The following is a 113,452-nucleotide window of genomic DNA, read 5'->3' as shown; positions in this document are numbered from 1 at the left end:
TGGAGGAAGGAAACACTGTTGCATAAGTCTGTTCCTTCATACTTACCTGCAAATTATGTGGTGAGGTCATCTGCCCCCCCCCCCCCCCCCCCCCCCCCCCGCCCACAACCTTTCTCCGATCCTGCTTGTGTTTGGGGAAAGAATAAGCTGTTCGTTTGTGAGCAAGGCGTGTTGCAGCAGGCGAGGACAGCGTTTGCGAGTTTGAATCCATAATCAGTGATGGTGGACTGCACAACAGGATTTGTCAGGAGTCACAATAAAAAAAAAAAAAAAAGCCCAACTGCAGGCCTCCGTGTCTCCATGGCTGCTGTGGCCTTAATGATAGGCAAACGTGGGGCGTCTTTTATGACCGACTGGCGACAGTGTTTGGCTCCTACAGCATGCTTCAGGTATTTCGGATGAGTCAATAAATACTCTCCTTCCTCTCCTTGTTGACATTTACCTTCCACCGTTATTGTTTCAGCTCACGCACCGTTCGCCCACTTGCAAACAAAAAAAGGGGTCTCTATAATGGGGCGCATTTACGTCCCTCTGCTGACCTATCCCGCTGAATGTTCTCTTAGCGCACATGCCCCTGTCAGTCTCTTCCCTCCTCCGTTTATTTCTGACCATGAGGCCACCCGGTGAGCGTGATGGGGATTTGAAGCTGTCTGATGAACTGTTAAATGGTACACCTGGGTGGGGTGTTTGGTGGTGTTTTCAGCAGAGCGCTGCGGTTGTGTCAGACATAAATCTCAGTGATTAAAGCCGCCCAGACTGCTCCGCAGCGGACAGGGAAGAAGCAACGCTTCGGTATTCCCTCAGCCCCACGAGCGGCTAACAACCCATCGTTCACTGTCAGGCGAGCCCCACAGGTATTGTCGTGCAGCTGAAGCCATTCATAAATCTGTGAAATATTTGAGATGACCTATTTCGATGTGTGCCCCAGCTGGAATGAGGGAAACAGGAAACTCTTATGGAAGTGCACATTTTTGTCCTTTTTGTTATTTAACTTAAGATCTTGTATTTAAAGTCTAATTGTGTGAATTTATGGTCTGAATAGATGTTTTAAGGCATCCAGGGCTATAAGAAAATAAAACTAAGGAAAATGTTCCGTTGGCCATTGACCAGGTGTGGGCTTTGAGTGTCAAACCAAACATTTTAGAGAATTTATTTTCAAGAGATGAACTGTCTAGACAATTCCTGTCAATTCAGAATTGAACGACTCTCTCTGAAACAATACTGCAGTCAGTATTCAAGACAAACAGGTTTTAACTAGCATTAGAGTAATCTTCACTGATCACTGATAGTGCTCCCTGGTGTGCCATTTTCTGTGCCAAAGATACCTTTCTGTTTCTAGTGTTACTGTGTACATTCCAATTACAAAAATGCATCAGCCGATAGGACACTCGTTACCAATAGTTACCAAAAACAGGTAGTCACAGTTCACTTAACAACGTTTGTAATATTTACAACAATATTGAAATTAGTGAACACTACAAAAAACACTATAGCTTCCAGGCTCTTGCAACAAGACAAAAAAATATCCTGAATCCTTATAATCAACATATGCATGATGGTAAAATGATCTTTCTAATCTCTACGAAATGCACGCTAATAATGCGCATTCATTACATAGCAGACCAAAGCCGTCTGCTTTGGGTCTGGCGAGTTGGTGCTCCCCAGCTGACAGCTGGCGCTTTGCGTCCAGTAAGTAGATGTCGGGGTTGTTATTACAGTGCTTTAATTAGGGACTTAGCTGATTAATTCACCCTATTGATAAGTGGCGTAGGAGGAGGTCCTGCTCTGTGCAGGTTCTTTGTTATCTCGGCAGTGTCACGTCTACAGCTCACTGACACGGCGTTAATTAAGTTGCAGTAAGGAACGTGTTAGCGCACGCACCCGTGGAAATAGATGCAGGGATGTGTGGGGTAGGAAAGGTGTCACTGAGTTTACCTGTCACTGACCACATGGAGCACGTGGGGCAAGGTCAGACAAGAGGGCTGGCCAAGCACCACCTGGATGAATGGTGAGGACGGTTGAACTCTGTCTCTCAGAAAGTTAGCATAAGTGAACACATCGTGCTGTCACTCTTTGTAATTTATGGGCTGAAGTAGGCCGGCATCTTTCCCTGTGTAGTCTGGTAACTGATTTACTGGATTTCTTGCAATACACACATTGCTTTGCTCAGCAGTAAAGCCACTGTAACAAGAACAAAAGGACGCTTAATGGGCCTGGACGCGTGTCTCTCTCGCTAACCGTGAACCAAAATCAGAAAAACCTGAGCGGACCCGGCCGAAGCTGCCTGGGAGTTATTGGCCACTGGAAGCGCCCGAGACGTGATTCATGGTGACAGGCCGAAATTTGGAGGGTACAGATGAGAAGGCACGGAGAGGTAACGCGGAACATCTGTGCGGGGCCGCGAGGAACGCCTGGAATCCGAGGGAGGATTGGAAAGGAACGGGAATATTCAGTCAAAGGCAGAGTTATTGCTGGTATTTTCTGCGAATCAGCGGAGCGCGTCCTCTGGCATTGCAATCATCTGCTTTCACCCTCTCTTGGTGAAAACACTCCGCAGAATATTATGTAAGTGTCTATCACGCAAACAAAATGGGGAGAAAAAGATATATGCATTTGGAGGAAATGCAGTCATAACCTCCTTATAATCCTACACAGCTGCTTTGGGCAGGAACCGGCTACAATATGTCCAAAGGGAGTTAAAAGAAAGTAGAAAAGAGCTGATCATAGGTCTTCTCCTACAGAGCCCCAGAGCTGTGGAGAAACATACCTGAACAGCACTATTCCAGTCTTTATATATTTCAAGTGAATCTATTTACTTGATTTGTCCTATGGCTAAACTTATCAAATTTAGAACTTGGGCACTGTTTGAGGGGTTAATCTTGACTCAATGTGTCATTCAAACAACTGAGAGATGACCACTGTGGGGCCTGACTCCACATCACCCTTAACAATGAGTCAACAGCTGCAGGTGACTGTACTGAATTTTAAATAAAAAAAAAATTGACTTAAAAGTGTACATTGCAGGGCCTGGACCACTGTGGCGTGCATAAATTATACTTACACTGTCAATACCTCAAAATCTTTCTCATACTTCTCTCCCATCTGTATGGCCCCCGGCTCCACTCGCACCCCTGAGGACAGAAATGAAGTCCCCCATATCCTACCTCACCAGTCTACGGCAGGCTGACCGACACTGAATGTCTCATTAATTACTCCTACACATGTGACACACGTGACTCCTGGAAACAAGGGGAGTAGTTTTACAGTATTATATCACGTATGTTTGAGCCATTACATTACACGTCAGTAGCGGTGTTGTGAGAGAGGGTGTATAGTCTCTGCGTGCATCCTCAGAGATGAGGAGCAGACGGCGTGGAGCGAAGCCATAGGGCGGTTTGCCAGGTTGTTTTATAGCCCATGACTGTCAGCCAGACCGGTGCGTAGTTGCTCTGTATGACGTTTGTCCTGAAGGAAGGAAATTCTGCATCACCTCTGTATGAAGCCATTAGGTATGCGTATAGGCAGGGGAAGAGGCGCTCAGAGGTGCTGTACAATATCAAATTGTAAATGAAATGCTGAAATAAGCTGTAAGATTTCATTACTGTAACCATATGAGATTCACATGGTTAGGATTACCCTGATATGACATTGCATAGATTTTGTTTGTCCTGCCCCTGTTTCCTCCGTCCCTCTCCTGCCATTACAGAACACTGAAGGTCATTGCAAATAGACTGATTTTATTTTCCACAGGTAGCAGGTAAGCATATCATGCAGTCAGAGCCTCTGTTATGGTGAGTTACTTAGAATGGGTCACAGTGTTTGCAGTGGTTATATTGACATGGATTCTTCCTCTCTCTCCCTCTGCCCCCCCCCACACCCCCGCCCACCCGCCCCCTCATACTTGGCTGCGCACACCAATGTTTTGTTGCTGCTAGGCAGGCCTGTAGCCACCCAGCCACATGTTTCAGCAACACAGCTGGCTCTGTTCCCTCCCCACTGCTTTAATTTGCGATCTCACTTTGCAAACCACAAGTTCTTCACCCCCCCCCCCCCCCTCCTCCTTGCTTGACAGCCAAGCTGATCATGCTACAAAGAAATCAGAAAGAAACAAGGAAGGAAGGAAGAAAAATAAGGTGACATCACCACCCTGTATATGCTCTACTTTGTTTAAAAGCGTACTCTGAGAAAGGACTTTTGAGGTCTGACCGTTCAACTTTTGGAAGCATCTTGAGCAATGCTGAGGTGGTTTCAGCGGCCTGGACCGCTAAACCTCCAGAGCATTTCTGACTGTGAGTCAGAATTGGAAGAGAAGGTGAAAAGGGAAAAAAAAAACACATTTGTGGTTCCAGTTAAAATGGCTCGCTACATAACAGCTTTGGCTCCTCAGTCAGAAGCAACCGCAAAGCTCAGAGGGGTTGTGAACCAGAGTTTGACCTCCTCTTGACCTCCCGAGGACAAACAAGGGCCTGTGTTTTCAAGCCAAGTCTGTGCTGTACCATAGTGAGCAGAGATGTGTTTGAAGGGGCCAGAAGTCCTGGGAAGACCTGGCCTGCCTTTCTCTCAAAGGAATGATGAGAGGGTGCACAGATGTAAGCACTCTCATACTAACCAAAACTCGTACAAAGCTCCAAACTACAATGCATCCTCAGGGATTCATTTCTGTCCTGCCAGCCCCTGAAAAATCAAGTATGTAACTTGAAACAAAAAGAAATTATAACACAGAGTAGACCGATCTGAATGGAATGACTATTTCATGTTATATTTTAATAGAGGGCATCTTTCTCACACTTGAACTGCACAACAGATTTGCTGCATAAAGGAAAATTATTCTATGACTCCTGAAGGCAGAACCGGTTGTCAAGCTGAACAGTCAGGGGCAGTTTGAGGTTAGAAAAAAATCCTGTCATTCAATAACAAAAACTTGAGGAAAAAATGCTATCTTGGTATGACAGCAAAAAGCAGTCTACAGCTGCTGGTATTAGCTTGGTTTTGGAATGCAGTGGCAATCAGTGGAGTCAGACATGCCATAGATGTGATGGAGCTGATGTTTAGATACATGTGCTCTGTTATATTTTAGTGCAGTCACTGGATGAACCGTACAATGGCAGAAATTTGGTGGGTGCCACTGAATGGCAAGGCTACCCTTGCAGGGTATGCCCCACGCCTCTGTGGCCAGCTCAGGCTTGGGTGTTAGGGTCCATATTGTTGTCTGTTTGGGTGTAAAACTCATCCTAGGTAAGAGAACAGGAAGAAAGCAAGCGTTTAAAGTCTTGCATTGGGGAAAGAAAACTGGTGATAACCTTTTAAGCTTTAGTTAGGTGCACTCAGAGGGGCTTCGGACTGCGTTACTCCCCCCAGCAAAGAGCACTCCTCACCCTGGCCTCGGCATGCTGGCTATCCCAGGCTCGTTTTTTTTGGCGGCCTGCCCGTGTCTCCTTGGCCCAGCACTGGCATTGCTGTCATAGTGATCTCTGTGGTTCAGGGGTGTGTGCGTACGTGCAATGCGCGTGTGTGTGAGTCGAGTGTTCACGGTAAAGGGAGTGTAAGTGTAAAGGGAGTGTTCACGGCCCACTGCAACCAGCTCTACAGCGGACCATCTGCAGCTCTGAGCACTTTCCTTGTGTGGGTGCCAGCTTTCACCCAGCTCAAATGCTCAAAGCCCACACGTTGGGACATTTGATTAATTTGTGATGTTTGGCTGAACGGTAGGATATTTGTCACCCTTCTTAAGTCCAATTAATCAAAACGTTCAGATTGTCCCTCTTCGTAGTTAGTAGCATTGATGTTTTGATGCATTTGTAATTGACCAATAAATTGCAATTTTGGATTTTTCCAATATCCAGAAATATGTGTTCTCTTGAAACATTTACTACCAGATATATAAAAACCAGAGGTTTCCTACACATCACCAATGAAACACTATAATATTAAGGTATTATGTATGGCTGGTGGATAAATTAAGTACCTGCAGTATTTCATAGCTTACCATCTCATGTGTTTGTCATAAGAGAATACAATACACATTCCACTGTGTTCATTTGAAACAAGGCTCATATTTGACCCGTATCATACCGTTCTCTCCTTTCTGTACCGCTGAGCAACCCCCAAGCCTTGCAGAAGTTTTTTTTTTTGCCATTGAGGCCGTGAGAGCATAGAGGAGTGCTTCAGAATCCCATTATACTGGGGCGAAACGGTCAAGCTTTGTGGAGCTGTGCGTCTTAAAGGCCAGCCGCACTGTGGCCCCCTCATCTCCCCAGCTGTCCTTCTCTGTATTCCCCCCCCCCCCCCCCTTTTGTGGAGGGACGTGCGGGATCATTCTGTGCCCCAACACTGACAGGGCTGTTTTTCAGCGGACAGATGCAAGGAGGCAGGCGGGCAGGACCTGGCCTGGTTCTTCGCGTGCCCAGCTGTGCCCAGGGTAGGACTGCTCCGAATCCCACAGTCCCACTGAGGGCTCATCTCTCCCCAGCTGAAACAGACCAGCTGGGCCGTTAAAGGCCTCCATTCAGTGGCCTCGGCCAATTGTCCAGCATGCTGCTCCAACTGTTGCCCTTATGGTTTCCAGTCGCACTGGCACAGTCTAATAATTTTTCTCAATGCTGTCTTTCACACCTAAAAGGTTCTAAAAATGGTTTTTGATTTTCACTAACTGCACGGTTTCAGCAGCCATGACTATGGAATGGCTTGCGCTTTCCACCCCCTACACTGTATCTCTTTGCATTTCTCTGGGTTGTTTTCACTCACGGGACGTTTTTTGTCAGTCTAGCTTTTGTGCTTCTGCTGCAGAGGGGAAAATAAATGCTCTTCAAAAAATATCGGTTTTGCATATTAGTGGTGAATGCTTCAAAAAAAAAAAAACTTCAAGAGAACAGGAAAAAATGTACAGAACTGTGCCACAGTTAAGCTATCCCATAATTCCCCAGTGCTTCAGTTCTCAGATGAGCTTGTTTGTGCCAGCGTGGAAAAAAGGACAGAAGGAAAGCGGTGCAAAGGCAAGTGATGTTCTTTGGGGCTGGTGAACGTGCTCATTCAGACTATCACAAAGGCAGTGCAAACAGAGATACTGGCCAAGGACATCAACACGCTGCCTTCCACCACAATGGAACCTCGCAGGGCAAGGAAACCACGCAATCTAAAGCACACTTCCATGCTATCTAAGTGATTGGATAAAGGTGTTCCTTTTATTTCCAGTTCACGCTGCCAACACGTTTCATGTTGCGGGTATGGACAAGGTGTCCGGCAGCATGTCGCTGTTAGAAGTACGTCTGCTCTAGAGATTTTTACAAATCTCATCAGCTCTCAAAGTGTCAGGTGTTTTCCCCAAATATAACTACTAATCCTAAAAGAGAGTGTGGAACAATAGCACTGACTGTACTTGACACTTGGAGTGACTTTACGCTGTTTCAGATCTGTGCAAAAATCTGTACAGTTGTCATAGATCGCCATGGTGATAGTGAGTTGTTGAGCTGCCAGGGGTACCTCGTGTGGGGTGCGAAATACCGCAGTTGCCACGGGAAACTTTGGGGGGCATAGCATTTTTTGGAGGTTTTTCTGACTATTTGTGAATGAATGTCTTCCCCTGAGTGTCCCCCAGGGGTCAAGCAGAGTCCACGTGTTGATTTGTGACTGAGGCTTCCTCTCGTGTGGAGAGGAAGAACAGAGGGGAAAGAATGTGTTTCTGCGGAGCGGGGTTCCAGAGTGACTCCAGAGAGCAAACCCCACCGGCATTCCATTCGGACCTCTGCTATCGGGCAGCTCCAGGCCAACGTAAACAGCGGGGGGGGACGGGGTTCACAGCCCTCGGCCAATGGGCTCGCGGCAGCCCTGCGGTGTCCACTCACGTGTGAGAGTATACTCTTCGCACCAAAAGCAGCGGCAGACGCTTACATGACACGCAAATGCGCATGCACACACGCACGCACGCGCGCGGGAGAAAGTCTCTCATTTTTCCATGAAGGTTTCTCATGTACTCTGCAATACATGACCCCCAATGACCACAGAATGTTTTCATAGTGGTTGTTCGCTGCAAGGGGAGTTTGGGTGACTCTGATAGTATAAGACAGGATGAAGACATGGAATGGATATGTCTGCCATTGCTAGGATGGCACTGCGTCTAAAAATCCAACTGTAAAACTCATAAATTTTTTTTTTTTTTTACAATTGAGCAAAACTACATTTGCACTTACTACAAAAAGGAATAGGTCAAAATATCTATACATGATCAGCAAAAAATTTGTATATACCAGATTAAACATGCATAACATCTTAATCACTGGCTTCTCCTCTCAGCGCTCATCTAAGATGAATTCTGAGTTGAGCTATGTGGACTTGCAAGCTTGAACAGAGGCCATATTCATAGCTCTCTGTGATGTGGGGAAATTTTGCACCCTTATCACTGGAATCTTGTTTGCTTCACTCTTAAATGAAATATTATCTGGTCATCAATGGAGCATGCACTGTGCCCATGCTAAAGCAGCAGGGTAAATCGGCCTGTGAGGATTAGTCTCATCACTCTGCAATCTGAAAGCGTGAAGGAGACTGCACTCCTTTGATGCAAGGGCTCAAACATGCAATAGCTTTGTGAAAAATACCCGCTTCAGTGAAGGTTTTTTTTTAAAAAAAAAAAAAACCCTACATGTCTAAGGGCTCACGTTTATCAAGGGCCTGTTTGTGTGCTTATACCAGTTCATGTCTGCACTCACACTGTGACTGGCATTCTTGAGGTTTCATATTCTCATGTAGGGGCATTGTATTTGTGTACTATAGTCCCCCCCCACCACCACCACCACTCCCACTCTGGCTTTTGTGCACTGAGTGACTCCACTCTCTTGACAGAATGGACAGACCGTTTGAATGTGGGGGGGTTAGGTATCTACACCTACAGACGGACAGGTGCGGCGTGGATCAGTGAGCCGGAGGGAAGTGAAGGGGTGTTGGGGAAGCTCCTGGAGACGAGCATTTCCCTTGCCGACGCATGAGGTCTCAGGTCCGTAGACCAGGCCCCAGTGCCTGCAAGCAGGACGTCAGTGAAGTCACTCTGATTTCACAGCCAGGCTTGTTGTGTGTGCTTGAACAGCATCCCCTCCCATGCCACACACTACCTCCCTCCCTCCCTCCCTCTCTCTCTCTCTCTCTCTCTCTCTCTCTCTCTCTCTCTCTCTCTCTCTGTCTCGCTTGCTCTCTGAGACAAACTCTCCTCCCCCTCTCCAACACTCGCACACACAAACACACACACACACATACACATGCTCCCTTCACTTACACATAATTCTGAATGGCTTAGTCACCGGGAGCCAAAGATTCCGTGGCCCTGGGGGATTCTGGCATGGTTGGGATGACAGATCTCGCCCTCAGTGGAAGAGCTGTCTGAACTGCTTTCTGGCAGAGAGGGGGGGGGATCTCCCGTGATCCTGACAGTGTGCTTCTCTCTCTCTCTCTCCCCCTTTCACTCCTGACAGAAAGCCCCCTTCTCTCCAAACCGGCCGCCCACCATGATCTCCAGGACAGCGTGTGGATGGGTCACGGGGAAACATCCCTCGCAAAAGGTAAGAGCGTCCTCACGCTTTGCTGTTTTTACCCCCTCATTTCCTCTCTCTGTCTGCAAGCTCGACTGACTTGTCACTACAGGTGTTGTATAGTCTTGCTGGATGTGAGAGTGCTGTATACAGCAGGGAAAGATGTTGTCTTGCACAAGCTGATTTTTTGGCTGAACGTCAGTCTGGTTTTTCTTTTCTTTTTTTTTTAAACAAAGATAATGTTAAGATAATTATATTTTATTGTCTAAACGCATAGATTTGTCATAGATTTTTCTTATGCTGTTCATACTTTTTCATGCCAAATTGGTCAACTAGAAGTACCGCTAATTTCGTTTTAGAATAACGAGTGGCAGCTCTGTTGCGTTTTGGATCTATCAACAAGTTTTTTTTAAAATTACATTTGCTAGTGGTTTACAGACAAACATAAGGACTTACAGAATTTAAATGAAAACAGAAATAATATGTTGTGATAGTGAAATGAATAATATGAAGTGGAAAAACCCTTAAGTTTTCTGCTGTATTCTAATGGATTGGTAATAATGTCACATTTTGAGATTTTTTTACACAAGCTATGCACAGATTCCAGTCCTTTCAGTGTTCACTGTCAGTGTACTGTGTTATGTAACAGTCTTTATCAGTGAGTGGCTGTTCAACATAAGAACATTCAGTTTCACTTTTTTCAAAAAAGAAGCAGACAAATGAAGGTACTGTATTTCTACAGTGCAACTTTTCAAAGTTGAAACCACATTATTTATTAAACAGGATTAACATTTGCAACATAACAAGGCTGTGTAAACACATTCTAATATTTCTGAAGCATGCATATATGTGAAAGCTGAGTGAAATATACATGTTTTCAAATTAGCATCTGGAAGTGTTAAAAAAAAAAACAAACGGATCAATAAGAAGAGCAAAAGCAATATTCATCCTGTGACTCTGTCTGTTTTTTGGGGGTCCAGGCATCACTCACGTATGGATGAGGAGGCCCCCTTTCACAGTGGATTTAGAGTGGGGTCTTTGGAGGGAGGAAGGAGGGACAGGATCTAATCTCCAGCTCCCTTGATTCAGTATTTCCTGCAGAAAAAACAACCCCCTATGCGTGTTTGTTTCACCATTGTGGCCTCTTTAGCATTAGATTAACAGCACCAGTACCTGTAAAACCTACAGTAATTGTACAAAATATTAAAAATATACTGAATTATTTTCCCTATACATGACCTTAGTGTAATATGTAAAACCAGAGTAAATCCCCGCTTGAGTTGAAATATTTTTATAGGATAGTGTATAGAACTGTTTGCAATATACAAATAATAAATATGTAAATATGTGCGTATAATACATAATACACTTTGAAAAAACTATTGAAAACGTATGTGAATCTGTGTGTGTGTGTGTGTGTGTGTGTGTGTTTTACATATTTTTATATATTTTTAACCTTGCATTCAAATAAATAATAAATATATCTATATTTACATGTAAACATTCAGGTCAAGCATGAGGTTCTGGTCTTATCTGGTCCGAGGGCTTTGTTCTTTATCTAAGGCAGTGAAGGTTAAAGCCCAGCCTTCTGGTTCAGGCCAGCTGTGTGTTTTTCCGTGTCCTCCGACGCACTGGAGCCCCGGTGCGTGTGCACGGTTTCCCAGCCTGCTCCGAGGTGGCGTGATAAGGGCATCCAGACTCAGGGACACCGACCGTCCCGGACCACCAGCTGCTGGCTTCTCAGAGCCGAGGGACTGAGAGAGATGAAGGGACTCTCTTTTCTGCAGCAGCCTCATGGTGTTTTTCCCCTCACGTCTGTGTGTACTCTAAAACTTTTTTTTTTTTTTTTTTTTTACAGACAGTGATATCTGTATCTGTGAGAAAATAAAGCCCCAGGAGAATATTTTCTTGAGCTTTCCAGGGATTTATGAACCTGGTACGTGTTTGGTACACTCAGCCAAGCACTTCCCCTGGAGTTAATTTTCAAATAATCTTTTTTTCCAGGAAACATACATTCATTTTCTAGCTCCATAAATGTTTTACATGCATACTAAATGATAGTTGTAAGATGCACCTTTTTTTCTGATAGCTTTACCACACCATGGCTCTGAATGCAAGCTATTTAGAATCTATAGACCTAAACACTCATTAAATGGCTGCTGACAGCAAAACTCTCCCCTTGTTAGGAAAGAAGGGGCAAAAAAGGGACACACTGGAAAAGTGAAGAGTTGTGGAGGTAAAGGTCATGTGACTTGTTACAACCTGATTTTGTGAGCATTTGTGTCCGCACAAATACAAACAAATATCAATATACAAACTAGTCAACACCTTTCAGTTATCATTCACCTGTAAAACTGCAGGGAGTGGAGTTCAATGCTATGTTAGTCCCCTTTGGGTAAAATATTCAGCTGGGAAAATGCTTCTCAATGTACCTGCACGGGTAATACACATATTACAGCAATGCCTTATTTTTTTCCCCAATATGATGGTGAGACACTAAAGCAGGCTAACGTGAGCTTTCAAATGGAGCTTAACGAAGGGGCGATGAGGGTTTAAGACGAATTTGGGCCCCGGGACGGTTAGCGCAGTGGACACTAAATCACGGACCAGGACAGCGTGTCCAAATTCCTCAGGCCGGTGATGTCACCCGGATTGTGTCTGAAACGTATCCAGACTTGAAGGGCTGGGGTCGGTGCCAGATGTTTAACTTTACTGCTCCCTGCTTCAGACCCGTGGCAGCCGGCTCTCTGCTCCCGAATCGAGTGGCCCTGGTGGCTTTGTTCCAATTTCAGCTAATTTACAGCGAGTCAGTAAAAAAAAAAAAAAAAAAAAACTAAACAAAATCAACCCCCCCCCCCCCCCCCCACACACACACACACACACAAAGGCAAGAAACTTGTGTGAGGAAGGAATTCCCATGCTTTTCTTCGGCTGGACAACAGCTTGTTTTCTGGCTCAAGCTGTGTGTTCACATTCCTGTGTAGGAGCTTTCAACATACTATAAATAACCTTCAAAAAGCATACAGTTCAGTTGGCCCCCTCCACCCCCACCCCCACCCCAGTGCATCCACTTCAATTTACATGTGTTGCATTGCTTCTTCTAAAAGTCAACACAGTTCTTTGAATCGTACAGTATTTTGTTTTGATTTTTATATCAAAAAATATAAAAGTTATACTTTACCTCTAGTTGTTTTAGTTTGTGTTTGGACAGCTGTATACTAAAATAGCTATCCTCTTTTGGGTCTCTTACAGGTGAGCTACTTCACTTATGCTGTGTGATCAAGCGCAAAGGAATGAACGCTTGTTGCGGTTCTGTTGACCGGACACTTTTGACATAGATGGCCGTCCCTTGTGTTAGCAGCAGAAACCTCTGGAGCAACATTTTGGCTGCTGCCAGATTCTAGAGTAAGGAATGGAAGCGGTTACCACGGTGACACTGGAAGGAGCGCAGTCATTTTCGGCGTTTTCGATGCAGGCGTCCTCTTGGGGAAGTGAAGGGGATTCTGTCTCCACCCAGAGCCAGAGCCCATCAGAGAGTGGGGAAACTGTCTGGCTGTCTGAGCCTCTGAGCTCAGCGGTCATGCAACTGTCCCGAGACCACGCTCGGGATCAACAGGAGATGGGTGCAGGTGATGACCTTCACGGAAACGATGATGCAGCCTTTGCGCCAGGAATTTCAGGCAACCAGCACTGTGCCGCTGCTTTGGTAGCTGACTCTCAGGAGTTTGATCCAGTCACCACCTCATCAGGTTGTAACAGTGAGCTCGGTGAGGTCTGTACTCACTCGAGCTCCTTGGACGAGCTGGGTGATCTTCAAACCTCATCGGACACCCTGGAAATGCAGAGCCACGATCCCACCCTCACTGGCCCGAAGGCAGGCAGTGGAATTCGGGGGCCTGCTGCTGTTGTAGCGGGCTTCTCTGAGGGCCCAGCTTCAGACTTGAACCAGACTTTTTCCCTGGAGAAGTCTGGCTATGCACTTAACCCACACTGCCTCCAGGTGGAGCTGGACCATGTTGTAAACCCATTGGATTGCCCTGAGGAGCATGGACGATTTTTTCCCCTCCTTGGCCACTCAGAGCCACCTGTTCCCACTCCCCCCATCAGCTCTGATCTCTCCAGCCTCTCCACTCCCCTGCCTGGCAGCTCCGGGACGCCAGGGCCAGCTGGGGGATACTGGGAGCTCCCCCGCATCGTGAGGCACAAGCCCAGCTCCATCGCCTTCTCAGATTACCCCGACCGCCGCACTGGCTGCCTGTACATCGGCGAGAGCTCGGACGGTGGCGAGGAGTCCTCCTCGGAGGACGACAACGTGTTCGAGGAGCTGCCTCAGCGCCGGGAGTTTCTCACGGGCCGGCGGCGCAGGGGCAGGCCGAGGAGGAATGGCCCGGGGACGGGGGCGGGGGCGGGGCAGGATGGGCCGAACGCGGACACGCCGTCCCGCCAGGACACCACGGGCAGCAGCTGTGACGCAGAGGAGGAAGCCAACAGCACGGAGGTGAGCGTTCTTTTCCACAGATTTATTGTAAACACTGCCTCTGTTTGTTCCTGCAGGTCAGTGGCAGCTTAACCGTGCCCCTGACCTTCAAAGGCCACCTTGGGCCGTTCTCTGGACAGGGTTCACCTTACGCTCATTACACAACGTGTATTTCTGTTTGAGTATTGAAACTGATTTGAAAACTTACAGAAAAAAGTCAAGCTGTCTTTGAAAATTAACCCAAGTGAAAATGTTTAGTCGAGCGTGCCAAGTGCACACTGAAGGAATGACCAACCAAACGTTTAACTGGGATTTATTTTAGCGTAGCTCCACCGTGGCTGCCTTTATGTAGGCATATCCAGTCAGCGCTTGAAATTCAATCGTGAGGAACGACTACGGATTCCTTGAAAATGTGACCTACGGTTTGCATGTTGTTGTACACGCCAGGTATAAACCTAGTAATTTAGAGCTCTCACTCTCCCTCTCTCCCGCTCTCACCCTCCCTCTTCTCTCTCTCCGTATGAACTCCACTGCCACTGCCACTCAGGGCCAGGTGAGGCCGAACATTAAAAAATGCCCACACTGTGATATTAACCAGAACATATATTCCATTTACTATACAGGTGTTCCCTCACACCAGAGACAAATAATGACTTTTTTTCTGCAGTACCTTCTTTTGTTACCAGAAGATGATCCTTTTGCCTGAAAGTTCAATCACCCAATCACTGCTTTCTCAGTCATTACTTTTCCATCTTGTGTGTGTTTGTTTTTTTTTGCATTTTGGAAAGTTAGTGTGTTGACATATTCTTGTTCAGTGAAACGAGGAGAACTCAAAACAAAACGCCTCAGAGGAATTAAAAAAGTTGCTGCTGTTTTTTCGGGAAGCTCCTGTAGTAGAGACAGCGGTTGTTTTTTCCAAATGCACCTTAGCGCTTCCCCCTAACACAACCCCACCGGTCAATTACACACGCTGTTATTTCCTTCAACAGCTCAGGGGAGATTTGTGGCTTTTTTTTCTGAGCCTGGCCCCCTGGGGTCACCGTGCCGTGATTTACTCCTGCAAACTCCGCCCACTTTTACTGCCATCACCTGGACGCTTGTGTACACACGCACACACGGTCGCCGTTTATGGTCCCATTGTAATGAGAGAGAACAAAACTCATAAAAACCTCATTCGGGTCACCTTCCCTGAAATCTTTTCTATGTGAACTGACTTTTCTAAGTGAAAAAGGGTTGACGTGATCACGCTGTATGCTGTGTGGACAGCTCTGCACAGCTGGGCGGCAGTGTGGATGCAACAGTAGGAGGCAGGACTTGTGACCCAAAGGTCACTTGCTCAGTTCCCAGGTGGAGCGGTGCAGTTGTACCCTTGAGGAAAGTATTCAAACCAAAATGCCTCCATAAATATCCAGCCATATACACGGATAACAAGCAAAACTGTAAGCTTTGTAGGTCTCTCTGGATAAGAGCAACTGCTAATTAAACGCAATGTTAAATGATGATAGCTCAACCCATCACATTAGAAAATGGTAGAGATGCTCTTGGTAGAATGTAGACCCCAGCTGTCATTAAGAGCTGTTGTGTGCTTTCAGCTGTCATAGCTATAATCTTTTTTCCTTCCTCTAAAGGCAATAGTTACATTTACATTTACCTTTACATTTATTCATTTGGCAGATGTTTTTTTCCAAAGTGCCTTACAAGTGAAGCAGAGTACAACACAGCACAATAGTTTCTCCAAGGTTAATCTAGTCTGAACTATAACATTTTCTGTCATGCTGTTGACTGACTAGCAGATACAAATAGACAGACCTCTCCCGGCGTTTGCTCCGCCTAACGGCAGCGGAGGCAATAACGTTTGAGAGAGGGGTAGAAGAATGCTGGGAATTTGGAGAGCTGGTTCTAAGCAGAGAGGACACAAGTTCAACAACACTGATAATGTGGGGACACCAGCTGGTGTTATCTCACGCTGCGGGGTGTGTGCTACAGATCCGCTCTCTCACTGTCTCTCTCTCGCACGCTCGCTGGCTTTCCTTTTTGCTGTGGGGGTTCAAGGTGACTCTCAGGTGAGTGCGAGGGGTGAGGTGCGGGGTAGGCTTGCTTGGGTGGGATGTGGGAGGTTCTCTCTGTGTGTCTGACAGGCAGTTATTATCCCCTTCATCTGTAAGTGAGGACAGAAAGGGCTCACTGTCTCGTGCAGCTGTGTGGGGAGAGAATAAATTCACTTATGTATTTTGGCCTTAATTTACAAAACAGCACAGGATAGGGGCATACTGTGGTACAATTTGGTATTTTTAACAGTTCATACTCAAATATTTGAAACTAAAGGGCAAATTTTTTCATCTTTTAAATCTGAATGATGTGGACGTCCCTGATAGTGTTGATTGGAGGGCAAATGTTAATGTACATGCTCAATTAAAATGTTTCTTTGCATTGCTGGAGCACCAGTGATTTTTTTCTACTTGTCTTTCTATGTACTCTTGGGTGCTATGGAAAACAGATGAAAATCTAATCTCAGAATTCCAGAGCAAAATATCTGTACATCAGCTTGGAACAGCGGCGATCGTAAACCGATCATCTCTGCTTTGTGGATGACTGAAACATTGAGATTGAGAGGTTACAGTCAAAACGCTGTGTTCTGTCTTTATCTGTTTCATCTTAGCCTAGCCTTCTGCCATCTAACCCCTTGTCCTGTCTGCAGCCGCCATCCTTAATAGCTAAATGACTTCACCTAATTACTGGGTACTGAATCTGCCCCCCTAATACGAGAGAGTTTGTTGTTTACAAAGAGCGGGAAAATGCTGGACTGCAGCCCAGTTGCAAGTTTCAATATTCACCAGCAGGGGGCACCATTGCTACATTTTGCAAACAGGTGCTGTTGGTTCTTAGCACTCAAAGCAGGGAGTTTAGATTAGGGGTAGGGCTTGGTGGTCACGAGTATTGCAAAGAGATACATGTGTATTCAATGAGTACATACCTTGCATAGACGAACAAGTGTCTCCATGCCATGGTTGTTTGTGGCGTTTAATCCTCATGGGAGAATTACTCATTAAAATATTCAAGACATGAGTTCGTTGGAAGCCCCCCTCTCCTCCTCCGTATCTGATTGCAACATCCCCGTGCCTCCATCTTGATCCCTGGCGCTCAATGTGGGTGGCTCGTAACGGGCACCAGGCCCAACGCCGTGGCAAAGCGGGGCACTTCACATCTCATTTCAATGACAATGGGGAAAACGCAGTGGGTTACAATGTGGCTAATTTGCACTGATAAAGTCATGGTCCTCTGGCACTTTTTGTTTTCTCCCCTTTAGATAACGTTAATGAATCGGGCCTGGAGGACTGGCTCATACCAGTTCCGTTGCCATGGCGCAGCTGTTTCCCACCTTGGAAAGGGAAGAGAAGGGCGAGTAAAATGAATCAAGGCCACTGTCTCACCCGCAGCTTGGCGAGGTCCCCCGAATTCCGCTCATTCCACGTGGAAAAAAAAAAGGGTTCGCATTCCTAGCTCCCAGAATGCATTGCAGCTGTCGCAAGAGAGAAGGGTGCCGTGAAGCGGGAACATGCTCTTGATGTGGCCTGGATGCCTGTCGGCGAGGCCAGGAGATGTTGGCACGGCGCTGCGTGTCTTTGTTTGACTGCGATGTTATGCGGTGGGGACGACTTTGCATAGCATGTTTCCCAAGAGTTGAGCGAGAATAAAAAAAAAAAAAAAAAAACTCAGCGGAAAAATCAAGATCCAAACAGTGTTTTAAAACTCATTGTGTTTGCCATATAGTTAGCATTGAATGAGAACACTGTTTACATTGGCGGTTCACTGCACTGAATTGGGTCTGCATGCAAGGGCGTGCTGGCATTTAAAAATCATCAGATTCTGTTAAACGTGTTAAATATGAATGAGTGAACTCTTACGTCATTCTTTTCAAGAACAAATGGAGAATGCTGTCATTGGATCCTATCCATTCTGTATGCAATTCTAGTATGGAAGTAAAGGGTTAAATAGATTAATACATCCATATAACAAAGAATTAGAAGTCTGTGCAGCGTCTGCTCTGAACATATACATTACTAAAAGGTAGGTTCTCCTTTAAAGAAAAAAGGACTCAGAAATCCTGAAACATCCGTGCCATTAAAAAGGAGCACAATCACTTCCTGTCCAGCACATGAAGCACAGAATCTGCATGGAAAGCCACCTTTTGAAACAAAGTTGCCCTCCGCCTTGCCATCCGCATTGAACCACAACTGGAGGCTCACATGGGCCACAGAATTTGAGAGAGTAATGAGAGGGTAATTGCCATTCAATTCAAGTTCTGTGTTCATAATTTCAACACACCCTGACATGCCCTTCCATTCACCTAACCCTCAGTATGTAAAATGATGTTTTTTGTGTCATTTTAACAGAATAACCATGGGAAGAACGGATGGTTTCTCTATAAGACCATCACAAGGGCTCTCTTCATGCATGGATGAAGAGTAGAAATAGTGCAACAGAAATTCATAAATGAATTCTGTCTTATTTGAGCGGCAAACACACTAGCAGCTGAGAGGGCCTGGTCTTTTTTCTCCCCTGCGACCCCATTGACCCTGGAGCCCGGAGGTCAGGCCAGGATTGCTCAGATTTAGGTCACTCCTTTGGGATTGAGGGGAAGAAAGCACTTTCCCTGGATCAGGTCAATCAGGTGACCCTGGGTGGTCGGAGACGCGTTTGGGGCGTCTGGTGTCTGTTACAGGATTTTCACTCCTTTCTTGACATCGCCGCAGATTGCTTCCAAATCACTGCGGGTGCCTGACGTTGCTTACAATTTACGTGGTCGTACCTGACCAATCCTGGTAATGAAGCTGAAAGGACTGTAGTCTGTATGTCCTTTTTTTGGGCCGTTACTGCCCACTGCAGCCCAGCCATAACATAACACACCATCAGCCTCCTGCAACCCTTTTGCTATCTCTGAGACATCTGTGTGAGTGGGGCGGTGGCTCCAGTGTTCTCTTTTTGGGGAAAGGAGTGCCCCGATATCTGGAGCCCGATTGGTCGAGGGGCCCTCAGAGTTTTCACATTCCAGCAGATTTTTACAAGCCCCGCATATAGCAATCACTCCCCTCGTCTCAGGCCTGCAGGACTGGCTGTCGGGACAAACGTGCCTTTCTCAGAGATGACACCCCTCAATGGGACGATTGTGTGGGGTATGAGAGAACCCTTTGATGCAGTTGGGGACGGACTGTTTTGGCCCCAGGGAGCTTCGGTGGTCACACTCGACACCCGGGACGACATTTACGGGGAAATGAACGAACATCTTTGTGGGGCTCCGTGTTCATGGAGACAGCCTGTTGAGCAGCGGTCTCTGTGCAAGGCTCAGACACCCCAAGATCCCAAAAACAACCCCCCCCCACCTTGCTCCTCTTCCACCACCCTCACCCCCCCCCAAATAATGGCAACAGCCTTAATTTACGGCTTGGTGACTGAGGAACTTCCTGGTCATTTGATGAGCTCGAATCTCCAGATTCCCAAACCCTTGCACCCGACTGTGTGCGGGAAGGTCTATTTTTACTCACGAGGGTGTCTGGGAAGAGTGAAAGTGAGGCGGGGAGGAATTCCGCCGGCTATGTACAGAACACATGCCTTGTGTTCTCTCCGTCTGTCACTCCCCCTCGCTTGGACCTGTGCACAGATATCACGTTTCCATTTCAGGGTGCCGCAGCTGTTGTCGCCCCCCCCCCCCACCCCCATACCATTCAGAAAAAGTTTTTGTGTTTTAAAGCTGACCTCAGAAATGAACCACCGTTCAAGTCTTGTGGTGCATGGTGTTGGTGTAATCCAATCCCTTTTGAGCTTCTTAAAACCCATATGCCAGTAATAATGAATACAGTGACTTAAGTACTGTCTCTGTGTATAATAATATCGTTAAGTGATTAGCTGGTATTGAGGAGAGCTGCATATTTGGACATGTTTCAGTCCAATCCTTTGAGTCCCCATTTTCCTATTAACATTCAGTCTTTGTATTTATACCACCCCTGTTTCTCCAATCTGTGATGTCCTCATATAGTAAGACCATATTAAGAACTGAATAATACACTAGAGTATATGCAAAGAGTGTGTCGGCATTGTAGCATAGAAGTAAGGAGCAGGGCTTGTAACCAAAAGGTTGACAGTTTGACTCCGGGCTGGGGCACCGCTGCTGTACCCTTGGGCACGGTACTTAATCCACATCTGCTTTTGTAAATATCCAGCTATATAAATGGAAAACATGTAAAAATTGTAACATATGTAAGTCACTCTGGGTAAGAGCATCACCTAAATAGCAGTGATGTAAGTTTAAAATCTTACAAATCTTAAGTGATGCCAGTGGTGTAATTGTAAGGGGCAGTGGGCTGTCTAGCTTGCTTTTGGATATACATTAGTTGGTCTGAGTGTGAATATAATTGAGCTTTTGTTAACAGGTTTGCTCTGTGCTGCTGTTAGTACTTTTCTTTTTCCTCAGTCTTCCTCTCCACTGTTCCTCCTGGTCTGGGCAGCAGTGTGGTGTAGCGGTAAAGAGCAGGGCTCGTAACGGAAAGATTGCTGATTTGATTCCCTGTTGGGGCACCACTGCTGTACCCTTGGGCAAGATACTTAGCCCAGAGCTGCCTTAGTAACTATCCAGCTGTATAAATGGATAAAAGTGTAACCTATGTAAGTCGCTCTGGATAAGAGCATCTGCTAAATGGCAGTGATGTAATGTGATGTAATGGTGTCCACAGGAGTCCCCGCAGGCCCTCTCGCCCTGGTCAGAGTCCATGACCCAGCTGATGAAGAAACTGGACCAGCTCAACCTGGACATAGAGGAGGCCCTGAGCTCCGGTTCCTCACCCTCCCACACGCCCAGCATACCCCGCAAGCAAGCGGTGAGTCACCGCTGCCAATGCAGAGACGGGGGGTTGGGGTTGTTATGTAACATATACCTGGGATGCCAATTGGGTGCTTTTAAGGGTTGTTAAAAATACATTCACATTCCATTATAGTCATTGCTGTCTCCTACGCCCCCCCCAATCAGTACATGACTTCTCCCCTTCTGTGTGATAACCCAGATTTGGTGCAATTTCTGTCTTGTTGCTCGGTAATTTCTTATGTAAGTGCTGTGGTTAACTGTTGAGGGTGCTTTGGCATGTTGTTGAGGATGCTTCAGAAGGGAGCAGCAGATTGTTTGACAGGAGCTGAATCTCAGGATATAAATAATCCTAATTTAGATTCCAAACCATCATAACTGGTCTGTTGAATCTGGCCCCACTTGCAGAAACTCACAACACCAATCCGCAAAAAGCTGAATGCGTATGAAGGAATTCTTGAAAGTGGGGGCCTCTTTAATTATAAATAATTGGCCAGGAGAGCAAACGTGTTTTTCTCCATAATAAAAGGAAATATTTCTTCAGCAATGTTTTTTTTTTTCTTTTGCTTTTGTTGCTGTGTGGCATTTGGCTTCTAGCAGAAAGCCCCTTGGTTTCAGCCAGGGAGAATTAATGTGGCATACCAATGACAGGACCCCAGGCACTAACCTTTAAAGGTTACCAAAGAGAGGGTGCCAACTTGACTTTTGCAAAGCTGAGTTTGTTTTCTACTCCAGCAAACAAATAAGAGGTGTTTCTCTAATCCATAGCCATCGGTGTACGTCTTTTGGCCCTGAAAAATTAATGGCATTGATTTTTTTTCACTCTCCTGTATGAAAGATGATCTGCTTTTCACTACTTGTGGCTTACAGTGCCCAGATTTTCAGAGGAGGTACTACAATTTCTCTCTCCCATTGATTATGTTGAAGGCGATTTGTACAATTTAATTTTGAAAAGCGGTTTCATACTTCACGTCTTATGAGACTAATTTCTGTGGAGACTCTTTTGTCCGGCTAATGAAATTTGCAATATCATTTACCCTCTATAACAGGGGGAAGCCTTCTGCACAAGTGATTGCCTACCACACACAAACACACACACACACACACACACACACACACACACACACACACACACACACACACACACACACACACACACACACACACACACACACACACACACACACACACACACACACACACACACACACACACTCTCACTCACTTTCATCAAGCTGGGAGTGGAATCAGTCTTCAGAATCTAATTAAGCCTCTAATGAAGAAAAATTACCCCTGATTTTCAGGGCACTGCTCTTTAGAATGGGCACACTCTGTTCCATTTTCAGGCAATCTGTTAGAGTGGTTGTGCCTGGCCATTGTGTGTGTCTTTCCAGTTCCTCCTGATGTGTTAATTTAATACTCCTACAGAGGCGGGGGCTGCACAAGTCACACAGGCGTATCTGTGTGTGTGCGGGGGGGCTCAAAGAAGGAAGCCTTGAATAGATTCCCCTCAAACCTAATTCAATGCATTTTCTTTGGAAGTGTCAGTCCATGTCAGTTTAGTACTGATTGCTGAGCCACTCTAGGGTAACTGGTGCAGTCCAATGATGTGATACCAGCATCACATCCAGTGAATGTTTATATTTATGTGGTGTATTGGGACCACAGCACCACATAAGTGTCTTTGCCATACAAACTATCTCAGGACTTTGTGCTTTACTTTTGTGTGATATTAAATTATGTTTTGTGGTTGAACGTTAAGCTGCACATACGTGCTACAAAATGAATGAAGGGCTTCATTGGAAGCATTGTTAGAAAATGGATCTCAGTAAGAATGGAAGTTTCCTAACAGCAAACCTGTTCTGAGAGAGTGCCAAAACAAAACATCTTTCCTTATTCTGAAAACCACCTGTTGGTCCAGGATACCACTGATTCTTTTGAGTCTCCCCTGTTATAGTGCTTAGGACCAATAATGCAATCTTTTTTCGCAGCCAAGTAGCAAAGCACAAAGGTAACAATTTTTTTTTTTAAGTATTGATTTCTTAAGATTAGGGATAACCAAGTACTTTCTCCACATTAGTTTATCCATACAGCAGAACAAAATGAAATTTATATGTAATGCAAAAAAATACATATTCTATTTTAAATTGCTTTCAGAAATAAAAACATAAACATAACACACAATATAATTATGATTACTGATGCTCTCATTCAAGATTTGTTACCATGGCAACAAAGTTTCAGCTTGGCACTGAAACTGCAAACTAGCGTCATGGAACATTGCATGAACCATATGCCATGTGGATATCTAAATGTGCACAGATTTTCACTAATGATCAGCACAGAGAGGGAGGAAGATGCAAAGAGTGGGCAAATAATAGGAATGAGAGTTTTATGCGCAGGGTCTTTCGGAGACACAAGCAACACAAACTCCTGGAATTCAGCGAGAGCCGCATGTGACAGTGATGGGGACATTGTTTTCGCTGGTGCTGTCATGTCTCTGACGGCTGCACGAAGGCCCGTACTGTTACCCCGCACAAAGCGGCTCGGAGCGGTCTCCGCTGGGATGTTGTTGTCGTGTCCGCTCGGGGTAAAAGCGGAGCCAAACATTTCTCTGGAGCTGTCGAGGAGCGTTGGAGACAGATGGCCATTGTGCGCACGCAGTGGCAGCCATCATTGGGACTCTGGGGGGGGGAACCCCTTCCTGACATAGCGGCCAGCATCGATATGCGAGCCACCACAGAGCCTGCCGTGAGGAACAAACGTGCCCTTCTTGGTCCGCACGTCTGTGACACAGAGAAGGGGTTGTGCGCCGCTACGCCGTCCGTGTGGTTCAGTCCGTTTGCGAAGGCACGGTAAGCGCCGCACGCTCTCTGGACAGCAGCACAGCCATACATTGTGCGCACGTCTCCAGCGTTTTGGCAGAACTCGCTCTATTTCTCCTCACAGCCCTGTCTGAGGTACACCGCTGATGACAAGCCATTGGGGGAGAGAACACATCTTTGTGCATGCTTGTCTCGTCTAGGTTTTTTTTTCCCCCCCTCTGAAAGGAAGCCCCACAGACATAGGTTTCCTTGTCTTTTTTTCCCTCTGTCGAACTGGATTGAGCCTGAAGCTGTGCTCTGTTTTGTTGTTGTTTTTTTTTTCTCCCTCCGCGGCTGACCTCTGGCCCCTTGTTTTCTTTTGGTACGGCCACCACAAACCCCATCCTGTCCCAGCCTCTCGGGGGCAGCCGGCGACATTTCTCCTCTGCTGACTGTTGCTGTGCTGTCGTTGCAGCCCGACGCCTCTTTGGGGACCGCAGTTAGCCAAGCCCCGAACGAGAACGCCGCACTCAGGAACCCGGACAGAGAAGGATGTGGAGACCAGGATAGTTCCTCCTCGTCGAGCCGCACTGCCGTAGGAGTTCCTGCAGGTCCCAAAAAGATGGAGGTAAGAGATGAACTCGCCCCTTCTTAAGTGTGCTTGCTTCTCATGGCTGTACATGTCCTCCCTCCTGGGTTTGTCTTTGGGGAGAATGTTTGGAGGGAGCACAGTTGCCTGAGGTTTGAATCTCACCACAGGACTAGTCCACTTGATGGGAAGGATAGTGGCGAGCTGTGAGAACTGCGTGAATGCGGTGCTCGGCCACCCCGACTTTGCGCTCCATCTCTGAGTCCAGCTCTGCCGGGGGAGCTTTGAACCCAGCGGGCTCCGTTCGGTAGCGTAAACACTGGATTTGTGTGACACAGACCAGAGGGGGAGAACATGGGCGCTTGCTCCAAGAGACAGCCTTTGCGCATGTTCTGGGGAGTCTGCCAGCGGCTCCAACACAGAAAGTAAATCAAACAGCTTCTCCATCCTCTAATCCAGGAAAGGTCCTCCTTTCGCAGGGAATTAAATATTTGAATGAGGAGTAGAGTGGATTGCCTGCTGTGGACAAATGAGGTAAAGCATGCCGTATTAGAGGTTATGTATACATCTTGTTTGAATACATGTTGCGAATAGGCATCTCGTGAAAGGGAAGTGCCATCTGAGTTCATTTCACTTACAAAGACATGTAAGTATTGTACTAAAGGGAATGTGGACATTGTCAATATATAGAGGGATTAAAGAGCATAATCACATGTTTAATGTCAATTAACTTAAATGTATTCTTTCAATTAACCATTAAGATAAAGACATTCCTCACTAAAAATGAAATTAAAGAAAAATTCATTCATTGTACATTGGAACATTTTTTTTCCTGCATTTTTCTGATTTCCTGCACAGAGCCCCGATTCATTAAGATGAAAAGGTTTCAGAAAAATGTTCATTTCCACATATTTGGGTTTGCATCTGAGGACAAACAGCTCCTCGAAGTATGGGAGGAATGCATCTCTGGCTATTCAGCAGTTTGGACAGGGAGGTTAAGTTCTGGCTGGTAGCTCCAGCATGTTTCAGCCTTGGTAAATATTTGAGGTTTGCATTAGGCTTATGGTGAGGTAAGGCATTCACAAACAAAGATTACAAACAGTTTAGTGGGATGGGGTGGGTAAATTGTGGTTTAGGTGGAACTGGAGGAAATGGGCAGGTGGGAGGTGTACAGTATTTTGGGGTCAGGTCAAAGCTGTAGCCAAAGTAGAATGTTTGTTGGATCTGTTGGGTGATTTTATTAAACTGGAGTACGCATTCAATTAACACCACAGTTGTGGACACACAAGGTTGGGCAGAGGTACAGCAAACATCATTTGTTGAATGGTTCAGTAAAAATATCAGAATTTGAGTGAAAAAAAAAAACTGTGGTCCGTGGGATAGACCTTAAGGACAGGCCAAACAAGGTTACCAATAGCTGGTAATATGGGAACATCAAGTGAGAAAAGGGGAGGAATGTAAATGTTTGCCTGCTATTTTTAACAGTACGTTCAGCTTTGGCACAAAAAGCAGGTGAATTTTTTCTCATGCGCTTGCAACAGATGTTCATGTTATATGCGCTTAGAAGGCATAAAGGCAGAGGAAGGTTTCAATAGCGGCAAGTCAAAACTAAGTGAAGTCCTCACATTACTGAATAAACAATATATTGTAACAAAATTTAACTAATATAACTGAAGGATTTGTGATCAACAGTAATTTTTTTGTTCTTGTGAAGAAACATTTATATATTTTCTATTGTGTAATATTGGTTTGGGTTTATTACAGCGGGGATACTTGAGACTCACTTGAAAGACCCTTGTGATACACAGGTAATCTTGATGTTTTTGTTGATCAGGGTATCAAGGAATATGCTGAGAGACACTGAGAAAAATTATGGAGCTTGTGTTTTTTGACATGCCGAGAAAATTGTAACTGGTTTCTTCGTATTTATACAGCAGACTCGGGGTAATCTGTCATCAGGAATGAGTGTGAATGGAATGTGCGGACGTGTACCATGAATGGCACACAGAATTGCTCAATGAGATTTGACCGAACGCAGCAACGCTCGGCTCACCCGTGCCCCTTGCTCATGTGAGAACTGCGCGCTGCTGTCCCGCTTGGTCTGAGCTTAATCTCCACGTAGCTGCGCCGCGGCGTGGTGGTGCCAGGTACGCTTTGCGGGCCTCGGCTCGGGACCCGCAGCGGAGGGTTCCCCTCCAGCGACTGGAGCGAGACGGCTGATGGGGAGTAATTGGCTCGGAGAGCCAGCAGAACGCCCGGGCTTTGTGCGCCCCGGCACAAATGAAGTCTGGTTCTCAGGGCAGATTATGAAGTCAGAAAGCCGCAGAGGCATGCGAAACTTCACAAGGGACAGTGTCGGCGGTGGGGGGGGCGAAGGGCAGTGTCATCGACGACAATGCCACCTACACAAAGCCTCCGTTGAGAGACACATCACGCCCAGGCAAACCCCAGTGACAAGTTATGGAAACATTTTACGTTTACCTATATTAAAAAAAAATTGCAAAGATAATTTCATGCGATTTTAAAAAATGTGGATAAAAACTTGATGAAACTGAATTTATTCTAGTCTTGTTTCTGCGGTCATGTACTGGATGCCTGTGTATTATTGTTGAGTTAAATAGGTTTGGTTTGATCCCATTCAGACAAAGCTCTCCTTATTAACTTCTGCCTTGAGGGTTAATGATAAGTCGGGGATTACAACCTCTACAAACTTCCAGCCAATCACAGCAGAGGAGGCCTGAAAACAAGATGAGGGCCAGTCCTCCCTTTCCTGGCTGAAGCGAAATTCCAAAAGTCTGCTTGAACTGAAGCTGTAGTATTTTATTGAAATGTTGAAATGTTGACACAGAGAAGGGGTTTTCGCTTATTGAAATGTTGATTTAAAATTACATATAACCTTTTTATTTATAAATAAATCATTTTTTGAGTGTGTGGCCTGGAGATTCTTAAGATATCATGGTAACTTAATGTCCTCAAATCACTATTCACTTATTGACAATCAAACTCCATAGTAACACTAGGTTTGAGTAATGGTTAGTTGGTTGAGGTTGCAAGCTTGTAAGCTTAAACTTGTATTATGTGTATTACTTGCAGTTTATTTTACCTGCAGTATCGCAATGTGTTTTGGAGTCTATGATCTAGTGACTGTGATGTATGTATGTATGTAAGTGTGTGTACTTGGCTTCCCTTAGTTTCTAGGCTGTCTAGTCAGGTTGCCCAAGTTAACTTCCAGTGGACTTGAATAGTGTTGTGGTCACACTCACTGGCTTGGGAGTGTTGTCGCTCATTCAACTTGAATGGACATGCTTCTGTTCTTTTGTGGTGAAAGTCTCTCTGGATGAGAGCGTCTGCTAAACGAATGTAATGTAATGTAATTTAATGTAATGTAAGTCTGTATATTTCCCGCTGGCGTGGAGTTGGACCAGACCTGTCGTTGTGGAGGCTCTGAGGTATCCCCGGCACCTCTGTCAGCGTCCAGCAGGTGTGCTCGTCAGTGTTGAGCGCATGATGGAGGGAGATGATTCCCTGTGTAAAATTTGACAGTGCTGTGTGATGCTTGGTCACCCACCCTGTTCGAGCGCAGTTGTGCCTCTCTGAAGATGATCACGGCCTAGCTGTGGCCCCTGACTGACTTCCTCGAAGGGCACTTTGACACTGAAGCAACAGTTCCCCCCAAAAAATACCACAACAAACACCAACCTTGCCTTGGTGTTGTTCAAAGTCAGGGCAGTGTGCCCTTCCACTCAACAAATTTAAGTAGATTTTAATATCATATGATATCTTGTCTTCATACCTCCTTTGCAAACTAATGAGCCAGCTACCTACCATTGTATCCAACAATGAAAATAAGCAGCACACAGAATTATTCAACTTTTTATTAGCCAGTGAAACAAGCTGATACAAGAGATGTCTGGTATGCACAAATCGGTAGGTGTCTGGGAACTTAACAAAGCTTTTAAATGAGCCTTTCTTGGCCAACCAGAGCCAGCTTTCATTAATTCATTGTTTTCTTTCAGACGAACTGAAATAGAAATTAGGACTATTGTCTCTGAACCATAGATGCTACTGAAATGCAGAAACGCAGAACTGGCTACACTAGCCACGGCAAAAAAGGCATTCATTCTCAACAGGAACTGCATTTGACTGCCTCAGGGGTGTGTATTACTGTATTACAGCACACATACAGTATTCAGGGCACACACAGTGGATGTGGTTGTCCTGGTGTTCGGAAAGCCCTGTGGATGACAGTGCCATGTTGTTTTAAAAAGCAGAACAGAGAGGGTAAATACAGAAATGCTGAGAGAAACTCAAAAAGAGCTCATTTTGTATCAAATGGCTTCCCTGCATCTTGTTGTGTTGGAGTGCTGCTTTTCGGCTTTCATCGGGCAAGTGTTATTATTAGTGCAGTGTGCCCAAAGGCAATGCTTACACACTCCAAAACTGGCCAACCTCAACCAGCACCAGTCTGCTGGGGGGGCATCAGCTGAGCACCCAAGCACCCGACAGCTCACCAGCAGGGACGCTGCGGAGTGCTGAATAAATGATTCAATTACATTTAGATTTTTTTCTCAGTCTACCACTGCGTTCAGAATCGACCGATTGCTCTCATAATTGATTGCTCATGTTTCTGCTAAAGTAAGCAGTGAAAAAATCGGACAGGGAGCTGCCGGTTCAGAATATTGATTTGCTCAGAGATGGAAAAAAGTAATTATGAAATGGACAGAAATGTGCCCTCGGTGGTTACTTTTAATGTGAGCTAAAATTCTCGTTGAGCCAATTATGAAAAGATTTCCCCAGCCACAGCTTTCTCCTTGGGAAATTTCAGACATGGCATTTAGCTTGTAACCCAAACAGACACTTGTCTCTATTGTTTTGTCGTGGTCGAGGGAATGTTTATTTACCTGCACTTAATCCTTGATGAGACAGCCAGATGCTGTTCCTTTTTGGGTGAGGGATTAGATGTTATGATCAGCACTAGATTCAAGTTCAGAGTTTTTATACTATTATTATTTTTTTCTTTATTTAACCAGGAAGCCTCTTGATTGAGAACCCCTTTTTCCAGAGACACGACAAGAAAGCAATGTGACATGACTTAGTCACAATATAAAAGACGCATATCAAGATAATACAAATAAGCATAAAAATCTCTTCAGTGCTTGCCTTAAAACCTATTACAAGTGTATAGTTTTTGTCTATGAAGATTTTAAATTCAGACAGTGATACAATTTCATCCACGATCCAATTTCATCCAGGCCAGGCAAACCTATGACCGTGCTTAACACGGTGCTCACCTCCTCACCCTTCACCCCTCCCTCTCTTGGAAGGTGGCTGGGCTTCAGTGCACCTGAAAACCCTCCACTGTGGAGCAAAGCATTCCTCTGTCACGGCACTTAAGCCTGCAAGTGCAGCTGGCCCGCTGCCCGGAAAGGACCAGGGCCCGCTGGCCTCTGCCTTCACACAAAGGCAATATGCAGAGCATGCAATGTACAGGGCTTTCATCACACTCACAGCGTTCTCTGGTTTGCTTCGGATGTGTAACAGACAAATGTAATCACTGTGCTTTTAGAAAGCTGTGGGTCAACTGTGGGTTAAAAACGGAGAAAAAAATCTGCTGCTTAAATGCTAGTTAGACTGATTAATTTCCCCTGCGGTGTGAAAGAGTAGAAATATGATTTAAGTCACTCATCATCTGTTATAAATTGCTATTCTAAATCTCTCTGTAAAATAATGCATTACATAAACCATTTGTCAAGGTGAACATGAAGTATGGATTTAATGAACATATTTCATAAATCTTTGGGTTAATGTGGTTTTTAACACCTTTGCCTATCTCAGTCATTGGTCATTATAAATGCAATAACTACTTGCGTTCTTTCCCCTGGTTTTCCATATGTTTGCTCTTTAATCCTTATTGCTTCCACCACCACCCTCATATCACACCTGCTATATATCACAAATTGCTGTGCTATAAGAAGGCTTACTGGTATGCATGCTGTAAGGATTATCGGCGCTATGGCACAGCTGGGTAAATCAACATCTGTCTGCATAAACTCTACGCTTGACCTTGGACTCATAACTCCAGCAAGATATCACCTCTCCAGCTGTTCACCAACGAGGCTCCTGGTAACGGATTTTGGCATGATTGCCCTTCTGTCAGTGCATCGGGGGAATGCATATTTTTAGGGTGAAAAACAAAAGTGATGTATAACTGCTGGTCTCTTCCGACATGATGGAACTTATTCTCGCTAGAAGCGAATGTTCAAAGCCCACGCTAAATATAGAGCCGGGTTTTTCCTGTTGAGAAGTTTAATAAAGGGGGGGGGGGGGGGTCCAGCCTGGCTCTGGGGACCACATCTGGTTCAGCTAGCAGATCTCAGGTCACTTTGAAAACTGATGCTACTAAGAGAAAAAAAAAATAAGGGGGTGGTGGGGATGGGGTTAGGGTTGTGTGAGGTGGGGTTATTTTACAGAAAGATGAAGTTCGGGGCCATTTTCCCAGGGACAGGGAAGAGTTGGCTCGAAGCCATTTTTTTTTTGGACTGAGAGAAATATCCGAGGGTTGTGAAAATGGATTTGGGCTGGAGAATCCGCCCCTTCTGGTTGTGGATCCATAGTGTATGTGGAAGTATGGGCCCTTGAAGGGTTCTCTGGGGTACACCTGTCAGCCACCACCATGAAAGATAAATCTTCGCAGAGGGACGCATCCATTCTAGCGTTGTACGGAATGTATTCCCCGTAGTGGGGCTTATATAATATCAGATGAGCCTTTCGGCTGCTCCACCATTTGCGAACAAATGTGCTTCGGGTTAGTTGTGCATGCCAAATAATAAAAAAAAAGAGAATGTTAAACGGATCGAGGAGGATCACAAGACCTCGCACGTCCCCTCCCCTTTTCAAGGGGCCTGTAAATAGACAGTCGGAAGAATTTTAGAAATGCAGAAAAAATCAACACACATGCTAATACCACAGACCGAATTATTCTGGCATGGCTCGGAGAGTATGGAAATGCATGCCGCGGTTTATGTAATCCCAAACAGATATTGTGCAACCTCCTGAGCGTTATTCCCCCCACAGCAAATACCTGCGTTTCTCATTCACCGCCTACATCTGATACGGTACAGCGCGGTCAACAGCATGGAAAAAATTGTTCAAATACCTACGTCCTGTTTTAGGTCCTGTGGACTGTGGTAATAATGGTGCTCCCTTTGCTGGTTTGAAATGATCTGAAACCATAAAGCTCGGAAATAATGAGACCATGGTTAGGATGGCTGGTTAAAACATAAACAAGAGGACATTTAGATTATTTTTCGGTGGGGGAAAAAAAGAAACTGACGTCTTTAGACATCCTGAGGAAAAACCCTCAGGAGGCGTTTAATGTACCTCAGATTGTTTTGATTTTGTTTTTTTCTCATTCAGAAGTATGCAATTTTCTTTTTAGGCCCAGTGGACATTAAACAACATAATAAGAAAGGAGGAAAATAACAGCAGCAACCACAACAATAAAAGCAGTCACTTGTCATTGAGGGGAAACTTGTCAGAGTGAGACCATCGCAGGTTTCCTCCGCTGTTGTTTGGCCCCTCAAGACGTAACAGAATGTACCCTCCATAATTACAATCATTCTCACTGTCCACTGGCCAAGTCCAAGCCATTCTCCCCATGGCAACAGTGGGCCGTTTTGTTCTGGATCATTTGAAACGTGCCATTGGTTCTCCACGTGTCCCCGCCCCTCATTCCCCCTGTTCTCCTGATCCTGTGTTCTGGTCTGGTTACTCCCCTGAGTGGAGGTGGTAAGTGGTGTGCGCACAGAGTTTTCGGGTTGACTTGCCAGTGACTTTAGAAGAGCTTCTCTCTCTTTGGTGGCACCCTACAACGAACCCCCCCCCCCACCCCACCCCCCCTCTGAGGGACCGTGACAGACTCAGCAACATCAGTGCTCAAGGAGAAGAGCCCCTTGAAGGCACTGAATTTAGTGAAGTGACTTTTTGAAGTGCTGTTGTGTCCTCTGTGTTCTGCTTGCTGAAGCAGTGGCAGGACAGAAGTGATGTTTAAAGAGCGTTTTATCCCCCCTCAGAAATGCCCCAAAATTCATTGGCCAGCTGTGTGCAGTAGAATGAGTTTGAGGCACAAAGACACAGGAAAAAAAGCGATGCGGAATGTTGTTTGTCTGTGGTTCGACATAGCTTACCACTAGAGTCTAGTGAATAGACTGATCCTACATCACAGTGCTATGAAATGCATAGCTTGAGATGTACTTCATTTGTCATGTCATCAACAGCAGCAATCATAATGTTGTGGTTAATGTAAAACAAAATATCTTTCATGGTAAGTGGCCTTCTGAGCCAGTACTCGCCTTATGAAAGTAGCTTCTTCTGTCCTGATTTAGTCATATATTGACCAGGAAATCCAGACTGTCTGATTTTAAAATGTGATCACCCTGTCAGCATACTTTAAAATAAAGATAAGGCCTGTTTTGAAATTAGGCTTTAAGTTACTTTTCTTAAGATCATCTGGAAGTTCCTGAAGCTCATAAAGCCGAGTGAAATGACTTCATTCCTCTGAACTGCTATAGGAGCATATGCGTGTGTTTTTTAAAGATTTCCAGCTCAGTTCCATTTCACCTCAGTTGAATTCAGTCTGGTGAGTTAAATTAGAATCTTTCTCTTAATATACAAAGGGAAATGAGGTAACAATAAATATAAATTGCGTATCTATGCAGACAGTATTTTTTACAGATTTGGATTTTGAAATACTGAAAGAGAACTACATTTATTGTCTTGGATTTTCATGGTCAAAGTAAAAAAAAACAAACAAAAACAAAGTTTATAATTAATTTTTGAGAGGCAAACTGTAGAGAAGAATTATGTACATAAATCATAATTAGATTTCTCCCATTACTGAGAGAATGGAAATATTTTAGTTGCTTCGTTAAACACATGGCTGCATTGTCAGGCTGTCCCACACAGTAAATCATCTCAGCTCCCTTCATTAAAACTGATTTAATTTAAAATCTACATTTGCAGTGCGTCTGAACCCTGAAGAAGAGTGTTCTTGCTCTCTTGATTTAATTATCTCTGTCTGTCTGGCATTCAACTCTCCTCTCACAAGTTCTTTCTCTCTCACACACACACACACACACACACACACACCATCTTTTTCATTCTCTTTTTTGCATTTTCTGCTTCCTGAATTTTACTTGCAGTGTCATTTCGTGTGATAAGCAGCAGACAGAGGAAGATACCAGGTTTGCATTCCTGCAGCCCAACCATTAAATTGCCATGTACCTGTCTGTTAACATTCTCTATCCGTTGTTTGTGTAGCTGAGGTGCTGAGCCACTACAGGTGTTTTGCATGTGTTTGAGGCCTGGTGTCACAGGCTGATGGAGGACAGGTTGTATTACTCTCACTGAGTTTGACCACTCTGGTGACTGCATTGTGAACCCTCAGAGGTGCTCCTCTCATAGGTTTTGCAGGGCAGAAATAAATACCCCACACAGACCTGATCCCCCGTATCTAAACATCCTTTTCATTGTTATTTATGGAGGTGTGTACGCTGCCATATTCCCACCCGATATTTCTTTCACTGCATTGAAATGGTGGCCAAAAGCAACCGCTCATGTAACATGTGACATGTCTTGAGTGATTCCTGTCACATTTATTAACCTGACGGTCACCATGGAGACTGGGCTGGGATTCAGCCAGAGCACAGAGAGATGCTGATGCAGGTCATTTCCCCCTCGTTATTTTATCAGGTCACTTAAATTCATGGGCAGCTGTTGTGATTTCCCTGCTTTGTAACCCACATAACTGTAAAGTCTGCCATTAGATTCTGTGGTGGGCCAGCATTGTACCCTTGAGCAAGGTACTTGATGTGAAACGCTGCAGTAAATATCTAGCTGTATCAATGGATGATATGCGAACTATGTGAGGCACTCCGGAGAAGACTACCAGCAAAGCAAGTAAATAATGCACAGCTTGGGTCTGTGATTCAACAATGCCTATAGTGTGTTTGATTCTGGACCACCAGAAGGGAGTTGGGGTTTGGGGGTGGGTGGGAGGTCCTTATTTCTCAAAGTCTTATTTCACAGCTTCCTCTCTGTTCTAATGGGGGTCATGCACTGATCCAGAGAGGCTGAATATGTTTATCGCTGTTTCATATTCATAAAAGCAGAAAATTACACAAGCTCCTTCCCCCCCTTGGAGAAAATGTAATGCAGCATGTGTTCGATGGTTGGAATGTCCCGTTACGAGGAACAACCTCCAACATTAATCCTGCCTTTGAACTCCGTGACCAGAGCACATAGACATGTAATGAAATTCTACTCTTCTGTGCTAAATCTCACAGTCAATAAACAAGAATAAGCTGGTAATGACATCCATCACTACCCTCCGTACTTCTCTCAGAAGGCTCCTGTTCCTGAACCTGTTATTCAGAGCGCTGAAAGGACGAGGAGTGCACGGCTTTAGGAACGTAGAGACGGCAGATTAACGTCAAATATGAAACGCACACAAACCACTCCCCTTTACTTATTTCGTCCTTTCATCCCTCCATCTCTCTCATTCACACATTTCTCATTTGTCAAATATCTGTACATAAAGTGAGTGACAGAGAGGAATACGCCTAAGAGGATCAGTTAGGCAAACGAAGCACCACCCTCTGATCTCCGATGTCTCGTGTCCGTTTTGCTTGCCCCATTGTTGTCTTGTTCTGCCCCAGACTGTACACTCATGGCTCCTGAGGACATGACAGGAGTCCCTTCAACCTCTCTTACATTTGCTCTCTGCGTTGGCCTGAACATCACTGATATGCAGCATCACGACTTACATTTGACCACTTATTTCCAGGAATTTATCTTGATCACTGTTTGTAAGAAGCTGGGGAATGCTTGTTTCTCATTTTGTCTTGCATGTTTTATTCTGTTTTGTTTTTTTGTTTTTTTTTTTGCTCTATACCTCTAAACTCCTCACTTTCATTCATTCGGGTTTTTGAGCTTGTAAAAGCAAAATATCACAGCCTGACAAAGAAGGATGGGTAACCCAAAGTCAAAGCCATGGTCCCAATGAGATCTTCTGTTCTGCTGTTCTCAGACCAGCCAATATAGGCCAGGGCAGAAAAGTACTGCTGACTTTTCAAGGGTGTGTTAGACTGATGGGGGACATCCAAGACAAACACAATGTATCTGGGACTTGTTCATGCAGGTTACAGAAATCAGATGTTAGAGCTAGCTGAACATGAAAAGGGTAAGAGTGTAAGAAAAGAGCAGAATTAGAGTAGATACAGAGTAACCAGTGTGTCCTCTTAATTCAAATGAAGAATAACCACAGCATCATAGTGTGGACAGGTGCTCAAAAAATAAATCCCAGATTATAGACATACCCCAGGGCTTTTGTGCTGCTGAGTGTATTTTCAGCAAAGGTGTGAGCAATATAATCAGCACCAATGAAACCATCTGGAGAGGGCAATCATAGTAAAGCTTCACAGGAAAAGGGCCAAAGCAAGTGAAAGGTGAAGTTGTGATTTCCCCGTTGTGGATTTGTGGAAAGGAAGAGCAAATAAATAAAGGTGTAAATCTCTCGAGGTGGCAAAATGTGCACTCAAACTTGCCCCTGTGTTTGCCCTCAAAATCAGGCCCTTCTCTGATGGTATCTTTTTTTGTAAAATACCTCTCTGAAGTTTTGTTTTTTATGGCACTTCTCGTGTTCTTTCATTTTCATATTACATATTTATTTTGTATGAGTTGAATTTTGTTGGATGTGAGGTGATTGAGAACGTCCAGCTTGTGGTGTTGGGACATAGTTACTGGTAACGCTGTAAGGTCTGGGTTTATTATTTCACAGACGGAATGGAATACAGTGTGCTTAGTACTGGGTTAATGGCTGCTCATCTCCCGCAGTGAGAAGGTGAATGTCAGATGGGATGGATCATTTGATTTGATGGCAGACATGTTCAGGGAACAAATGGAGACCTCTCCCAGCTGCAAAAAAGCAGCAACTGTTATGGGTGACCTGAAATACTGCCTTTTGAGGAGTCAATATCCTTACATCAGATGTGGCACTGCAGCGTGTGAACTCAATGTATAAGCGATTCTGCTTAAAGTGATATGTACCTTGCCAGATCATGAGCTGTGCGAGAAGGCAGGTTTACTGAACCAGATGGTTGTTGCACTGTTTAATGAGAATAACGAAAATGACTGGAGACAAGGAGAGCAATACAAAGGACAGAGAAGAAGAAGAAGGAGGAGAAAGGATATGAGCAGAAAAGCGAGATTCTGGAGGATTCCTTTTGGAATGTTAAACATGACCTCCTTTCTTTAAACAAGTAGCACTTGTACTTTTGGAAAGGCTGAGGGCACTTTAAATCATTTCAGCTGACCTGAAAGGCCCATCAGGATCCTGCTTGTAAGTTATGGCCGCCATTGATGGCCTTTTTGTTGAAGGGAGGGGGGATATCCTCTCGTCCTGAAATCATGAATGTTGGTCGTGTTCTCTTCCAAGGACTCAGTTTGGACTCAGTAACCCTTCCTGTATAGTAATGACTCATTTGTGTGTCCATTGATCGGAACCTTAAGGTTCTGCCCCAGAGCTTGCTGGGAAAATCAATAGCTCATGTCCACTTGAGTTAGATAGCAAGGTGTTCCCTGCAGGTGCAGATATCAAGCACTTCTCAGGCCTGGGAAATCTCTGTCACTAGTGTACTGTGTTCACTGCTGGGTTATTTTTCCCTTTAGTTCCAACAAACATGTCTGTAATCCCGTTTTAAAGGATGCCTTTGTTTTTTTTTCCTTGAGGAAATAAAGTGTTTGGTTTGATACACCCAGGCTTTCCAAATCCACTGAAGATTTGTGATTGGTGTCTCTAACTAAACATTTTCCTAGAGGTTCAAGATTTTCAATATTTTTTTTGACATTTTCTAGAAAATACAGATTCCTAATTACTATTGGATATGCATGTCAAATGATGATACCAACTACAGTATTAATGAACCGTTGATGAACTACCTATATATGAGCTACATATATTATATGTGAACTACATGTGAACTACTAATGATTTGGCAGAGTGCAGTAATGGGTACATTTTAATCTGAGCTGTTTCTGTTTCTGGCAAATTATTTTCTACACATCCTTACAGAGCTGACATTTTCTCTTACACCTTATCAATACAGATTTCACTACACAGTATACAATAGATTCTGACTATGTTTGTCCTGTATAATAAATGCAACAATCCTCTCATCCAGGGTTTCAGTCACGTGAAAGGGATGTGACTGCAGATTTATTTTAGTCATTTGGATGACAAGAGTTAGCCATGTCAGGGTGCAGTACTATGACGTAGTGGTAACGAACAGGGCTCATAACTGAAAGGTTGCCTGGTTCAATTCTCTGTTGGGGCATTTGCTGTTGTATCCTTGGGCAAGGTACTTAACCCACACTTGCCCCACTAACTATATAGCTGTATAAATGGACAAAATTGTGAACTATGTAAGTCACTATGGATAAGAGCATCTGCTAAATGACAGTAACGTAATGTCAGTTACGGTGCATTGTGTGACCGGGCTCTTTGTTTTTTTCCTCATAGGTGGCTGCGAAGATGAGCAATGAACGAGCAGGTAAGCCGATCCTGTGTTGTTTTTATAAGCGTGCATTGCTGCCCTGTGACTGCTCATGAGGAAGTGTCTTACACACACGTTACTCACACGGCTCCGGAGCCGTGATGAACCCGTTTGGAATTCAGACGAGGTCAGAGTGACAGAGAATCCATTTTCCGATGCTCCCGCTTAGATGTGCCGCTCCTATTGTGCTTTGTTATGATGATTATGAAGAGATGATCTCAGAAACGCTTCATGTGGAAGTGCCCTTAGGCAGTGCCATAAACAAGCTTTGAAAGTTGTTGGAGGTCACATTTATTATGCATATTTCACTACGGACATTACCAAAATTCTGCAAATTGTTACTTTAATGGTGCACTTGCAGTATTAATTGTTCTATTTATTGTCTTGTGTTTTATGTTTATTTTGTGAAGCTCTGTTCCCAACATTCTTGACTTTTAGGAACCTTTTTAGATCATTTTTGGATCAATAAAGTACTATCTATCTATACATGTAACTTCCTACTTAGACACATTTGCACCATTTGGCACTCCTATGGATGCGTGAGCAACATTGTGTGTTTTTGTAATAATAATAATTGAAAACATTAAGTCCTGGAGTGATGTTCAGACGGGCAGCGGCCTCATCGCACACGCACAGGAATGGGCCGAGAGGAGCCACTTAGCGCACCAGCGCAAACAGCCCGCCTGTCTGAGCTGAGGCATTGCTCACCTCTCCTCACAGAGTCCATTATCATGTAAATCTGCCACAGTCGGCCGCGGCAGGAAGAGATTCCTCAACAAGGGGAGGCACTGTGCCGAGCACTGTCAGGTTCAAACATTGCACTTCCCCTCTGGATGTCAGAGGGAGCTTCTGTTCGCTTAGCGGAATCAGTCCATCAAAGGGGAAACAATAAGGACAGCATTGTGCACCAAGGACATGAAAGACAGACACACAGCTTCTTCTTTCCTTTTATTAATCTCACATCCCCTGTGTAAATTTGTTCCGTGATGAAGAGAGTCTGATGTACAGTGCCAGTCAAAAGTTTGGACACACCTGATTAAGATAATGGGAAACATGCATTCAGATACATTTTGATCTGAAGACTTGCGCTTAAATGCTTGCACTTCGTTTTCTCAGACAAATATAAATACTGAAGTTTATGCCCATGTATGAATTTCTTTCCAAAAAATGTATTTTTAAAATATGCTACTTTGCTACTTTGAAGAAACTAAAATATAAGATAAGTTTAATAAGCTGCATAAGCACTTTTTTGGTCCCTACATAATTCCATTTGTGTTATTTCACAGTTTTTATGTCTTTACTATAATTCTAAATGAGGGAAATAGTAAAAAGAAAGAATAAAACTTGCGTCCAAGGTTTTTACTGGTACTGTATCTCTGCATTTCCTGTTGATGCTGCTCTCCTTTGTGCTGGGGTGGTATTGCTCCAGCCGTAGGAACCGCAAGCACAAATATGTCACTGTTCCTGCGTGCTGGGTTTTATTACCCTGGCCTCAGACATTGTCACTGTGAGTAACAGGGACAGGTGTCTCAAGAATGTCACTTAAGTGCTGTCAGGGGACTGCCACAGCAGACAGGCCCCTTGTTTTAGTGGTCCCCCTTATTTTTAATGGGTGGCTCAGTGGGGCGCAGTGCAAATTAGGAGGTGTGCCGGATCATTGTTACTGATTTTTTTTTTTTTTTTTTTTTTTCTGTGGGGAAATATTTGGCCTGGCGTGATGTGGCCCTGGGGACAGCCTGGGGGGGATTTGGGGGGTATGCCACTTCAGAGCTCAGGTTGCACTCTCACATGACCTCTGGCGGAACATGGTCAGGCGAGTGCTCTCCGCTATGAGAGAATTCCGTCCACATTCACAGGCATTCCGCTGCCATGACCATGTGGCTGTGTGGTCTGGATTTATGAAATGGTTAATGAGTACTGACTTTGATTTCTGTCAGATAAGTGCGACTGACACATTATTTAATGGTGGACCCTTGAACAGTGGAGATTCATCTGTTTTTTGTTGATATTGCTTATTCATGACCTTTTTGTATGAAAAAAATCTCATAATTGAAGTGAGAAAAGATCGCTTATTTGTAATTTCCATAGTTTATCAGTTTTTTTGATGTTACTCCTTTCTGAGTTTCATTTTCTAAATATATATCTGTGTACATCATGTACCTGAGTGTTGCAGTATTTGAGGTTACAGCTCATTGCGCCTCTTGTGTGGGGGGGAAATTGACCATCCCAGTTGTGTTTAAGGGATCAGAAATTCGTTATTTCATAATTCGCCTGTCGTTATTCTGTCAGAGAGCTTTCTGGCAGAGGGAGGACAGGCTCAACTCAGTGTCAATGTCAATTACATTTGGATGAAAGCTTGAGCCATCACAGGAGCTTGCCACATGTCTTGAATAGAAAACCCGTAATAATAATGATGATGATTCAATAAAAGAGATGGAGTTGGCAGAGTCTGACGTGCACAAGGCATAAAACGGTATGAAAGATATAACAACCCCTGATCATATTTTATGCCTGTACCTTAGAGACCTCCCTTACGGCTGGACCATATGGCTTTCAGGCAATATAACGTAATGTTGCTGCTTACCTCATTATGACATCATACACCAGAGAGAGGAAATGGATTCTTTACCACCATATCCCAGACACTTGAGATAGAGCCTCTTGAGGGCCTTGGGTCAGTATGCAGTCAACTTGCACATTCGTCTCAGTCCTCACCTGATGTAGCCCGATGACCTCAGGACAGAGAGAGGACCCTCAGAGGTACAGGTTATAAATCTGATGAGCCTTGCGAAGGGTTGCTTTTGCGTCTGGCAAAGGTAGTATGTGGCAGAGGTATATTAAATTCAGCAGTGCTATGACTTAAGTGGGTTCCAGGAATGCACCCTCAAAAGCTTCCTTAACTGTTCTGATACACAGGATAGCTTGCAGTGTGCACAACTTGTGGTGAATACTGGGTTGTGGCTTTGTTTCCTCGTCCCTTATACTGGCAATAAAAATGCCGTTCCACTTTCTCAGTTTTTTTACGCTTTTGCTAATTCTCCAAGTGCCATTAAGTTTTTATTTACTCACTCCTCACTATGTGCAATTTTCACTTTCAGCTTTGCTTTTTTTAAAAAATGAGAAAAAAAGTTAAAGTATGCTTAAGGTATTCCGCGACGCATGATGGTCTTTGCATTAGCAATGTGGAAGATGGTTAATTGCTTGTAGGGCTGAGAGATAACGTACAGGACACTATGTTTTGAGATGGATTGTTCTGCTTATGTAAGAAACTGAATCAGTTGTCTGATGTGTTGAATTTAACACACACTTTAATAGGTGCTGTATAATTCTGGGTCACTCAGCTCAAATATCAAAACAGCAGAAACCACACAAACTCAATGCAAGCCTGCCAAGTCATGTGTTTCTCTATATTGTAACGGGACCGTAAAATAAGAAGACCCTGACCGAAGGACCAGAAGCGGAGCTTACCCGCTGCTTTCGGTTTTATTGGCTGATTCTCGTGGTTGGCGTCATCTCGCTGGGTAATTAAAGCTGAAGTTTCACTTTGATTTACGCCCTGTCTCGGAGTGGTTAAAAGGGTGCCGCGTCCTCTGTGTTCCCTTTTTTCCTGATGAGGAAATTTTTCCTCTGTTTTTTTTTTTATTTTTTTTATGACAGCTAGAATGAATGTCACTTTCCATTTGACTTGAAAAGCTTGTAAGATGCACATAGCGCCGGTCTTTTTGAATGGTTGCCAGATTTTTTTTATTTTCAGCAGGGCACAGTATATGATACTAAAACTAAAGCTCATTCCTGGGGTCGCACTGAATGCTATTTGCTGTCACTAAATCCCCGGCTGAAGTCTCTTGAGGTTAACTGTTTTCTGTCTTTTATTGCTTTTACTGTCTTGAGATGAAACATTTATGACATCTGTCCAAGATTGTTATCATAATTAGAGGGAAGTTTTCATTGTCCCTTTCTTTTACTTTTACTTACCACAGAGAACCATTCAGTGAATTTCCTGTTCTCTTTTCATTTAGGACCTACAGCACCACCATTCTCATTCCATCATTTCAGTTAAATAATGGAGCATAGCTCATATTAAATATAACCCATCTTAAAAATGCATCAATGTTTAGATTCTGATTAAACTATGCTCCTTGGGAGTGCTTTCTTTTTTAATCTCTCACATGCGGTTTAGCTTTCCCTCAGTTTCTCTGTCACTGAACATAACGCCATTCCTTTTTTATACCTTTACATCGGGTCTGGCGATACATTTTTTTTTCCATGGCTTCAGGATGGCTTCAAATGTCAATATTATTACGTGAGGGTGAACAGCTCAAATTGTTCACCTCAAATTAATAGGAGAAACCTGATCAGACACGGGGTGTCAAATTCAGTGACCATCTTGAACCCAGTGTTGACTTGGCCGTTTGCAAAGTATGCTAAGTAAACAATTGAAAGGTGACACAGTAGTCCCTGCAGAGTAACCACTGAAAAACAAGACTGGCGCAATATGACACTGCCAGCAAATGCTGGCATGTAGGGGTTAGGAGGTTTAGCGTGGGGACATTATTCATACCATTGTTTAGTCCTGGGACTTGAGGAGAGATTAAGTCAAATGGGGTTGAGTGTGATGAGACGTTATTTTCTTGAGTACAGAATGTAACAGAGCTGTCCTGAGCTTTGATTGGGTCTGACTGCAAAAGGCCAAATGGACTGACCTCCACTGATGGGTCTACTTGACCTGATACCACACACACACACACACACGCACACAGGAACTCATAAACAATACAACTCTTGCATTGTAGCATTTGAATCCAAAATCCTAGTGCCCTTTTTACGGCTCTCCACTTAAACATTTCTACATTTATTCTGCAGTTAATATTCCAAAAACAATGTTGATGTATCTGTTCAAGCACAACGTAGCCATGAACATCATTTACCAGTGACCATACCATTGCATTTTTTTACAGTTATGATTTTATTAAAGATACGTCAGTCATGAGACTATTTCTGGACTGTATGCATCCACAATATTTTCAGGGCACAATGTCTTTGGTGTTGTCCTTCATATTTTAAGGCGTGAATTCTGCAGAATGGTTATGTGTCAAGGTCCAGTAACAGTCTGATACCATGCTCCCCGTTTTTGTCAGGGCCCACCCTGGAGTGACTTCATTCAGAGCGTCACTCTCACGGTCTCATAGTCAGAGTATGTTACAGAAAAAATGAAATAAGCAGGTGGTGGTTTATTTTGCCTTTCACTGAACGCGAGTATGATAACCGTTTTGGTGACCACACTGAGTGAGCACTCCGTAGCAGAGCTTCAGAAAACCTGCTAGGTTAGCAGATGTATGGGAGGTGTTTGATCTGTTTTCTGAACAAAGGTGAGATTTTAGCGAATGCTTTTTGTGCTGTACTCATTTAAGTGAAAGAGAGGGGGTGGTTTATATAACCAACAGTGATAAGATAAGCATCCCTTTTGGCACATGCAGTGTACTTCTGAACACAAAGATACCTGAGAATATTATAGGGCATTTCACAAAATGGAACCAGACACACATTACAGACAAACAAATGTATTTCTGCCAGTTCTGTGGCATTGCGGTTAGACGGTGTGCCTTGACCTCGCAATGTTGAAGGTCTAGTTGTCTGTTAGCTGAGTCATACCAAGGACTCTGTATGAAGAATGGCACCCACAGTCTCTCTGCTTGGCTCTTAGCGTTATGGATTTAAATGATAGGGCTGTAACAGGCTGGTGCAGTGAATCTAATTACACATCACGGTGCTTCGTGCTGTGAGCTATCTCTCTGCTCATTTAAATGCATTACTCTGCTTTACTCTACTCCACAATTCATTCCTGCCCCAGAGACATGAAAAGCGGTTTCCTATTATTGAAATGTGTGACGTATGTTGTCAGCGCTGATTGCATTCACTTTGTGAGAAAGACAATTCATCCAGTGTCCTTCAGAATGCAAGCAGTTATCAGTTGTTGTTTTTTTTATATAATATATAATAATATATTCATATGCTTACTGGTATCAGTGGGCTCTTCTCATTGGTGTACTATACTCTAAATAAAATTATCTTATGACATATGGGGTGAATGCTGATTATGCTCACGTCCTAAGAAAAATATAACTGGGACATTTCAATATGCTTCCTGTTTTTGCCCCTTACTGAATTGAAGTATATTGTGTCTTATTGAGATATATGTTATTCAGTCCACAATGTCTTGTAAATTTAATTAAGAAATCTACTGCAATAGATCAAAACATCAATAATGTGCATATTTTAAAATATGTACATATTTTAATATATAGGGCAGCAATGTGGTTTAGTGGTAAGGAGCAGGGCTCATGACTGAGAGATTTGATTCCCTGCTGGGGCACTGCTGTTGTACCCTTGGGCGAGGTACTTATCCAACAATTACCTCAGTAAATATCCATCTGCATAAATGGATGAAATTGTAACCTGTGTAAGTTGCTCTGGATGAAGTCGTCTGCTAAATGACAATAATGTAATGTAATACTGATTCAGCAAATTAATATACTATCAATACACAATTTTATGGATGGGTCTATGCATACAGTGTATGGTGTGTGATTAGCAGAGCTTGCAAGGGGCATTTGTCTGTAGGTGCTGATTTGCTGGTTACACTGTTCACTCTTGTTATGCCCACCTCCTAAAGTAGTGCCAATCTCCCTGTAGAAATTTCACACAAATTTCACCAAGATCTGCTGTAGTTTTAAGATTTCTAGAATAAGGTCACTGAGTTTATAGGACCCCATCCAATAAATGCCGCTACCATTTCATGCTGATCCATGGATTCTGAGTACTGCTAGATGAAGGAGGCATTGATTAAGGCACTTCCTCTGCCTTCTCCAGCAAATGCATAATCCCAGCCACGTCATTGGGGACTGGACAACTGGGCCGACCCAGGCCCGCTCTGGGCAGTCGTACTGACTTAACCATTTCAGAACTTCCTGTTCTCCTCATCCAAAAAGAGGCCAGGCATTTATGGAAAAACACTGAACCCTTCTGCCCTGCTGGATTGTTTTTTTTTCCTGCGTTGTTTGTTTGTTTTTTTCTCTACTGACAGAAGCCGAACTCAACGCCCCCTTCCCAAAACCTTGTATGAACAGGCGGTGGGAGAATTTGGTTTGTTTAAGGAAGAAAAAAAATGGATGCAAATATGTAACCTTTCCTCCTACTTCAGCTTATTTTTAGAATCTTTTTTTTTTTTTGCATGTTGCAAAGTCTTGCAGCATCACTGAACCTTCCAGTCAGCTTGCACCCTCTTTCCTGCACTTACAGGTATAACTCCGTAGAGATGATGCTCACTTGTGGAATTGTGGGAAAATGAAACAGCCTTTCGCCGGGTTAAGCTCCGGCAAAAAAAGACAGAGGTATTTACCGCTGAATGTCCTCCAGCCTTCTTCCAGAGAGGCCCCTTGAGTTAATGATTTGGTGGTAATTTAGCATTCTGAGGCTGAGGTGTCTGTGCTGCGCTAAGCGTTTGGCAGAGACAGTGACAGGTAGGAGCGCTCCATTTATCTGTCCAGACTGCTAATGCTGCCTGTCGGAGACTGTCGCTCAAGGACAAATAGTGGCCCTGTCAAAGGATTCTGCTAAATGGAGCTAATTAGAAACAATAAAATGGTGCCAGACATGACATTGACGCAGGAAATAGGGGTAGGGGTGGGTGGGGGGGTGTGTGTTTATGAAACACGGTCACGGCGCTTATTGGAGATAGCCTCCCTTAAGAGCTGTGTCCTCCAGACATCTGCTCAAAACCTGTTGTATCAATCATTGCCAAAAGGGTTCTTTTTTCGGCGTTCACCTTGCCAGATCTGGGCTCTCGTAAAAAAGGCTGGCGTGACTAGGGACTCAAGTGCGGCGGTGTCCCAGAACTGTCAGCGGCAGGACGGGGGACAAAGACAGGAACGACGTCCCTAAGCAGTGTGACCCGGATTACTCGCAGTCAGCAGCAGCCCTCCCAACCCCACGCCCCCATGAAAAAAATCCCTCCTCACTGTACTTAACATTCACACCTCACACACACACATTTTTCACCCACGGATTAGAAAAGCTCACATTTGCAGAGATACAGGCCATTTGCAGACTCTGTGTTCTGGTTTATTGTTTTAAAGCTGCAAGCAGCCTTCTCTGAGAACATTGTGTGAGCACGTTTTGACCTCTTCAGCTGCACAGCATCTGATTTTCAGGGCATTTCATGTTTTTAAAATATGTTTTCTGGACTCCTTCAGCTTCAGAAATCCCAAGCTTTTGTGGTGCTAAAAGGAGAGAAAACTCGTTTAAAACAGCCTTCAATGTGAGCCACTGCAAAGGTGACCAACCCCAAAATCTGGTCCACCTCCCCCAGCCAGGAGAATTTAATTCCGCAAAAGACTACTGTGAGATTTTGTTTCAGTGCTTTTCCCTGCATATTAATATGCAATAATGTTAACATTTTTGCAGATGCTTCAAAGCTTATCTCTGGCCTCATTGATTCCTGCCTCAGCTTTATCCAGGCCATCCCGTGTTGCATCCCACAGCATTGATGTGGGATTCAATTACCAATTGTCTTTAACTTTGACCCTCAAAGAACTGTAAGCATTAATATTTTTGATCCTGGGATTTAAATGCGAGCCAAAGTTCAGGATGAAATTTGATTGTGTGACACTTTTCTTTTTTTTTTTGCCAGCTGGTCAACACTGGGTGTGCGTCCTCCATCTCTTTATTCTCAGAGCTCGTGAAAGTGAAATGTTGAAATTGTCATTGGGGTTCGGATGGGGGAAGTCATCCCTCTGGTTTTGCCCTGTGCACGGCTTCTCAACTAAAGTCACTCTCGGCCAACTACTGTGTTTTGCATCTTTACCCTGGGCCAGGAAGTGGAAAATCAGAAAGTGTTTTTTCCATGCAAGTGTCCACCAGCACGTTTCCATGTCCTTGGGACACACACTCTTGGATCAGCTTGCTTGTGTGCATGTGTGTGCGTGTGTGTGTGTGTGTGTGAGAGAGAGAGAGAGAGAGAGAGAGAGAGAGAGAATGGATGTACATGCCTATATGAGGAGCCAGATGTTGTGTTCCCCATATGTTTGTATGCGCATTTTCAAAGATGGCCTTTAATAGTTTTTTTTCCGCTGCATCTAGCTTTTCCTTTTGTGCTGAAAATAGAACCAAATGTAATTAATTCCATCCAGCTGACCTTTTTGTTTATTAGAAATATGGAATGGAGTCATGCTCCATTGGGGTTCATTTAGCTAATGTATATCGAACAAATGATCCCTTGCTGAGGGCTGTATTTAAAACAGCAGATTAATTGAGAATAATGAGGAGCGATATTTTCGAAAGCATTTGCCAAGCATTTGTCCTCCAGGACTCCCACATTATGAATTGGTCAATGTAATCATTCATCTTTGTGTGAAGCGACCCTTTGTCAGCTCAGTGCAGTATGTACAGTTCTGTAAATCGTGTTCCATGACACCAGTGACGCATCCATTGATGTTATATAACGTCTAAGGCTGGTAGTGCGGTTCAGTATTTTTATCTTTCTCTGTACAATCCCCTTATAGTTTCCCAGTGCCCCCCCTCCCCAGCTGCTCTCCCAAAACCGGAGGTCCCTTCCCACCCCGGGGGTCAGCGATTCCCAGAGGCTGGCGCTGGTGACCCCAGGCAGCTGTGACCACTCATCTCCCTTTCTCACACAGGCCTGCTCACAGGCTAGGCAGAGAGGAAGAGGAGCAGGGAAAGATGAGGTTGAATAAGAGGGGGAGAAAGACTTCCTGGGCAACCCCCCCCCCCCCAAAAAAAAAAAAAAAAAAAATTCCAGGCACAACTGATTGGGATCCACAGCCCTGGACACGTGGGCAGAGATGAGCTCTGTCGTATGCACTTCCTGTGTCGCTTGGAAGCTGACTGGACTGCTGTTTTCATTAAGGTCGGACCCCCCTCACCCCCTCCAGGAATGTTATGACCCCCTAGTTTGGGGGTTAGGTGCATTGGGGGGTTGGGAAGAGGAAGTGGGGGGGGGGGGCGGTTAGTCTATGATTGGTGGTGATACCTGACAGTACTCAGATGCCCTGCTCTTATGAGGGTCAGAGGAGTCCTGGTACAAAGGAGGTGTAAGAAGAGTTTTGGGGAAGTAGAATGGCATGGTAGTGTGTTGGGTAAAAACAACTCTAAAATGTCAAATGCAGGAAATTGATGTCAATTTCACCGCAGTATCCCAAATGCCACTACAGAGGTCACATCCTGCATATCTTGCTCTTTTCCCTCAGTCTTAATACCAGTAATCTCTAATGTGACTCATTTAGCAAAATGAGAATCTGAATTCAGCACTCATTCTGTGCTGGGAAACACCACACAGAGCTCCAGTTGTGGGGGAAAAAAAAACGGTTTTCCGTACGATTCTAACAGTCACTTTCACTCCCCCTGACACGACCCGCGATGACGATGACATCATGTGTTAAATTTATCAACACGTCGTCATTCGAAGGAGCCGGCGCGGGCTGTAAAGTTCGCTGCTGGCATGACGGCCTTATGAAAAATTCCACACGTGGAAAGATGGAAAATGAAGTGCGGTTTCCTGAGGGCCCCGGGGGTCAGGCCGTCGTGGCGGAGGGAGGGAGCTGAGGCCGACCAAGCGGGTACAGAGGGGGTACAAATTTTTAGCTAATTTTATTTTATTGAAAAAGCAAAAAAGAAAAAACTCAGAGCTCACAGAGGTCAAGGCGCAACACAGTTTTGTAATGTGTAGATATATTACAGCAGTACAGTGGAATTTATACACTTATAAAAGTTAATTATAAAACCACATAAAAGACTTCATTTGCCACCACCCCCTATCCAGTGCCCCTCAACACACAGGCTCTCTCTCTCTCTCTCTCTCTCTCTCTCTCTCTCTCTCTCTCTCTCAACCTCTCTCCCTCTCACACACACATGCACACACACAGCATTACTTTACTAATGGTAACAAGTTCCACGAAATGCTAACAAACCCATACAGATGTCAAAACAATCTTGATTTACTGTGGCAATAGCCAACTGCATAATACCTGTTTATACCTCATTTGCCAATTCACTCCCCAGTCCTCTGAGGGTCACTTTCTATCCTGTCAAGCATACAGTAACAGTATTATTGGTTCATCTCCGTGAGCTTTTGCATACTTACACTGTAGAGACATCAGGAAACTTTCCTCTGGTGTCTCAGAGATTCACTGTAAAAGCATAATCTTGCATAATCATAATCAGTGTATATATTGTACTGTGTGACAGCAGATTTCTGATGTTTCTGACAAGAATTTGTTTGTGTGAATTTTACCACCTAAAATAATCAGTGCATCAGTGTGATAAGTGCTGTGGGTCAGGGTATTTTGGACTTCACCTGCATTTAGCAGACATAGCAGAACCTGTAGCAAAGCCATAACAGACATACACTGGCCATAGCAGAGCCTGAGGTCTTTAAATATGTGTCCTGAAACTGAGAAGTCTGTGTGAAGTTAATTTCTATGTCTATGAAATGTACTGAGTGCCCACTTTCGCAATAACGTATGCATTTACACATATAAAACAATACTAGCATAAAGCTGTCTGTGTCCCAGTTCAAATCCCCCTTTCCTCTTTTCAGACCCTTCCCTCTCAAAGCCCAGCTGAAACCGTAAAGCTGAATTGAACTGAACGGATCCTGAGGGAATTGCTTTTTAACGAAAGGCAGAGTGACTCAATGAAAAGGCACAGCTTATGTCTGTTTTTATTCCCCGATTCCTCAGCGATTTAGCTCTGGGATTTGTTCGCCAAGTGGAAGTGAAGGGATTGTGGGTAGTCCTGTCAGGAGACCTGGAGCACTGGCACGGTGTGTGTGGGGGCCCGCACAAAGGCCTGACAGGTTGGTCCAGGCCTCAGCTGCCAGTGTGGGGAAGACAGGCGAAGAGTAGGCTTAATCAGGGAGTAATGAGCCAGGAAAGCTCCCTCTCACACTGTACACACCACAGGGCAGGGCAGTCTGGCACCCTTTAGAGAGAAACAGCGGCCACATTCGGCAAATATCACATGCTGTTAGCTTCCCTGTTGTGATACTGAGATGCTCTTAACATGTAGCTTTCCATTCTTGAGTAAAATTTCTTACTGAGGGCAGATTATGATGGCAAATATCCAACAGAACAGGAAGTGGCCAAAGAGGATTTGACTAAAGTGTCATCATGCATGAGTTTTAATTACACCAGCACTTTTTACAGACTTGACAGTTTGGATAGGAATTGAAAAGTGATTGCTGCTCAGTTGTATTAATAAATGCAAGGCCTACGAGTGCATCAGTTTGACACGCTAACCTCTCACCCCTTTTTTCTAAGATTTGAAATTTGAATGTTAAAATGAGACATCTTGTAAGATTTGCCCTCACTCTCGCCTTCATTCTCTTTCCTTATGCATGCATATGTGGGAGGAGGTTTGATTCTGTTTAGTGCAGTGATCCACTGTAAATGAATACAATACTTAATTGTAATTAGATGTTATTAGATTACATGTAATTACCTCTTGTTCTTGCATAAAGGATGGCTATTTTTTCAACTTTACCAGGCACAGAACAGGAGTGGAGGTTGATGGGGGCTTGAGCCTCTCTCCTTTTTGTCCCAAAGTCAAAAGTCCCCTTTCCTGCCAGATCGATCATTGCTAAGTCATGCCATTTTTTAAAAATTGAGGCCCTGCCCTCCAGAAGGCCCCGCACATGCAGGAGCCTGCCCCTCAGCAAAACATTTACCAAACAACATGCAACACGCATGAACGAACACGTTTTTTTTCAGCCACTGAAAATACGCACAGCAATAGCGATAAGATGTTTTGAAGCCTAGAACATTTCCGTGGGAGGCTTTGCTGACATGCTAAAAGGAAACACGCCAGTGATTCACCTCCTGTCCTTCACGCTCTGACCGTGGTGTGCCCAGGTGTGATAGAGCAGCTTGGGGAGAGCTGTCCCTGGGCCATGGAGCACAGTGTAGCCTCTATTGTTGGTTCGGCATGGATGGGGCATGGCTCACAGTGTCCTGTTGGGCCGTGTGACTCCTTTTTCCTTAGTTCTGGCCTCAAACCTACTGGAGGGATTTACACAGACCTCAGGGGTCAGGTCTGGGTGGAATTAAGATCTGAAAAGACCCTAACCGTTGAAAAAAAAAAAGGGAAGCTGTGTTTTGGAGCAGTGTACCGGCGCAGCTTTTTCTTCATGGAATTCAGAGCCAATTAAATAATTTGGCCGAGCAATCAAAGTACAGTGAAACTGTTTCAGTTAAAAATAAACGGAGACGCGAGAGAAAGCAGGCCGCCTCTCGCCGGGACTCTGGCAGCCTGACAGTCGTCTGTTTGATGAGACCTGTTCCTGTTTTGTTTTTTAATAATCCCCCTCCCCCACCCCCCTCCAATTAACGCCGCACATCGTAATTGGACGTGTGGTGCCGTTTTAATTAGACTGCAGATTCAGCGCTAAGGCTGGCCACGGGCCCGCTCCCACTCCGAGAGAGCGTGTTCGACCTGACCGAGCTGTTGGCACGGGCGTTGTGTTTTCCAGAGAGCTGTGCCACCTGTGCAGACCGACGTGGGAGGTGACACCTTAGCCCGCCAACACGCAAAGCAGGAGTTTTGTTTTAGCAGCTAACTCCTGACTGGAAAGCTTGTTTGGTTGTTTTCTGTGTCTAATTCCATGTTGCTTTTTTTTAGGTTTTAAGCCATGTTACCCAGTGGTGGTCTCTCATTCTAAATGTACATTTTTCCATCGAAAATGAAGATTAAACTGTGTCTTGAACACACTTTGAACTTGAACTGTAAAATTAGATCAGATTAAATCTTGGAAAAAATAAAGACCTTATCCCTCTGTTCTGGCTTTTGTCACTTGGCTGGATACTGCATGTGCAGTATTTGTCGGATGTAAGACAAGACATCCCACATCACCACTTTCTTTCCTGTGTGCTGTGTGGGTTGAATTAATTGCTTCTGTTTACTGCATCTTAGCACTCTCTGTCAGAAATGCTGGAGGCATACCAGCCAAATTAAACTTGCTTTAAGAAGGACCTGCCTGGAGAGAGGGACCTATGGATTCCTTTTGATTTAGTATTCACCTTTAACTTCTCCCATTCATCAGCGGCTGTCGTTCTGAGCTCTGTCGGCTGACCTCTGCACTGTAAGGTCATCATAAAATAAATTAAAACTCTTTGTGTTCTCTTCCCTGAGAATCAGCTTCTTCCAATGGAACCCTTTACTTTATGGAACCCTTTAAATTAAGCCTGTTACTCTGAAGAAAGAAAGTCAAGGCGGTTCTTTGATGAGTTTGGCTTTTTAATCTTCAGCAAAAGCATATGCATAAAAACAAAGACATGCTTTTGGTGTAACTCAGTTCTCTAGAGCTCATGTCCTCTGTTTATGTTAAAAACAGCTCAGTATAGGGAATAACTACACTTTTCTATCTTCCACCTTTTTCACCTGTTTGCTCTCTTGTCTCCGTGTGATTTAAACCCCCATGAGGATTTTTCGTATTCTGATCTCGTATCGTGCTTCCTCACACTAAATTTTAATTTAGGCTTTATTATGAACACTACTTCAGATATTAATCTAACAATACAAAAGACTTAATGGTTTGCAGACCATTTCTCTCTCACACTCTCTCCCTCTCCCTCCCTGGTTCTCTCTCTTACTCACTCACTCTTTCCTTGTGTGTGTGAGAGAGACAGAGAGAGAGGGAGGGAGAGAGCAAGATAGAGAGAGAGGGAGAGAGAGAGAGAGAGAGATTGAATCCATGCAGTTCTAATAAAAGACAGGTGGTGCAGAGACTGAATGTTTTCTCATGGATTTTCCAAGCCTTGAGATTTAGCAGGTTTAAATTTGACAGCCATAAGTACTTTGTCAGATTCCTCATTGTAACAAACAAACAAACAATACTCTGTGTGCAATATTGCCCACACAAAGAGAAGAAGAAAGTAGGAAGGAGTGTGAAAAGGTAATACAGAAGTTTCCTGATATAAACAAATGAAGGACATTTGAGCTCTGCGTGTTAACTTCTTTAACATATAACATTGACAGGGGCACCACGTACATTAATGCAGTAGAATGTCACAGACATCATCCAAGGCCAAATTTCTGGGAGGCATGCCTTTTAGCTGCTTGGACCTTGAGATTTCTCAGGGACGCACAATCAATCACGGAGGAGAGAAAGGTCGCCACTCTGCTCACTCTCGCATAAAAAGAAGCACCTCAATTTTCAATCGATCCCTCTGCCTAATGTACTTTACCTCAAACGTTTATTCAGGGGTGATCCAGGAGAAAGTCCTAGGCATCTCGAGGAGTGTCTGTAGCACGGCTCTGCCAAATAGTCTGAGTGCTTACATGCGGTTTGCAGTAAAGTTATGTTAACTGAATCAGTGGCTGTAATACAGAGAGACAGACTATATCAGTTTGTGACGGTCCACAATTTTGGCTTGACGTTAATGTCCCTCAGAAAGATAAAACTGGTGGCTCTTGGGAGAATTAAGCCCAACCTTGTCTAAACAAGGTCAAATGAGTAAATTGCTGTTCAAATGTAGCTAAAGTAATAGAATATGTCTCTGGTGCTGCCCTAATGAGCAATGGCTGTCTGTTTCCCTCCACCCTCCTCCCTGCAAATCAGAACTGAGATATCCACCACATGTGCGACTCCTCTGGAAAAACAGAACTTCTGCTTGGGAATATGGACAGGAAATTTATAGCATGAGCCTCAGATGGGCCTTCCGAAGAGGGAAAGAATTCTCCGAGCCTTGTTTCCATTTGGCTCAGAAGTACAGTCCCCCCCACCCCCGTATGCCCCAGACAAGTAAGGGTTCTGGTGTGGGACCTCCTGTCCAAGCGCTAAGCCAATTCCTAAAGGAAAAATCATCTCCCCTGTGTTTGGGGCTTTCCCACAAAGAGCTGCTGGCCAAACACTTCATCTGTTAATGGGGAAGTGGACAGAACAAACATTGCTTATGCACACACAAATACACGCTCTCTTAATTATGATTTGATAGGTTTTCATTAAAGAGGGCGTGCAATTAAAAGCGAGTTGCAGGAAACGCAGAACAGAAGTTAGAGGTGGAAATGAACTCCAGAATTTGTCACTTTTTTTTATCTGAGATAAGCGCTCGCTTGGGTGGCCAAAACAAACAGTTCACTGAGTTGGCAGGGGGAAATGTTCCCGTGTTGATTGTTATCTCCCTCCTACCCCATTAGTAATGATTTCCTCTTTGTATCTGAGTCGTGGCTTAGTCATAATCGTCACCGTGATAATAATAACAACGCCGGCTGTGATTGATGTGCTGTTTGTCAGGTTAAAATATTCCCAATGAAAAGGTTGCTGTCTGTCTGCCATGGTTGTCAGGATTTGAGAACCAGTTGTGGCTCCTCCCCCTTCCACTTTCACTCCTGCTGGTTTAATGGTCTTGTCAGCCCACTTCTGACGTTCCACAAACTGTTCTTTAGAGCTGCCGTAGAGGTTGTCAAGACCAGCGTGATTGATATTTTTACTACCTGTAGCTAGACACTCAGGTCAACGCTGCCAGTGTGCTCTGTTGTTTTCCCTCCTCTTTGTAGCAGCAGATTCAAGGAGCTGTACACAGGCCAATAACGAGAGGAAGAAAGGGAACGAGGGGCTGCTTGTTTCTGGATGCCCGTTTTTTCCCCTTTCGCCCCTGCAGTATCATTTAACACAGCTTCTGTGTTATTCAAGGAAAGAACAACAGGGTTTTTGAATGACTTTGTGTACTGAGCAAGTGACCTGCTGAATTGGAGCACGGTCACCACATCAAGCTCGAACCCTGGCTGTCCACCGCAAGCCTACGGCCGACGGCCTCTGTTAAAATAATGATGGGTTAACAACTCTGTATTGTTTAGGAGCTTGACTGGCACAAAAGCACAGACAGTGACAGAAGAGGCTGGAGGATATTCAGGGCCTCGGAGCGGTGTGGTGTTGTGTCCAGGGAACGCATGATTGAATGAGACAGGTTGCTTTGGACAGGACACCTGAGTGTGCATTTTGTACGTCCTCCGGGCTGTGATCTGAAGCCTTCGGACAAGTGGAGCTGAAAATAGCTGCCTGCTGGTCTTGAGAAACACCACTCCTAGAGCAGAAGCCACAGATATCCATCTCTGTCTGTTTCGCATTGAAAGTTTGTTCTCTGCCATTGTCGGAGCTGCGTGCTGTTCTGATTTGCTTTGCTCGTAACGGAAATTCTTGAAGGGGCTTGGTCTAAAACGGAGCATCTGCTGCCTGCGTAACAAGGCAGACAGCAGCAGAACCTCTAAGGGAGAGGACAGAGGGAATGGAGGAGCTGAATGTCTGGTAATAATGATTAGAAAATCCATGGTCGTGCAGTGGTGAGATGGAGATGCCCCGACCATGAAAGGCACAGCGCTCATAGGAGCACAGATGGCCCCAGAACAGAACTAGGACAGAACTGGTGAAGGTGTGCTAAGGTGCCATCCCAGGTCTTGCTTTGCAATAATTAAGCGGATCAGAAGGCAATGATAAATATGGTGCAGTGAAGAGCTACAGATTTGTAGTGTTGTTCAGTGTATAAACCACCAGTTTGTGTTATTAGCCTCCGTGTGAAAATGTGCAAACTACTGTTCTTTTGCAGGGTCTTTATTTCTTTCTCTCCCCAAGAGAAATCTTCCTACACCAGAAACAGCATTTTCCTTGGCAATACTCCTTCCTCTTTGTGTGGTCCAAAAACCCCACTTTTGAAACAAGAGCATATCACACACAACCCCTGATACTGTCCTTTGAATTTACTGCATTGGAAAATGCTGCATTGCCTCCTGAACCACTCAATTTGGCCATATTGAGATTGTATATTTGGTTATAGATGCATGCTATTGCGTTGATGAGCTATGTCTGACAGATTGCGGGAGAGGCTGCTAAGCTGAATACAGTTGCGTCGTGTTTGTGGGCGGGCTGAACACCAGCTGAATTCCGGAACAATACAGAAAACCAAGCTGAATTTATGTCAGCAAATAATCGCCGCTGAAGCTATTCATGTTTACGTAACCGCAGATGGGTTCTTTAACTCTCCCCCATGCTTGGGTAAAATTATCTCTTTGTTGGAAGGATAACCTTGTGTTAAATAAAAACCACAAAAAAATCAGCATTGTGGGTTTTTTTATGCATACTGTTTTTTTTCATGATAAACATTAAAACACAGATGTAGTCTGTAATATGTACAAAACAATGATGAGTTGCAAATTGCACATTCATCTTTATCCATCTGTGTCCTGTGTGTGGTGGGCAGAGAACGTCCCCCTTTCTGTGTGTGGAATAGTTTGCTTTGGCTCCTTTGTACGGAGCGGAGAGCGGTGAGGAAAAGCATTCTTCTCTTGCTGTGATCCCCTCAGCCAGCTCCTGACCCAAACCCTGCTGTCCTTTCCGAAATTCCCAAGCGGGGTGAAATTTTTAGCCTTGGCCTCTGACATGTAAATAGAGGAGTGCTGCCCCTGCAAGACTGTCCCACCGTTGCTCTCACCCCCCCCCCCCCCCCCCCACAGAGAAGAGCTACTCAGCATGAGTGATTCTTATATTCTCATTACCTCTGTTTAGCTATTGCTCCTTCTGCTGTCCTAGTAAGGATCCAAATAGTACACTATTAGTTTGTATTTCTGTAAGATATCAAGATTTATACATTTATAACACAATCATCTTCATGTTTTAGTCCTATTATACTTTTAGTGTGTACTAATTAATTATATACTAATTGAAGTAAATGTATCATTTAATCAATTACTATTTAATGAATATACTGTACAGCATTTGAAAATGAAAATGAAAAGTTCTTTACAGACAAAATCTATTCTTTTTCCTTTTATTATTATGTACTCACCTTCTTCAAGGGGTCTACCTTGTTATGGTTAGAATCTATTTAAGGTTGTAAAAAAAAAAGTTTTTTAAAAATGCTGAAGGAAGCAATGATCAGGTGACGAGTCACGAGTGATGTAAGTGCTGCCCTGCAGTGACGCTCAGGGTTCAGATCCTGACATTTCGGGGTCACCGATGTTAAACGGCGATATCAGGTTTACCTACAACTCGGCCACTGTTTCGCTCCGAAGCAAAAACAAATGAAAGCCATTAGTTTCCCTAATCGGCCGCTCATACGCTGTTTCCTCTGGTGCCCATGCTTTCTAACTGTGTAATCATGAGGGATAAATAACCAACATGGACTCTACCACCCTAAAAGCAATATTTTACCCAGAAATACCAGCACAGCCGTGCTCTCTGGGTGGATACCTGTAACGACAGGTCATTGGCATCACATAGGCAGCCATTTTAAAATGTGCATTTCAATGAGAGACGTTAGCCAACGGCCACACAGCCTCCCTCACGGGTGTGCCATCAAAACCTTTTAACCTGGCGTGCTCTCGCTCTCCAAGGCTGGAGCAGTGAACTTGGCATAGATTCAGCATCCCAAATGAGTGCACTGTTATTAATGAAGCATGAAATGTATTGTTATCAAAAATTTAATCACAACAGGTGTGGCAACTGTGTTTCCAAGTCACAGATGATGACTTTGCAGTTCCGCATTTGGAGTTCCATAGTTGTGGGATGTATGGTAGTGTACTTGGCTTTCCTTGTCTAGTCAGGCTGCACAAGTTGACTTGGGAGGGTGGGAGGGTGTGAATACTGTTATGCTCACACTCACTGGTCAGGGAGTGTTGTTAGCCTGGTCTGACTCATTCAACTTGAATGGACGCACTTCTGTTCTATTGTGCTGGAGGTCGCAGTGGATACGAGTGTCTGCTAAATTAATGTGCTGTAATTTGCTGGAGGGCATATCCAGGTTGGTGATGACAAAAGGAACATGAAAAAGGACTTCAGTTCAGTGTAAACACCATGCAATGTGTCAGTAAAATTTGGTAATAGATTTAAGCAGTGGTATCATTTATTATTACAAATCATTCTTCATTTTTTTCAGTGACCATCAAACTCACAATGTCATGTGAAAAAAACATAAAATTGTGTGAAATCATTTATATCTTTATCATTCAAAGGTAAGGACAAAGTGCATTAAGATAAACTCTCCCTGTGAAAAAAAAAATTAGAACAGAAGTGCCAGAAACCATTGACGGTGCCGTGGTTTTTGACAGTTTTAGTATATTTTGTAATCTAATGTTTGCAAAAACAGGCCATTGTGAGCTTGGTATGTCACTACGGTACTACGGAGGATAAAGACAAAACACTTGAAACTTTTGAGAAGTTACTCCTTTGAATGATCATCAATGATACAATTTCGTTCATTTTTTATAATCAGTTTTGAGTTAAGATTTGTTATTATACAAGCGTATTGCGGTTACAGAAATCATATAACCTAAACCAGCTGCATTAATTGGAGGAGACGTAGGCCTACACGGTGCGTGCGCTCCGTGAGTGAAGCTTTCCTTGGTTAACGGTCAGTGTCCCGTAGGTCAATGGCCAGGACTTTGCTGAGCTGCGGACTTTGAAATGACCGGAACTCATCTTGGAAAACAAATGCACACATACAGATTCATTAAACTAAATCGTATATGAACAAAACGTGCATACACACGTTTTGTTCATACACAGAGAGAAGTCGTTTAAAATTAAATTAAATACCCCTTTTATTTATAAGAATGAGAACATGTTCGTGATATTTTGCTGCATTAATTCAGTAAATTAACGAATCTATTAATACGAGGATTGTATGTCTACGCATGTTCAGTGCGAAGCTACACGATCTCTCTACAAGTGAGAAGTGTGTGTGTGTGTGTGTGAGAGAGAGAGAGAGAGAGAGAGAGAGCGAACGAGAGAGAGAGAGAGTGAGTGAGAGAGTGAGAGTGAGTGAGTGGAGCGAGAGAGAGAGAGAGAGAGAAGGTGGGGGGAAACCGACGAATCCAAGTACTGTGCATGTGCAATACGCTGAAGTGGAAACTTCAAACAACTCCACATCTGGAACACGCTTGCAGTGGTGTTGTACCAAGAGACGCGGTTTCTTGGATTTTTCAGGATTCCAAACTTGAGTTATGTTGTGACATAAAAGCCGAAAAGAGAAACGACCTTAACAGACATGCATTTGTTTTTTGGCAAGGTATATTATTTCCATTCTTTTCCGCTGCAAGGTGAAGCAGCGCTTTGAACCAGGTGAAGAAGGCGAGTATTGCGGAAACCGTGGAGGTTGTCAATTTGGAAGAGTAACGGATTTCGGTGGAAGGGGTTTGCATTATTATGTTTCCGGATTTACGATGACTACGAAGCGAAAGTCAACGAAAATTAAGCTCAGGCGTTCTTTCAGTGAGCAGCTGAGAGACTCCACGTCGAAGGCTTGGGATTTACTGTGGAAAAACGTCAGGGAGAGGCGGCTTGCAGGTCAGTGTCACTGGAAAGTAACCGCACACATCATTTCCTTGCCGTGTAGAAAGAACCCCGTTTACACTCCGTGTAAAACTCTCTCCTCTTTTACTCTAAAGGACTTTTAGACCCTTTTTGGAAGGTCAGCAGTCCCTTTCAGTGCCAGCGTTCTGTCTGCAAAGTTACTTTCCTCGTGTACTGGGATTTTTAATGTGATTTAATTAATTGATTGACGTGCGCAACAGGAGGCACGCATTGGACTGCGCTGCTTTAGACTTTGACTCATCTCCAGTTTTTAAACGCGTGATGGTATAAGGTGGAGCATAGTAACTGAAATACCCATTTGGACAAGACTACCCCTAGAAATAGGCAACGCGCAAACTTTTTGTGGAGTCATTATTTTTGCTTTGGTTAGTCCTTCTGCAGTTGCCAGTCAAATTACAAAATATATTATTTGAAACCATTAACTATGTTTTGTTTTAATCACGTACGTAATAACATTATTTTGAACAAAAGAAATTACATGTATGAATAGTCGGGTTATCACCCGTTCAGAAGTAGAAGCACCTAAATTCTTACAAATGGCCTTCCTAATTCCCGGTATAACCCACTCCATTTTTCGTGCAGCTGGCAGGCGTTTGACCGATAATATATGTAACTCCAGGTATGTGGAGCTGTTAAAATACTGTTTTAGCTACAGCTAAGTGGCTCTTCATTCCGTTGTTGTACGCGGCTGGTAATTGATGGTTATTTCACAGATGATTTTAGAGCTGCTGCCGAGGCATCAGTGGCAGTTGCTTTTAAATCATATCAGCGAGCTCAAATCGCCCATTGTTCGCCGCTGACAACTGCCCAGACGGTAGACATTCCGAATCCTTCACTTTCACGGACTGGCATTTGCCCGTGATGGATTTAGTCTGTTTGACTATTTGGCTGCAGAGAGCAGCCCGCTGTGGGTTAACCACCCTCCTCCAGTCGCAGCTCCTGACAGCCCAGATTGTGGCCGTGTTGCGTGAGGTAGGCTATCCATTTTAAGACGCCACATTTTATTGGTGCACATAAAAACACTGCAATGTAGAATTATTATATCGTGACCTCATTCTTTCCAGTCATGTTCTGTTGTGACGACATACCAGCCTTTCACCGATATATATTGTTAATCATACGGTTATTTAGAGAATTTCGATGGTGATCTATTGGAGATATACTGAATATCAAGCTTGCCTTAATTCAGAAAGGTCCGCTCACAGGATCCCGTCCCGATAAATGTTACAATTAGATTAAATAGTCAAGTAACATTTAACATTTTGCGGTTCCATACTGTAATGGAAATACTGGAAAATAGTCTCACATCCGAAAGGACGGATTTCTAAACAGGTGGCGCGAAGGAGTGGAAGGGGGAGTTCTCTCCATCACTGTTGGCTCAGGGGGGATTAGTGGAGAAGTCTCGTGTGTTTTGTGGATTAAAGCTTCCTGCGTACCTTAATTCTAGTTTGGAGTTCATTCATTGCAAATTGGTTTCTTCGCTCTGGTTTCACTGTAAACCAAGAACATTCCTCATACGCCTGGTGTTGTGTTTGTGAAGCTCCAGTTCCATCCTGCGGTCTCGCGTGTGCTGGAGGACGTTGGCTTGAATTTGTAGTGTGTGCTTTTTTGACACATCTTGACACTGACAGGTCTACGACCGATTGTCACTTTCTGGTTCAGGTCAAATCATTTTAGCAGTTGTGGATTATTTCTGCTATAGAATTTTGTATTACTATCATATTAATTATTTTGTTTTGTCGATTATTGTAGTATAGTGCTCCAATCGGACTTCTGGTTGAAGCGCTTTACGCTTTCGTTCTTTACGTGCAGAAATCACTTTTGTAATTCTATGGTACACCACTAGGTGTCAGTCCACCGCAAATTCAGCTCCCTAAATGACATCCTTCAGACGTGGAGAAAATTGAAAAGGTATATCTCCTTTGATTTCTTTGTACAGGGTTCTGTCAAGGCAATAGTGATATGGTTCAATTTAAATTCAATTTAAGAGTGTGTTAAAGAGCGGGGGCATGTAATCTAAAGATTTTCAATTGGTGTACCCTTGGGTCAGGTATTAAATCAGAATTGCTTTGATACAGCTGTATAAATGGTTAATGTAAAATTGTAAACTGTAAGTGACTCTGGATTAGAGCACCTGTAAGCAAATGTCAGATAATGTCAAATGCATGCTATGATGTTGAAATATTTTCATCGAAACAGATGCACACTTCACAACCACATTCCAAGACCCATCATACAGCGCTGGAATTTTTAGAATTACATGCTAGTCCGTCATTTATTTTATGTGCCTGTTAACCTTTACTTGGTGCTCTTTATGTTAAAAGCATGCAAACCACAGCTGTAGCTTCAGCAGTGCACCTCAGTAATTTAGCAGCTGCTTGTTGTATTGTTTGCATTGTTGCCATATTAATCCCACATTCTATTCCATATATGTGGTTTATTAATGTGCCATGAACCTGGCAGCTTCTCCCACGGCCTTGGACTGCTGTTTATATACGGGTTAAACAATGGAGGGCCTTATATGGACAGGGCAGATATTGTGGGCCGCACGTCTCCCACACGAGAGGTGTTTCCAGACCTGGCCTGTACGCCTGTTACCAGGTTCGTTCCGGTTTCAGCCCCCTCCGGAGGTAGGCTGTTTCAGCATAGATGTCCGTTCCCGTCCCCCGGCCAAATGTGTCACCCTCTGCGTGCTGCACCTTCTTTGTCAGGTCCCCTGTTGGGCCAGCTGTCAAACGGTCTTTGCCGAGGAATTTCTGTTCTCCCTCCACGGGGAGCCCTTTAACCCAGATTAGGGAGAAAGGCGACGGAAGAGTTCATATGGATTGTTCGAGCTGCTTTGGCCCCCCAGTCTCCTAACACCTCAGATTGGATTTTAGAGAGCGGAAAATTCGTATTTTCTTTTGGAGGTTGATGGACATTTAGGCGAAAAATCCCTGTTGCAGAAACTGCTGCTAATTTGTTCCTGCACGACCTCAGCAATTACTCTCCGGGATAATTAACGGTGAAGAAGCAGAGACAGCCCGAATTGCTTCTTCATGCAGTTTCCATCCCTTGCTTTGATTTGCAAGCAGTCTGCCAAGAAACAACAGTAGATATCCATCAGTCGAACAACCTACAGCACTTTTCATTAAGGACAAAAATCTGGCTCTGGAAACACAAGGAATTAATACATATCACATAAAAATTATAAAAAATACACAGAATCACATAAAAAATATTTTTTCTGGTTAGCTGGCCAAAAAGATATTTTTGCTGGAACATTTGCTTTCACAAGCACACTACAGAAAGAGAGCTCCTAGAGGAGCAGTTCCTTGATGAATGAAGACTTGGAAACACCTGCTAGGTTTATATTGGGCCCTAAATACGCCTTTGAAGACTCTTCCCAGAATCTCATCCCCGCAGGTGTAAATATTATGTTGAGCCTCTTTTTCCACTGTGTTGTTGATACCTATTGTTACATCACACCCATCGGCTGTCAGCATCACACAGCGGCCGATGGGGCAGTGATTTACGCTGGCTGGGCCTAGCAACTTTTCCTTCCTGTCGCTCACTGTTTGGTGCGTGGGAAGGGCAAGCTGTCATTTCAGGGCTATTCTTAATCGCTCCCAATATCTCAGCCACAGGAAGGCCTGCCACACACGGGAACATGACTCCCAGGCCCCAGATTACATGAAGCCTGTGTATGAGGAGTGTTCCACATCCGCGTGTGTCTAAACATTTACCCAGCAGCCAAAGAGCTGAGACCGGCCTCTTTGTTGAAGCCTCCCTCAGTCGTTTAACAGGAACAGAGCCATTGGAATCAAAGTTCCATTGCATACTTCCCGATGATGTTTAACGTTGATGTTAGCGCAGGCAGAGGTTTGCTTGAGAGGGTCCATTGTTTATGACTGATCATAGCTGCTGATATCACTCTGTCTTATATCCACTTGTGTATTAAAAGACCCAGATTCAGTGTAACAGCTAGGAGGTTGGTCCTTAACTGTGAATTATGAATTAAATTGAGTTAAAGGTACTCTTTTAGTTTCAGTGGCCACAGAAATCATAATGCTTTGTTGTGCTGAAAAAAGTATTGCTTTGGATGTATTGTATTTGGATGTGTTATTCAAAGTTAAGGACAAACCAGATTGTGGCAAGAATGGATCCATGCCTGAGTCATTTATTGTTAGCGATTAATTCTCCTCTTGTGGGCCTGGCACTTGGTTTAAGCCCCCTGCAAAATCCAAGGCTTGGATTCCTTTGTCCGTGCCACACTTCCCCAGCCCCTAAATGCAGACAGGGGCATGTTGAGACAAGCTGGGTGCGGGCTGCAGCTGCCATCCCGCACAAAACATCCACTTTTAAGGACAGGGCGGCCATCTTTCCCATCCTGTGCGGCTTCCACTTAAACACAGGGTTCGTGCCTGCTGTGGAGGCCTGCGAATCAGGCAAGGGGGGGGTTCCCCCCCGCACCGCCACCTCTCTCACACAGTTTTCACAAGGCCTCTCTCGCGGAGAAACTGGACGATGGATTAAAGGGTAAGGGTTTTGAAACTTCGTTCCCAAGGGTGGGCCGAGAAGGGAGTCTTTCCCCTGCTTCACTTTGACACAGATTCATTTCTTACAGTTTGTCTGTCGGTCACAAGGCCAGCCATCTGAGCCTGCTTACTTACCATTTTGTACGTAAATTCTGGAGCGCTTAGCGTGTATACTCAAGCTGCTCTTTGAATTTTAACCTTGGAACCCCATTAATTGTATGTCAGCTCTCAGGGACACTTGAATGTCAATGTGGTCGTTAGTACACTACTCACCCTTTTTTGAATATTAAATTTGTTGCTTGAATCAATTATACATCTGTTATCCCCTGGCAAGAATAATTTACATTAAGAAAATGGAGAAAATGGATGGATTACTTCCATTAGCAGAGCAAGAGGTTGAATATATATTTTCTGACACACAGACACAGATGAGGGAGGTGGATGCGAAGGGTGGCAGAGTGGTTGTGATTGGTCCGTCACTCCAGCTGCACTGGCTCCCAGGATCTGACATTGTAATTACTGCTCTCCTTCTCCTTGGACTTGTGTTTTTTTCATGTGGGACAGACTGAATGTTGTGTTTGCATGTCCCTGTGTGTGTGTGTGTGTGTGTGTGTTTGTGTGTGTGTGTGTGTGTGTGTGTGTGTGTATACGTATGTATGTGTGTACCAAGCAAACTAAATAAATGATGTCATTTTCACGGCATTTGCAGCACCACCCGTACCTGAGCAAATAGTTTTTTTGTTGTTTCTTTTTTTTTTTTAAAGTCAAAACAGTCCTGGAAAAACAGCGCAGCCGCCCTCCCGGGGCTATTTCTGCAGCAGGGCAGAGTGCTGCGGAGTGTGCCTCTGAATCGTGCTCTTTGTGTGCCTCGGCCGGGGCGGTGTGCGTGTGCCAGCCGGAGCGGGACAGAGGCAGCCGCTCTGTTTGACTTGGTGCCGTGCCCACTCGTACTCATTTCACATGTGTGGCAGCGGGCTCGCTCTTCACAGCCAGGCTGCGCGCGACGCAGCGCTGCCCGATTGGCTCTTCCTGACGGGCAGCGGGGTGGACTGTTAGAGAGGACCTGGAACTCTGTTCAGAGTGGGGTGACCAATTGTCCCATGCTGCTGTGGGACAGTAGGACAGTCCCCCTTCGCAGGACTCCTCAGACTGGTGTTGTGTTTGGGTAGTACTCTCGTAATACAGAAGCATGTTTGTACGTAGCGATGTATGAGTAGCGAACGTGTAGAGACTCCTTTCGCAATGACATACAAACATCAGATCTGAAGATGACACTGGCACTGGGTCAAAATCCACGCGTGGCAGCAGTGATCTGAAGACTGTGCCAGCTGTGTACAGGGCAAAAGTGCCTGCAGAAAAAGAGGACGTTGGCCAAGGTGGATATGGAATTCTGTGATCTGGTGACAGATGTAGTATACTTGATTTCTCTTGTCTAGTCAGATTGCACATTATCTCGTGGTAGGGTTTGAACAGTGTTATTCTCACACTCACTGGTCTGGGAGTGTTGTTAGCCTGGTCTGACACTGTTGCTCTTTTAGTTTGAATGGATACACTTCTGTTCTTTTGTGCTGGAAGTCGCTCTGGATAAGAGCGTCTGCTAGATTAACGTAATGAATTTTGTTTGTATTTTTCAGCAGTTTTACCTGCTTCTTTCAGTTATGAATACAGGTGCTCATCCTGTACACATCCTGTCCCCGCACTGTTGCTATACTTACTGTATGTCGCTTTGGATAAAAGCGTCTGCTAAATAAATAAATGTACATGTAGATACAGTGCATGCACTAAGCCGGCTGTTGGATATCTGGGAGTAAGAGTAGAGCTCAGATATTTCCTCCCTGCAGCTCATCTGCTCATCAGAGCCTGCCGTCTGAGTCCTCATTTAAAAGACAAAGGCTTTGTGTTTGTCGTCCTTGCAGACACGATAACTAATGCCTTGTTTAGGTTTTCACCCTGAAAAGGTGCGGCAGGAGGTACTCCGGTTACAGTGTGAAGCCCCCTGAGGATGGAGTGGCTGGTGTGTGGGGGTGTTTGGGGGGTGTGTGGGTGTGGGCCGTTAGCAGCTGAGCCTGCATCAGAATCAGAAGTTTATGTGAAATGTTTGAGGTTGGAACCGGGGGTGGGAAAGCTGATCCTAGATCTGTTGTGAAGGGCAGAAAGTACCTAGAGGTGGGGGGTGAGGAGCTGTGGTAGGGGGAGGTGTGAAGAGAGGGTGGAGGAAATTAGAATTCTACCAGGGTGCCCCCCACCCCCCCAAATTCAGCTCTCGGCTCCTACTGCAGGGCGGATTCCTCCTGAGAACTTGGCACCTGCACGCAGGAGGCCCGTGGTGGAGGGGCTGCTTCTGGCCAGGGCGGGGCCTTAGCCGTGATGTTTTTCCAGTCCCCTCCCCCCCCCTCCTCCTCCTCCTCCTCCTCCCTCCCTCCCTCCCTTCCTCCCGCTCCTGCTTACTCAGTCCACAGGCATTCCATTGGTATTTATATTTCCCTCCAGACCAAGGGAAGCGCGACAAGCGCTCACACAGAATGTGGCTGCAGCTGAGCCAGGGAGGCGGGACTCCGCTTGCTCACGCGCCATTGGCTCCTCCAGGGTCACGTGACACCGGGGGGGTGTGAATTGTAGTGAAGTGAAGTGTTGGCAGTCCTCCTAGGGTCAGCTCTCTCCCTCCCTCTCTCTCTCTCTCCCTTTAACTCAAGCTTACTTCGCTCCTGTCGTTCTTTTTTTTTCCTTGCGCGTGTTGGTTTCTGCGGGTTAGAAGGGAGTTAGAGGCATATCAGAGAGAGAGAACAGAGCGGACTTTTGTGGAGAGTGTCTGCAGCCATGTTTAAGGAGCTCCAAGAGCTCCCGGACAGCGAGTGTCTGGGCAGCATGACCCCGGAGTCCCAGGACATCTACCTGAGGATGGACCATCACAGGAGGCGCTCGGGGTACAGGCTTGGCCGGATCATCGCCCGGCAACAGCTGCTGAGGAAGATCGCTCGAGGTACATCAAAGTCCGTCTGAGGCGCAGAGCCTGAGACAGACTGCTCGCCTTTCTGCTTTGCTTCTCCTTGGCCGTTGGTCGGGACAAACAGTTCACCCCTGCTTGTGTTGTCATATGAGACGTGTCTGCACAGCACGTCTCGTTTGCCAAGCCTCGTGAATTATGATTGATTTTACTTTGTCAAGACAGTGGTTTGGATAAAAGCATCTGCTAAATAAATAAATGTAAATGTTTGTCGGTTGCTCTCCGGTTTTGTGCTGTCAGCAATAGGTTCGTGGGATGACATTTATTGCCAGGTGTAATTTTCCTCAGAGCAATGTTCAATATAGCCAGCGTTCTTCCTTCACCTGTGATATTCTGCATGTCATACACATCAGCCCATCTGACCCAGATACATGGCATGCAAGTCCAGACTGCTCTGACTGAGATTCAGCTCTCCGACTCAGGATGGTATTTTATTAAAATGTGTTCCAGAGGAACGCTGACAGTGAAATTCCAACGGCAGTATGCTTGGCTTTAACACGTAACCGGGACGAGTACAATATTAGCTTAACCTTTGGAACGTAGGCGAAAAGGATAAGGGTGTTAAGGAGAGGAGGCATCAAAGGAAAATTCCTGAGGTGAAAATGTCCACTGTGAGACCTCCTGGTGTTTTAGCAACTGTGGAGGGATCTCACTCAGCCACCTCTTTCAGCTTTGGAACTAAAGGAACCAGGGTCTGGCACAGAGATGCTATCCTCTCAAATGCAGATGCGTGCTAAGGAACTTAGAGCCAGTGACTTCTGGAGTTAGCACCTTGAAAGTAAATCTCATAAAATGAATCAGAGATCACCCGTGTGATGGGAGTGTGCATCCCAGACTGTAAACACGGAGTCTCGGGCTGTCTGTGAACAGCCTTCAGGTTGCATTGCTGTGCGCTTGGGCCTTATCCTTATCAGGGATCACGTGTACAACGTGAGACAGCAGCATTTGACCTCTGCGTCCAGCCCCTCCCCCCTGGCTTTGTTTCCAGTAGTACCTGTGTTCCCTGAGGCCTGGGGGGAGGACTGGGGGTGCCGCATGCATAACAGTGGTGGGAGGGGGAGGGGCAAACTACGTCATTCCACCACACCCCCTGCCACAGGTGTGGATGCCCTGGAGGCGCATAAGAATTTGGCTGAAATTCATCTTCACGCACAAAATTTTTCCATCAGTTCTTCTCCACTCTGCAACCTCTGGAGTTGTTGGTTGTCTTGGGCTGAGTCATAGTTTCCCTCTGTCTCTAAACGGCTGGGTCCACACACACACACACACACACACACACACACACACACACACACATGCACACACACACACACACACGCACATGCAGGCAGCTCTTGGCCTTGCGCCTCAGGGACGGATAAAATGTGACAGTCCTCACGCGGTTGCGGACGGGAGAGGCGGCTCGCATCTCTGCAGCGCGTCCGATGTGCGTGTCATGCTGGCATCATGAGCGTTTGCTTTTGCGGTGAGGACGCACACAGGGGCCCATTGTGCGGCAGCTGATGTATAGATACTTTCTGGAGCCTCTCGTAGGTAGTGCCTTGGTATATCATTTACAAAGGCCGATTATCTGATTCCTTTTGAAGCCAGAGGCGTGTGGAATCTTGTATGCAGTTTGTGTGTGTATTTGTGTGTGTGTGTGTGTGTGTGTGTGTGTGTGTGTGTGTGTGTGTGTGTGTGTGTACGTACAGTACATCAAAGACAGCAGCTTTGTCATCACGTTGCTTATGTAGGTCAGCTGTGACACGGACAGACTAGAAAGAATGCTCAGTGCAAAAATTAAAGACGCTGCCAGCTGCTCGGCCGCCTTTGGTGCTTCCGTTACCTGCAACCTAGTTTTTAAAACTTCACCACCAGTACATTCATACAGCACTGTCTTAAACAAGACATCAGCCCTTACCTCTCTTGAAACATTTTTTAAACCATACATAGAAATAATAGATTGAGAATATATTTCAGAGAATATATTTTTAGCTCGATCAATTTAAAATATGTGAATTATTGCTCTTTTGTTATATTTCAGTCTATTTCTGCTTATTTCTACTTTCCATTAATACATTTCAAATGCATTTGAATTAAATTCTTGGGCTGTACAACATATGTCTCAGTATATTACAGCATATTTCATTTCCACATGGGAAGTAACCTTTCAGTATGTGGAATATAAGAGGAAAGGTTGTCTTTGAGCAGTAGTCATGGAAGCACTACAAAATGCAGGCACTTGATCTACTGTTGTTCTCTTCCTGCAGACAAACGATTTACTGATAACCTGAACTTGGGTGCACAGAGGCAAAAAGGGATGGATGCTGTAGTGACGGGTGAGGGGGGAGTTCTATTTTTGTGCATGTTTATACCACCGTATAAGCCATGGATTTTGGTAGGGAGAGTCCTCGCCAACAAGTCACATCCCCTTAGACCTTTTCGGATGGACTTTATGTGATAACACATTCTGTATGTTTTGCTTCTGTGCCGTGTAACTGAATCCCATACATGTGGCCTTCTGAGCACCATGCATAGATCACAAACAACTAAATGTATGCGGTAAATATGTTGTCGCAACAAAATGAACCTGTGTAGTGTTTATCGACTTGAGCATCTGCGTCATGTGGGTGGCACTTCTACGGCACTTCAAACGAATGGCCCGTGGTCTGTGAAAAATGGAAATTATGAGGCACAATCTGGATTTTTCTCACTTGAAAATTTCCTTTTGCTTGTATAACTTCAAAGCCGCGGTTGTTTTTCCACCGTCGTTTGTGCAAGTAGCCCTGTCCTGCCCGTTGTGCTTGGAAGTCTTGATTTGGGTCGAGCGACATACATCATCCTGCCACTAACTCAGGCCCTGCTCCCTGACTTGTCACACGCAGTATTGCATTGCTAGGTTTACCTTCCCGTGGCACGCCTGGGCTATTATCAGAAACAGAACTATGTGGGAGACTGGAATGCAATGTAAATGTGAAGCACTGTGGCTCTGTTATCTGGGCTGCCCGGGAGTGGAGTGTCACCGGTAAATGCCTTCAGCTAATTCCTTTCCCTGCCTTTGTTTTGCCATTGCGATCATACTTAACAATTTAGTAAAATATGTATGAATGAATCGCCAACGTACAGTACGGTCTGAGTGTGTGGACTGGGAGACTGGACCAAGCAAAATGGCAGTTGTGTCAGATTTACATTTATTCATTTGGCAGACGCTTTTATCCAAAGCGACTTACTTTCCAAAGCTTTCTTTACAATGTTATCCATTTATACAGTTGGATATTTACTGAGGCAACTGTGGGTTAAGTACCTTGCCCAAGGGTACAGCAGCAGTGTCCCAGCGGGGATTTTTAGCATTTAAAAGAAAGCACCTTTAAATTGTCAACATGTCCCTTTGATCAAAATGATTATTATAGAGTAATTATCAAAACAATGAAAACATGTATTTGGTCACAACTGTCTTTTTGTGCGCTTAATAGCAAGGCAAGTGTACCACCCAATGGAAACCATTTCCACTTTGTTCCACCTTCGAAGGATGAACAAAACAGAAATTAAGACCACTGCAAATTACCGCCTGTTGAACTTTACTGGCCTTACACAGCTGGTTGCCAATCAGGGAGCTTGAGTCTCTGTGGTTACCAGCGGTTACTGTCCCTCTGTACCTTGAGTGTTACACAGTGTACTGTAAACTTAAGGTGCATTTCCACTGCTTTGTGTTAACAGTAGGTTAACAGCGTCATAGATGTTTCCACAGCAAACTGACCCAGGCTGACAGTATGCTGGTCACTTCATGTCGACTGAGATGGATCCATTTGAAGACTAATGGAACATTTCAGACCATCTTAGAGAAGATGATCAGATGTTTTGGCAGCAGTACTACACTGGAGAGCAGTGGCATTTGCATGAGCCCAGCTGCGCATATTTATCCAAACTGGACTTGCGTGTCTCTTTGACAAACGTGACTCCTAGTTAGGCAGCATGGCATTCCTGTATCCTCAACCGTTTTAACGTCTTTGTGTGCCAGAACCACATGCACTGAGCATCAACCACTCTGTTCCATAATAGGAATAACATAGAAGAAATGCACAGCCAAGAAGCAAACACACGTCATTTGCTAGGAGTAGATGGTTGTAGGTGGCATCAGATAAGCTGAGCTCTAATGAGGGACCACAGCACTTGAGCAGGAGAAGCCCAATAAAACTAAAGGCAGGCCACCATGCTGGCTTGCATCGCAACGGCACACATACAGTTAAAGCGGATCAGTGGAAACCTGGCTTTGCAGGGTTTTTTCCACCACAGAATGCGAAGTCTGCCTTGTAACTTCTGTGAATTGTCCACGCTCTGATAGACCGGTGAATTAAGCGCTGTGTGAATTTTTTTGGTGGAATTTGAAACTAAATGAGCGGAAAGCGTTGTTTTACTTCAGTGGTATGACATGAATGCAACATTGTATGGCCTCTTTTCAGTCTAGCACCGCTCTAGGTTGTCCTAATCTTTCAAAAACACGTATAAGCAGTCATGTTTTTCTAATTATTTCTTTCTGTTTCTTAGACAACATTAAAGTTTGGTCAGCCATTGCAATGATCACCATTGTGATTATTTTGTTATGTAACAACAACAACAACAAAAAGTAAAGCACTCTCTTAAACTTGCTTAAATAAAGCTAAGCGCAAAGCGCGTTGCAGTTAGATTGAATAGGGTCCATGTGATGGGATGGGATGGTCAGCAGGCTGAGGTCCGTTGGACAGCGGCTCCTCCTGCATTCCATCTGGTTGGTCCTGTTGACTTAGCAGCCTGACAGCGAGTGGGGGCCGGAGTGAATCATGTATTGTTTCATCTGGAATTCCGGGGAGGCCTGTGGAGGTCTGTGTCATGTTTGCACTCAGACGGTGCTGGAGTGTCACCAAAGCTCTGGGGGAAAAGACGGAAAAGCCTCATTCTCTCCTCTTTTGGTAAATTTGTCAGAAGTGTAGATGTGGAGATATTTTCTCGTGCTGTCATTTCTGGGGTGGGTGTTTTATTACGGACAAGAATTCATGTCAAGTACAACTGCAAATCCGTCCCGCCAAATAACACAAAATCCACAAACTTGATTAACATGATTTGCCTGAGAATCGCAATAAAAATACCAGCAAGGAGGAGTCACAGAGTTATTACGGGTGCTCTCGTGCCAAATTAGTGTCATGAAGCCCTCTTGTGTGCTGCGATACTGGGTTCAGCAAGCAATCCGTTCTGTATTATGGAGCAACTCCTCTCCTTTCCCATAATCACTCTAAAAGCTGTATATTTCATGCCACCTCCGTTCTCTGGAAGCGGGGCTGGCTGGCTGTTGTGCCTCTGATTTATCAGCGCCCGGAGAGCCTGCATCTGGAGGCCAGATTCTCAGGCTCTGCATCTGCTTCTATTCCTCACGCTGATGAAAACGGGGAAACGTCTGCAGTCCAGTCTTACACCTACACAGCCCCCGGTTCCCATTCGCCCGGACTGACCCACGCCCACTCGCCCGGTCTCTCACATATTTTACACCCACACGGGCCTAATATGCACCCACGCACACACACACACACACACACACACACACACGCACACACAAAAAGCATGCACACATGCCCGCACAAAAAAGCACACACACACATACAATAATACACCCACATAGGCCCTGCATTTACCTAATATGCACATATACACTCACTCTCAATCTGTCTAATACATTAACACAGGCCCCCACATATACTTAACACACACACACACATTTATGCTTCCACTCTCGCTCTCCCTCTCACACGCATACAGTACATTCGCACACTCTCTAACTTTCTTTATCACATACAGTACCAGTCAGAAGTTTGGACACACCTGATTAAGATACTGGGAAACATGCATTCAAAGACACTAAATGCTTGTTTGTTGGACAGATATAAACAGTGAAGTTGATGTCTATGTGTGAATTTATTTCCAAAATAAAATCAAATTTGTAAAAATATTTTTTGCTACCAAAAATCTAATATATAAGACAGTTTTGATTTGTGTAACACTTTTTGGTCTCTCATTGGTCATTTGGTAATAATTTCACTGTTATTTCATATTTCTTTACTATTATTCTAAAATGTGGAAAACAGTAAAAAATAAAGAAAAACTCTTCTATGAGTAGTTATTTCTAAACCTTTGACTGGTCCTGTATATCTACAGAAGTTTCCACACTTACAGCAAAATATGCACACCATCAGAGACACACATATGGACACATATGTTAAAATGCAGGCATACACACACACACACGAATGCATGCACATGCACATACGCACACATTTCCTTACACACACTCAGACACACTGCCCCCTCTGTAAAGAAATCAATGAGCTATTCATGACTTCATGGGGGAAAAATTTCCTGCTGGATTCTTGATTTCCTCTCCCAAATTTCCAATCAGTATTTTTTCTTTTCTGAATTGTGCTCAGCCAGAGTTCTTCTCAAATATTCCTTCCAAGAAGAGGGCTCAATAGCCAAAGAATTTTCCTTCTGTTTTAATTTTGCCATGACGATAAGAGCTGAGTGGGAAAAACCCTGCACCCACAGAAAAATATCTGTAAAATCTATGAAACAAACAGCAAAGGGGCTATGAAAAATCACATTTTTAACCCAATAGCGCACTCTCTGAAACAGACAATTTTGTGAAAAAAAAGGGAAAAAGGAATATGCTTTTTTTCTAGGTTATCTAAAAATGCTTGAGATCCTTACAGTACAAAGGCACTCATTTCTTCTTCTTTGAACTTCATGTTTAAAGAAGACTATCTTTAGTAGGTGCAGTAATAAACTGAACAGCCCATATGATGGCAGTTCAGTCAAGTCACTCTGGGCCTATTGCTAAAAATAAATGTTTATGTATTACCCATGAGTAGTTGTCACAATTCATCAGTGTTTTGGTCCATAAGAAGTACTGTTGATGTGGTTATTTCAGTTAAGTTTTTAAAGTCCACCCCCCCCCCCAATTTTACTGCATGGTGCATTTCTCTGTGACCCCATTCCAACTGTGACTAAAAGTCCTTCTGCTGACAGAGGCAGTTTTATCCCCTGTTCCTCCCAGCCGGTGCATGTTTGGCACAGAGGGATATGTCAGGACTGACCTCAGATCAGTTACTCTTCACATTTCTCTGACCTTGTGTCACATTTCTCTGACCTTGGTCTAACAAGGTCCCCTGTAATGATCATTAACCCGCGGTGGCATGGTTCTGTCTCAGGGCTCTGGTCTCCCCTCGTCACCTACCAGAGTTATGGCCTGGCAGCTGCAGTTGGTGTACAATGAGCATATCACCAACCAGGTCATACAGTTCAACATCACAGAGTGTATAGGTAATTTCTTGGTCTCTACATAGTGTCTGCTATTGCATGTCTCCAAAACTACTATTCACCTGTGACATTCCTTCTGTGATAGTCCAGTAGCCCGCTACCTTGGTAGGACAGAGATCGCCAAGTGACACAAGAGAAGTCACACCAAAATAGGCACTGACACAGAAGCGTAAATGTGATACGGCGACAGAGTGGCTGGTTTAGAAGACAACATTCATTATAATGGAATGCACCTGTACTCTTTCAAAACAGCAGAAATTGTCCATTGGTATGGAAAGCATTTGAGTCTTATGATTGACAGCTCAGAGCACTTCCCTTTCTTCCCTGGCACTTTCTCCTAGGGCTGGTTTCTCTGATTCTTCTTCGCTGTTTAACCTGTGAGCTTAGCCCGTATTTTTCATCTTTGATCTATGCATTTATCTGTGATGCAAAACATTTATCTGATCGGTTTCCTTCAGTTGTGTTTTGAATTCTTGTAAATTCTGTCACTTTAATATACATACAAACACACACATGTACGTATACACATACATAGATACATACATACATACATACACACACACACACACACACAGACACACACACTCAATTTCAGTTCCAAAATATTGGTTTAATTCCTGACAAAGAAGGCTGCTCAGACTCAGAGTGGAGCTCAAATCAGGCATCAAGGCTGTAAAATGAAATATGAAATATAAAAGTGACACATTTGTTTGATATCATTACTGTGGCAACAACAGATAATTGTTTCATAAGTACTGCTGCCACCATACCCCCCCCCCCCCCCCCCAAAAAAAAAAAAAAAAAAAAAAAAAAAACATTGTATCACCATGGAGATACACACAGTCCCAGTGGCCCCTACCACCTACTCTCGGGAACACAGTGTCTCATCCACTGATTACCACAGAGGGTTTAAAATATTCACAAATAGACGTTTTCATCACCTTTTCCCTATAACTCACACAGTGCACACACTGCACTGCTGTTGATGGTCTGCTTATGAGGACTAATTCACTGGCAGAAACCACCGCAGTACTAATAAACGACGAGAGACCGAAACCGTAGAAACATTGCTTCACCCTGAGTTCTTGAAGGCCAGCGCGGCCAGAGGACGTGCTGAAAGGCCGTCAGGCGCGGCCCCCCCTCCCTGTTTGTGCAAAGAGCAGCTCTCCTCAGCACTCAAAGGGAAAAACGGGGCTTGTGCTTTTGAAGTGAGAATAGCGCCGCCCGTTCAGAGATTGTAACGCTAAAGGACTCTTGAGTGTGAGACGCTTTCAGAGAGTCTCCTCTCGAGATTATGGAGCGAGTCCGATGCACCTGAGCCTGCCCCGCTTAGAGGGTGAGCTGCATAGCCTCATATGGCCTCCTCCTGCACCCGTCTGGCTGTGACAGCGAGTTATTTCGTATGACGATTTAAAATGCATTACTCTGCTGATGAAAACATTGCAATCACCTAGTTATTCGGCGCTTTCGAAAATGCCCTTGTGAACTTGTGAGGCTGACTTGATGTGACGCACGAGGTTATTGTTGCATTTGGGCTTTTTGATTGAGCAGAGGGCACAGCTATACTTTGATTTGCAAATCACTTCTTGAAAAGTCACAAGCAGAGCGCCGAGGTACGATTACTGATTAACACTTTTGGCTAAAGGTGGCACAGAGGTAGACTTAAACTGAAGCCCTTCAGCACAAAAACGCAGAACAGTTTTGTGGATACTATAACTGCCTGACATAGCAGGATATTGAAAATATGACGATTAGAACACCCACTGTAATGTACACAGAAGGAACACTTCACTCTGGAGAAGAGTGTCTGTGAAATAACAAATATAATGTAAATGCATTATGTTAGTATCTGTTAAGTTAGCATCTATGTTAGAAAATAGTTGATTTGTTATGAGAATGCCCTGATTAATTTCTAAAACAAGATTAAATCAAACCTAGACTATTTCAGAGTTCTGATGTGTCACAGACTCCCTTCCTCCCATCACCATGGTTTCAACAACCACAAGTTGTTACAGATGCCCACCTATCTAGGTGGAGAAAGTGCCTCTTCTAGTCATGTGCTTCCTGTTTGTTCATTGTTTTGGTTGGCTTTGTCTCGCAGTAACGCTGCTCCAGTCTAATACCTGTCCCGACAGTCAGCTGTCACACCTGAGGGAGTTGTGAGAGGGAGGGAGGTGGGGAGGGAGGAAGGGAGAGCTGGGCCAAATGACTGCCTGTTTGGCATCTCCAGAGGACACAGCAGTTTCAGCAAGGGAGAGATGCATTTTTGGGGCTTGTTCCTTCACTACATCTTCTCTAGGGTGTCACAGGAGTACTGCAATAATAATCAGTAATAGTAATAGACTGCAATAGTAATAGACAGCAGTCTCATTGCACTTTCTGAGCCATTTAAGGGGTCAGTGACAGCACAGTTAACAGTTAGCGAAACCACATGATCGTGTTCGTCCAGCTTGTCGGATCCTTCCGAGCTGCTGCTTCAACCATCGGCAGAGGTGTTGGCCACAGAGTGTTTTTTCCGTTGCCGGGGGTTGCAGTGGGGAAATCGATGAATCGGCACGCGTTCCTCCGAACTCACAGGCATTCCAGGCAGGCTAGAGCAAGCAGGGCGTTGCTTAACGATCACGGCATCCCGCACATCGTTCTGACGTCCCGTTAGGTTCAGTGACTAACAGCAGCAAGCAGCCGCAAATTACAGCGGCGTGAGGTAATTTGACCTCATTTGTAAGCGTGCATAATTCTGGATTGCGCTTTACTACGGTTACCGTGGCTACCTCATTGCACCTGAATATTGCGGCCTCAGAATGAACTGCTGAACTGCTCCTCATACAGTAGCTTGTGAGATAAAAGGTAGGTGGCTTGTTTCTGCGGCTGACAGCTGGCCCGCATGTTTTGGGTAATAATTGACAGAACACCAAGGTGTGTAAATAGTTTGGCTCACTGTAGTGGCAACAGGGAAGTCACACATTTACAGAACGGTGAGGGGAAAATGCTCTAGTTTCATGCAATAACACGAGCATTTCAGAAAAATACCTGGCTACTGCAGGGTTTATGTAAATGCAGCCCTTATTTTCAGAGGGTAGTAGTCCCAGTAAACATTTATTGGTTGTCAAAAGTGAAGGTAAAAACAGTATGCAGCTGGTAAATACATGGCTGGGTGTAGGGATTGTGTACAGAAAACTCTGGAAGCATGCAGTGCCAGTGAAAAGTTTGGTTATACCTGATTAAGATGGTGGGAAACATACATTCAAGGACACTTTGACCTAAAGACTTACGTTTAAATGCTAGAAATTTGTTTCTTAGACAAACATAGATGGTGAAGTTGATGCCTGTGTATGAATTCATTTAAAAAAAATCACTAAAAAAACATATTTTTAGCTACTTTGAAGAATCTAAAATATAACATGGTTTTGATTTAACACTTTCTTGGTCACTTGGTCATTATGATTTAACACTTTCTCGGTCACTTGGTCATTATTCCATTTGTGTTATTTCATAGTTTTGATGTCTATTATTCTAAAATGTGGAAAGTAGTAAAACTAAAGAAAAATCCTTCTGAGTAGGTGTGTCCAAACGTTTGACTGGTACTGTATAAATACAGCAGTGCATTTATGAAGATTTCCTGTGCACCATTTTGCAGGCAGGGTTAAGGGTATTCAGACACTCTGAAGCAGAACTCACATGGTAATTCACTTCATCGGACTTTGAAATGTTGCATTAGTGCATATTTTGTTCTAAAGCAAAACCCCAGCAAGACAGACGTTCTCGTTATTAACTGGCTGGTTAAACAAGCGGCTCACAGAAAACGGGAAAGACAGTTTGGTCAGATTGCTGTGTAATCCAGCTGTAGGAGGCAAATGGTTGACTTGATTTAATGGACACCTATGTCATAACTCCACCAATCACAGATGGCTTGGGAAAGGGCAGGAAAATTAAGTGGGTATGCCTCTGCCCATTCATGCTATTATGCTTTAGTTCTCATTAAAACAAATTGCTAAGATCAATGTTTTAATTGTCTTAAAAACATAACTTTCTATTTTTGCTGTAGTGTATTCATGTTGTAACTCCTGTCATTTTAGTTTTAAAAAACAGCACAAAAATACCATTTTGCGTGACTTGCTAAGATCCAGTCATACAGTTATATAGCCTGTTTCTTTTTATTTCATAATTCTTGATGAGGACAGAAGAAAGCATAGTTACGCAGTGTGATTTCACTATGATTAGCTTTTAGTGAGCCCAAAAATATTTTGACTTTGACTGGTTGTCAAAGTTTGGCTCTATATAGTTCCTTGAGATTGTTGGCAGTTATCTCGGTGGCTCTTGGCTGCCCTCTGATGGAGAAAAAGAAATACAGTTTGTTGTAAATGGGAAGTAGAGAAACTCGCAGGGAAGACATACACAATCTGTGCCTTTCGTCACTAGCAGACGCATCAGTGCTGCTTGCTCAGCCCACAGCTCTTTCAGATGGCATGGATCAAACACGGACAGGTGCTCTGTGACAGAAGGTAACATGGTGAGGCTGTGTCTCTGCGTTGCCTGTTAGTCTCGGTTCTGAGGAAGATCATACTGTATGTTTGCTGGAAGTTTGTCCGTTTTTGCTTTGTGTTCAGAGCAGTGCAGGTTGGCTGAGAATCAAGTGGTAACACTTGGTAGTTGTTACAAACACACACACACACACAAGAACAATGCAGTGTTGATCAGTGATAAATTGTAGAAGCGTTTGTTGCTGTACAGACAGCATGTTTGAGTTGTGGTAAGTGGGTTGTTGTACAGACAATGTTATTGAGTTTTGGTTAAGTGAGGTGTTGTACAGAGTTGCTGAGTTGTTATAAGTGGGGTGTTGTATAGACAGTGTTGTAGAGTTGTTATAAATGGGGTGTTTTACAGACAGTATTGTTGAGTTGTTATAAGTGGAGTGTTGTACAGAGTGTTGTAGAGTTGTGGTAAGTGAGGTGCTGTAGAGTTCTGCAGTGATTCTATAGACAGTATTGTCTGGTCTGGGTGAGAGGCTGGATGGGAATGTCAGTATGGTGCGTGTTACAGTGAAGAGTCCTGAAGCAGGACACCCTGTCACTCTGACACACTTAATTACCTCCACTACCTCCATGGGGATGCAGCCAACCTTTCATTGTTCCTACCCTGAGAGGGTTTTCTCACGCTGGGAACCGGTACCTCACACACCCTCTGACCTCAACTCTCCACCCCCCTCAGAGTACCCCCAAAACTCCACACTCTGAACTCTGTCCCCTGGGACCGTTTCCCAGAAAGGGAGTGACCCCCTCAGAGACCATCGGGATTCTGTCGGCAGGAGCACAAGTGCTGAGGTGGACCCAGTGTCCTCATCTAACACAGTCTGCTCTCAGCACTATTACCCCCCCCCCCCCCCCCCCCCCAGAGACGCCTCCTGAATGTGGCTTCTTTCATCCGCCGTCCCTCTGTTTTCCATTAATAAAAACGGGAACTACTAATGAAAAGAACTTGTTCGAGTATTGTTATGGATTTAGCTCTCGCTGTCGTTCCCGAGAGGAGCACCATTGAGATGCAGACCGAGCTCACACGACGTCTGCTGCCGTTTCTGGATCTGCGCGGTTGTGCGAGAGTGGGACTTCCTGGGCCTGTGCCAGCCGTCTGCTCCCAGGAGAGTCACAGGCGATCCTAACCCAGCTGTGTTATATTGCTCCCTGGAAAACAGAATTACAGCACCCATGAAAAAAGAGAAGAGAATTACAGTGCCCGGACGCAGACATTAGTTTTAACAGGGAAAACCGACTTACACGTACATACGTTATTACAGGAAAAAACAGAGTTACATCAATGCGTATGCATGATTACAGGACAGGGGAGTTATGGCGTGCATGTCAATTACCCGCATGGAAGGGAAAACACAGTTAGACGACATCCATATTCATTATGACCGGCGGCTGCAAGTTACAGCAGAGTGCCTGATCATTCATTATCAGAGACAGAGGACAACTGTACAGAACCCAGCTGCACTGAGGTGGGGGGGAGGGGGGGTGATGTTTGAGAAGACCCAGAGCTGAGAGAGAGAACAGAACAGAGAGAGAGACAGGGAGTAGGAGAGAAAAAGAGGGTGAGGGAGAGAGAAAGAAAGAGAGAGAGGGAGAGAGAAAGAGGGTGAGGGAAAGAAAAAGAGCAAAAGGGAGAGAGAAAGGTGAGGGAGAGAGAAAGAAAGAAGGAGAGGGAGAGAGAGAGGAAGAGGGAAAGGGAGGGAGAGAAGGAAAAGGAAGGAGAGGAGAGAGTGGGAGGGAGAGGAGAAGAGAGGGAGGAAGAGGGAGGAAGACAGAAAGAAAAAGAAAGGAGAGAGAAGGAAAGAGAAAGGGAGGAAGGAGAAGAGAGGACGAAAGGTAAACAAGGAGAGAGAGAGAGAGGGTGGGAGAATATGAGAGAGAGAGGAGAGAGAAGCAGGCAAAAGGGAAGAGATAGGGAGGGCAGAAAGAGAGAGAGTGAGTGAATGAGAGAGGGAGAGAACCGAGACAGGGACTGTGGATTTGGAGACGGGAGCTCCGACACACTCGGGTCCGGGGAACTCTGGAGCCTGATTCACACGCTTCATGCGGACGCAGTGAGTCACGGATGCCCCGAGGTACAATAACTCCTAATCTCTTCTAACAGGCAACCTCACAGACTGCGGCTTTATGGATTTGTCATGGTTTTATTATTACTGCGCAAAGATCTGATGAAGCTGGATAAAGTAAGACTTGCTTTCATGTTAGTGGGCCAAATGTAAAAAAAAATGTAAAAAAAGAAAAAACATTGTGTGATGTTAGCTGTTTTCATTTATACCACACAAGCCCCCTCTTGCACAGTGGAAAAGTATTGAATCAGATGCCTGGCAGCTAACCCAAAGTGCATGTCACTGTTTTCACAGCTACTCATGTTTTGCCTGGCTCATTATTAGTCCTGCATTGTCGTTTGTGTGTTTTTGCACAGGGCAAATAATGTGCGATCCTCAGATATCACGCTAAACACGCTAAGAACGTCAGGATTTTGCTGTCGGCAAGGGCAGATAGATAACTCAGAAACCGCTTGACAGGTTAATCAAACTCAAAAAGGAAATAGCTTCAGACTCAGAAAAAAGCTGAAGTTGATGTTTTTCTCACCAAAAAAAGTAAATCCTCTCCGCAAGCGTCCAAGATGGATGTGAAAACACTTTAGCATGTGTGGGAAAATGGCAGCAGTCCAATGTCTGGAAGTGTTTATCTTGCGCACGACGGCTTACGAGCGACTGCTTTATGTATTTCGCAGAAAGGTCTGCTGATTGATTTCAGTTCTGTTTTGGAATTCCTGGCCTTGGGAGAGAGGTGATTGGGTCCCAGGAGATAGTAGGGGTGTTCTCTCTCCCTGGGGGGGTGGGTAGCAGCAAGGATGGAGCCCTTTTTCTGGGTATCTTCAAGGCGAAAGGAGGGTTGGGTCTTTGTGGTCAAGCCCCCACATGGACGTGGTTCCTCTGGGAAGAGTTAGCAGGCTCGCATGGTTGGGTACCTTGTGGAAGGGGCGGAGCCAGACCTGGATGTTGCACAGGCAATGGAATTTTCACACTTCCTGCTTCTTCAGGGGTATCAGCTCAGAGCCGATCAGCTATTCGTTACATCATCAAAATGGGCCTGTACAGTGCCCTTGTCGAAAGTTGTCGTCAGTGAACAACTGGGCAATCCTCACACACTTCTGGAAAGAAAATGAGTTTTCTTTTCGGAAGCTTCTGAGAGGGCGGCAGCGTGACCGGTCAAGCCGGGTCAGGCTCTGAGGTCAGAACCCGAGGCTCACCCCAGGGGATCCGTGCGCGGAGCCGGCGCCGTGGCCTCAGCTGATGGCCGGACGCAATTGGTGTAAATCTTTTAATGCAGAGTCATCTGAGCTCAGAGGGATTTAAGCCCTGAGGGACATACTGTGCACCGTGCAAGCCCGTTCCCTCGCGCATTCCTGCCCAGATATTACGCGGAGGCGAACGGTAACAGCCATTTATTTGTGCAGTAGATCAGGGTGTGCATTTGAAGTCGCCAATCCGATTTGCGCTCCGCGGTGGACGGAGGGCTGTGATTTAGGACCTGAGTGTTGTCCGCTTTTCGAAAACAACTGAAGTGATTTTCCACTGGCAGGGCTCCCCGAGTATTTATGACATCAGAATGTTCCTGTGTATCTCTGGGAAGACAACACGCCAGGGGTAACTATGATGCTGAGCCGTCATAGCGACCAACATTACACAGTGCGAATGCAAAACTTGTGTAACCCATTTTAGGCTGTTCAGATACCCCTAACTGCAGCAAAAAGTGTGTGTATGTAAGAAACGCCATAGAGCGGAGCATGTGCCATGCTCACTGGTGGTACTGAGAGATGGGTACTGTGGAGTGGGACTGTGGAGATAGGATGACAGTGGAACATTGGGGCGTTGGTCTCATTGCCATGGGACAGTGGCTGCTGAGAGTTTCGCTGCATTGCTTATACTTTGAGATTGTGTGTGTGTATGCGAGTGTGTCATTACACCACAAACATACTTATACCATAGTGAGCCCATGGAATGAGGAGATGTGTAAGTGAGCATGCATACCAGTGTGTGTACATGTGTGTGTGAGTGCCTGTTTGAGTTTGTGTGTACGTGTGTGTGTGTGTTTGAGTATGTTTGTGAGTGTATGTGCATGTGTGTGTGTGTATGTGTCTGTACACCAGCATGTGTGTGTATGTGTGTGCGTGTGTGCTTTTGTGTGTGTATGCATCTGTGTGGCAGTGTGTGTGCGTGCATATGTGTGCGTATGTGTGTGTGCGTATGTGTGTGTGCGTATGTGTGTGTAAGTGTCTGTGCAGCAGGGTGTGTGTATGTGTGTGTGCGCGTGTGTGTGTGTGTGTGTCTGTGCAGCAGTGTGTATGTGTGTGTGTGTGTGTGTGTGCGCGTGTGTGTGTGTATGTGTCTGTGCAGCAGGGTGTGTGTGGGTGTGGCTAACAGCAGCGGTGCCAGCTCGTGGCCCCAGGGTGCTGCTAGCCCTGAGGGTGCAGGCAGGAGGCTGCGTGGTTGTGGGCGTCACCCCCAGAGATGAAAGACCTCTCCCTGGGTATCCCTCCAAGGTGAACGTGAGTGTTACCACAGCTGCGCCAGTCCTGTTCGACTTTGCGGGATTGTGTAGAGGGAAAAAAAAGACCAGAGCTGACCTTTGACCCAGCGGAGTCTGCTTCTGCAATGGTCAACAGCAGCAGCAGCTTACAGCTTAAATCCACTTGCTATTTACATTCAGAATCAATAAGCCATTGCTGTGTTGGCCCGCTTCACTTTGATGTCAAAAGTGGACTTCACTTTTATTTGGGGAAAGAGGTGGGAGGGGTGGGAGTGGGGGGCAGGCAAACATGAAAGACAGCAGGGTGAGTTTCACCACATCCGGCCCTCCATTAAACCTTGGAAAAGCGACTGTTAGAACGGATCGAAAGACACCCAGGTTGCGTGACTTTGCAGCGGTTTGCGGTGGACCTGTTGTGCCCCCTCACTGAAAGTCATCCGGTAGGTACCCATCTGTGACGTGAGCCAGCAGCGTGGTGACGAGCGTTAAATGAATGGCGACATTAATCCCGGTCTCCCCTGAGGGCCGTGTGTGTTAGGCGTGGCGGCGACAGTCGTCAGTTGTCACGGCTACGGGTGTTTCTCCGGGGAAGGTGGAAGGTGCGCTTTCGTTTGCTCGGCCTGCCCGCTCAAGTGTTTATTAGACACAGAAACCAGGTGTGACCGAAAAACACAGCTCTGTTGTGGTAGGGTACTCCTAGCTGTAATTGTGTCGCTGCTTGGATATCTATGATATTCTTTTTCCTCTCTCATGGGAACACGTGAGAGCGGCCCCACATAGGTGTCATTCCTCTTTCTCATGCCAGCTGTATGTTTACCTGAAAATGTTGCGTTCTTTCCAATCTTCAGATGCAGGAAGCAGCGGGTAAAAGCACGGTTATTATAAGTACCATTTGCAGTGAACAAAGAGAGAACCGACGTGCTGATTCCTACTGACATTTTTGGTCTCCACGTAGGTTGGCTGATTAAACATGAAGCCTTGCTTGAAGCTGGTCAGTACAGCAATAAGAAGTTGAAATATTGAGGTAAAAGAGACGGAGAGAGAGAGAGAGAGAGAGAGAGAGAGAGAGAGAGAGATTGGTCTATCTAGGTTCAGGTGACTTTAGGGCAAGAGAGTAACATGAGCAGCTTAGCAGAGCTGATGTGGGTATACACTCAGTCGTCTAAAAAGGACGTGGACCCCTTCAGGCCAGAGAGCAGCCAAACCCTGTCCCAGCCCTGGCACTGTGCAGAATGCTGTGGTCAGTGGGGGTTACACCGCCAAGCACCAAAGACCATAGGGCTGAACCGTGCCTCAGATGTCCGCTGTTTTTGTTCTTTTATTTTAAGAAACCTGTGTACCTCGTGTCCTAGCAACCTGCCCCGGCGAGGCTTTCTAAATTCAGCCTCGGAAACTATGTCAGCCATAGTTTTGCGACAAGTTCATGGAGGTCACCCCCTCTGGCTGAGATGAGAGAGAGCGGGGTCTGAAGTCTGATCATGATACAAGCTCCCAGGTAACGGCCCACCGAACAGTGAACCACCCTCACTGGAACACACCTCAGTAGAAAGTCAGAACCTTTAAAAAATAAAGGTTCCTGAGTATCGTGGCATGAGAAGTACAGCACAAATGTTTTCTTTTTTTTTTTTTTTAATGTGCTGACCCCCCGTCCCCCCCCACCATGCCCCTCCCCTCCTGTGGCATGCTGCCTGTTGTCACGTATTGTTGGTAAGAATGCTGTGAAATGAAACTGAGGACATGTGTCGGCGAGATTAGTGAGTGGCACCTCTTGTTAAGTTGATTGCGCTGCTTTGTGCCGGAGATGCCGCCCGCCAGGGGCTGGAGAGACACTGGGGCCTGTATTAATTAAACCCTCGTCTGAAAAATAGAAGGCCTTTATTCCCACGACACTGGGAAAATGACTGGGGGGCGCTCCGATAATAATTAATGTTTCGCCTCGCTGGCAGACTCCTGTGCGTTTTAAGTGCTCCGAAGCAGCTTTAATGTACTGCCCAACCCCCCAGGAGACTCCGCTGTGGTCGGAACCCATTCTCTTAAAACCCGTACTTATTTTGAGAGTGTACAAATGTTATCATTTTTCATCACTTTGCTCCTTTTTCCTGTTTATTGTGCATAATCGAGATCTGGTTGGCTGAGGGGGCGAGGGGAAGGGGCTTGAGTGTTTTGGGAATGACACATCAGATACTGTGGTTTGTGTGTATGAGACAGAGTCTCCCTCGAACTGCACGCTCAGCTCGGAGTGTCTGGGTTTTTTTTTAGTTTTTGACAGTCAGGTAGACGACCCAGACTGTCAGGGGGGTCTTTGCGGGCGACAGGGTTGTCTGTGTCGAACGAGTCATTAGGAAACAAGGAAGAGCGAGCTGAGTGATTGTCAGGCCTTTGCGGTGCAGTTGCATGCCTGAGGCCCATGAGACAGCCCGACGGAAATTTGTTTCCTTGTTCTCGGCTCAGTCCAGGTGTTTATGACAATCAGGCGTGTGTTTGATACAGACAGTTACAGCCTGTAGTACTGCTCCGTAATCTTGGGGGGGCGGGGGGGGCATTTTTCCATGGCAGTGTCGTCTGACTAATTCATTTATTACGCTACTTAAAGGTCAAGGGTCGGATGCCCGCTTCAGTAGGGGGGTGTCACAAAGCCGTTTCCTGTAAATTGCCAGAGGCAGGGTTTACGCACATTGGAGCTGAATCAGTTTCTTCATGGAAGCCCGTGTATGTGTAAAACAAATAACGTGAAGTGGTTAATAAAATCTACTGACGTCATTAAGCTCCTGTTGGTAACTGCACTGCACCCTGGCAAGGTCTCGGTTTTTTCGTTGGTGGGGAGGACATGTTCAGCGATTAGCGGGAAACAGTGTAAGAGGCAGGGGAACTCACATCCTGTGTCCGGAATATAACTGAAGAGTAAACTCTGGACTTTTTGCTCTTGGGGCCAATATATAACAAGTGCTGTAAGCATCAGGATAAATTAGGGGGCAGGGATTAATCAAAATGGCTTTACCGTTACCTTTCTGTGTAACTGGAACAAATTTTCCCGGCGCATCATGGTTTTCATGTTTTTTCATGAGAATAATGATGGAGTTAGACAGGAAAGCTGCATCACTGCTGCGCTCCCTCAGGTCCTGAGGTTTGACCTGATCTGATCCAAGTTTCCCCAGTTATGTTCTGGAATTCTTTTTTTTAAGACTGTATATTTCATCGTAATTATTACCACGTTTCTGTTGTAGTTTGGAACAGTAGATTTTTTTGACAGGTATGCTAAATCATACAGTACAATTTTAAATCCTCGAACGGAATCGGAGCCCAACATTGGGGATGTTAGCGTTTGAATCAGGTTTCCCCAAACACAAAAGCAGTGACACACAACTGAAAGACCAAAAAAAAAGAAGACATTTAAAACATCTGAAAATAAATGCGTACTGATGGTCAGCATCCAGGGGATGTCCAGTCTGTGGCTTTTTTTTTTTATCCTTGCAAGAAAATCCCCTAAATGACTGATAGGCTGTTCTTCAGCCTCTTTGTTCTTTGTTCTGGTGCAGCATTCTTGCTTTGACGCTTCTATTCCTGTAATGCGGACCGTGGCCGCAGCCGTCATCACCGATGACAGCGATCGCGCAGGGCTGATCTGTCCTGATTTGCGGGGAGGCCGAGCATGAATTGGCAGACACCGCGGTGAGGCTAACAGCGAGACTCTGGAGGCCAGGGTCTGGTGAATGACTCACCGCTGGTGGTTGCCTGGAGGTTTATGTCATGTTTTTCCCACTCCGGCTTGCCTACATTTTCCGCTCTGTAGCTGCGTAGCTGGAACAACATCTGGACCTCGAACACCCCCCAACCCTTCGTCCACCCCCAACCCCCCCTGCCCCTCAATAAAAAGAGGAAAACAGTCTCCCAGGACTGTGCCGTTACGCTGTTATGAAACTCCTCTCAGCAGCTCAGATCAGCTCCCTAAAAAAAATGAAGGAAGCCCACTGTCTCTCAGCACACATCGCGGTGAGAGTAGCGAGATCAAAACGCCTGTCTGAGGCAGGTTTTGATCACTTCTTATGAAAGAGAAGGAGATGAAAATTCCCATATTGCAGGAACACTGCCCCTGCTGTACTCCTCCAAAAAAACAAAAAAAGGCATGGAGAGGGGTGAGGGGGTGTGGTCGTGGGCCGGGTGTGGGGGCGGTGAAAGGGGGACAGGGTTGGGACGGCAGGAGAGAGAGAGGGTTGGCTGGGGGGAGACTGAGACAGAAAAGGGGCAGGGAAAGGGAGTGTTGGGGGAGTAAGATTTGGAGGGGGGTTGGTGGAGGGGGCGGGGGGGATGAGGGGGGGGGGGGGTGAGTTAGGATGTGGAAGAGCAGGGATCAGTCCCAGCTCAGTCAGTTGGAATGTGCAGCCGTGTGGGAATCGGGATGCTCAGACACGCAGCAGCTCCGCGGGTGCACCAAACAGCGCTGCGCATCAGAATGACTCTGTGATGAAAATCTCAAGTGAGTAGAGCATCTTTCATCTGCATAAAAAGACTCGCATATTAGCGCAGAGGGGCTTTCTCTGTCTGAGTGAGTCACAGATCTCAGAGACTTGTCTATGCTTAGCTAATGGAGGGAAAATATGTGAAAAATGTATTATAAGTGGTTTTAATTGGATTGTGGTGAATTGAAATTTCTCAGTCAATTACTTCTGAAGTATTTCAGTTTCAGAGAGTCACTTTAGTACAGTACATCTGTTGTGTTAAGCAGGATCTTTTTCCAGCATGTGTGTTATGTTCTTTGTATGGGTGAGAGGATGCTGTAGGACAGCAGCTGTCTGAACAGAACTGGCTGATGGGCTCCTGTTTAAACTCCACTTTAGCTGGTTGTTTATTGATTCAAACCAGACTGTGTCTGTTATTTTTGTACATAAGTAGAACTGTTCACAATATGTATCTTCCTTATAATATAACATCTTATATTTTCTTGTTCTTTAATCTGCAGTGTATGCTTATCAACCTTATCTCAATCAGAGTAGTCAAAGGTGACCAGTTTTTTATGCTGTTATACATAATTTAATTTTTTATTGACGTACCGTATCTGGATAACTATTTAGATGAGTAGCGCTGCGTTTGTTGTAAACCGGTCTCATGAAGAGTGTTTCTTGGCACCGTACGGGATCCCATTAAACGTAACAAGGAATCTGTCAAATTGATCTCAGCTTTGGCTCTCCCCCCGTAAACGTAAACATGCAGAAAGCGATGGAAGGCCGCCGATGTGTTATCGTTGTGTGCCGTCAGTGGGACTTGCAGGGACTCAGCCCTCCCGGGACCGTCCGAAGGCGCCGTCAACGTCCTCCAGGCACGTCCCTACCTTCGCCGCAGAACATTCCCCGAGCTGCGAAAAACAGAATGTTCCCTACGCATTACATAAGCACAATTGTAAAAAAGGGAAGGGGGGTGGGGGCTCCCTCCTGCGACGTGTCTGTCTCACGCACGTTCGGAATACACTGCTGTTGGCATTCCGGGTCATTATGATGCGGTTGTACCGTGTTTCTCCCCCCATTGTGGTGTCTGCAATCTTACACTGTCACGCAGTTTGAAGCTTTTAGTCCCGTCGCTCAATGCGCATTTCCCTCCCTGGCGCGGTGCCAGCCCCCGGCCTTTTATCCCAGAGATTCCCTGAGAAAATTGTACTGTACACAGAGTCTCCGTATAGTGTTACGGAATGCGGAGCACGGAGGAATTCCCAGCTCGTGTTTCTCGCCCCACAAAGTCGAACCCGGGGCTGTGGGGCAGCGGCGGGCCGGCAGCGGGCCAGCAGTAGCTCCCACAGCGGTCTCGCTGTGAGCTCTCCTGGAACAATACGATCTCCGGTGTTTTCCTGGGAGGTTTGGCCAGCGAGGAAGGAGGCTACAGCTGCCAGTGACCCAGGTAAAACTATGCGTTGAGGGTCTGTGTGTGTCTATCTCGTTCTCTCTTGAAAGAAATAGGTTAGTGGCTATGAGTGAGAGTGAGAGTCAAATATTAACCAAGAGTACAGATACTCTTTTTTGGAATGGTGTTTGGTCAGATTTTTCTCGCCCAAGGACAATCTCCATTGCTTATATAGAATTTTTAGCTGGTGGCCTCCAGGCCAGAGTCAGTGTTTTGCCATGCTCTCCATCTGGTGGTGCCGAGCGCGATACAGCAGGGGTGGAGGCCAGATTAAATTACTGTGAAAGGTTGCTGCTGTCACCGCCATTCTGATGCATGGCGATTCAGATGTGATCTGCCCTGATGAATGATTCTCTGCTCCTTACAGCACAGTACGTGCCTTTGCGTGGGACGAACACAAAGCCGGCACCCCCGTTGCATGACGGGAAAGCTGTTGGGGTGTCATCCATTATGTGCGCCAGGCGCTTTGTTGAACGCGCTGCTGTGGGGTTTGGGGTGGAGGCAGCGGCCTTTGTCCCCCCCCCCCCCCCCCCAACCAGAGCTGATATTTAAACTGGAGTCTGCTTGAAGGATTGCGCTTCATATCTCGCGGAGTACACTCGTCACGGCCGGGAGCTCTCCGTTTGCGTTGGCTTTCCTTTCCAGTCTGGAGCGATGCTGAGGTCTGAGGGTGGCAGTAGCTTTAGAAGGTCTGTTCATCTGTGAGTGCATTCTCTCTCACTCACTCGCTTGTCCAGGTGATGATTGTTTCTGTGTGGTGGAAATTGTCTTTTGATTTAAAAATCTTTATTAACTTACACAACTGAGCGTAACTGTATATTAATCAGGTCAAACATTTGGAATAGAGCTGGAAGTAAGCTTTTTCTGCAACAAATTTCTCTTGGTCTGTGGTTTTCTACACAGTTGTTGGCTATATGCTTAAAATGCATGCAGATACCATGTTAAAATTACAGTATCATTGATACGGCAGTGTGGAAGTGTTGGCAGTGTTGATGTTTGGACAGTGTGGAAATTGATGACCGATGTTTACATTTTTATTAGTGGATACAATCAAAAAGGATGAAAAATAGGATGATATTACTAAATAGTTTGTAGTTTACCTGACTGTAGGTGCAACTGAAAATAAAACAAAACCTTTGGTCTGATGTTGATTACAGTTGGTTACTGCAGTTGGTCACCATTTGAGATGTAAATGAAATACTTTATAAAATAATATTTCAATCCTTTGTCTATTGACTGACTCATTTTCTTAAAACTGGAAATAAAGGCATTTGAAATTTGGGCTACATTCTTTAATACAATGTTATACAATGCTGTTATGTCACAGAGGAACTCATAGTTACAGATTGGCAAAAGACAGTAAGCATCAGCCAGGACTTGTTCAATTGCGTGATGAAGATTGCTTTGTGAAAATACTGTCTCTCTGAATTTGGCAGCCCATTCTGATTGACACAAACAATCTTTATGGGATGTTACAGTTATGGAAAACACTCTGTAAGAGTTTGTGGAGCATGCCATTACAACAACAGTACAGCTATCATGACATTGTTCACAAAGTGATTCTTTGTGTATGTGTGTGTTTGCATCTGCTCAGGTATGTGCTGTTCAGATAAACCATTTTGATTTAATCAACATTCACAACTGTTTAATTCATACACCCTAATACAGTTGCCTGTCTTTTCATTAGATGTAAAGCTGTTGTGCAGTGTCTCCTGTCTTTGGCAACTGCATCAGTGTTTATTTAATACTGTTACTTATGCACGGTTGTTACTCAGTTTATCACATGACCCTTTCAAAATCTCAGTGAAACAATGAGTAATTTGTAACAGTGAAAATACTGACTTTCTGCATATTAATCATTACAGGAAAGTAAACTTTCCTCAGAAGTTACGTCAAAAGTTGTAAATCACACAGATACCAATGAAATATAAAAGAAATAGTAAGTTAACATTGACATGAATTTCCCAGTAGAAAAGGTTAGTTTTCCCCCCTTGCTTAAGGATATGCGGTTCACAGTTTGATTGTGGCATGGTGCTGTGAACCAGGACCAAGTGATTTTCCACGAGGCAACGTTCTCCCTGGGTCCCTCCAGTACTCAATTGCTTACAGGCCCATTAGCATTAGCTGAGGATGCAGACACAGAAAAAAGCCAAATTGTCTGCTTCCCGTCCCGAGTAAGTGGCCCAGCGTCCCTGTCATCAGAGGCTCCGGAGCCGGGGGGGGATGTTGTTTCTGAAAGGCCAGGGGCAGTAAAAGGGGGCAGGAGCGTGACCCTGACCGAGGGGGTCACCTCTCAGGGTGATAATCAGGGGCGGGAGTAAAGGGGCTCAAAGCAGAACCAAGCCAGGAGCCCTGCGGAATCAGAGTGTCCTTCTCGTTCAAAGCAGACTCAGCGTATGTCTGTTTACTTGAAAGACCTCCACGTCCGCACTCTGCCACGTGGAGTTCCACACCTCATCTGCGTGCTTCCCAGGAACGGGTTGCTTATGCAGGAGGACATCCAGAGAGATGTATTTTTTCCCTCAAGTGCTCCTCAAATGAGTTAGGAACCTGTAGGCGAATGTTTCTGAATGTTTTTTGCAACATCAAATGTGTTTTTTATTCATCACCTCCTGTGAGTCAATACATCTCTTATGTGGAAATAGGATGAGAAAGGTCTTACTGATAACAGTAGTGGGTGTTTCATTGCACGTTAACTAAGGAAACAGTGCATTCTGAAATGTGCCACTGGTCTGTAAAAGGTTAGGTGATGATAATTTACTGCCTGTATTTTTCTCTTTAAGTATCATTAAGTGTTTAGTATCCACATTTACGTAAGCATTTTATGTGTCACTTCCTCATGTTGCCTCTGTTTAATGGCAAACGTTACAAGGGATTTGATGGAGAGGAGCGGTAGGGGTTTTATTGGAATGCATTGCGCATATATCTCCAACATGCAGTATTCAACGATTTTTACGTCAGCTGATGTAGTCCTGCTTTGTTCTTCCCCCCCTACAGGATTAGATTTTGGGGGTTCGGTTTCAGTCTGCTGAGTCTAGATCCTAGCCTGTGGCAGTTACTCTCTTGTAATCCAGTATCATGTTGAATGGAGGGGAAGGCGTAGTTTCTCAGCGAAGAAGGAATTGGACCACACTTACATAACGTAGCTTCCATAACATAACAGCTTCTGTCCCTTTACATGCCTAGAGCGATGTGCTTAAACAGCAAGGGTAGCTGACACACAGGGAAGGGGGGATTGCTGGCCTGGAGGATTCAAGCTGCCCTTTCTCTCGCTCAAGATTTCTCCCACAGTGCCTCAGTCCTCATCTTCTGCTCTCTGTGTGGCCTTGGCGATGTTGGAGTCGAAAAAACCCCAACACAACTCCACATGGCCCCAGAGAACAGCCTGCCACCGCGGTCGACGTTTGGCAGAAACCTCAGAAACGTCAGGGCGGGTCACATGTTTATGTCGTTTAAAACGGACTTCTTCTCTTGCTGTCTTTCAGAAATCGAGGCGAAGGAGGCATGCGACTGGCTGCGGGCTGCAGGCTTCCCCCAGTACGCTCAGCTCTATGAAGGTAACAGACCTCACATCCGTCAACACCGTCACATCATGGTACCATCTAGTGAAAAGTATTCCTGTGGGTCATGGTGTTGCCACATGGGTTGAAACAAAGTGGTGCTGTTGCGAGTCACGTGTTTGGGTGAATTCACTGAGTGCTTTAACTGACGATTAATATCAGGTGTTTCGGTGAATTAGGTGAGTACTTTAACTGAAGACTGAATAGACTGTTCATTTTTTCAGCAACTCTTCTCACCCTGGTGCCTGCAGTTTTAATGATAGCTATAATATTATGTCCCTCTGACGATACAAGGCTCTCTGTATAATGCTGAAACTTGCTGGGGTAGGGAAAGTGTTCCCCCTGCCCCCTTGCCCCCCCCCCGTCCCCTCCCCCAGTCCAGTTTACCAAGGACTTCATTTACACAGCTGTCCCTGGCCTGCCTGAGACCCCGGGCCTCCTTTCAACTCGCGCTGGGACGGGGAGAGCGGAGAATCTCGTGTGGATTTTCGTCTGGATATTTCTGGGCTAGAGTTACTACCCAAACACGTTCCTGCACAGTAAAAGAAGGAGGTCATGGGAAAAAATCCTCTGTTATCTGTGCCTAAAAAACAAGCCCCTCTTACCCCGAGACCTCAGCGGCTCCTCAACGGGGCCCGTTTGAAGTGTGAGCGTGGCATGAATTCCTCTCTGGTGGGGATTGTGGGTAGGTGAACAGGAAACACACTGAAAGCCAGCTTTCTCCCCTCAGTTACAACTGTGTGTGTGGAGATATGCTGTCACGCGCATGCAGGTTTCACGCATTTTCTCTCATGGAGGCTTGAATGCAAGTCTAAGTCATCAATGTGAGTGATAACGACTTTAATAAACAGTGATTTGCTACTGGCTAGGCCTTCTGTTTGCACCATTTTACAACACATTTGAACAGCCACACGCGCCAGCAATTGCATGGTTGATCATTTAAGACAGTACTCAAATCCCTGCTGTTCCCCGTCCAGAGCAGAGCGGGCCCGTCTGTGAATCTGCCTTTTCACTTACATGTGCATGCCATGCTTCTCCACCAAAAAAGAAAAAAAAATGGCTAAGTCCCCCCTCGTAAAGGAATGCTAGCTGCTCTGGATCTGGATTCGGTCTCCCCCCACCTCGTTGCATAACAGCAGCACGATGCCCAACCCGCGACGTAATGCCTGCACAAGCCCAAGCGCCGTGTTCCGGCAATTTCTGCCACTTTTCATTAAGCTCCGGGACGTCCAAAACAAGCATGCTCCTCTCCCTCTTTTGGAGGTCGCTGGGTAAAGAATGTGCTGCCTTTTGGAAAGTGAAAGGGCTGCGCAGGCTGTGGGTCTGCCAGGATACTTTCCTCAGTAGTCTGGCGTTTTCATACCGAATGCTGCTGGAAACTGCATTCCCCAATATGATCACCGAGAGGGTGCTCTTAGGATTGATGCTAAGTCAGGAAAGAAAAAAAGAAACATTAGCACTGATATAATTGGGTAAAGGAGCTACCGAAGGTGCTGAGGTTAACTGAGCTAATTTGAACCTACCAATCAGGTCACCTTGAGGAGCAACACCTAGGGAAAAAATATTGCATTTCCGTTTCTTTTCTGGCTTCCTCTTTGTGCTCATCGTTTCTGCATTTTGTTTTCTCATGTTCATCCAAAATCATTGAGGTCAGATGGTTATGTTTCATGTTAATATCTTTGCTATCATTAAGAAAATATTCCTAATGGATTGTTTTAGTGGTTATCTTTTTACATCCTCTCCATTATTTTCTATAAGCAGCATATGCCAGTTTCGGTCTCAGATTTCAACATTATCAAAAATAATACCTGGCTATTTATCATGATGAAGGACCTGGATTGTACAATTCTGAATTGAAGAGCATTTTGAAATGTTGGCATTGTGAATAACAAATGTAGCCCTCTTCCATTTGATTGATGAATGAATTTAGACATGTTGTCATCACAGTACACATGCACACTGTTTATTTACTTGACATATGCTGTTGCAGTGAAATAGACAAGCACAAACACCAGCATGCTAATCTTTTTCCCTGTCTTCCTCTCCAGATTCACAGTTTCCCATTGACATATCTCCTGTGAAAAAGGATCATGACTTTCTCGACAAAGACCTTGTCGAGCCTCTCTGCCGGTAAGGACACTACCCATGACGAGGACTGAAGTAAACATCTTAAGTGTGTGTGATGGCTTATTTCCCTACCCTCTCTGGCATTTCCACAGTTGTAATCTTTATGAAGTAAAAGGCTTGTTTCTTGTTTGCTTTTGGGATAGGCCATTAGGTTTAGTGTTTCAGCCAGCTCTGAGTCAGATGGTAAATTGATGCCAGAGAGCTGTTGCCGAGGTGAAATGGACCTGTTTCACTTGAAATTACAGGAATGGTGATCACATCTGACTAACAGGGCATTTTTCACTGTGCAATTTTCCATTGATTGCATTACTGGAAAGGGAACAAGTGAATGCACTTACGTTATTATGGCAGCTGAGAAAGAAATCTGAAAATATACAAAGAAATTCTGATATTGTTGAGCTTTGCTTTTAAAAAAACTTGATTTGATTGTTACTTTGTTACATAATGTTTGCTTGTGTTAAGAGTGTAGTGCCAAACCTCTTCTGCATCTACACAAAATAATCATACAAATGTTGAACAATTAATTTGTTGTCAGCTTCATAGATGTTCTACCATTTTATCATATACTACCAAAGGTCAAGGATTTAAACCGAAGAGTGATTTAAATTTCCCTTTTTGTAGTTGGCAAGACTACGAATCCTCATTCGCTAATTGAATCACAACTCTTCAGTCACTGGGGTTGCCGTGGTGACAGCTCGGGGATGAAAGGAGGAAGGGAGAACGAAGGGATGCTTTACACAACTTAAGTTACTGTGACTCTAAACAACCGTCACCCAATTCATCTAAATTCCTAGGTCGGTCTGGAAACAAGAAAAGAGACCATAGTAGCTTCCCAGAATCCCAGCAAGTTCCCACCTCTTTCAGCGTTGGCCGTGCCCTCTGTGGGCCTCCAGGCTGAAAGGGGCTCCATGTAAATGGCCCCTCTCTTTTTTGGTGGTGAGGTGGGGTGCCACCACATGCCGCCCCCCCCCCCCCCCCCCCCCCACCAAGAACCTTAACCTGAAGTGATTAATACAGTGATGTCACAATGTTAACACTCTGTTTGATCCCTGACCTGTCGTTTTGTGTAACGCTCTGATATTCAGAGGTTTCTGTGCCAGTAGGGGGTTGGGGTGGGGGGTAGTCAGCAGTGGGTAATGGATGCACCCCCCCCCCCCAAAGAAAACCCCACTGTCTCTACCTGTTAGTGCTCTGTATGTGTGAGCCATAGGAACTTACAGCAGATTCCCTTTTGAGAGGGTGGTTACAGCACTGGAGGCAGATTGGCTTCATCACTGTGTTACATCTGAAGTTTTTAGTGTTGAGACTTACACATTAAGCTCTGAACAATAGAAGGAGTCATAATGAGCAACGATTTCCACAGCACAAGCGATCCTGTCTTCTGTCAGGCCCCAGGTACCCCATCTGTAATTAGTGAGGAATGTCTCGTCATCTTATCCCCTGTAGCATTGTTCTTTTACACACACACACACACACACAAACACATACATTCGCACACACACAGACACACACATAGTTCTCACTCACACACACACACACACACACACACATAGTTTGCAGTGGGGCTGTTCTATCCGCTGTACCACACAGGCGCTCCCAGCAGCCCCTAATCTCTCAGCACTGGTTCCCACCTCATTCACCGCGCACTGTATGGGAAATGTTCTAAAGCCCAATTGTTTTTGCAGGAGATTTCAGGGAGCTTTAATTGAAAGCAACGTCTTAAATCAACTGAGTTAATCAAAAAGGTATGCCCGGGGAAGAGAAAGTCAGCCGAAGGCGCAGAGCGCAAGGGAACACCAACTGGAGCGCCTTACAACTTTCATCCCTTAATTTATTTTTGGTGTGTGTGTGTGTATATGTGTGCATGTGTGTGTCCATCTGTTTGTGTGTTTAAATGAATCCGACCTTCCTGAGAGATTGCACAAATAAAAAAAAAAAAATTCCCTCCACTTCTCGAGTGTAGACCGGGCTGACTAGAATGTTAAGTGCCTCAGTAATGACATCAAAGGGGAGGAGGATCGCTGGCCATCCTGTTTTCTTTGGGCTCATGGAAAAACACACTATCACTTTGTGAACCCTGGGAGCCGGGGGGCTACCATGCTAGCCACTCGAACGGAGTTGCTCTTAGCCACTGTGGCCTCCCACCGCCCAGCCGCTCACCACCAATCAGGCGACAGGGAGTGAGAGACTCCAGAACAGCCGCCAGTTACCGGGCTTAATTAGGTTTGGCCATGCGGCGGAACAGGGTTAGCCTGCGTTAGCCTGGGTCTGGCGTCGCTGCTTCTGGTCGAAGGGATAATATCTCGCTTGTTGATCAGGGTTTGGGCTGCTCCGGGGGGCTGGCTCTCGTGTCCCTGTGTGTGGGGATCTTGGAGAGGAGAGAAATGGGAAGGCAGATGTGGTCCAGTCTCCTGCAAAAGCTCTGATTGTGGACTCTCTCTGTCGTAGGCGGCTCAACACGTTGAACAAGTGCGCCTCTATGAAACTTGACGTGAATCTACCAAAAAAGAAAGTAAGTGCAGCATGATTTTAATTTGCCAGACACGACATTATTGATCTTTTTTGTTATCTGTCTGCATAAAAGATGACACAGTGGATATAATAAATAATAAATAGATATATAATAACATTTTTAAGTAAAAGTTGGATGGATACACTTCTGTTCTATTGTGCTGAAAGTCGCTCTGGATAAGAGCATCTGCTAAATGTAATCTAATGCAAAAGCGGTTCCTTTTACTACTATGGTACTTAAGTAGTACCATTGTACCACCTACTGTGGTACTTAACAGAATGTTATGTGATGACTCCTACTATCAGTTGTGACTCTGATGATTCAATATCATCTCTGCTCTTAGCCCAACCTTTTTTCCATGCAGTTTTGCAAGTTGCTGTGAATAAAAGATCTAAATGACTAAATATACATGTGGATAAATATATTGATATAATGTTTAATACAACTGAAGAGGAACCAAGGTTAAATCCATTGATTCCATTGGCTCATACTGAGATGTATTAAATAAAGGATTAAGGGCTGAAAGACATTAATGTCATGCTCGTTGAATGGGGCTTATTTATTTACACCCAAAGATGTTGTGTCATCATGAGTCTGTAGACAGTATTTAAAACCTTTCCCTCTGAAGTTTACCCAAGTGTCATATTGCGTCCCGATTGGGGTTGTTGGTTACCTAATATGGTCTATCACATACAATATGAATTTGTAGTGATACTCTAGAGCACTAATATACAGAAGAGCCCTTGCAACAGTTTTCTTGCTGTATTTTGTTGTTGCTGTGGGCAAAATCAAGCCATCCTTTTATCCCCATAACCTGCTTTTGAGGATATTTGAGAGTTTGTCATTGTGGAGTTTGTTTTCCATTTTTTTTTCTGTCACCTTTGTGGAATGCTCATCATATATGTGGCCTGTGGTATAAAATGGCTACTTTTGATCATATTTTCAAATTTATGGTTTGGTAAAACATTATTCATCTTTGAACTTTATCATCAAATTTAAAGTGAGCGTCCACATATAAGTTTTAGTAGGATCACTGTTGTTACAGCACTACACTTGCAATCATTATTATTATACCTTTGAAGGTTTTTAATTTGAGATCTCTTTGAAAAAAATATTCACTGTGTAAACATAGGAAAATGTAGTACCTGTATATATTGTTGTGTGTTTGATGTACAATGTATTATTTTGGAAAGTAATAGTCCTTATCTTTTCTGCCCAGAGTGAAGACTCAGATGAAGAAGACTTGTTTGCCATCAGTGACAAATGGACGTTTGAGTGGAGCAGCCGGAGATGGTCCAGGCTGCAGGACATTGACTGCTTCCTGGGTCACGTGGAGAGCCAGGGTTCGGGCGGGGGCGTGGCCCTGAGGAACACCCCGAGCAGCGAGAGCGTGCTGACGGACCTGAGCGAGCCGGAGGTCTCGTCCCTGCACAGCGAGAGCAGCGGGGGGAGCGGGCACCGTGCCCAGAGCGCCGAGGACTCGGACTGCTCCCGCCGCGCCCAGTCAGAGTCCGCCGCCATGCCCGACTCCACCTCCCTCACCCTGCCGCAGGCGCCCCGGGAGGTGCCGCGCTTCGGCTCGCTGCCCTCCAAGAACGGCAAGCTCGGCCGCACCCGTGCCAAGGACTTCCTGCGGCGCATGGAAACGTTGCGCTCGTGGGGCGCGGCGGGTGGGGGGGCCCCCCGCAGGGCGGTGGTCATCAGCGGGCCCGTGCTGCAGCAGGAGCCTCAGGCCCTCAAGACGCTCCGCTGCGTGGAGATCGTCAACGGCGGGCCGCTGGAGCCCGCCTCGGACCGCGGCGGCCCCGCCTCCCAGTCCAGCAGCAGCGAGGGCAGCAGCCAATCCAGCAGCAGCTCGGTCAGCACACCCAGCCTAAAGGAGCGCAAGCCGCACTGGGCCGACAGCAAGCGCAGCGGCATGTACCTGGAAGATGTGGACATCCTGGGCGGCGCCCAGGGCCGCAATGTGGCCGAGCAAAACCGCCGCAATGAGTTCCGCTCCTACGAGGACCTGGTGGTGCACATCCCTAAGGACCACAAGCCGGGGACCTTCCCCAAGGCCCTCTCCATCGAGAGCCTGTCACCCACCAACGGCGCCTCCGTCAAGTGGCACGCCGGCAGCGTCTGCCTGGACCCGCGGGGCCAGCCCTGCGCCAAGGAGACGCGGCCCGTCACCCAGTGCTGCCCGCGGGGCAGCCGGATCAGCGTCTACGACAACGTGCCGGGCTCCCACCTGTACGCCAGCACGGGTGACCTCATGGACCTGGAGAAGGAGGACCTGTTCCCGCACCTGGATGACATCCTCCAGCACGTCAGCGGCTTGCAGCAGATCGTGGACCACTGGTCCAGGAACGTGCTGCCGGAGGGGGAGGTGGTGGGGGAGGGGGAGGGGCTGAACCGCGGGCCCTCCGGCCTGCAGTCCTCCAGCCAGATCACGCTGGACTTCGAGGGGAACTCCGTGCTGGAAGGGCAGACGACCCCCAGCGATGGGGACAGGGACGGCGTGTCCCTCAATGAGACGGACTCCAGTGGGATGAGGGAAAGGAGGGACTCAGGGGTGGGGGCGTCCCTCACCAGGCCAAATCGGTGAGATGATCACCTTAGATGTTTTACATGTATCTTATATATGTCTCTAGAGGCATATATGTATGATCTATATACGTCTTTAGTCAGAATGCAGTTAACTTGTTGTAGGGTTTGAATAGCATTATGCTCACACTCACTGGTCGTTGTTAGCCTGGTCTGACACTGTTACTCATTCAACCTGAATGTATACACTTCTGTTCTTTTGTCCTGGAAGTCGCTCTGAATAAGAGTGTCTGCTAAATGAATGTAATGAATGTAATGTAATTTTTGAAACCTGTTGAAGCCTTTTGCATGTTTTGAGTCTCTTATGTTACACAGTAACTAATTTACGACTTGTTTCCAAGACCAGTCTTGACAGAGTGCTGGATAAATGTTTCAAGTTTTTTGTGTTACGGAGGTACTATTGCTAATATCCTCCATCATTTGTGTCCAAGACCAGCTTGACACAGTGCTAGATACACTCCAGACTGTAGATAGAGCGCACAAAGCCTAGTTGAGGTGGATGGCCTGTTCTCGCTCAGTGTGAGCTCATGATGAGACGTCTCTGTTCTGACATCATCATCTCTGTTGCTTCCAGCCTGAGATGGCCCAGCTTCCAGATCTCCAACCGCCTCAGCCACTCAGTGGCCTCCCTGCAGATCACCAACCAATCAGCCGCCCAGCTCAGCCTGCTGCAGAAGTTCTCCCTGCTACGCCTCACCGCCATCATGGAGAAGTACTCCATGTCCAATAAGCACGGCTGGACCTGGTCAGTGAAACGGGAAAATGGGAAATGGTTCAGGGTTCAGTGCAGGAGTGGGTTGTTTCGCTCAATTTTGCTGTTGGGTGGTCATTTTTTAGGTCGGTGCCAAAGTTTATGAAAAGAAACAAGGTGCCAGACTACAAGGACAAGAACGTCTTTGGCGTCCCCCTGATCGTGCACGTCCAGCGCACTGGTCAGCCTCTCCCCCTCAGCCTGCAGCAGGCCCTACGCTACCTCAGGAGTCAGTGTCTGGACCAGGTCAGCAAATGTGTGTGTGTGTGTGTGTGTGTGTGTGTGAGAGCGCGCGCGTGTGTGTGTGTGCGCGTATGTACTTGTTTTTGAATGTGCACATTGCTGTTATAACCTTCCAGCTGTGTAATTGTATAATTCTCTATGCATCACTGTGCATCACTTTCACTGTGACACCTGCCTTACCAGAATACTGCAGTGCAATTTGAATCATTATATCCTTGTGCTAGCTGCTGGGAATTGGTGTTCTGGTTCTGGTGTTTTCCTGCTGGTGCATTTCTGGATGCTCGGGCCCCCAAGAGTACTGGTGTGCTGGATTGCTGTTGTAGAAGTGCCTTAAGGGAGACAGAGGGTAGAGGGAACACCAGCAAGGCAACTTGGCACTGATAAGTAGGACACGCTACAGTCGTTTCGTGAGATGTGTACATTACAGTGAGAGAGCTAGAGATTAGCTGGAGGTTAGCCAGCAATCACAGCTGGTGAAGGAATTGGCCGGAAAAGAGGTTGCAGCTGCACAGATATAATTATATTCTGTGCTCTTCATCTAAGCAAAGCAATGCTCCAATCACAGCAATGACAATAGTAATAAAGGGTAATGATCATGTCATTGTACAGAGGGGAGGACTGCATTGTAAATATGATAAAATGACAGCAGATTATTGTGTTACTTCTGTCTGACATTTAAAGGCTTTCCGGTGTGGTGTAATGGTTCTCCCTTTTTGTGGTCTCCAGGTGGGTCTTTTCCGGAAGTCTGGGGTGAAGTCTCGGATCCAGGCGCTGAGACAGATGAACGAGAGCTCGCCGGATGATGTGAATTACGAGGACCAGTCCGCCTACGATGTGGCCGACATGGTGAAGCAGTTCTTCAGAGACCTGCCAGAGCCCCTGCTCACCAGCAAGCTGGGAGAGACCTTCCTGCACATCTACCAATGTGAGAGCTCACACAGGGTCATATACACGCGCACTCACATGCACACACACATATATACACACACTCACACACTTACACACACACACACACACTTTTGTCTACATGTACACAAACACACATGTAATATATGTGTACGTACACTCACATACGCACGCATTCATGTATTCACACACACATGCATGCACACATATACAAAACACTCATACACACGTGCACACACATAGTTGTGCGCATTCATACGTGCACATACACACACAAACACGAGACAGTGCCTCACAGAACGTACTGTAACGTAATGTAATATTGCTCTTTAAGCAGGAGTATACATACATCATCACAACATCATTCCATTACCCTTACTCACTCAACACTTCCTTTAAATCCATGTTTTAATACTGGGGGCTATTTATCACTGCTTTTCACTTAAACCAACATCAGCATGACAATTAACTAGGATCCGTGTTAACTTACAGTATGCTGAAAGAATGTACTGAATGTAGGTGTTGTTGTACTTCTATCAGGTTACATCTTTTTTTTTTTAGCATATCCTCCTATTCCAACCATAATAATGAGTCAAACCTCTTCTGTCCTCACCTTCCCTCACCTCTGTTTTCCCCTCTCTCCCTCCTCCCTATTGTCTTTGTCCTCCTCTCTCCATCTCCTCCTTTTTTTGCCTACTGTTTTTCTCCCTCCCCCGACCATCTGGCTTTTCCTTCTTCCTTCACTGTCCTCCTTTCTCTCTCTCTCTCTCTCTCTCCTCCTTTCTCTCTCTCTCTCTCTCTCTCCTTCTGTCTCTCTCTCTCTCTCTCTCTCTCTCCCTCTCTCTCCTCCGCCGCAGATGTGCCTAAGGACCAGCGCTTGCAGGCGGTGCAGGCAGCCATCATGCTGATGGCGGACGAGAACAGGGAGGTGCTGCAGACTCTGCTCTGCTTCCTGAGTGATGTCACTTCCTCTGTGGAGGAGAACCAGATGACCCCCATGAACATCGCGGTGTGCCTGGCGCCCTCGCTCTTCCATCTCAACATCTTGAAAAAGGACAACCTGTCGCCCAGGTAACCTGGCCCAGCGTGCTACGCTTTCCCTTCTTTTGCAATGCAAACGTGTCTGAAATAGGCCTCACGTGCTTCTCATTATTTATGCATTATTTAGGCATGAATCGTTATTATTATTATTATTATTATTATTATTATTACTGACATTTGGCAGGAATTCTTTTCCAGAGCAATTTACATAGGTTACACTTTTATCCATTTATAAAGATGGGTATTTACTGAGGCACTTCTGGGGTGAAGTACCTTGTCCAAAGGTACAACAGCAGTGCCCCAAAGGGGAATAGAGCCAGCAACCTTTTGCTTATGAGCCAAGCCTCTTACCACTATGCTATACTGCCACCCCACAAAGCGTTGGGCAATTTGGAATTGAGACCAAGCAGTGCTTGCGCAGTCTCATGCGAGATTTGCCAAACTGATGTCATGAAGCGAGGGTTCATCCGGGATCATATTTCTGTGCTGAGCTCTCCAATCAGCTGTTCTCTGTGCTCCAACAGTAACACAGTGGAGCTTTGGCTTTGTGCAGGTTCAGCCAGGCAACACTGAGAGAAAATAAAAGCCTGACCTCGGCTCCACCAGGCTGTCTTAATGTACCCCTCAGTGTCATAAAACACTTAAATTAAGCTCTATAAACATGGTTCAAAGTAAGCTTTTAATTTGTCCCGGCCTGAGGGGGATATCAGAAAATGACACGCATGCTGTGCAGGTATAGATGCACTGCGGTGGTTTTTTTATTGGTCCTGTCCCTTTAAGGTGCTCTCCATGGATGCACGGTTTAATGGAGGCCATGCTGTGTACAAACAAACTCACCCCTGTCATTAAACAGCCAATGAAATCGCCTCTGCGTTTTTTTTTTTTTTTTTTGGGGGGGGGGGGGGGGTTGATGAGGGGGAGAATCAAAGTGTCGCACACAGACCTAAAGGCAGGTGGGAGGCAGGTTTTTACGAGCGCTGGATGTGTCTCTCAGGGGGTGAGAGGGTATTTCTGCTATGCTAATTCCAACCCCCCCCCCCCACTCCCCCACAGGGCCATGCAGAAGAAGTATGCCACCGGGAGGCCTGATCAAAAGGACCTGAATGAGAACCTGGCAGCCACCCAGGGGCTGGCCCACATGATCACCGAGTGCAACCGACTCTTTGAGGTGAGAGGACCTCCTGAGTCGGGAGGATGGAGGGAGGGAGAGAGAGAGAACAAGAAAGAAAGAAAGAAAGAAAGAGAGAGGAATATATCAGTGTTACAAGAGGTAGGAAAAACAGAATGAGAGGGAGAAATTAAGAGTCAGAATGAGAGAGACAGAAAGTAACATGAGCCGTCTGTTAAGACATCTTTTTTCTTCAAAGAAGTAAAAACCAAAAAATATAAATAGTGAAAAAGGGGGAAAAAAGACAATAAGAAAACATTCCCAGCACACAAAACATGAATGCAAAGCGATAACAAATAAACAGTTATTCACCTTCAAAGAATACGTCAGTACAAAAATCACGCCAGAAAAAAATGTGAGCAGTTTACTTTCCTTCACAACAGAATAAACACTCTATTCTACCCAGGGATCAAGGCGTGTAACTGCTTTGAGTGGCTACTGCTCCATGCGTGAATCACCACTAGAGATCACCCACCACTGTTCCCTAATGGCCTTTTTTAAAGTGATTGCCACTTAACCCCAGGGGGTGCGTTTGCCCCTGAATAATCTAGCCATTTTGATTTCTTTAGGTCCTCTACATTCACACATAGCCGTTTGGCAGATGCTCTTATCCAGAGTGACTGACAAAGCAGATCTACATTAATGCATATAATAGGACCATATGCATAATAGTGCACACAGAAAAAAACAGAGCACATTTAAACCTGTATCCATCACACAAAGCTATAATAACCGATGCCATACTGAGCACAGAATAAATGCTGTAATATTTCGGCAACTAAAATCCTAAAGACCTAAAATGCCCCGCTTTAAGACAAATGGTGTTTAAGGCATTTTTATCAGCAGATTGGAACTCCCCCAGTTCTTTTCTGGTGCGGTGAGAGAGCAGCGCTTCATCTCTCTCCAGCTGCCAGCTGCAGTCTGGCTGGGCCGCAGAAGATGAAACATCTGGCATTTTACCTCCCGGCAGCTCTTTGTCCAGATCTTCCCAAGGGCAGGGGAAATCTCAGCAAGCAAAACCCTGTGGAAGCCTCACTGATCTGATGGCAGAGATTTCTGTAGTCTAGTCTTTCATCCCCCGCATTGCTGGTCTCTCTCAAATGAGCCAGCTTGGTACAGCCCACTGCCGTGGAGAAGAATGGTGGAGTTAAAGGGCCTCAGCCTGTGAGACTGGGGGTTCTTTAAATGCTCTCTCTTCAGGTGTGTCCCTCCTCATACAGGGAGACCAAAAAGAGTTTCCTGTCGTGCCAGGAAAGTGGATGTTTAAGAGGGCATGTGCCAAATATGTTCACTGCATCAAGCTGTATCATTCTTTCAGAAAGCAAGAGAGAGAGAGAGAGAAATGTAAATGATATGAGAGAAGGAGACAGAGGGAGGGGAAGTGAGAGAGGAAGGACTGTGAGCAAGGTGGTGGCATTGACCCCCGTACTGTTTCCAAGATCTCACCTCTCCTCTCCTCTCCTCTCTTGTGTGTGTGTGCATGTCTGTGTGTGTGCGTGTGTGTGTGCGTGTGCGTGTGCGTGTGCGTGTGCGTGTGTGTGTGTGTGTGTGTGTGTGTGTCTCTGTGTGCGTATGTGTGTCTGTGTGTCTCTGTGTGTGTGTGTGTGTGTGTGTGTGTGTGTGTGTGTGTGTGTGTGTGTGTGTGTGTGTGTGTGCGCGCGTGCTTGCACCTCAGATCCCTCACGAGATGGTGACGCAGTCGCGGAACTCGTACGTGGACGCGGACCTGCACGCTCCCACGCTGGAGGAGCTGTGTAAGCAGCTGGAGGAAGACGACGGCTCCTACCACACCCACATGGACGGGCTGGTCCAGAACCTGCTGAAGGAGGCCCGTGACAAGTCCAAGGGCTGGGTGTCCTGCCCCAGCACCGACAGCACAGAGCTGTCCTACAAGAAGGTAGGCCTGCAGAGCATGGATACACACACTCCCACGGGTGCACACGACTCCACTGTCTCTGAGCATCCGCTGAATTCATTATATTACATTATTTATTTGCTCAGTAGGTGCCTTTTGTCCAGTGCGACTTGCCATACCCAGCCTACCTTTTGACAATATTGTCCATTCATACTACTGCGTATTTACTGAAGCAGGTCAGGTTAGGCATCTTTCTCAAGGGTGCAGCAGCACATGCGAAGTGAACCTGAAAGCTTTGGGTTACGAGTTCACATTCTTAAACGCTATGCCACTCTGCCTCCTGCAGAATGCAGTCCATTAACAGAAATTCAAAATGATGTGACATGAAAATGAAAGGGAAATCATTTTGGATTCTGTCTGCTCAGTCCAGCATGGTGTGGCACTCTAAACTAAACCAGATGCTGTACTGCCCAGAGTCATTGACCAGAGCCGTTTGGATTCATGACTCCAGTACGTCATCTGGTTTAGTTTGTTGTGCCACACCACACTGTGCTGACCACAGCCATTGTCATGATGGTGTTTGGCACAGGAGCAGTGAGGGTTACCCAGAGCAGCTCAGTCATCTGTCGCCTAACATGCTGTTTTGGCAAGACTTTCACCAGTGAAGTTCAGTCACGCTCAGGCTCTGATCCCTACACCCTTCTCTCCCTGTTGGCTCCCAAATCCAGGTGGGTGACGGAAACCCTCTCCGGCGCTGGCGGGTGTCAGTGGAGGTGGAGGCCCCTCCCTCGGTGGTGCTGAACCGGGTGCTCCGAGAGCGACACCTGTGGGACGTGGACCTGCTGCAGTGGAAGGTGATCGAGACCCTGGACAAGCAGACGGAGGTGTACCAGTACGTGCTAAACCGAATGCCCCCGCACCCCAGCCGCGACTTCGTGGTGCTAAGGTGAGTGGAGGGGGAGAGGGGTTACAGTAAAGTCACCCAAAAATTTTTATTTAAATTATTTATTCAGATGTGGGTAAAGTATTTAACCCTGCAGGCATGCATCTGTGACCTTGTAACTATGCCTGCACTGAAAGCATCCTTCTTAGTTTCAGCCATACAAAGGTCTCTTTTGAGAACTGCAAGCATGTCCAAAAAATAAAGAAAAATGTCAAAATCAAACCAAATTGAAAGTGATTCTCCTTACAGACACAGAGAAATATAAATAACCTTCAGAATTCATGAGTCACTGCATATAATAATGTTAACAAAAGTGACTACAACGTTAGCTTTGCTGCCACCACAGTAAATATGACATTTTTCTTCAGTCAGTCATAACTTCAAAACAATATATCTGTAACATCAGGCTTGTTTGATGTTTGCATAATATACCTTTGTATATTTTCATGGGTTGTTCGAGTGTGGTGCATGGTGATATTATTTAATCTATTTCAGTGCAGTTACCCAGCCCAACCTCACAAATCAGAGATGACAGTGCAGCACAGTGCAGTGTGTGGAGTGAGTGTAAGTGTGTAAGTGTGGTTCTGTCTGTCCCTGGCTCAGGTCATGGAGGACGGACCTGCCCAAAGGCACGTGCGCTCTGGTGTCGGTCTCCGTGGACCACGAGGACTCCCCGCCCATGGGCGGAGTCCGGGCGGTGGTGCTGGAGTCTCAGTATCTGCTGGAGCCGTGTGGGTCAGGGAAGTCCCGCCTCACTCACATCTGCAGAGTGGACCTCAAGTGAGTGGACCTGTGCATGACCATGTACTGACTGCAGTGGACTGTGTGTCCGCATTTTACATGGTACAGAAGAAACCTCCAATCATTTTACAGCTTAGACGAAGAAATGCCTTCATTTTTTCATTTCTAATTTTATTTTTTAAACGCATCTGTGCATGCATGTGTGCATGTTCTTGGGCATGTGTACATTTGTATGTGTACACATGTGCATGTATGTATGTGTAGATGTCCGTATGTATGTTGACCTGACCCTTGTTGCGCCTTTTTCAGAGGAAGGACGCCTGAGTGGTACAACAAGGCCTTTGGCCACCTGTGTGCGGCAGAGGCCGCCAGAATCCGCAACTCCTTCCAGCCTCTGACCACAGAGGGCCCGGAAACCAAGATCTGAACCCAGGGCCGTCCTGCACGGAGACAGGGTGGAGAGCATGGGGTGGGTAGGGGGGCTGTGGTTCGGGACTGGGTCCCCATGACGGAGCTGCGGTGCAGGAGCAGAGTGCTGTGTGGGGAAGCAGAGAGGGGCACCCGCCGCGCCACCTCCATCCACACACGGACCGTGTGAGACACCCCTCTCTTCCTAGGCTGGACTGTACCCCCCCCCCCCCCCAGGGGGACCTAACTATCCTGCCGCAAACTCTTCTTTAGCTTTAGTGTTACTGTCGAAAAATGGATGCTATTATTATATTATTGTAATTATTATTTTATTATCATTATTAAAGTTATCGTAGCCATTATTCATGTCGATATGGTATTCTATAATGTCTAGGACATTTAACCATTGAGCTTCTGGGAAGCAGGTGTATTTTATGTCACGTTAAATACAAAGCTATATATATAAATATATATATATAAAGTGTGTGTGCATGTGTGCATATGTCTGTATATATATATCTATGTGTGTACATATGTGTATACATATATACATACACTCTGTATATACTGTATATATAAAAAGCTTAACTAGCAGATTTACCTGCATCTTTACTTCTGATATTGATTTTCCTTATTGTATTCATATTGTATTCCAAATTGTGCAGAACAGTTATAATATTGTAAGCTGGTTTTACTATGCTTCTTTATGTTTATGTTTGTCTGAATGGGTGTAATTTAATTTGACATGTGCCCTGTGTTTTTAGGGTGAAATATTACGACTCAGGTTTGACTTTTTCATACCTGCTTTAATAGTACTGGACTACGCTGAGGAGGGTGTGTGTCAGAGACAACCTTTTTTTAATGAAAAGTATTAAAAAATCCATTTATAAAACTCTTATTGTGGCTTCACGTGATGTTGTTTGTGTCTCTTTACAAATGGCGTGTAAATAGGAGGGACTCGTGTAGCAGGGTCGCTGGTCTCAGCTTGTCTAATTGGTGGTATAGAGGAAGAGTGGTTAGGGAGCTAGGCTTGCAGTCAGAAAGCTTTACGGTCAGTTCACTGCTGTTGTCACCTTTAGCAAAGCACTTCACCTGACACAAGCCTCATACACTCTGGATGAGGGTCTCTGTCAGTCAAATGACAAAAGAAAAAAACAAACAACAGCAAACCTGACTTTTTATGGCTGTGACATCTCTCACTGTTTACTTTGTGATATGTCTTTGGAGTGAAGTCAAGGGGCCTGAAACAATGAAATCTAGGAGTAATGCACTGTGCCTTATGTTGCTTTATGGTGCAGAAGCATGGTGTGAGCATCACTGAAGTGCTGCTGTCAAAGGATCTGAGACTGTTTTATTCTTCAGTCCACATGCTCTTATGGAGAGATGGAATCCATGTGCTCCAATGGACACAGACAGAACCCAAGTGTTCCCATGGAGACAGACAGAACCTAGGTACTGAACAGATGGAACCCTTCTGTTCCCATGAAGAGAGACACATCCCTTGTGTTCCCAGGGAGATAGACAGAACCTCTCTTCTTCCATGGAAGAAGACGGAACCAATCTGTTCCCATGGAGTAGGACAGAACCCAAGTGTTCCCATGGAGACAGACGGAACCTGCGTACTCCCATGGAAGGAGACGGAACCCGTTTGTTACCATGGAGAGAGACAGAACCCTTGTGCTCCCAGAGAGAGATGGAACCTGTGTGTTCCTGTGGAGAGAGGTAGCCATGAAATTGAGGGTGCTGGCCTTTCCCTGCTCCTAAATCCTGGTCCAGCTCTCTGTACCTCCACACTGCAGGCAGTAAGCTACTCGATCACGTGCTGCCTCAGCGAGGCTCTATTTCTGTGCAGGACACAGCGCTCTTGGGAGGGCAGGAGAGACACAGGCCCCTCCTCTGTTTGTTTCTCCCACTTCAGCCCCCTCACTGTGGGAACGTGGTTTATGCAGGAGGGGATACTCACTGTACAGTCATGCTGTGTGACTGCTGTGTGTGTGGGGGGGGTGGTAGACTGTGGGCAGGCCTTTGTTTGTTTATGTTTTAGAGAAGAAGAGAGCTGCCTTTAAGTTCATGTCCAGTTTGGGGGTAGGTCAGGGGGGTATGATGTAGCTAGTATGTAGAAAGAGAGGGGATGAGGAGGGTGATGGGTAGGCGGTGACGGGTAGTGTTGGGTTTGGACCCAGAAGCAGCCACATTCGGGGATAGGAACCAGCTGTGACTGCCCCCCTGCTGCCCCCCCTCAGCTGAGTACTGTACATGGGAGCTCCCTGCAAGGTCACTTCCTGTCTCAGAGACCCTGCTGCTGTTCTCAGGAACTGACAGCAAGGGAAAAACAACAAGATGTTCTAGGCATCTAATTTGGGAGGGGTCTGGAGCTCCTCCCCCTTCCCCACCTGTCCACAGCATCTACACTCTCACAGTGTAGACCTTACCTGATCCTGGATCAGAATCAAAATTTTATTCTAAATAGTTCTGCTCAGGGGTGGCCGCAGTGATCTATTCTTAAGGGTCAAAAGTAGCCTGAGCCACGCACTTTGACGAATCCAACTTACATACATTCTCTGGTGTGGGTTTCTCTTGGATTAAGACCCACATCTCTATCTTATATACATTTACAGCCTTGGTCAGTGGTACCTAGGGCTTGAGTCTGGGTATGACACTATATGACACAGGGAGTAAACAGGGCTTGTAATTCCAGCAATGTATGTAAAAGTTAAAAGCATTCCACCCCCTGCTAAAGCATTTCCCACAGGGGTAACCATGTTGTGATGCACAGGAATGGATGGAAAATTATGTTAACTTTACTGCCCTCTGTTTCAGTAAACAACTTTATACAGCATTATTTATTTTCAGTTTTGATCAATGAAAATAAGCGTAGTCACACATGGTATTGAATGCTATGTTTTAAAGGGAATGCCTTCATTTAATGTTATCTGACGTTGCTTAAAGAGATAAGCTTAGGTCCCCTAGCAAAAAAGAATATACAGCTGTCTGAAAACGCAGCTAGTATTGCATATTGCATTTTCACTTAGTAAAACTTACTTTTTTGGATAAGAAATGTAGTAGACAAGCTTGCATACAGTGGCCACCCCTGCACTGTTTCCATGTGAACTAAAGGTTATAATCAACAGTGGGGACTGACCTGGCACAAATTAAGTTTGCCTGATTGCTTGGTCTTTGGAATCTCATAACATTCAAAACAAAAGTCAAGAATGTTCCTGTTCTTACCACAAAGTACATTCCAGAGAAAGAGTCAAATAAGTCCAATATTATTTAGTACAGCACAAATAATAACAGTAAAGCAACAGAGCGCTTTAGCACTTTGGCAAAATAACAGAAAGAATACGATGGAAGAGGGTAAACAATTGCAGTATGAATTCATAGTAAAGCAAGAATATACAGCATTTGTAACAGGATCGATGCTGTTCTGATGTGATGTATAAAGCTGTAAGATCTAGCATTTGCAGATTCTCTAGCTATTGATTTATGTACTTAAGATTTTTTAAATTCCAGATAAAATGCCTTTTTATATAATGCCTTACTTCCAAGAATGTCCTGGGGAAATAACAACATGGTGACAAACATAAGTCCAAGTAGTGCATACATCAGTTCATAAGAGCAATAATTCCCCCCAAAAGTAACCAACAGTCTTTCAAAAAGTTTTTTAAATTTTTTCATTCCAAATGAAACATATCCACCATACGGTGCTTTGATCAGTGATTATTTTAAAAGTTGTGAGTGAGAAAACCAACGATTATTTTAAAAGAAATACAGCTTCTTAGATTCCAAATCTTTGTAACTTTGTAAACAATTTCATCATATGGTGCTTCAAAGAAAAATAATTTCTTCCAACTTTTTATGTAGCCATAGGAGTTTAAAACACTTTCAGAGAGGGAGTTGCTATCCAGTCGAGTACATATGAAGCCATAAACAAATGTAACACTGTAAATAATGAATATAATGTGATGCAACAGTTTCTTCCAGAGTATTTAGTACTATTCTAAAAACACCAGTTTGGTTATTGCCAATTTTAACCTAATTTGTGCTCGCCGTGCATGGAAGAGGGTGTTCATATATTTATTTATGTATTTTTGCGAACAACGTCTTGATAGAAAAACTTAAAAAAATATATCCCTTCAAAGCATCATACTACATGTCTGATGACCGCAATAACGTCTGTACATGAGTGCGTGGTTCTGGATTCAGCACCGCGTAACTTGAAAGAGGATCGTTTACGGTGCGAACAGTGTCCCCTGCTGGCAAAAGTGAGGAAAGGGCAGAAATGTGTGCAGACTGAATATAGTATGAAGTACAGTATAGTATGTTGTATGCTAGGGGATAAAATCGCCGAGTGGTTAAGAGCTATTGTGTACGGCCATGTCGTTTGCAATCGGATTTATTTAACATGGACAACTGTGATAAAGGAAAGAAAATAAAATACATATTCAGCAAAAGAAGTGATTAAACTTGAATGTTTAAAAAACAAAATCCTGGGAAGGTGTGCAGGTTTCCTTAAACTTGAATGTAAGTGGGAATAAATGTCTGTAGAATAAGGCAACTACTAATTCTGACTAATTAGTGTTTAAGTGATGTTTCACTGACCACTATCATTCAACGGGAAATAAGATAATTTGTCAGTAGTTTTGAAAGTAATGTTAGAATTTTCCTCATTTTTTTTTTTTCATTTTCATTCTTAGTGTGATTTGTCCTGCTTTTTGCATTTTCAAAATATACCCAAAATAAGGCCAAAAAAGTCCAGTTTGACTCATTTGGGCTTGTGTTATTCAGGTAAGTAGTGCATGCCCTTTGAAGCTAAAAAGCTAAAATGACATGTCCCCAGTGTCAGAGATTCAGCTGCTGCTTCCTGCGATGACCACCAGATGGCCTCATAACTTCCTGTGATCCATGTCTGGTTGTGTTAATGTCCTCCACCTGTGTTAATTAGTCATTGGTTTCACCTGTGTTTTCTGTTATTTAAGCCCTGCCCTTGGTCCATGTATTTGCTCTGACCTGAGTTGTTATGCTAGTTGTGTGAGAATGCTTCTGTGAAACCTGTTTGGGTTTCCTCCTGAGTCTTCAGTAAAAGAAATTTTGTTTTCTTTGAACCTGCTTTTGATATCCTGAGTCATCTCTACACTTGGGTTCACCCTGCTCCTTGTTATACCCAGTGAGCCAGCCAGAGATGCCACTGGCAATGAAACCTTACTCAGCAGGAGTAATTGGTGGGGGTGGGGTGGGGGGGGGGGTGGTTACAGCTCAGAATAGATGCTCAGTAAGAGTATACCAAAAATTACAAGCACAAAATAAACATCTGGTCAGCCAGTCAGCTGTCACGGATCATGTTTCAACATTGCCACAATTCGACCATCAATGAAATCAGGTGGAGATGTTGGTTTCAGCTGAGGGTACCCCTTTGTGAGTGCGGATTGATGGTGTTTGTAGACCGCACTCACCAAAACGAATTTTCTCACCCCTGTGCCGCTCATGTTCAGTGCTGTTTCCAGACCTAATTCAGGAGAGTTCTTCTTCCAAAGTCCCGCCTCATTGCCTCAGTGATCTCTTTGATGAGAGGAGTTAATAAAAACTGCCCTG

The 113,452-nt window shown here is 45.2% G+C and overlaps 1 protein-coding gene across 6 annotated transcripts; it reads left to right on the top strand.

Moving 5' to 3' along the window:
* The first annotated feature begins 9,248 nt into the window (after positions 1–9,248).
* stard13b (StAR-related lipid transfer (START) domain containing 13b) lies at positions 9,249–108,075 on the top strand. Of its 6 annotated transcripts, XM_036536153.1 has the most exons (16): positions 9,249–9,545; positions 12,768–14,013; positions 20,721–20,864; positions 24,125–24,277; positions 37,815–37,845; positions 92,502–92,573; positions 94,625–94,706; positions 97,152–97,215; positions 98,435–99,801; positions 100,379–100,549; positions 100,642–100,801; positions 101,525–101,723; positions 102,562–102,775; positions 103,799–103,913; positions 105,589–105,810; positions 106,497–106,719. In XM_036536153.1, the coding sequence occupies exons 2-16, from the start codon at positions 12,928–12,930 to the stop codon at positions 106,716–106,718; spliced, it is 4,302 nt and encodes a 1,433-aa protein (XP_036392046.1). In that variant the 5' UTR covers positions 9,249–9,545; positions 12,768–12,927; the 3' UTR covers position 106,719. The 6 variants fall into 6 exon arrangements, with proteins under 6 accessions (XP_036392046.1, XP_036392051.1, XP_036392052.1 ...); XM_036536158.1 differs by lacking the exons at positions 9,249–9,545; positions 12,768–14,013; positions 20,721–20,864; positions 24,125–24,277; positions 37,815–37,845 and adding exons at positions 59,131–59,197; positions 107,315–107,491; positions 107,762–108,075 and having other exon boundaries at positions 106,497–106,714; XM_036536159.1 differs by lacking the exons at positions 9,249–9,545; positions 12,768–14,013; positions 20,721–20,864; positions 24,125–24,277; positions 37,815–37,845 and adding exons at positions 66,621–66,721; positions 107,315–107,491; positions 107,762–108,075 and having other exon boundaries at positions 106,497–106,714.
* The last annotated feature ends 5,377 nt before the right edge of the window (positions 108,076–113,452 follow it).

This window comes from Megalops cyprinoides, chromosome 9 (assembly GCF_013368585.1).
Source record: "Megalops cyprinoides isolate fMegCyp1 chromosome 9, fMegCyp1.pri, whole genome shotgun sequence".
Lineage (NCBI taxonomy): Eukaryota > Metazoa > Chordata > Actinopteri > Elopiformes > Megalopidae > Megalops > Megalops cyprinoides.
The sequence above is the reverse complement of the archived record's forward strand: the minus strand, read 5'-3'. Positions and strand labels throughout refer to the sequence as shown.

Bases quoted from the DNA above. Each gene is read 5' to 3' on its own strand.
- stard13b (XM_036536153.1), top strand. From the start codon at position 12,928: ATGGAAGCGGTTACCACGGTGACACTGGAAGGAGCGCAGTCATTTTCG. The intron at 92,574-94,624 runs GTAACAGACCTC...CTTCCTCTCCAG, and splicing joins GTACGCTCAGCTCTATGAAG to ATTCACAGTTTCCCATTGAC. The intron at 99,802-100,378 runs GTGAGATGATCA...TGTTGCTTCCAG, and splicing joins TCCCTCACCAGGCCAAATCG to CCTGAGATGGCCCAGCTTCC.